This window comes from Odocoileus virginianus, chromosome 26 (genome assembly GCF_023699985.2).
Source record: "Odocoileus virginianus isolate 20LAN1187 ecotype Illinois chromosome 26, Ovbor_1.2, whole genome shotgun sequence".
NCBI classification, from domain to species: Eukaryota; Metazoa; Chordata; class Mammalia; order Artiodactyla; family Cervidae; genus Odocoileus; species Odocoileus virginianus.
Window position 1 is genome coordinate 24,983,076 of NC_069699.1, and position 144,179 is coordinate 25,127,254.

The following is a 144,179-nucleotide window of genomic DNA, read 5'->3' on the forward strand; positions in this document are numbered from 1 at the left end:
AAGTGACTTGGCCTTTAGAGATCAAAAGAAATCAGATAAGTGGACTAGAGGAATTCAAGGACAAGTGTAAAATCTGTTGGGTTTGTCTTTTTTCCAATTTCATGGAAAACTACTGGGACTATCCAGTAGTTATCAGTAATTGGAGGGTTGTGCACCAGCTTTACACAAGGTGTTGGTATTACAATTGTGAATTCAACAAAGCCCCTACTTTGATGAATTTATATTGTAGCAAGGAAAATAGAGTTAAACTAAAATGTTGCACATTTTATAACTGTAGTGTTGCAAAGCGCTTTGAAGTAGAGATACAGGATGTCATGAAAGCATATAGTAATAGGAGTTCTAAGACAATTTGAATGAGTCAAGAAATTTCCCTCAGAAAGTGCTATTTCCATTAGGATCTGAAGGAAAAATAGTGAAAGTAAGTCCAGAGAGGGTAGGAATGGCAGTTGAGGCAGAGGAAACTTGGATTCCCAGAGCAGGACATGTAGGAAGACTTCAGGTCTAGAAAGGGTGTGGCATCCTCCAGGACCAACGACAAGGTCAGTGTGGCTGGAGAGGAAGTGAGGCGGAGATGGCACACCATGCACGTGGCCCCCTGGGGTTAGCAGGGGGTCTTCTCCACACAACAGTTCAGGGACCCAGGCGATGGAGACTGCCATCTAGTAGCTGTACCATCTAGAGCACCAGTTATCCTTAGCCACCAAGGCAGGGGAAAGAGATACTGCATAAATTCATATGGGATTGTCACTGTTTCAGCCAGAGAGAGGGACACCTGTCACTTCTCATCGTATTACCTTGCCTGATCTAGTTACCAGACTCTGCCTAATGGCAGGAGATCTCCAAAACTTAGAGAAGCACCTGGGATATTTGATGGTCATCACTGTGTGTGCCACAGAAGACTTGGATGGTTTTAAGCAAGGGACAGTCATCGTCTGGTTTTCTTATCAGGTGCTATGTAAACCACAAGCCTAATTAGAAGGGTGATATTCTCCTTTTATACCCAAGCTTCCCAGGTGGTACTAGGGAAAAAGAATCTGCCTTCCAGTACAGGACACAGAACAGATGAGGGTTCAATCCTTGGGTGGGAAAGATCCCCTGGAGGAGGGCATGGCAACCCATTCCAGTATTCTTGCCTGGAGAATGCCATGGACAGAGGAGCCTGGTAGGCTGTGTCCATGGGGTCGCACAGAGTTGGCTATGACTGAAGTGACTCAGCACACAAAAAATAACTAAGAAGTCACAGGATACTACTGCTGTGCATCTATTATTGAGTAGAGCAAAGAATTAAAAAAAGAAATCCTCATAGTAACCTCATGGACAGAAGGGCAAGTTAAGACTGTATCTTTTTTTTTTTTTCAGTTTTCATAAATGTCTATTTCATTATTGGTGGGTAGCACATTTAACAGTTAAATACATTTAAATAATGTATAGGTGACTGCATGACTGCAGTATTTGTAACTAGATAAACAACCAATTCAACTAGAAACCAGCTAACAAGTAACTGTCTAAATATTTAAACTACAGCTCTTATTTAGATCATCCTTTGTTTTGATCACCTTCAGGGGGGTAGCGGGGGGATGCCTGCTGGTCACACTGGAAATATATTAAGGCCAAATCTTCTGATACAGAAGGCTCTGTTTTTAGTCCTGTGATGCTCAGTATTTTAGTTAATAACTTAAATAAGGATTTAGAAACCATGCCATTGAAATTTTCATATTGATCTAAAGTAGAAGTAATAACAAAAGATTGTGATAAATTGAGGAAAGACAAACGAAAGCTGAGGCACTCTGCTTGAGCAGGGAAGACAATAAGATACGGTTTGGGGGTCAAATAGCCATCTTACTATCCAGTCGAAAAATCAGGCACATGCAGTTCAGAAGCAATATTGTGTGAAGTGAACTGTGGGAAATAGATGGAGATTCAGTTCAGGATGAATAAGGGATACAAGAAAAAGCTGGGTTATTCACATGTTAAGATCCAGACAGGGGAAGCCTGATTCACAGCCCCAGCTGCCTTCTGGTAAAACCAGACCTCAGGTATTAATAGATTAAACAAATATGCAGTAGAGTTAACCAACTGTAGGAATTAGGGTCATAGGATAGAATGCACAGATCCAGAATTTGCTCAGAGCTTTGCAGCTTGAGGCCTGCTCAAGGTCTGGGGCATCGACTCTGTTATTTTACCTCCTTATTTCACTCTCCTCACCTTCTCGGCAGATCATCTCAGTCAGTTAGAGAGAGAGAGCTATGGCTGCCGTTGACTAGTTTCATCCCCAGTAATGCTCTGTAGTAGGAGTCAGCGAGCCTTTTTTGTAAAGGATCAGAGAGGGACCAGTTTAGCTTCACAGACTGTATAGTTTTCACTGCAGACCTACAGCGTACCAGAGACTAGTCTATGGGCTGAGAAACCTGCCCGAAACAAAACAGACTGTGCTTATCATGAAGTGTACAACCTAGCAACAGGGGAGAAAAGCGAGCACATCATTTGTTACAAAGGTAAAAGGCATTCTGCATCAGATGCTATGTTGTACAAATACAATCGGGAAGAATTTACAATGGTCAGGTGATAACGAAGTACAAATAAAACATGTTAGGGGAGAGGGACGGAGGGATGGGATGGAATGTGCTATTTTTTGAACAGAGAGGAAGGGAATCATGCTTATAAGGTGAAATTTGAACATGAGATGTAACAGTAGGAAAGGCGTGCAACATAGAAATATTCCAAATTTATGGAAATAATTCTGAAGACAGAAGTAGGGCTAAGCCAGGATGCTGAAGAACTCTGGGGATGTGAGGGTGTTCAAGGGGGATAAAGACAGCAAATAATATAATACCACATCCCCCTACTTCCCAAGCCATATATTTCTATGTCTCCCTTCTCCTCCTATCAGAGGTAAAATTGTTAAGTCCCCAGTGAACACCCTGTTGATCTCCTTCACCCAGATAGAGAACCCTTTGCTCTCATTCTCTTTTATGTTGCCATAGCAAATTATCTGAAAGAGTAACTCATATAAAAATATAAAGTGTGAAGTGTTTCCACTCTCAGAATATTTTTACAAAAGTTATACTCCAAAGGAAGATATATCTAATCATCATATAAATCTGAAATTAGCAAAGGCAAGAAACTGCAATAGGCTGATCAAAAAATATTCACACACCTGTCTTATCATACGTGCTCATTGTGGATAGTGTGAGGAACTCAGGTCTATACTTCAATTGTGTCTCTGGGTCTGCTATTACATCCTGGAATGACTGAAGTTTAAGTCTTTTTACTCTAATGGGCATTAGTTTTGTCATGTGTAAATTAACGGGTTGGGCTACAGCCAGAATGACAACTATTAAAATCTCCATCAGCTCTACCCCATTTCTACACTCATGGTGGACACAGAGTTTATTATGGCTCATTTTGCTTGGAACCCAGACTGAACATTGAGAATCCTACTTAACATAGTATTCCCGATGACCATTCCCAATCAATGAGAGTTGACCCTGGAGATGAAACATATTTGACCTTTATGAACATTAATCCCTAAGACTCGTTCTATTTCTAAAACTAAATATCTAAGTTGGACCCTTGAATATAGGAAATAAGCAACTGGTGAATAATTCCTTATATCAGATGAGCAAAGAAAATTTTACAAATGCATTCCATGAGAGCTGTTCTTTTTTGTCAGCCTTCCTGACCAAGGCATGCTAGCTCTAGCTAGTTCAGTCAGTTCAGTCACTCAGTCGTGTCCGACTCTTTGCGACCCCATGGACTGCAGCACCCAGGCCTCCCCGTCCATCACAACTCCCAGAGCTTACTCAAACTCATGTCCATTGAGTCGGTGATGCCACCCAACCATCTCATCCTCTGTCATCCCCTTCTCCTCCCGCCTTCAATCCTTCCCAGTATCACGGTCTTTTCAAATGAGTCAGTTCTTCACATCAGGTGGCCAAAGTATTGGAGTTTCAGCTTCAGCATCAGTCCTTCCAATGAATATTCAGGACTGATTTCCTTTAGTATGGACTGGTTGGATCTCCTTGCTATCCAAAGGACTCTCAAGAGTCTTCTCCAACACCACAGTTCAAAAGCATCAATTCTTTGGCGCTCAGCTTTCTTCACAGTCCAACTCTCACATCCATACATGACCACTGGAAAAACCACAGCTTTGACTAGAGAGACCTTTCTTGGCAAAGTAATGTCTCTGCTTTTTAATATGCTATCTAGATTGGTCATAGCTTTTCTTCCAGGGAACAAGTGTCTTTTAATTTCATGGCTGCAGTCACCATCGGCAGTGATTTTTGGAGCGCCCCCAAAATAAAGTCTGTCACTGTTCCCACTGTTTCCCCATCTATTTGCTATGAAGTGATGTGGTCAGATGCCATGATCTTAGTTTTTCTGAATGTTGAGTTTTAAGCCAACTTTTTCACTCTCCTCTTTCACTTTTCCTCGAGGCCATTTTATTCTTCACTCCCTGCCATAAGTTTGGTGTCATCTGCATATCTGAGGTTATTGATATTTCTCCCGGCAATCTTGATTCCAGTTTGTGCTTCATCCAGCCCAGTGTTTCTCATGATGTACTCTGCATATAAGTGAGATAAGCAAGGTGGCAGTATACATTCTTGACATACTTCTTTCCCAATTTGGAATCAATCTGTTGGTCCATTCCCACTTCTAACTGTTGCTTCTTGACCTGCATACAGATTTCTCAGGAGGCAGAATGGGTGGTCTGGTATTCCCATCTCTTTAAGAATTTTTCAGTTTGTTGTAATCCACACAGTCAAAGGCTTTGGCATAGTCAATAAAGTAGAAGTGGATGTTTTTTGGAACTCCCTTGCTTTTTTGATGATCCGATGGATGGCAATTTGATCTCTGGTTCCTCTACCTTTTCTAAATCCAGCTTGAACATCTGGAAGTTCATGTTTCACAAACTGTTGGAGCCTGTCTTGGAGAATTTTGAGTATTATTTTGCTAGCATGTGAGATGAGTGCAATTATGCCATAGTTTGAGCATTCTTTGGCTTTGCCTTTCTTTGGGATTGGAATGAAAATGACATTTTCCCGTCCTGTGGCCACTGCTGAGTTTTCCAAATTTGCTGGCATATTTAGTGCAGCACTTTCACAGCTTCATCGTTTAGGATTTGAAGTAGCTCAACTGGAATCCATCACCTCCACTAGCTTTGTTCACAGTGATGCTTTCTAAGGCCCACTTGACTTCACATTCCAGGATGCCTGCCTCTAGATGAGTGATCACACGCATCGTATCACATCGATCACAGTTCTGTAGTTAATGACATAAAACTATTGTAATTTTATTTGTCAGATCTTTGAAGCCATACTTCGTAAATTGGGAGTGATTTGGAGTTAAAAAAAATTAAAATGCCTCTCTACCTGGAAGAAAAAGAAATTGCATAAAAGGTAAAAGGAAAAAAAAATAGCAACCATTCAAGCAAATGTTGGCCAGTAAACAGAAATAATGGAAGCTGTTCATGAAATGATTGATACACAAATGAAATTCAGCACCTGACATTTTCCTTATTGTCTTTTCAGAGTGGCTTGTTGGCAGCCTGTATTTCTTTCTTCTTGTACGAAGCCCCATCCCCGAGGGTCCCTTTTGACCAGCCACACAGTTCTCACAGAGGAAAGCGGGCTGTCTGAGGCACTGTTTACAGGACTGTTGTGCTCCCAGGGAAAGTTAATAGATCAAGTTTAAAGGCTGTCTGTAAAGTTGGTGGCCTTTTGAAGTAATCAAAACAAGGGGAAAAGAAAAAAAAAAATATTGTACCTTAACAAGGTCTAAAATCGACTTTATCAGGAATTTCCATGGCAGAGAGAGACAAACTTGCTGTGTTTTTTGAACTTTGTCTGCCTTTGAACCAATGAAACTGAGCTCTAGAATGCATTCATTGATTCCTGGAGTCTTAAGTAGTCATTCTTCTCCTGCAGTGTTATCAGATGCAATCCATGACAGAAAATAAACTGTTTTACTTCCTAGGTCACAGATACGAGTCTGGAGGAGGATGAGACAAATATTGTGTACTTTCTCTTCAGGTCACACTCTGGTCCCCTCAGCACCCTTCACAGGTGGCCCCATGATAGTCCTTTATCAATTTGCCCCTTTCCCTCTTCTGTCTTCCATCTCCTTTCTGCAACCCTTCTGGCTTCCTGATCTGTTTTGGTTCTCTGTCACCCAACTGACTTAAGTCTTTCAGATATTTTATAGTGAAGCACCTACAAGAGTAATGACACTTCTACAAATAGTTGACTATATTTTATAACATAACTTTGATCTGTTTGAATGAAAAACAAAGTTATTCTATTTCCTGTCTTATCAGTGAGTCCCTCGGATCAGGGAAGAATGAACAGGCGAGAAGAGTCTGAGGGAAGGAAGATCCAATTCATGCAACTCAGGAGCACTGCTGTGGAGGATGCCTGCCTGGAGGTAGGATTACAGCCATTTGATGCTGGTCCACAAGCAGTTATTATTACCTGAAGATAACCCAGGTTCCCAGCACCAAAACCCTGAGGAAGGCAGGGGAACCAGGCTCAGCACTGAATCCTTTCTTTTGATGTGATGCCTTTTATATGTAGGGTCACATAATTTCATTTTTTTTTACATAATTTCTTTCAGAATCTAATAAAAAATTACATAAAGTTTCTCTAGAAAAATGCACAGTTTCCTAGATTCATGCATTCTCTTGAGTATATTTGAAGAAATCAATGAACCTGAGTTTATGCTAGAAGTTTAAGAGCTGTCATAAGTTATCACCAAAAAGTTAATTTTATATTGACTTTCTTTCATGTTCCCTTTACCTACTGCCTTCTCAGACTTAAGGCATTGTGACATGAAGGTTTGGCACTTTAAGACAGAAGTTCCTAGACTCAAACTCTGACCCTGTCTTCACTTCCTGACCTTGAGCACATTACTTAACTGACTCTGTTTTCCTCCAGTAAAATGGGATAACAATGTCATCTTACTGTGTCCATGTTACGAGGGGTGTTTAACCTGGCAGAGACTAAGCATTCAATAAACAGGAAGCTGAAGGTGGCTCAGTGGTAAACAATCTACCTGCCAGTGCAGGAGATTTAAGGGATGCAGTTTCAGTCCCTAGGACGGCAAGACCCCCTGGAGTAGGAAATGCCAACCCCCTCCAGTACCCCTGCTGGGAAATCCCATGGACAGAGGAACTTGGTGGACTACAGTCCACGGGCTCCAGAGAGTTGGACACCACTGAGCAGCCGAACATGCAGCCAACATTTCACTATTTCCAAAACATAAAATGGATTTGATTATTTTTCCTGTTACTTGTATAATTAAATCATTTATTTTTTCATGAATTTCAGTTAACATGATCAGAGCACTTGTGATGAGGAGGAAGACTAGTTTTTTCCTACCCCGAACTCTAAAGTATCTTGTTTGTTTTAATAAATGGAACTCAGAGCTCATACACAGTTCTGATCTCTTGTAACCTGTGGAGTTTTACACAGTCATCGACTCTTTCACAGATGAGCTGCTGATGAAAGCACAGAAGGCGATCCCATGAATGCAGAAGGAGCATTGATTTGTCTCAGAAGGGCTGGTGCTAGCACTCTGACTGTTGACTTCATGGCCTGGGGGAAGCGAGTTTACTGCTCAGAGCCCCAGCTTCCTCAGTGATAAATTGGGCATCACTGTGAGGGTTGAAGATATGTGTATACTTACGAATGTTGTTGTTATTTTGCCTCCATCTCAATTCCCACCATATTTGTGATTTCCTGGGGGAGACTGCGGGCTAGACTATAGCAACAGCTTTAACCTTATTGTGTCCTTTGGCATGACCTTTCTAAATGCAAATCTAATCAAGTCCTTCCCCTGCATAAACCCTTGAAGGGATCCCTTCAGAGAGAGCTCTGTTTCCCCAGAATCACGGCCAGGATTCACCATGGCGCAGACCTCCACACCCAACCCACTGTGCCTCCCTGCCCACACTGCTGCCCACACAGCACCCCACACTCAGGCTGGACAACCCCGGGCCTCTCCTCCACATACCTGGCATTTTCTTCATGTTCATGTTTTAAAGTGATACCAAATTATGCTATTCTTGGATAAAGGCAGCATTGTGACAAAAACTTTGAAATTCAATAGCTCAGCCCCAAATCCTTGGGTAGTAGAACAATAAGATGCTGGAAAAATGAGTATATCCCCCTTTCTCTCGAAACTTTTTTTTTTTTTTTTTGCTGCAAATAATTGTCTTTGGTTAATCTAGGAATAGCTACTCTGTGACTTTAAAAAATTCCTCTGTTTTGGGGTTTGAGGACCTGAGTGAGTGTTACTCATTTTAAGAGGAAGGAAATGGGCAGTACTTTCTACTCATTTGCTCTGTGAATATTACTGATGTGATAATTGTATGATGGAATAACTTACCTCCATGACAGATAATATATGCTGACTATAAGGCTTAACTTCTCTGCCTATATTGTTTTGTTCCTTAAAAGCAAATGTTACCTGGTACTCAAGTTGTCATAAAGTATCTTATATTAAAGGTTTTGCAGAAGGGGGATCCCCAGGGCCCAAGAGTGAGTTCTTGTCTAATACTTGAAGGTGAATTGTCCAAGGAGACACACAGGCTGACAAAGCAAAAGCCTTTTAAAAAAAGTATTACTTTATTTTTGGGTGTGCTGGGTCTTTGTTGCTGTGCACAGGCTTTCTCTAGTTGTGGCAAGCAGGGCTACTCTTCCTTGAAGCGCAAGGGTTTCTCATTTCAGTGGCCTCTCTTATTGTGGAGCATGGGCTCGAGGCACTCTGGCTCAGTAGTTGTGGCTCATGAGTTTAATTGCTCTGCGGCATGTGGGGTCTTCCTGGACCACAACTGGAACCCGTGTCCCCAGCATGGGTGATCAGATTCTTAGCACTTGACCACTAGGGAAGTTCCAAAGCAAAAGACTTTCTTGGGCGTAGGGAAGGGGTGCTGAGCGGAGAGCAGCAGGTTAAGGGAACACAGCAGAACTGTTTTGCTACATGGCAGTTTCAGGTTTTACAGTAATGGGATTAGGTTTCTGGATTGTCTCTGGCCAGTCATCTTGCTTGGCTCATATTTAGTCTGACTCAACTCAGTGGTAAAGAACACATCTGTCAATGAAGCAGAGGCAGGTTTAATCCCTGCGTCAGGAAGAAGGGAAATAGCAACCCACTCCAGTATTCTTGCCTGGGAAATCCCATGGACAGAGGAACCTGGCAGGCTACAGTCCATGAGGTCACAAAAAGTCAGAGACGACTTAGCAACTGAGCATACACGCAGCCATAGCGTCCTTGGTTAAACAGAGCACCTCTTAGCCAAGAGGGATACCAGCGTGAAGGATTCTGGGAAGGTGGCAGGACTGTATTATGGGCTGGCATCTCCTCCCTCCTTTTGGCCCCTCCCAAATTCTCCCTGTTAGTTTTCAGCAGCAGCACCATGTTAATTATTCAGACCTCCTATAGTGAGATAACCCAGGCTAGCAGTTATTATTGTGGCTGGTCAAGTCAGGCAGTTTCGGTCAACTGTTCCCTATACAGGTATTCTCAAATATTTGTTTCCTGTCACAAATTCAGAGTTCTAGCAAAGCCAATTTATTATCTCACAGTTCCATGGTTGGAAGTTCAGTATGGTCTCTCAGGGCTAAAATCAGTGTCAGGATGACTGTTTTCCTATCTAGAAGTTTTCTGGGGAAAATCAATTCCTTGGCTCATTCAGGCTGTTATAAGTGTCAGTTCCCTATGGTTATGAGACAGGGGCCCCTGTTACCTTACTGGCTGTTGGCTGAGAACTGTTCCCAGCCTCTAAGATCTTCCTTCATGAGCCTTCCTTCATTGTCAAAGACAGCAGGGCCAGTGGAGAGCAATTCTCATGTTTCCAATCTTCTAGCCTCTTCTTGTGTCTTTTCTTCTCTTTGACTAATTTCCATCCTCACTCCTTTACTTTAAAGGACCCTCGTGATTATTTTGGGCCTGTTTGTATCATCCAGGGTTATCTCTTTTTTTAAGATCAGCTGATTAGCAATTTTAATTCTGCAAATTTAATTCTCATTTGCCATATAAGCTAACGTATTCAAACTAACATATTTTCAAATTCTGGAGACAAGGACATGGACGTCTTTGGAGTAGGGGGTGCTATTCTATTTACAACATCTCTCAGTTACCTTTCTTTAATCAAATGAAGAACTGTTTGAAGGTCTACATTAGCCAGAGATGACCGCAATCAATGCTAGTTGGAAAAGGTCACAGGGGCCAGAATGTAGAATTGTTAACGAGTGAGGCAAGATGTGGACATTTAACAAAGGTTTGGTAATTATCCTGGCATGTGTGACCTTAGCATTGTAAGCATTGGATGCCTGTTGTAAACAAGCTCTTTCAGGTTACTTAAAAGGCCACCCAGTAATTGGAGAGCATGACTTTACACCTACAGAATGAACAGGAAACCAGCTCTTCTCAGGTTATGTGGATGAATACTTGTGGCTTGGGGTAAAATTCTCTATTGACGTCCTCTTACATGGATTTAAAAAGTCTTGAAGAAATTAGAGAGAGATGAAGTTGTCAGAAAAATGTCTTGGAAGACACAAACAGTAGCTCTAGTGGTGACAAAGACACTAGTGTTAAATATCATTAGGAAGAACTTCAAAAAATCTTGTTTATAAGATGTGAGAGTATGAAACCAATCATTTAAAATTAACATATAGAAACAATTTAAATATGCATAAGGTAGTAATTTAAAAATCATAAGTCAACGAATAGTTCAGAATTTTTTTAAAAATATCATCATTGGAAAAGACAAATTCTATATGCTGAAGATTGCCTAATATGTAGTATTTAGCTATAACAGAGTTGAATTGGAAAAGGAAATGGCAACCCACTCCAGTGTTCTTGCCTGGAGAATCCCAGGGACGGGGGAGCCTGGTGGGCTGCCGTCTATGGGGTCGCACAGTCGGACACGACTGAAGCAACTCAGCAACAGCAGCAGCAGAGTTGAATTATTTTCTAGATTACCCTTCTAATTTACTTTGGGGCTAGAAGAAGTGACTATAGTTTAAAAAAAAAAAAACTTAGTTTATTTCCTTCAGATTCAAGAATCGATGGTATTGCATTAGCCTTACACACAGGATACAATATTGAAAGAAAAAGTTTCCAGTAGGATGATTAGAACCAGATTTTCTTGTCTGTTTTATCTACTATTTCCTTAAAGTTCTGCATTATTTGATATCCACAGGAAAAGAAAATACACTGCCTAGTAGCATGTAAAATTAGAATTCTACTCATGAAACTCCAAGCTACTGCCCACCCCCCCCCCCCCCAGTAATATCACTGTTATAATCTCTTTTCCAAGTCAAAAATTCAAAGGAAAAAGAGCTTCATAAAAGTTAGGTGAGCTTGTACTGCCAATTCACTTCTTGGTGCATAACTATGTGTGATTAGAGGAAAAACTTGTGAAACTGGATGTGGTAGGATGGCAAAACCTAGAGGGATTTCCTCAAGTAATAAGGATCAGTTGCAAAGCTCAATATGGTGCATTTCTGTTTCACTAAACACTGCAATTTGTACAGGCCACAGCTCAGTTTAAATAAAGAGAAGCAAGAGTGAATAATATAGAAAAAGAGGGGAGGGGAAAACCATTTGAACTTTGGAGATGCTCAAATTCTTGAGAATGTAGGAAGTTGCCTGCAAGAGTGAGGTCTGTATATGGAAAGAATTCCTCCATACTCCTGCTAAATTTGTAGTAAAGGCAATAAAATATTCATGGTATGTTGAAGGCGATGAGACTTCTTGAGGAAAATATTAAGGAAGCTAAAATCTTCATGTCTTTGGGCGTGGGACAGACAGACTCAGTACATCTAGATGAGGAAACAGTGGGGTTTATAAAATATATAAATGATTGAAAAGTTACAAATTTGCATCTCCTGTCCCTTATAAAAATTCCTGACTATTCTGTGAGCAAAAATAAAAATCTCTCGATTATTTATAGCTTCTTGGCAGTTATTTATTTATTTTGAACTCTGGCATTTCAAGAGACAGAGAAGGCACCGAAAGATGTTTTCTTACATCTGCCAAGTTTGGGTCCATTCTCAACATCAACGTAAATCAGTATTTATAAAACTTAACTTCTAGTGCCCCCATTTAAAAGAAATTTTGACTGAACCTACCTCAAGGGAGATTTAGATGTAAAGTACCTTACTGTTACTTTCCCACTGGAAATGACAAGACAGCTGAAAGACTGATATAGGTCTGGGCAGTTATATTTTACTATGCTTGATGAAAAAAAAAAAAAAAAAACACCATCACATTAAGTGGACCAGTTGAAAAATGAAGTTGTTGCAGGCTGATCTCTACGGAATCACTAAAATGCAGGGGGAAATATCAAAAGCAGCAAATTAAATTCAAGATAATCAGTTCCGTGTCTTACCCTCTGTGGATTCTCTAATCTAGCTCTGCCTAATTGCATTCTTTATAGGACATATTATTCCTGTTTTCCCAGTAGGATTTTTTTTTAATTTTTGAGTTTGAAGACTGTATAATATAATTGCTATCTCTTTATGTTATAAATGTCATGATTTTGAAAAGGAAAATTTCCTGGCATATGTAATGTCAATCATCTCTCTTTGTGGGAGAATATGTCATTCATTTTGTTTAAAATGGGCTTGGGGAAAATACCCTTTATTCCAAGAGCTGTAGGTTTTTAAGCCTATTTCTACCTAATTTGCATGACAGTGTAGGTAGAGGAGGCTTATACATTTGGGAGTGGAATTGTGCTCTGTCAAAATGTGGGTATTTTATATTCCAATTACATCCTTCTAAATAGCCAAATAAGATTTATACAGGAACCACTTCCCTACCTTCACACTCATACTCAACTCTCTCAATTCACACATATTGATGTTTTAATATTTGGAGACAGGTTTGCACCTCCTATTTGGACAAGGCCGCTATGCTTCTCCCCTTCCTTTGAAGCCCAACTAATACAATAATTACCACATCGTGGAAGCTCCCACAGGCCTCAGAACCTTGCAAGGTATATGTATTTTATGACCTGATCCAGCCTAGAAGCTCTGATGACCTCATGTCAAATACTGTTAATAAATTAAAAACCAGAAGTGACTGAAAGGAAAATTCTTTCGCAGAATCAAAAGCAAAAATCTATTTATTCAACTCTCATGGAAAAGACTTTATGCTAACTTTTTTATAATAATTAACTCCAAACTGTCAGTGTAACTGTTGCAGAGCTAAGGGCAATAAAAATGATATTTGAGACATTCTGTGTAAACTCTAAACTGATGTAAGCTATAAACCTAAGGGACCTGTAAACTCCTTTTATTACCCTCTCACTTATTATCTAAGAGGGGCATCCACATGTCCAGTGAAATTTACCTCTTTCCTTAGGCCCTGAGCATCCCACTTACCTAGATTTACATGTGCCCTCAGTACTGATGTGAATGTAAGTTTCCTTTTCTCCTGAACCCCAAGGCCCCTTGGTAGCATAGATCCATCTTTGTTTTACTCCGGAGATTCTTCTTCTTAGCTATTGATGGACACTGCGTATTAGGCAATCGAATAAAGTTAAGGCAGTTTGTTAAAGGAGTGCATGCATGGTCAGTTGCTTCAGTCATGTCTGACTCAATACGACCCTATGGACGGCAGCCCTCCAGGCTCCTCCGTCCCTGGGATTCTCCAGGCAAGAATACTGGAGTGGGTTGTCATGCCCTCCTCCACAGGAATCGTTGGAGGCAGTTTCTTTACCCACTGAGCCTACCTGAGAAGAAGTGATGTGAGAGTCACTCAGTCGTTGCCGACTCTTCAAAGTCCATGGACTGTACAGTCCCTGGGATTCTCCAGGCCAGAATACTGGAGTGGGTAGCCGTTCTCTTCTCCAGGGGATCTTCCCAACCCAGGGATTGAATTCAGGTCTCCCGCATTGCAGGCCAATTCTTTACCAACTAAGCCACCAGGGAAGCCCAAGAATACTGGAGTGGGTAGCCTAGCCCTTCTCCAGTGGATCTTCTCAACCCAGGAATTGAACTGGGGTCTCCTGCATTGCAGGCAGATTCTTTACCAGCTGAGCTACCAGGGAAGCCCTGCCTGAGAAGCCCTTGTTAAAGAAGAGCCTTTATTTTATTTTTTTCCTCCAATAGCATCGGCGTGTTAAAAGGAAATTCCTTGGCAGAAATGGATCCGTTTCTAATGCAAATCAGTCTATCTACAGTAGATAAGATCATTACTCACCAAGGACTTAGTGCTGCTTCCACCATCTCCAAGGTTAGAGTGATCTTTTCATCCTTTGACTTTGAACTTCCTCCTTTGACCTGCTTTATTTCTTTAACTTTTATTTTTTATTGAAGTATAGGTCACTCAGTAGTAAAGAATCCACCTGCCAATGCAGAAAACTCAGGTTCCATTCCTGGGTAGGGAAGATACCCTAGAAAAAGAAAGGGCAACCCACTCCAGTATTCTTGCCTGGAGAATCCTATGGACAGAGGAGTCTGGCAGGCTACCTATAGTCCATGCAGTCGCACAGAGTTGAAACACAACTGAGCGACTAACACTTTTCACTTTTCCATAAATTAAATACCTCTGTGAACAATGGCATCTTGGGCTTGGCACTAATTAAAATGTGTTAACACATTTATTTAGCAGAGAATGAAGGTCTTATTTAATAGGAAAATGAAGTACAGAAGTTATGTCAGCTGTTGTTTTAAGGCCTGATAGTTTTTCACTCCATACCCAACCAAGATGTAGTGTGTTTTTTTAAAGGTTTGCAGGATGGAAGTAATTGATGTGTATACAAGACCACAAAAATGCTAAGATCAACATGTAATTTACCTATAGAATACTGTTATTTTTACAATAGAATGGTCTGATTTCTGCCTTTAGCTTCTCAGTCCCAGTATTTTAACAAACAAGCCAAATACCACCCTGGGATATAAGTCTTACTGAGTGGGAGCAACCTGGAAAAGTTTATCAGCGTCATGACAGTATGTGAGGATTAGGACACATGAAACACAAACATGAAGATGCTCTATAAGAAAAACAAAAATCCTTCAGTATCATGTAAATATCTCTACTTCTTAAAAATTCACTCTGTATGTTAGGCTCTGGGAAGGCCTGTGATTATACTTAACACTTGTTTAACCAAGGAATTCTTTACATCAATAAGTAGATAAAACCACACACAGCTATGATCCCTAAACAGTTTTACTGGGAATGTTGTATTAGAAAAGAATAACTATATGGAAAAAATGAAGCCAAATATGTTCCAGTATTGAGAAAATAACATAAAATTCAATTTAACAGGGTTTCAAGTGTTTGAAGGACTGAAAACATAGAATATTCTGATGTCCATCTCTATGGGGGAGAGAACATATATACATAAACTTGAACTGCAACAAGATGAAAATTATTATGCATGTAGGAAAAAGGGAAGAAGGTCATCAGGGTGAAACACTGAAATGGTTAAAGTGCTTAGTTACACTCAGGTTTTTAGAGAATGCTGGGGTGGTTTAAGTATGATCCTCTCACAGGGAGCTTAACAAGAGAGGCCCAGGCAATTCCGTCTAATCCAATAATTGCTTAGCTATCTATACTTAACGTTATTCTGATCTATAAGCAATCTTCAAAACAAGCACTTTATGGAGCAAAGATAAAATTAAAAAATATTCAGTATGGTCCATAAAACCAGTCTGCCTCATTATCAAATATTTTAAACATGCCTTTTGTGGACATAAATGAAGGCCACCCGAATGGGAATAAGCAGAGGCTCTTTCTTTATTCAGAGTTTGCGGTAGCAAAGGGCTTGGCCCCCATCACTTGCACTTGACAGAGACGCAAAGGCAGGAAGAGGAGTGGAAAGTGTTACCATGGATTAAAGGAAAGACACCAGTGTGTCCTCAGTGGAGGCTGTCAGCGTGGGGAAGGTACAGATGAGCTAAAAACTTCTGACTGCTAGGAAAACACATCCTGAGAAGGCGAGGGTGGGAACTGAGAGACCCATTCAGCGTCTACTGCAGAAATTTAGGTGGTTGGATCAACACAGGTGAGGAGTCACTAGACCTCAATATTCTTTGAAGGTAGGGCCAGCAGAATTGCTGGCATATTGGATTGAGAGTTTGACAAAAACAGTGACCCCATGGGTGACTGTTTTTGATCTGAGAAACTAGAAGGTTGGAGCTGAAATCAAGAGAAGTAGAAAGGTCTTCTACTTCTGGTGGATGGAGCCAGCTTGACAAGGGTGGAGATCATGAGCTCATTTAGGGACATGTTGAGTTTGAGGGTCCAAGTGTCCAGGTCAAATGTGAAGATCAAGAGGGCAGTTCTCAAGGATCAGAGTTCAGAGTTGAATTAGTCAGCGTAAACTGCTATAACAAAACGCCACAGACTGGGTGGCTTAAACAACAGAAATTTATTTCTCATGGCTCTGGAGGCTGAAAGTTCAAAATTAAAGTGCCAACTGGTTTGGTTTCCCTTCAGGCTTCCAAATGCCAACTTCTTGCTGTGAGATTCCGAGGTCTCTCCTCCCTCCATATAGGCACGTCCCAGGAGTCTCATCTTCTTTCTCCGGCATCAGTTATATTGGATTAGCATCCACCCTAGCGACCTCATTTTAACTTAATTTCCTCCTTAAAGGCCTTATCTCCACATGCAGTCATATTCTGAGGTCCTAAAAGTTAAGACCTCAGCATTTGAAGAGGGAAGGTTGCATAATTCAGTTCATAACAAGAGTCGAATGCAGGTTTTCTGATTCCAAGTTCATTACTATTTCCCTACAGAAAGCAGCAAGGTTAATTGCCCTAAAATGTTACCTCCTGAGTGAAGTATTTGCACACCACGGTATTTAAAAATTCCAACTCCTTCCCCACTTCCTTGAGACACTAGTCATTCCTTTTACTTGCATCATTTTTTTCCTTATAGTTGTAATCTTCTAAGTTTATATCTATTTTTATTTAGCTTGTGTATTGTCCCACTCCATCCATCCATAGGTGGCTCAGACAGTAAAAAAAAATCTGCATGTAATGCAGGAGACATGGGTTCAATCCCTGGGTGGGAAAGATCCCCTGGAGAAGGAAATGACAACCCACTCCAGTGTTCTTGCCTAGAGAATTCCATGGACAGAGAAGCCTGGTGGGCTACAGCCCATGGGGTTGCAAAGAGTTGGACAACTAACACTTTCATCCGTAATAAATAATCCATGAGGACAAGAGTTTTCCTGTCTTTTTTATTGCTATTTCTCTGGAACATAGAGCCCCCACACATCACAGGTATTCAATAAATATTTCTGACTGTGTGCGTGGGTGTATATATGCATAAATGAATCATCTACAGAAAATATCTTAATTCATGTGCTGGGGCTATACAAGATTTCATTGAGTAAACCCAGCATGGAGTGACACATCTTCTGAAAACAGATCATCCATCTGCCCTGCCACATAAATGATCAATGCAAGACAACAGACTTTGGTAACATCCCAGCACCTTGATGCTTCTGTTCCAGTTCCATCTCTCCCACACAGGACCAACGCTTTCCAAACTGAAGCCTTCCAGCACAGAATTATACTCGTCGTATCTCTACAGGGCAGCAATCAAACATGTGATGTCACCAAAGCAGAAACCATCAAGAAACAGGTGCTAAGATAGCAGGAGCTGATCAGCTCCTGGAATCCTGTTCTAGGGGCTGACTGCAAAACATGCCTTGGGAATGAGGCAACCTCTTGCTGCTGTGGGTGAGAGAGTGTGCACCATTTATAGATGCACTTCCCTAGTGGGGTTTTCTTGCACTGGAAGAGAAGTTTTAAAACAACAACGCTGAAATGACTTCTGTTCTTTGGCAATCCATCTAATAGTGCAGGGTGTAAAAAGACATTAGAAAGAGAGGGGAGAATGACAAACTCTATGTAACAAATGGAAGAAAGGAGTGAGGGGCATATTGGAACACTTCCTATTCATCCAGGTACAGAGAAGCTGAATTATTATGTTTGTAAATTACTGTTTGCTGTTTCTCTTTTGTCTGAGCTTCAAAGGGTTCAGGTCTTCAATGCATCTTTTGAGAGGAAAGTTGCAATTTACCACTCAAAAATCCTCCTAGGATATAGAAAGTAGAGGGGACCTTAGTCAATAAGGAATCAAGTGGTTTTTATTTTATTTTTTAAATAAATTTGTTTATTTTAATTGGAGGCTAATTACTTTATAATATTTTAGTGATTTTGCCATACATTGACATGAATCAGCCATGGGTGTACATGTGTTCCCCATCCTGGCCCTCCCATCCCAGTGCACCAGCCCTGAGCACTTGTCTCATGCATCCAACCTGGACTGGCGATCTGTTTCACACTTGATAATATACATGTTTCAATACCATTCTCCCAAATCATCCCACCCTTGCCCTCTCCCACAGAGTCCAAAAGACTGTTCTATACATCTGTGTCTCTTTTGCTGTCTCGCATATAGGGTTATCGTTACAATCTTTCTAAATTCCATATATATGCATTAGTATACTGTATTGGTCTTTTCCTTTCTGGCTTACTTCACTCTGTATAATAGGCTTCAGTTTCATCCACCTCATTAGAACTGACTCAAATGTATTCTTTTTAATGGCTGAGTAATATTCCATTGTGTATATGTACCACAGCTTTCTTATCCATTGGTCTACTAGTGGACATCTAGGTTGCTTCCATGTCCTGGCTATTATAAACAGTGCTACGATGACCATTGTGGTTTTTAAACTGCTCTATACAGAACTGAGTTAATTCCTTTGTTGTTGTTGTTTTCAAAAGTAAATCTTACATGTATCCTCAATGTAAACAAAGTAAAAAGGGAGCCTTTGAAAATATGTGAGGTTGCCAGCATTACTGTCAAAAACAAGAGAGGAGACCGGGAAGAAAGGGGAAAAGTCAGATAAGAAAACGTCAGGAGTGATATCATGATGAAAATATACCATTGCAGGAAGAGAATCATGAACTCTGCTCTCAGTACATTGGTTCCAATACTTAAAAAAAAAAAAAAATCAGACTGAAATCAAGTTGTCCCAGCTGAAATTTGGTGCAGGGGAGTCTTGAACTAGGTCCCAGGAAATAACTTCCCCTTCCCTTCCCTTCTGGAAACCTAAGAGGTATTTCCATAGAACATTTTTTTTAAAACCCAATTCTCTTGTTCACTAGATGAGGGTATTGAAATTCAGAAAGATAGCATGGTTTGCCGAGATCTCCCCAGGGGCTAATGGATGTGATATCTAATTCCTTTCTCATATGTCATCCCTGTGTGCTGAGATGGTGTGGGTACCAGTGTGCAGAAACGCAGCTTTTGTTACCTTTGTACACATCAGCTTAATTGTTCTTTCAAGCACTCACTCTTCCAAGAGGCAGAGAATTCATTTCAATCTGTTGAGGGTCATTTCAATCAGTTGATCTCTCTGCGTTGTGCCTGTCATGTTGGGAGAAGGAGAAGTGAGACATGCCAAGGAATGAGGTCAAGGTGTCGTCCCCCATCCACTCCGGTATGTAATAAATGGTCTGCCTGACTGCAAAGTCTTGGAAAGGTCAGTTCATCGCTGCCCTTCCTTCTCCAGCCTAACCCTGATGCTTTTCAGGTTGGCGGCCTTTCAGCCATTTTCCTGACCACCCAGAGATGAGAGAAGCATTTGGTTTCTCCTGGAGCCAAATGAAACCCAGAGAAAATCTCTCTGATGAGATCTCGGTCTCAACTTCCTGGAGATCTCTGCAGCTACCTCTTCTTAAAACCCCCCAGTAATCCTGAGGGCGAGGGAGTAGTGAGTGGCATGTCACTTCCCCAGGATGAATCAGAGGAAGGAAGGACAGTCTTCTAAGTTATTCAGTTCCTCCAAATTGACCTGAGGTTTCTACTGCACCCTGGTGGTGGTGGTGGTTTAGTTGCTGGGTCGTGTCCAACTCTTCGACCCCAAGGACTGTAGCCTGCCAGGCTCCTCTGTCCCTACCAAGGGGTTAATACCCAGGTCACTTCTCAGGGTCACTAAAGAAAGCTGTTCAGCTTCTGGTTGGACATAGAAAAGGTGCCTCTTACCATCATTATTGTTCCAGGGATGTTGTTTACAGGGTCAACCCTTCAGGGCTTTAGAAACTCAAAAATTCATTTCTCTGCTTTGTGTTACAATAACAGTTCTTTCAGGCCATGAGAGCTGTCTAATCTTGCATCTGTGGAGAATGCCCAGAGGATGAGAAACAGTTATTAGAAATGAAAAACATATCGATTGGTAAATTAAAATAAGATCCCATGATGTGCACATCACATTAATAACTAACATCTGTAAACCATAGCATAATTTCCAAATTGCTTCCTATTTAAAAGCCTTTTAATGGGATGAAATCCTTTAGAAAGCAGACCACCATGTTTATCACTCAAATCAAGTAAGACTGTGAATATAAAACTCATTGCAGAGTGCCTGGGACTGAGTACTGTTTGAGAAATATTTGTAGTAGTAATAAAAATTATTCTGATTTTTGCAAGCACTCAGCACTGGGGACTAGGTTTTTAGTCATTCTCATGGACAGCCCTGTACTCGCCCATCTTTGCGCTCCTCCTGCTTTCCCAAATGAAAGGTGGCATCCCCTGGATTCTAAAATCTTTTCAAGTCTTTCTTTTTCATCTTTGTCAAGGGAAAAGTCTCCAAGATAACTGAAAACCATAGATAGGACCCATCCAGAATACTTGATTTACTACAGCCAAAAAAAAAAAAAAAAGAGAGAGAAGTTAAATTGAATTGTGACTGTTAAAGCTCTTGAAAGAAAATTGCAATAATGAGCTAAAAATCAACTCTAAATATGTTACATGGAGAAAACCTTGGGCGGCACAAGCAGGCAGCATTCTGCCCTTTCAAACACATTGGTGGGTGAAGACATCTTTGATTTATTTTGTCATTTAATTTCCCTTCCATCTCTTGGCCTTAAGCCATAGATGCTTCAAGCCTCTTGGTTGGATAATCAGAATTTTCTTTCTTTGCCCATTATTTTTCCTGTTGGCAGTGTTCCCATAATAACAGCCTGATGAAAATGTGCTTTCTCTGTGGCTCCTCACTGCCTCTGAACAATCTCCAAGGGGGTTAGGTCGCCTTCTATCAAAAAGGAGAAGTCGGGAAAAGTTCAAATGGGTTGGAAGTCAGAGTCGGATGGTTTTCTCCCTAATTGTGTATGCATGCTCACAATAACGGTAGGCATTCTTCAATGCTGGTCTCTTCAAAGATGTCCTAGTGCTGGGGGGTGTTTGCCAAGACTCCTGATACCTGCCAGGATTCCTCTTCCAAATGGTCACAGAAGCGGGTAGCTTGTTTCCTTTTAAGAAGCCACCCCAGATAGAGGTTATTATCACATTAGGGTGGTTCCTATTGCTAATGGAAGGCTGAGAACACCAACTTGAACAAGATTCTTTTTTCTTGCCTGTCATTTGGGGAAGACTCCCCATTTTTTCTCCCACTGGTCCCTCACTGTATCAATTGATGCCAGTGATGCAGTCTAGATTTTTGTTTGATCTTATCCTGTTCAAATGTCTGCTCTATTTGCAAAAGTTAACAGCATCTATATTGCCAGAAACAACAAAGGAACAGGACCTATTACCTCTAGTAATAGGTTTTACTGGTGTCCTCTCCACCCAGTGTATTCCTATTCCTGGTGGCCCTGGAATGTTTCAGTTTTACCCAGTTTTTACTCATTCCCTCAAGTAATTCAACAGGTATCACTAAACATCTTCCATGAGGTTGGCAAGTGCTAGGCCCAGCTAGTGGTCAGTGAGTATTAGTGCTATGAATCCTGAGTCTGAATAATAGGCTGTGTTGAAAGATCGAAGCCACCATTTCTTAACCTGTAAGCCCTGGTGTTCTTAAACTAGATTCTTGTTAGTATCATTCCTTACTAACTCCTCAGCTTAATGATGCCTTTCTATGAATTATGTATTTTTATTTCACCTAAGCTAGAATCTGCTTTAGTCAATACCTCACACACATGGCTGTGTTTATCAAAACACGTGCCCTTATTCTGACATAAAAGTAAGAATTTTGGACCACAGAAATAGAAAATTAGCCTGGTTTTTTCAATGGCTTAAATTTGTTCCTGCTTAGAGTTTGTCTCTTGATGGGGATGGAGATATCAGCCAAGAAGTAAGTGGAATAAGTGAGAGCACAGAGGATGCGGTGAAGGTGCTCTGTCTGAAGCTTCCAGCTGCCTCAGCAGGCTTGAGATGAGCGTGAGAATCAGGGCTCTGCCAAGGACAGTGGGGAAAGCATTGATGCCAGAAAGACACCAGATGGAAGCTAGGAGACCTGAACACTAACCTGTCATTATTTAATAATGTGTGCAAGTGAGCCTTCTTACATTCTTTTGGATTACGTGATAGATTTCTGTCTGATTAAGAGGTAGGGGAATATGTAAATGCCAGGCGTCAGTAGTGTGAAGCAATTGAGAACATTGACTCTGGCACCTTGTCTGGATTAAGATCCCAATCACTAGTTAACTTTACTAAGCTTAGGAAAGTCCCCTGTGCCCCCATTCTCTCCTGTATAAAATATTGCTGTTGATGACAATGCTAGCACCAGCCTCAGAAGATTTTATGTTTTGTTGGATTTTTTTTTGTGTGTGTGTGTGTGAGTATTATTAAGTGAGATCATACATGCAAGGGTTTAGAACAGCTCATGATACACAGTAAACCCCGAATGACTATTAGCTACGTGGTCGCTATTTGGGCTGTTTGTCATATAGTCTCCACTCCCTGTCTTGGGATAAAAGTCCAGTTGAATATCATGGATCTCTGTGATTGGAAAATTTTCAGCCAATGTGTTGGGAGAAAGTGTTGGTTGCTGTCATGTCCGTCTCATTGCGACCCCATGGACTGTAGCCCACCAGGCTCCTCTATCCATGGGGATTCTCCAAGCAAGAATATTGGAATGGATTGCCATTTCCTTCTCCAGGGCATCTTCCCAACCCAGGGATGGAACCCAGGTCTTCTGCATTACAGGCAGATTCTTTACTGTCTGAGCTACCAGGGAAGCCCAATGAGTTGGGAGTGAAAGAATTCAGGAAAAGCATTTGGTTACCAGAGTGAGACCCTGTAGAATTTCTTTTTCCTTCTTCCAGGAAACGTTCCATTTTGTGGCAGCTTCAGCAGTCTGAATCCTGGAATGAAGATGCAAGAGCTGAGCTCCCCATCAACTGGCAGTGGACATGTAAGTGAAAAACTGATCTTTATTATCTTAAGTTGCTGAGATTTGAGGTTTGTTTGTTACCACAGCGTAGATGAGTACTTCCTGACTGATGAAACTATAACTCTGATCATCCTTGTATTTAAAATATAGGGACAGAACCAAATTTTATCATAAATGTGTTAGCATACAAGTCTACTTAATCAGTTTTTGAAAAATGGCTTTATTGAGATGTAACTCACATACCATATTATCCACCCGTTTAAAGTGTATGCTTCAGTGGTTTTTAGGATATTCACAGTTGTATGTAATCACCACCACAGTCAGTTTTAGAATGTTTTCATCACCTCACCAAGAAATCCTGTACCCTTTAGCTATCACTATCTAATACCACCCCCTCCCCACTTGGGTTGCTGTAAGAAATCACTAATCTACTTGCTATAGATTTCCATATTCTAGACATTTTATATGGATAAAATCATGAAGTATGCAGCCTTTTGTGACTGGCTATCATTTAGTACGGTGTTTCCAAGATTCATTCCTTGTAGCATGTATGAACACTTGATTACTTTTATGGTGGAGTAGTTTTATATCATATGAATGCACTACATTTTATTTATCTCTGGTTCATTGATGGGCATTTTTGTTGTTTCTACATTTTGGCTATTATGAGTAATACTGGTATAAACCTTTATGTACAAGTGTTTGTGTGGACATATGTTTTCATTTCTCTTGAGTCTATACCTCAGAGAGGAAGGGTCTCTCTTGCTGGGTATATCTTGCTGGGTCACAAGATAATTCTGTGTTTCATCAATTGAGGAACAGCCAAACTATTTTCCAAAGTGTCTGTACCATTTTCCAGTTGTGGAATCATACAGTATGTGTCCTTTTGTGACTGGCTTATTTCATATATTATAATGTCTTCTAGGTTCATCCGTGTTGTAGCACATTTCCAGTTTCCTTCCTTTTTGAGACTAATATTCCACTGCATGGATATATCATATTCTGGTTATTTGTTCATCTATTGATGGACACTTGGGTTGATTCCAACTTTTGGCTTTGTGAATAATATTACTATGGACTGTAAGTGTATATCAGTAACTGTTCATATCTCTGTTTTCAGTTCTTTTGGTTATATACCTAGAAGTGGAATTGCTGGATCATATAATAATTCTATTAATATGTTGAATTTTTTGAAGAAGCTTTATACAGTTTTCCAAGGTTGCTGCATCATTTTGCTTTACTATCAATAATGCACAAGTGTTCCAATTTGTTCACATCCTCACCAAGAAGTGTTATTTTCTATTTCTGTTGTTTTTATAGCAGTCATCCTAATGGGTGTGAAGTAGTATCTCATTGATTTGCATTTTCTTAATGATTAGAGAAGTTAAGCGTCTTTTCATGTGCTCATTGTCCATTTGTATATTTTCTTTAGATAAATTCAAGTCCTTTCTTATTTTTAAATCAGGTTTGTTTTTTGTTGTAGAAGTTTATATGTATTTGGGCTATTAATCCTTTGTCAGAAATACGATTTACCAATAGTTTTCTCCCGTTTATGGGTTGTTTTTTATTCTATTGATAGTCTTTCAATGCACAAAAGTTTCTATTTTTTGATGAAGTCCTGTTTAGTTTTCTTTTCTTTGTTGGCTGTGCTTTGGTGTTATATCCAAGAAAGTAACTGAGTTGTGAAAAGTTCCCTCACATTTTCTTGACTTTATAGTTTTCATTCTTAAATTTAAATCTTTGATGCATGTTTACTTAATCTTTGTGTGTGATGTAAGGTAACAGCTTTACTTTTTCATGTGTGAGTATTTTTCACACATCATTCATTGAAAAGATTATGTACTTTCTTTCACTCAGCATAACTCTTTGGTATTTGTCCATGGGAAATGTATTGCATTTATCAATAGTTCACTTCTTATTACTGCTAAGTTATATTCCATTGCATGGATATGTAACAATTTGCTTATTCATTCATCTATTGATAGGCCTTGGAATGTTTCCAGTTTGGGACTATTACAGAAAAAGCTGCTGTGAACATAGATGTGTGAATATATACTTTAATATATGCTGGGTAAATACTTAGGAGTAGAATGGCTGGATCATCTAGTTGGTGTATGTTTAACTTTTCAAGATACTGCCAAACCATTTTCCAAGATTGCTTAATTTTACATTCTCACCAGTAATGCGTGAGAATTCCAATTGTCTTACAACCACTCACATTGGTAAGATCTCTTAAGTCATTCCTAAATGTATATATATCATCATGGCTTTAACTTGCCTTTCACTAATGAATAATGATGTACTTATTTGTAATAATTTAATGTGCGTATTAGTCATTTGTATGTTTTCTTCTCTGAAGTGTATGTTCAGAATTTTGCCTACAGTTTTTGAGAATTTTCATATATTATTTCTATATTTTAGGTGCAAATCCTGTATTAGATATGTGCTTTGCAGATATTTTCTAAGTCTGTGACTTTGTCCGTTCATTCCCTAAAGAATGTCTTTTGAAAACACTTTTTAATTCTAATGAGGTCCACTTGATCAATGTGTCTTTCGTAAATCAGGGTCTTGGTGTTATGTCTAAGAAATGCTTGCCTGCCCAAAGGACACAAAGATTTTCTTCTAGAAATTAGTTTTAGCATTAAGTTCTTTCAGTTAATACTTGTATATGGTAGAAGAAAAGGAATATTTCATCCAGATGTCCTAGTGTTTTAGTATTATTGTTGAAAAACTCTTCTTCCACCTCTGAATTTGCCTTGTATCTATGTCAAAAATCAATTGTCCTTATATGCATGGGCGTATTTCTGAAATCTCCATTCCGTGCCATTGATCTATTTGTCTAACTTGATGCTGATATTACGATGTCTCAATTACTGTAACTTTTTAATAAGTTTAAATCAGATAGTATGAGTTTCCCAACTTTGTTCTTTTTCAAAGTTGTTTTGGCTGTTTTAGGTCCTTTGCATTTCCATACACATTTTAAAACAATTTCACCAATTTCAAAAAGGCCTGCTGGGATTTTGACTAGGATTTTCAATTATCAAGAGAGTCGATTAAAATCTTCCACTATAGTTGTGGATCTGTCTAGTTTTCCTTGCAGTTCTGTCATTCTTGCTTCAATTGCTTTGAAGTTCTTTTATTAGGTGCATAAATACTTTGGATTATTTTGCCTGCTTGATAAATTGACCCCTTTATCATTATGAAGTGACCTTTATCCCTGGAAATATTCTGTGCTCTGAAATCTAATTTGTCTGATATTAGTACAGCTCCCTTTGCTTCCCTTTGAATAATGTTAGCATGGTATATCTTTTACCATCTTTTAATTTTATTGTATGTGTGTTTATATATTTGAAGTGTATTTCTTCTGAATTGGTTCTTGCTTTTTTACCAATTTGACAATCTCTACATTTTAAGTGGAGATTAAAGGCATTTTAACATTTGATGTGATTAAAGTTTAATTTGTTCATCTTGCTACTTGTTTTCTTTATGAAATATCAGGTTTTTGTTTCCTTTCTCACATTTTCTTCCTTCTTTTGATCAAATATTTATTTTTTAAGTTGTGCCTTGCTTCTTTTATCAGCTTGTTACCTTGAAATTTAACTTCAAGTGATGGTGCTACATTTCACATATTAGAAAGTTCATAATTATATACTTCAATTTCTTTCCTCTTTGCCTTTGTGTTATTATTATCATATATTTTTCTTTTACAAACATTATAAACCTCACACCCATTGTGACTGTTTTTGTTTAAACAGTTAAATATCATCTAAAGAGGTTTAAATAATAAGAAAATATCTTGTATATTTACCCATGTAGTTAGCATTTTCAGCTAACTCTTTATTCCTTTTTGTTCATCCATATATCCACTGAGTATCATTTTCCTTCTGCCTAATGGACTTCTTTTAACATTACTTGTAATGTAAGACTAATGGTAGGGAATTATTTCAGCTTTGTATGCCTGAAAAGGCTCCATTGTACTTTCATTTTAAAAGATATTTTTACTGAATATAGTTATATATTTTGGGTTGATAAGTTTTTTTTTTTTCCTTTTCTCTCAGTACTTTATAGATGTTACTCTACTGTTTTTCAAATGTATTATTTTCAGTGTGAAATATGCGACTTCCTTATTTTATTTGTAAATGTAATACAGCTTTTTTCTCCGGCTGCTCTTCCAATTTTTCTTTTTAATTGCTGCTTTTAAACAACTTGATTATGATGTGCTTTGTTGTGATGTTCTCCATGTTCCTTGCACTGGGAGTTTGTTGAATTTCTTAGATCCATGGTGTTATCATTTTTAACAAATTTGGGAACTTTTAGCCATTCATATATTTTTTTCTATCACTCTTCTCTTTTTGTGGACTCCAATTATATGTATATTAGGCTGCTTAAATTTGTCCCACAGTTTAATAATGTTCTATTCATTTTTTAAAAATCATGTTTCTTTGTGCATTTCATTTTAGATACTTTAATATTGCTGTATCTTCAAGTACACTTACATTTTCCCTAGCATGGTAAATTATCCACTATTATCATTCAGTGTATTTTTCCTCTCAGATATTAAAGTCTTCACATCTAGAAGTTAGATTTGAGTTTTTGAATCTTCCATGTATTACCTAACTTTTCAAATGTGAGGAATGGAGTTATACTAACTGTTTTTATATTTTTGTCAGCTAACCCCAACATCTATGTCAGTTCTGGTTCAATTTTGGTCATTTTATTTTTATCCTTATTATTGTCTTATTTTTCTACATCTTTGCATTCCTGGTAATTTTTTTTTAATGTCAGGCATTGTTAATTTTGTCTTGTGGGATATTGGCTGTTTTATATTTCTATAAATATTATTAGGCTTTCTTTTTATATATAGTTCAGTTATTTGAAAAGCATTTAGTTGTTTTTTTTTTTTTCAAGTTTCCTTTCTTTAAGACTTTTAAAGCAGAACCAGACCAGTGTTTAATCAGGGCTAATTTTACCCACTATTAAGGCAAGACTCCTTTGGTTACTATACCCAGTGCCCTGCGAATTTTGAGTTTTTCAATGTGGCTGGGGAGAATAGGCTATTACTGGCCCTGCCTGGGTTAAATGCACTATAAAGGTGCTATACACCTTTCAGGTGACCTTTGTTGGGTTTCTAGTAGTTTCCTCACACATCACATAAATTAGTCCTCTACTGAATATTTGAGAGAGAGTCCCTCCAGTTCTCTGATTACCTTCTGTGTGTAGACCCTCCTTGTCAATACTGCCAACTCTAGCAGCTTTTGTCTCTCCAGACTCTCAGCTCTGCCTCTTCACCTGGGGGTCCACCATGTTCTGCATCAGTTCTTCCTTGTATTGTGGCCTGGAAACTCTCAAGTCAGTTTGCTGGGTCAATTGTAAAGCCCACTTCATTTTTTTTATATATTTCTGAAATTACTTTCCTTCATTGCCTGATGTTTGATGTCTTGAAGAACATTGGTTCATATATATTTGGTTTTTCCATTATTCCAGGTGAGAAGTCCCAGTTACTTCACATCAGTTGGATACAGAAGTCTCGCTCTTAATCCATTTTTTATTAACTAAAACATGCACTGATTTCTTGTGGCAGACCATAGGAACATTTGTGCACTCTTCATGCACAGAAAGATTTGCCAAAAGCTGTCTACATAAATTTCGCTTAACGTACAAAATGGCAATGTAATCTGTCATTGACTGAGACACCCACATGTTTTTAATATTTGATTTTGCATTGAAAAAGAAATAGATAATCAAAAACATAATAAGCACAGAGTCTTCCTGTTTATCCTCTGTAGTATTTTGTCATCTTGGGGATGGTTTAAATATTCTGTCCTTCCATGCATGTCCAACCTCCTGATCCATGCCTGTAGATCTACAGGCCACCGCCCTTGAAATTTTACAAGCAAGTTTGTTGACAGAAAATCACTACCCTACTCTGCCCAGATGGTAATGTGCATTTGAGGCCACTGAATACCAGGACTTCTTCCAATTTATCACAATTAAACACCTGTGCTAAATAAGTTGCATAGGTCCACTGTGGATTTAAAGCCACGAAATTGTAACCGTCAAAATCTCTTTTTCATTTAATGGGATAAATAGTGTGAGGGCCCTCCAGATGTTGTTTAAAGATAATGCATGATGTTTTGAGCAGGGAGTTCCTCTAGAGGCTTTTCAGACTTTGGTTAATCCTTCTCTTCCATCCTCTGTGCTGTTTTTCTGATGGGATGACTCTATGCTTAAATATCGAGATTCTGCCTCCCTACTTATCACATTCTTATTCTTATTTTGTGGCAAACCTCCCTTATATTGCTCCAGGAAAGGCATAAAAATTACTTATGATATTAAATGAGGATTAAGAACATGGGTTTGGATATCTGACAGGGCCAGATTGAAGTTCCAGCCATTTCCCTTACCAGCTGTGTGACCCTGGGTCTGTTATTAAAGATTTATGGCCCACAGTTTCCATCCACTCCCCTTTTAAAAAAGAAATAGCACAAGACATTTTGTGTAGACAAGATAATGAATGTAAAAAAGGTTGAGTATAATACCTACCAACAAGAAATACTCAGTAAAGGTGACATTTTGATACTCCATAAGTCAGTAGTGATGGTAAGTCCCACATCATCGTCACCACCCTTTATAATAATTCTCAGTGCAAGGGTTACTCTCAGAGTCTGATGGGCTATCCATTGTTAAATACCTGATATATTACCTCACTATTCTCAGCCAGATGTCTCAAATTGATGGCCCACAGGAAAGCAGCGTGAAGTTTTTAAACATTAAAAAAAAATTAAGAAAAAAGCGATTTCCTATTGAATCCAGAGTTCAATAAAAAGTCAGACACCTATCTTAAATGTTTGGAATGTCTTTTAGGTGTAGACTCAGGATTCCATGTGTCTTAATAAGAGGCAGCTATGAACTAGCTATCATATTCAGTAGTGCAAAGCTTGCCAATTTGCCAGGACCCATCCATCTCATTTGCCTTCCCCATACCAAACTGAGAGTCACCCTAACCCAGCACAGGAACTCTTCATTATCCTTCCTATCCCCTGTTTTATCTGTGACCCTGCATGAGGCTGCTTGCTCTCCCTAAATGAGATGCACTAAAGTTTAAAGGCATTTAGAATAGAGACTAATATAAAGAACAGCATTTCTGTAAATGGCCTTTGTCCTGAAACATAATAAACTGATTTGGGGAGCAGTTCTGGCCATTCTGCCTTTTGGTGTTTGAGATGAGACTGCAAGTTGTCACCAAACATGAATTCTGCTTTGCTTCTCTAGCACAAAACTAATGTGAGCTGGGTTCATTGCTGAACAAAATAAAAATTCCAAGTACCCCTCTCAGTTTGACATGATAATGTGAATAAATGAAAGATATATGTGTAGCTCTTGACTAACATCATTAAAGAAAGAGGCATGCCCCTCTCCTGCCCTTTCTTGTCCTCTTGGGGCCAAACTGTGGGTGTGATGACTGAAGCTGGAGCAGCCATTTTGTAATGAAGTAGAAGGCAAGAGTTGAGGATGATGAAACAACAAATTAAAAGGCACCTGGATTCCCGGCAATCTTTGTGCCCAACTTACCTGTCCTGGACTACCTACATTTTTATCAGAGAAGTATATATTTCAGTAATGTTTATGCCACCCCTATTTGGGAATTTCTGACACTTACAGATGAAGTTAACCCAAACTGATACTACTATATATTAATATGACACATTTAATATCAACTATTATGTTGGAGAAGGAAACAGCAACCCACTCCAGTATTCATGCCTAGAAAATCCCATGAACCGAGAAGCCTGCAGGGCCACAGTCCATGGGGTTGCAAAAAGTCAGAAACGACTGAGCGACTCACTTTCACTTTCATTTTGTTGATAATAAGTTTTATATATAATTTATAGAAATCAGCATAGGCATCTCAGAAATTCACACTAATTAATTTTCTGCATTAATTATGTCTTCCGTGTGACTTTTCTTCCTTGAAATAGTTCACACACTTAAAAAAAAATTATTTATCATCTCTTCTCACAAATTCTACTTTATATATATTCAATTCTGTTGTACTTTAGGATCATATATGTATTGTATTGTATTTTTGTAACAAATCTGTTGAGATATAATCCATATATCATAGAATTTACTCACTTAACATGTATAATTCAGTTTTTAATATGTTCACAAGCTTGTGCAACCATCACCAGTATCAATAGTACTGTCACTTCCACTTGCTTTCCATTGGTTCAAGCAAGTCATATAACCTTGAGTAGCAAAGCCTCCTGTAGAGAGGCATCTCATACTGGAAGGCAAATGCTCTGAAGAAGAATGCAATCTAACACACATATTATCCCCACTAGGTAGATATTAGGGGTCATAGTGATCAGAGTATATGTGGTAGAAGAGTTGAGCCTTGCGTAGGTGTTATATCGAGTTGGATTTGCTGATAGAAGGAAATGGCATTTAAGAAAAATATTTTCTTGTAAGTTGAAGTACAGATGAAGAAAATAAACAAATAATAGAAGTATAGAATAACAGTAAGAAAAGTATTGAAGAGATACTTTTGAATAAAAAATAAAAAATATTCTTACAAGGGAGGATTTTTTTTTTTTAATTGAGAGTGATAAGTTCTAGGATGTAATGTAAGGCCAGCTGTAACAGAGACTCTTGACTGAAAAGTTAGTTGATTTTAAAAAACCAACTATAAAAACAGTAATTAAAATATGAAAATAGCTTTCTTGTGTAATAGGTGCTGTTTTATATATTTTACATGCTATATCTCCTTTAATCATCACAATAACCAGATGCAATAGGTCCAGATAGTATGTTTACTTACCAGATGAGCAAACTGAAACTCAGAGAGGTGAATGTCATTCAGTATGACAGTTCCTATTGCTTCCAATCAAGAATTATAATTCATACTGAATAGAAAAAGTCTACAACAATATACACCATAATTTTAACAGTGAAACTGTGTTGGGTAAAGGGAAATTTCCATTTGTTTGTATCTTCTTTAATTTTTTTCAGCAATTTTTTTTTTTTTTTAGTTTTCAGTATACAAATCTTGCACCTCTTTGGTTAAATTTATTCTCAAGTTTTTATTCTTTCTGATGCTATTATAATGGATTTTCTTAACTTCATTTTCTGTATATTGTCACCATGCTTATTTAACTTTTATGCGGAGTACATCATGAGAAACGCTGGGCTGGATGAAGCACAAACTTGAATACAGATTGTCAGGAGACATATCAATAACTTCAGATATGCAGATGACACCACCCTTATGGCAGAAAGCAAAGAAGATCTAAAGAGCCTCTTGAAGAAAGTGAAAGAGGAGAGTGAAAAAGTTGGCTTAAAGCTCAACATTCTGAAAACAAAGATCATCACATCTGGTCCCATGACTTCCTGGCAAATAGATGGAGAAACAGTGGAAACAGTGCAGAATTTATTTTGGGGGGCTCCAAAATCACTGCAGATGATGATTGCAGCCATGAAATTAAAAGATGCTTACTCCTTGGGAGAAAAGTTATGACCAACCTAGACAGCATATTAAAAAGCAGAGACATTACTTTGCAGACAAAGGTCTGTCTAGTCAAGGCTATGGTTTTTCCAGTAGTCATGTATGGAAGTGAGAGTTGGACTATAAAGAAAGCTGAGTGCTGAAGAATTGATGCTTTTGAACTGTGGTGTTGGAGAAAACTCTTGAGAGTCCCTTGGACTGCAAGGAGATCCAACCAGTCCATCCTAAAGGAAATCAGTCCTGAATATTCATTGGAAGGACTGATGTTGAAGCTGAAACTCCAATACTTGGCTACCTGATGCAAAGAGCTGACTCCTTTGAAAAGACCGTGATGCTGGGGAAGATCAAAAGTGGGAGGAGAAGGAGATGACAGATGATGAGATGGTTGGATGGCATCACTGACTCAATGGGCCTGAGTTTGCATAAACTCCAGGGGTTGATGATGGACAGGGAGGCCTGGAGTGCTACAGTCCATGGGATCACAAAGAGTCAGACACAACTGAGTGACTGAACTGAACTGAACTTCATTTTCAGATTATTCATTGCTAGTGTGTAGAGATACAAGACATATTTACATACTGATCTTGCAGCCTTGAACTTTGCTGAATTTATTATCTCTAATAGTTGTGTGTGTGTGTGTGTGTGTGTGTGTGAATTCTTTAGGATTTTCTCTACATAGAATCCTGTCACTTGTGAAAAAAGATGGTTTAACTTCTTTCCCTGGTGGCTCAGCTGGTAAAGAATCCGGCTGCCATGTGGGAGACCTGGGTTCAATCCCTGGGTTGGGAAGATACCCTGGAGAAGGGAAAAGCTACCCACTCCAGTATTCTGGCCTGGAGAATTCCATGAACTGTATAGTCCATAGGGTCGCAGAGAGTCGGACACAACTAAGCAACTTTCACTTTTAAATGTGAATGCCTTTTGTCTTAGGCAATTTTGCTGCCTAATTGTTTTGGCTGGAACTTTTACGGGAGAGTTAAATACCAGTAGTGAAGTGGGCTTCCCTCTCTGGTCCTTGATCTTAGGGGAAAAGCTTTCAGGCTTTCACTATTGAAACAACGTATTACTTTTAAACATAGAAAAACACATGATTATTTTAGGCAACTAATAAAAAGTAGAATGAAATCTATTTGAGAAGTTATTTAATGTCTAAAGCTCCCACTGACCTCTTAGTATTCTGTAGGAGAAAATGACAGATTAGTATTGAAAGGAAAGCTAGAGTCAGGCACACAGGACTACAAAGAAATAACTAGAGATCCCTTTCCTCAGGGAATAAGGACTCATCCATCAGTGGGATAGAATGAGAACATTGAAGACTTGAAATAAGATACTCCCTAAAAGATGTAATAAGGAGAGAGCTGTCTTAAAAAAGAGAACTAGATATTTCAGACTTCAAGGCCAAGATCAAGATAAAGGAATAGTAGTTACTAGTTGCCACTCACTATAGTTAAAGATTTATGAAAACCAATATGACTGAAGAAACAGCAACTTAGAAGAAACTGCTAGAGTTGAAGGCTCAGGGTTCCTGAGAAAGAAGCACAATTAGGGGAAATCAGCAAGAAATATGACTCGCCAATCTAATCTATGTTAGTAATGGTCAATAGCTCATTACACTGAAATTGTGGGTTCTGTGTTTATGGCTTCCATTTAATGCATTCTTAATAGATATCAGTCACTGGGCAAAGATTTCTATTAATTCTTATAATAGCCATGTGAGAGATACAGTTTTGGTTTTATTATATAAAAAGGGAAATTGAGATTCAGAAAAGTGAAAGTGAAAGTTGCTCAGTTGTGTCTGACTGTTTGCGTCCCCATGGACTGTACAGTCCACGGAATTCTCCAGGCCAGAAAACTGGAGTGGGTAGCCTTTCCCTTCTCCAAGGGAGCTTCCCAACCCAGGGATCAAACCCAGGTCTCCCGCATTGCAGGTGGATTCTTTACCAGCTGAATCACCAGGCACAGATTCAAAAAAGTCGTGTCCTTTTTTCTAGCTACACAGTGAGTAGATATTAGAAATAGGATTGGGGGTCTAGAGTTTTTGTTAAATGTTGTAATTTCAATAGATGATACAAAGAATTTTTTAGTATAGGTACCTATATTCATACTATATGGTCAGTTTAGGTGAGGTGATGCTACAGTAACAAAGAGGCCCCAAACTTCAGTGATTTAAAACAATGTTCCATATCCTCTTCACTATGCAACACAGAATAATGGATTATGTATCGCCTATGCCAAAATTTCAGTAGTCCATGATTCTACCATTTCTCCATTTCCCTCTTGCTATCCCTTTTTTTTTTTTTTTTTTTACAAATTACTGTGTCTGTGTGAGCATGAAAGAATGTAAAATGAAAATCAGCATCTCTATTTTAGACTGACATTTTGAATAATGAAAGTTGTATGTGAGGGCATTTTAAGCTCCTTAAAAAAAAAAAAAATCATGCCAAATTCAAGATATAGCAATAACAGTGGTTCCTGTCATTTTGAATTGTTTAGTTTCAATATAAAGCACCCAAATCAAAACTAAAAACAAGTCTTGACTACTTAAAATTTTTCAGGGGAGTTTTTATTAAAGTTTTTTATTAAAGGGCAGAAGTTCAGCTTAATCTTAGGCAGAATGAAGGATTACAATCCATTAAAGTGTCTGAAAAGATATTGAATTTGGTTTTGACACATGAGCAAAGAAGATTTTAGCTTTGTGTGTGTGTATGTAAGAGGCCACTGAAAAAAGAGAATTAAAATTGTCACACTGTGTGCACAATGACCCGCCATATTCATGAAGTTATTGCAGTGATAAATTTGTAGTTTTCACTGTCTGCCAGGACTAGTAATGTGCAATGCATTTAACAAATAAATTTGCATACAGAAAATATCATTGACCTTTGAATCTCAAAAGACAAAGATTTACAAGGACCATCATCCCAAAATAAATTATTTGATTTATGTTCTTGTGTTTTCTTGTAGCAGCAACAGAAATGCAACAAGCTGCCATTCCACAGTGAGAAAGAAAGAGGAGAAATACCTTCCCAAGTGGGAGATACACCAATTTGCATTGAAAATTGATAGTTACATAATCTGATTTCTCTTGATTCTTATTTTAAAGCATTTTTTTTGGTTCTATAATTGAAACTGTTAAAATAGCATATGATCATGGTGAAATGGTTCTTTAAAATAGTAGAATTTCAGGAACATAGATTTGTTTTATTTTAATCATAAATTCAACTGGGATGTGAAGGCTGCTTCCTGTTGTGCTACTCTGCCACCTTCAATGTGAAACATCTAGAAAGAAAATCCTGTATTTGCTTTCTTTCCTAGCTGGCCACCACTCACCCCTTTGCAATCTGTCATCTTGGTTCACCTTAAAATTATATAATTGCATTTATTTATTCATTTCTTGTTTTTTGTTCTTTCATTGATTACTATTAAGCATTTGCTTGTGTGTATCAAGCAATGTCCTCTCAGTGGGAATGTAAGGCTAAACACCACCCATGTGGGCCCTGGCCCCTTAGACTTTCTATCTGCCAGAGGGTGAGAGGCAGGAATAATATCAATAAATAAATGCATGAAGAGAATAAATCCAGAGAATACAAATTCTATAAACAAAGTTAGGTAAGGTGGTATGATAGAGTAGCTGAGTAACAATGAGTGCATACAATAAATTAAGAACGTGAAGTCTCTGAAAATATGATATTATGTTCAGAGGCAAATCATAAAAAAAGTGAACTCAGAAGAGAATTACATACAAATTGCAGAGTAAAAACAAAACCCAGAGTTGGGCACAAGCTGGGCTTATTCAGGAAACTAAAAGGTTCCTTCTGCACTGGCCAACTTGGCTGTGTCTGTATCCTTCTTCTACCTCTCTCTGATGATGCAAGAAGGTGATAAGAGTGGATAAGAGCACAAGATCTGGAATCTGGTGAGTTGTAACTGAATCTGTATTCTCCTTCTTCCTCCTTTGTGAGCCTCTGATTTCTCACCTGTAACGCGTAGGACTGTCTTGTCAGAGTTCTTAAAAGAAACAAATGACATGTCCAAATAAGGTTAATTTGAGGAGGTTTGTTTGCAAAGGGGTAATTTACAAAGGCATATGTGGGGTATAAAGAAAATAGGAGATTCCATTCCAGAACTCTTGATACACCGCAGCCAGATTATTCCCACCTCTAGACCAAAAGGGACAAAAGAGAGAGAGAGATTACTAGACCTTGAAAAGAGAGAGAGCACGTAGTCCTTTGAGAGCAACCGTGACCCTAACTGAGACTGACTGGTTTATCATAAGATATTGAATGTAGTTTTCTGTGTTTTACAATAAGACCTTATTATTTGTCCATTCTATATATAGTAGCTTGTATGTGCCAACCCCAACCTCCCACTCCAACCCTCGCCCAACACCCTCCTGCCTTGGTGACCACCAGTCTGTTCTCTGTGTCCGTAATTCTATTTCTGCTTCGCAGGTAGGTTTATTTGTGTCCTATCTTAGATTCCACGTATAAGTGATATCACATGGCATTCGTCTTTCTCTGTTTGGCTTACTTCACTTAGTATGATAATCTCTGGTTGCATCCATGTTGCTGCAAATGGTATCATTTCATTCTTTTTGTGACTGAGTAATAGTCCATTGCTACATGTGTCATATCTTCTTTATCCATTCATCTGTCAATGGACATTTAGGTTGCTTCCATGTCTTGGCTGTTGTGAACACTGCTACTGTAATATGAACATTGGGGTGTGTGTATCTTTTTGAATATAGTTTTGTCTGGATATATGCCCAGGAGTAAAACTGCTGGATCATATTGTAGTTCTCTTTTTAGTTTTCTGAGGAACACCCATACTGTCTTCCACAGCGGCCACACCGACTTATATTTCCACCACCAGTGTAAGAGGGTTCCTTTTTCTTCACGCCCTCTCCAGCACTTATTATTTGTAGACTTTTTGGTGATGGCCATTCTGACTGTTTTGAGGTGATACCGTATTGTAGTTTTGATTTTCACTGTTGAGCATCTTTTCATGTCCCTATTGGCCATCTGTATTTCTTATTTGGAGAAATATTATGTAGGTCTTCTGCTCAATTTTGAATTGGGATTTTTGTTTTTGTTGTTGAGTTGTTTGTATATTTCAGAAATTAAGCCCTTGTCAATCATACTATTTGCAGGTATTTTCTTTCATTCTGCATTATTTTTTTCTCCAAAAATATACACCAATTTGTAATGAGAAAAATAAGAGATGCTATCAAGAGGGGGTTCAGCAGGAAGAGCCTCATCTTTCCCCACTGCCTTTATTGCCTTTGCTCACGCTCCCCTCCCTGAGAGATACAGGCTCAACTTTGGACCTCAGGGGCTTGCTTGGATAATGGAATATATCCAGTCTTATGTGATCCTCCAACCTTCCTGAAGCCACTGAGTCACTGTTCATGCCAGCATCCCTTGAACACATGGATATAGACAGAGCATCTCAAATTTTAAGATAGAAGAAACTATTTTTAGAAGCTTTTTGAAGACTCAGACATTCTACTCCACCCCAGCAGTATGTCTGGAAAGAAATGTTGATATCTGCATTTTTAAAAGCCCTTCCAGATGATTATTTTGCTGGTGGTTAGTTGACCACCTAGTAACAATCACTGGAGAGTTATGGTGTAAATGTACCTTTTCGGGTATCAATTTCATGCTTTTGCCTCCAATGGAAAGATAAGTGGTTACCTGCAGAGGCTCAGGGCATGCTATATGACCTAGGGGCAGAGATAGGTGGGGGCGGGCAGGTTGGATTTTGATAGGTGGACAAAGCTAGGAGTGGCCGGTAAGTGAAACGAATGATCCTGAACTTAGTCGTCAGAGCAGAGATGGACATGGTGCTCTTGGGGAACTTGAGCATTCTGTGGGTGTCATGGCTGGAAGCATAGGTGAAGGCCAGATTGTCCTTTTCCTGTAGGAAGTAGCAGATCACTGAAGACTTTAGAATAAGAAAGTAAAAAGAGATATTATGTGCATTCTAACAAGGCAGTGAGCATGCAGACCAAGGGGCCAGACTTAGAGCCCAAAAGACCTGGGTTTGGGCCCAACTCTACCTGGGCCCCCCTGGTGGCTCAGCTGGTAAAGAATCTTCTGTAATAAGGGAGACCTGGGTTTGATCCCTGAGTTGGGAAGATCCCCTGGAGAAGGGAACAGCTATCCACTCCAGTATTTTGGCCTGGAGAATTCCATGGACTGTAGAGTCCATGGGGTCACAGAGTCAGACGCGACTGAGTGACTTTCACTTCACTTCTGCCTGTCAATGGTAAGTGATTAGGCGGCAACATAAAAACCTTTCACAGTTTCAGTTTCCTTTTCTCTGAAGTGAGCTTAATACAAATTTGTAGAATCAATATGAAAGGCCTATATTTTTGTATGAATTTACACTCGGGTATCCCGTAAACGATGCTTAAAAGAACTTGTCAGAATGGTGAAACACAGGTAAGGATGAAAAGACTGGCTTCAGGGAAAGTGAGAGAACAGAGACTATAATCACACTGCAGTATTCTTCGTGGTCTTCCTTTTCTGTACTGATGGGGTCTTCTCCCAAAGTTAGCAAAGCTCTTAGATGAAAGCAGTTCTGTGGAAGCAACCAATCACTGCCCTGCTGTAGTGCTTCTCAAAGGGGGGTTTTCCAACGCTGCTGACTCTTGACCAGCGTCATTACAGTTACTACAATGACTGTCACACATGGTACATATATTTTGGGGTGATTCCAGCAAACACACTTTTCATATGAATTTCACAAATGATGAGATGTAAGGTTTACTGTGTTAGTTATAGAATTCTCATTACATTTTAGGGTTTTCTATGTTTGAAACAGACTGATGGTCAGTTCCTCTCAGCTAACATGCAATTAACTGTGAAATTTGCATTTGTATTCCTATTGAATATGTTATACTCATTCAAAAAATGTTCAAGCCACAAAAAAAGGAGTTCATTGGGGCATAAAAGTGGTGATTAAATTGGAGCATAAATACTACATCTCAGAAAGCATCACAACCATAAAGAGTAATGGGACTCTAGTATGAATCTATAATATGAATAGGTATTGTTTTAGGAAAAATGAGTCTTAAGTGACAATTTCATGAATATCTTAAAGATTGTATGTACTTAAACTAGTAAAATATAGAAAATTTCCATGTAAAACTTTATTCAGTATTGGAATAAACCCATAGTACTATTCATATTATGCTTTTTTTTTTTAAAGTGACCTCTCTGTTTTTCCTAAACAAGCTCAAAATAATTCTTTCTGAAGCAAAGTTGATGACTTCTGCTGTCAGTGGTGGAAAAAAGACCAGAACTACAGAGGCGTCTTTCAAGGTTGCATTCATCTTGCCAAAACACAGGTACAAGTCACACCAGTGCCAAGAAGCTAATAACAACAGCTGCCACGTTAATGACAAATAGTGTGATCACAGGCAAAGCAGAATGAGCTATTGGCAAAATTCCTTATCAAATAACACTGATGGATGTTGCAAACTATCAATGGAATACATTGTGGAAGAGCAATTACACTCTTGTGCGTCTGCTGGTAGATATTTCACTGTAGACGTGGGTGATGCCACTGATGGAGAGAGTATGAATTAGCTGCTCTTGGCATAAATGCAGTACATAAAGGAAGGAGAAGTGCTTGACATGTTTTATTCTGTTTATCCAGGATATAGGAAAAGGGAGGTGTCTGTTGTTTTACAATTCTTTTTCATGATCTGTGAGCGACTAGAAAACGTGCAATGAAATCAGCCCCACTGGACTCCAGCAACCCATACATAGCATGGATGGGGTTTGCTTTGCAAAGAAAAGGATTCACACCTTAGTGCCAACCAGAAGATATTTTATTTGCAAAGAAAATTTGGTGGTCAACAATTCTACTTTGATTCAAATTAAGCAAACAAACAAAAAAAGTGCAAGTGGTGACATAGATTGAGAAAATGAATGTAAGAGTCTGCTTCTATCCTGAAGTATGTTGGCTTTCAAGATAAAGTTGTTCAGAAAGCAAGTTTGAAATGAGAGAATAAAAAAAAAAAAAACCCTTCAAAATTGGGAATGGAATATGCCAAGGCTATACATTGTCACCTTGCTTATTTAATTATATGCAGAGTACATCATATGAAATGCTAGGTTGTATGAATCACAAACCAGAATCAAGATTGCTGGGAGAAATATCAACAACCTCAGATATGCAGATGATACCACTCTAATGCCTGAAAGTGAAGAGGAACTAAGGAACCTCTTGATGAGAGTGAAATAGGAGGGTGAAAAAGCTGGCTTAAATCTCAGCATTCAGAAAACAAAGACCATGGCCTCAGGTCCCATCACTTCATGGCAAATAGATGAGGGAAAAGTGAAAGCAGTTAGATTTTCCTTTCTTGGGCTCCTAAATCACTGCAGGTGGTGAGTGCAGCCATGAAATTAAAAGACGCTCCTTGGAAGAAAATTCTGACAAACTTAGACAACATATTAAAAAGCAGAGACATCACTTTGCCAGTAAAGGTCCATATAGTCAAAGCTGTGGTTTTTCCAGTGGTCATGTACAGATGTGAGAGTCAGACCATAAAGAAGCCTGAGTCCTGAAGAATTGATGCTTTTGAACTGTGGTGCTCGAGAAGACTGTTGTGAGTCCCATGGACATCAAAGAGGTCAAACCAGTCAACCCTAAAGGAAATCAATCCTGAATATTCATTGGAAGGACTGATGCCAAAGCTGATGCTCCAGTACTTTGGCCAAGTGATACAAAGGGCCATCTCATTGGAAATGATCCTGTTGCTGAGAAAGATTAAAGGCAGGAGGAGATGGAGGCGATAGAGGAAGAGATAATTAGATAGCATCACCAACTCAATGGACATGAATTTGAGCAAAGTCTGGGAGATAGTGGAGTACACAGAAGCCTGACATGCTGCAGTCCATGCAGTTTTAAAAGAGTCAGACACAATTTAGTAACTGAATGACGACAACAACAAAGACCACTCTTTGGGGAAACTACTAATAATAGTTTAGTTCTTTGATCTTATATTATTTGCTCAAATGGCATGTCTCAGCAATATATGCACTATCAGGAGTAGAATGGCTCAATCATTTCAGAGCTAGAATGTCTGTATTTATATATTTTATGTTGAAACTAAGATATTAAAGAAATTATGGAACTGACTTTCTTTATTAAAAATTTTTATTGACGTATACTTGATTTACAATGTTGTATTAGTTTCAGGAGAACAGCAAAGTGATTTAGTTATACATATGTGTATATACACACATATATATATATATTCCTCTTCAGATTCCTTTATCTTATAAGTTATTACAAACTATTGAGTATAATTCCCTGTGCCATACAGTATGTCCTTGCTGGTTTTCTGTTTTATATAGAGTAGTATGTATATGTTAATCCCCAACTCCTAAATTATCCCTCTCCCACCTTTGCACTTCAGTAAGTTTCATAAGTTTTGTTTTGTTTTATTTTATCTGTGACTCTCTCTATTTTGTAAATAGCATTTTTATCATATTTTGGATTCCGTATGTAAGTGACACCATATGGTATTTATCGTCTTTTTTCTATATTCCCTTCACTTAGCAGGATTATCTCCAAGGCCACCCATGTTGCTGCAAATGTCATGATTTTATCCTTTTTCATGGCTGAGTAATATTCCATTGTGTGTATATGTACCACGGCTTCTATATCCATTCCTCTGTTGATGGACTTTTAGGTTGCCTCCATGTCCTGACTTTTGTAAATAGTGCTGCAATGAACTTTAGGGTGCACGCATCTTTTCGGATTATGGTTTTCTCTGGATATATGCCCAGGAGTGTGATTGCTGGATCATATGATAGCTCTGTTTTTAGTTTTTCAAGGAACTTGCATACTGTTCTCCATCATGGCTGTACCAGTTTACATTCCTATCAGCATTGTAGTAGGGTTCCCTTTTCTCCACATCCTCTCCAGCATTTTTTGTTTGTAGAATTTTTGATGATGGCCATTCTGACCAATGTGCAGTGATGCCTCTTTGATTTGCATTTTTCTAACAATCAGTAATGCTGAAAATCTTTTCATGTGCCTCTTGGCCATTTGTATGTCTTCTTTGAAAAAAGAATGTCTATTTAGATAGATATTCTTGACTTTTGCTAATCCCGCAACCAAATAGTTAACACTGGGTATTTTAAAGGGTTGTTTGTAATTGGAAGGTGGAGCAAAGGAGGCCCTCAGTATATCTCTATATGATTTTTGTTAAAATGAAGATGCATTAATTTTTAACTTCAGATTTTAAGAACATAAATTTAGTATAATTTAAATTATAAATTGATATTGCTTTACATCAGGATACTTGGCAAACTATTAAAATTCAAAGTAAGAATACCTTTTACTGCTATAATTTTACTCGTAAGACTTTATCTCATTAAAAAAAGTTTGTCTCTATGTTTATATAAGTGTGTGTGTGTCTAAACATGAATGGATATTCACTGCAGTTTGAGTTAAACTGTTGAAAAGCAGAAAAAAATTAAATGTTCATAAGTATTATAGAGATTTTTATTTTCAGTAAGATGTATTTATATAACACAGTACCAGAAAGTTAGTAAAAAGAATGAGAATGAGATGACTACTCATGACCTAGAAAGAGATCCAACACAGTGTCTAAGGGAAAAAAGAAAGTTATAAAAGAGTATGTGTAACATGAGCCAACTTTAGTGACTATATAAAGAAGTACAAATATGTGTGTGTATGTATAAAATAACTGAAGGATGTATGAAATACATTAAGATTTCTACTCCTCTGAGGAATAGAATTGAGATAAACTAGAACAAAGTGGAGAGTGGGCTAAGAAGGAAAATATTTCTTATATTTTATGTTTCTGTACATTTTTATATTAAGTTTAGATAAATCTTCATGCCATACATCATTGTATAAATTATGGAAAAATCCAGTTATCAACACTCCATCACATAATGCAGTAAAGAGAAAACTTGAACCATTAAGATGGAAAATCAACTGATAAGATGGAAAAACAGTTAAGCAAACACTTTGATAAACAAAAGCTAATGTGATAGAAAAAGGGAACCATGAAAATAAATGTGGAAGGAGAAGATGGAGAAGAAATCAGAAAATCATTATCATAGTAATGATGGTTATGCTGATCATTATAGTACTACTAGTAGTAACAAAACAATAATTATAGCAACTGGAATGCTAATAGAATATAGATATGTAACAAGAAAGTTGCATATCTACCTCTTTACTCTGTTTTGCCACAGTGAACAGTGCCTCTCAATCTTTAGGGCCATTCCAGTTAATTCACTGAATTATCTCAATTATCTTGAGTGACTGTATGGAGTGATGCATATTAAAACAAAATTTTAAAAAAAATTAAAAACAAGCCAAACATGTATTGGGTTGGCCAGAAAGGCCATTTGGGTATTTTCCTAAGATGTTATGGATAAACCTGAATGAACTTTTTGGCCAACCCAATATGTATGTCTTGTATACAACTTTCTCTCTCTCTTTTTTGTGGGCCAAGAGATGGGGCTGGAGCAGTATGAGAATAGTAGCTGGTGCTCTGGACCTGGAGGCTTGTGAATCATGGTACTCTGATGGTTACAGGGAGGTGACCCAACTACCTGGCTGAAATTACTCAAGTGAGGAGTGCAGGCATTAGTGATTAGTGGGTTCTAGGAAGGAGGATTCTGAGGTCACTTATTGCCAGCCAGAGGTAACAAGCCCTATCTTCTCCGTCTTCTCTCTCCTTCCTTCCTCTTTCCCTGCCCTCTCTTCCCACTAGCCCCCTCCCTTGCTGGTCCTTTCCCCTCCACTTCCCTCTGCTTCTCATTTCACCTTTCTTTTAAAATCAGATTCAAAGATGACAGATATTTATTAATCATGCTGTCACTCCTGTAATAAATCTCCCATTTGTATTTAGACTGAGAAATAAAACTGTCTTTATGGCCAAGGTCTTATGGTCGAATGTGTGTGGGAACCCCAGTAATCTGTGCTGACTGATGATCAGGTGTTTGATTTTATTTTTACTTAAAAGTCAGCGGTTAGCATAGTGATATCCTAAGCCCAGCTCTAAGTATCTTGTGGCCTGAGAAAGCCAGGGGCACGCACTGCAGATCATCATCTATCAAGTGCTCAAATCTTTTCAGCTCTCAAGTTTCCAAAGCCCTGGCAGTCTCCAAAAGCAGTGTGCTGTTTCTACAGCTAGAAGGATGCTGGTTTGAACCCCTTCAAGTCTGTGACACTGATACACTGTCCCTCTCACCCTGTTGCCCTGCCGCCAATTCCCAGCAGTCTTGGGAAAGTTCCTTCTGTTGAGAAAGAGGCTGTGTATTTGTGAGTGCTTTCACATGAACGTTTTCATGTGATACACTTTTGGATAATATTTGAATTGTAAATTTTGCCCTGTTTTCTTTACATCTGAATGAAGAAGAGATTTCTCTTTTCAATCTGGTGTCCTGAGTTGATGATATTCATTCATTCACTTGTTTACCCTGCCACCGTTACACAATCATTTATTCATTCATACACCTACTCACCTACCCAGTGTTTCATCATGAAGAAGAATACATTTTCTTGAGCCTATTCCTGGCTGAGTGTTAATCAAATTGCTTAGCTTTTCTGTGTCATCTGCCAAAGTAGAGGTTTTCATTGCACCTGTTTTAAAGGATAAAGGGGGTCTTGTCTGCAAAGTATATCTAGAAGGGCTCCTGTAATATTTGTGGTGGTGGTGGTGGTTGGCACTTTTCTGTTATGTCTTATTTATGCATGTTTGTAAGGTATTGTGTTTTACTCATTCATCCAACAGATTTTTTTTCCTTTTATTATGGAGATTTTATTTCTTTATTTACTTATTTATCATTTTTGGCTGTGCTTGGTCTTCACTGCTGTGCAGGCAACCCTCTAGGGGCCGTGTCCAGGCTCCTCATTGCAGTGGCTTCTCTTATTGCAGAGCACAGGCTCTGGGGCACTGACCTCAGTAGCTGTGACGCATGGGCTCGGAAGTTGCATTTCCCGAGTTGTGGAGCACAGGCTGAGTGGTAAGAAGGAATCGGCTTTGCAAAGCCATCACAACCGTACGCATACAGGGCCTAGAATCAGACCTCGTCGGGCCTTTTTGAGCCACGGAAGAAGCCGAAGGTGCTGGAGCAGAGTGAGTTTGGGAAGAATGACAAGAGATGGACTCAGGAGCAGAGGGAGGCCACAGCCCTGGGGGCCAAACTCATGAGGCTGAACGTGCTCTAAACGCATCAGAAGCCAAAGGAGGCCACCCCCCAGGGTCATTCTGGATGCTGTGTGGAAGGTGCAGGCGCAGGAGAAAGCAAAGAGCTCTCAGTGAGGCGTAAGGAGTTTAGGTCTGAGGATTATCTGCTCCAGAATCTTGCTGGAGGATAGTTAAGAACGTAGTTGCCCATGTGCAAAGAATATAGGACCCTAAGTTAAGCAGCATCAACATCTTTGAAAAAGAACCTGGGAATCGCAAGCAGAACCCTTATGCACATTGAAATCTGAGCATTACTGTGCACATTTTTAAAACTGATGGACAGAGTATGTGAATAGCAACATTTAAAAAAAAAAAAGCATCAACACCTTAAAAACTTTTCACTGAAGTATAACAGTGTTTTTTGTTCATTTCAATTAGTAAAGTTCTTCCCGTCTACCTTAAATAATCTGTTCTCTAACTGAAGCGCTTATAACTTTAAGAATATAGAAAGGCAACAGTGGAGGAGGAGATGAGAATAAATATTTCTCACTTATTTTCAATATTTCAAAACATATCCAACTAAAAGGTTATATTAGAAAATAAAAACTCTTTGTATATTTATGAAAACTTGAAATATTTTGCTTTTACCTAAAATTCTACCAACTCTGTATGCTAAACGTGGTTATATAATGTGGTCCAAAATGTCATGTTTACAATTACATTACTTTTTGTTCTAAAACATTAAAAATTATGAGATACCAAAGGACAATTCATAGAGTGCTTAAGAGGACTGTCTTTAATGTTAGGAACACGGGTTTAAATTAAAACTGTTCCTCTTTCTATAGGCAACACACTCCAGTATTCTTGCCTGGAAAACCCCAAGGACAGAGGAGCCTGGTAGGCCAAAGTTTATAGGGTCACAAAGAGTTAGACACAACTTAGCAACTAAACAACAACTCTTTCTATACACTATGTCTTGAGGCCTCAGTTTCTTCATCTGTAAAACAGGAATGTAAAAATCCTATTTATAGAATTTTTTGAGGATTAAATCAGCTAACCATATAGAAGTCATACAAGATACCTAGTATGTAATAATGTGAATATTAATGCAAAAAACCATTAATATTATTGCTATTTAGTAATGGCATTTTCAAGGTTTCCCAGGTGGCACAGTGGTAAAAGAACCCACCTGCCAATGCAAGAAATGCAGAAGGCATGGGTTTGATCCCTGAGACAGGAAGGTCCCTTAAAGGAGGAAATGGCCACTCACTCCAATATTCCTGCCAGGATAATCTCATGGACAGAGGCTACAGTCCATAGGGTCACTGAGAGTCGGACAACTAAATAACAGTGACATTTTGCTTAATAGGAAAACTTATTTCAAACTGTGGAACACAACTGGAAAAAAGATAAAATCCTGTATTCTTCATTGTCTGGGAACATGGCAGTGTGGTGAGGTTGCTGGTCATACTAGCATGACATCTTGATTTAAGAGCTGAGATGGATTTCAGATTCCATGGCTCTTTGCCAACAAGATGTTAATACCATAGAGTCAAGATTTGTTATTGATGCTTCTTGGGGAAAACGCCACATGCAGCAAGAATGTTCATGTCTTTGTTCAGATCAGTTCCTCAACTTTGTGTAAGTAAAGACACACTAGGAATTTAACTTTCTTGCTAAGTGTGATAGATGTTCCAGAACCAAGGAGTCAGCTGGGAGCTACATTTGTAGTCACGTAATGACAGGCAGGTCCATTAACTTCCTCTTTGGTTACCTCTCCTTTTCATCTATGTTTGATTTGGCTCAGCTGAAGAGTTGAGATGTTACTGAGACATAAGCCCTTGGAAGAATGGCATGGCATTTCAGCTGAGCTCTTGTGATTGCCTGCAGAAGTATTTTTCTTGGATATATATTCTGAGCCTGTTGAGAGATTGACTGTATTCAAAGTGGTTACAGTGATACACAGGTGGACTTTAGAAAGGGTTTCTCAGGACTTTGGAGAAGTCTATGTAGTTATTAAAGAGGTAGTAAAGAGTTTTCCAAAGTCTGTCTCAGTATAAGACAGAGTTATAGAACATAGTTCTCTCACTCATCTTCAGTGTTTCAGCAGCTCAAAATACGTCACGTAATTTTGAGTCATTGAAGGCCATAAAGCATTGAAGTGTGTTTGAGTAGGGCTTGTATCTTTAAAGCTACACTTCTAAGAATGTTTTGAGCTAATGCTTTCATTTTTTTATGAATCACCATGACATATATGAATAATTCATTCATAATACTGAAAGTGTAACCACAGAGGCTTCTTCCCCAGTGTGTCTTGGAAAAGCTACTGAAGATACTAAAATGAGTGTTAACAGAAGAACATCACCAGGGATGGGTTGGAGGGAATGATCATCAGACCATCTCTTGAGGTAGTCTGTCAGCTTTTACCAAGTGTGGTGCTAGAAAGCTCACAAATCCGACACCAGTTAAAATGCTTCCAAGGTATGTTTGCAGGGAACTATGTATATGGCTGGAGAGTATCTCGTCATTTTTCTTTAGGTTATGAGTAAGAAATAAGAAGTCAAAAATCCCTTGCCTTGGCAGTCTTTCCTGCGAATATAGCATTCCTTAATAGAATTCACAAAAAATGCCTTGAAATGAGACACAGACAGCTACCAATATAGGAATTTTCCATCCCAGTGGTACAGGGGGTTATGAACTTCAGGTATCACTTTGAGCTGACTGAAGGCTACTAAATAGTTCACGTAATAGCTAATGGTATGCCTCTGTTTCCAATTATGATGATAGCTAATAGGAATGGAGCTCTTCATGTGCCCCATCTCATTTAATCCACTCTACAGTTCTGTGAGATAGATTTTTTTTATAATTAACATCCCATTTTACTGATGACAAAGCTGAGGCTTGAGAAAGCAGGATACTTTACTCAAATCCCCCAGTAAGTAAAGGTGAGTATCTGGATTTGAACACGTGTCTGCCTGACCAGTGTGCTTTTTCACTGCCAGAGAGCAGAAAAATGAAGGTGCGAAGAAGACAGTCAGGACAGACAGTCTTTGTTTTGCTCCTACCCTGGGGAAGAGGAGGGATTACATGGGAATCATGAACCCCAGACTTAGCTCCATCACGGCGACTCACATAAGCTTCTGAACCTCTGTTTTATCATTGATGAACTGAACTTGCTGGGTTTTCCATGACGATGAAATTAGTTATCATGTGTGGAAATGATCTGAGATCATGAGAAGGCAGTACAAAAAGTGAGGGCCTCTGGCTAGAGAAAACAGTAGAGGTGGGAACCTTGTCTTCAGGGTGCCAGCTGCATTTAACGCAAGGAAAAGGAGTGATGGGTTTAAGGCGTGCGCAATAGAGCATTGAGAGGTTTCCTATGCTACCCATTAGGTCCGTGTTAATAATCTATTTCATATATATTACTCTGTATATGTTAACCCTCTTAATTTCTCTGCCCCACCTATCACCTTTGGTAACCATAAGGTTGTTGTCTAAGTCTTTGGGTTTGTTTCTGTTTTGTTAATGAGTTCATTTATATCAATTTAATTTTAAAACTCTACCCGTTAAGTGATATCATAGGCAATTTGTCCTTCTCTGTCTGACTTCCTCACTTAGTATGATCATCTCCACATCCCTCCATGTTGCTGGAAAAGGCATTATTTCACTGAGACATACTTCAATAAGGGATGTATATGATATTTTTCCTGCTGTCTGACCTACTTAACTCAGCACGACACTCTCTAGCTCCATCCGAGTTGCTCCAAATGGCATCGTTTCACTCCTTTTAATGGCTGAGTAATACTCCATTGTGCATATATACGTACCATATCTTCTTTACCCGTTACTCTGATGATGGACTTTATCGTTGCTTCTATTAATATAGCTTGGCTAAGGAAAACAGTGCTGCAGTGAAGGTTGGGTGCATGTATCATTTTGAACTAGGGTTTTTTTTCCCCATGAAGAGGCCCAGGAGTGAGACAGCTGGATCATGTGGTAGCTCTATTTTAAGTTTTTTTTAGGAACCTCCATACTGTTCTCCACTGAAGCTGTAATCAATTTACATTCTCTAAAACAGCATAGGAGGGTTCACTTTTCCCCATGCCTTCTTCCGTTTACTGTCTGTAGTCTTTCTGATGATGGTTTTTGTGTCTGGTTTGAGGTAGTTTTGATTTGTAGGTAGTTTTGAATTGCAGTTTTGATTTCAGGTCTCTAATAATTAACCATGTGGAGCATCTTTTCATATACTTTACCAAAAAAAAGTGCATTAAATTGACCTCTAGAGACTGACTTCTTGAAGGTCTGCCCTATATTGAATTGTTTTTCAACTACCTGCTGCTGCTGCTAAGTCACTTCAGTCGTGTCCGACTCTGTGCGGCCCCATAGATGGCAGCCCACCAGGCTCCCCCGTCCCTGGGATTCTCCAGGGAAGATCACTGGACTACCTCCCCCAGAACATTTCTTGAGGGCAAGTGTTCTTTACAGGCCCGCAGGAATAGGAAGTACCCAGAAGCATCCTTTTTCCAGTTGTTGTTCTGGGAAATATCCACAAGGCGGCAGCACTTCTCCATGCTCCTTTTGGATTCCAAGAGCCCTAGAGAAAGCCATGTTACTGGCTTGTAGATTAGAGTGGAATGTGCCAGGGTTTGTGTCTCGTTATTTTTCCCCCTTCACCTTGCACCTCCCAGACAAACCTTAAACCCTGGCAAAACTGCAGTGCTGAGGATGCTGTCCTGCTTAGGACCAGCGACTTCAAAGAAGGAGGGTGCTGGTGGGAGCTCCACCACTGGGAGACTTGGAGGCCAAGTGATTTTTCCAGACCAGAGGGTCCACCATCCTTTAAGTATGCTAGACTTGCCTGAACTTTAGGAGGGCCCAGCTGGATCTGGAGATTGGAGTCTCATCCACAGGGGTCCAGGCACTGCATATCCATGGGGGCTCCTTTGCCGATACATCCTCCCCAGCTCCCTCGGCTCTGCCTCGTCCAGCCTTGGGACCCCAGAGCAGCTCAGCTCCAGGGATGTGACTCCAGCCCAGATGACCAAGGCCTGAGGGGAGTATAGTAGGTACTTCTTTGTTTATCCCTCTTCTTTCTTTCTCTCGCTTTCTTTCTTTGTTTTGTTTAACTTTTATTTTAGACTGGACTATAGTTGATTTACTATGTTGTGTTTAGGTAAATAGCAGCCTGATTCAATCATGCATATATTTATTTTTTCTTGGATTCTTTTCCCATGCAGGATATTACAGAGTGTTGTGTAATATGTAATATGTATCCCATGGGCTACAGTGGGTCTTTTTTGATGATCTATTTTATGTGTGTGTATATATATATGTTAGTGTTTATGTGTCAGTCCCCACCTCCTTATTTATCCTTCCCACCACCTTTTTCCTTTGGTTGCCCTAATTTTGTGTTTTACGTCTGTGTATCTTTTTCTGTGTTGTAGATTAGTTCATTGGTATCAGTTTTTCAGACTCCACATTTAAGTGATATCATATACTATTTATTTTTCTCTTTCTGTCCTTACTTCATTTAGTGTGATCATCTCTGTATCCATCCATGTTGCTGAAAATGCTATTATTTCACTTTTTTATGAGCTTCCCTGGCGACTCAGACAGGAAAGAATCTGCCTGCAGGACAAGAGACCTGGGTTCTGTCCCCGGGTCGGGAAGATCCCCTGGAGAAGGGAATGGCTCTCACTCCAGTATTCTCCTGGAAAATTCCATGGATGGGGAGCCTGGTGGGCTACAGTCCATGGGGTTGCAAAAAGTTGGACATGACTGAGTGACTAACACTTCACTTTTCAAGTATGTGTTCAAGAGTGGGATTTCTGGATCATGTGGCAACTCTATTTTTAGTTTTTTAAGGAAATGTCATGTATTTTCCATAGTGGCTGCTCCCACTAATTATATATTCCCACCAACAGTATAGGAGTATTCCCTTTTCTCCACATCCTCTCCAGCTTTTCTTGTTTGCAGACTTTTTAATGATAGTCATTTTGACTGTTGTGGGCTAATAACTGCATTTTAGTTTTGGTTTGCATTTCTCTAATATTGAGATGAATTTTACGCTTAATGAGTTGATTGAATGAGACATGAATAAAATCTTCACAAAGCTTGTATTAAAAATAGGCACAACCTAAGATTTAATGTCATGCTCTTGGGTAGTCAGTGAAAGTGAAATTGAAGAAATGAAAACAAAGCTGCCCTTTAGTGCTATGGAGAATTGTTATTAATAGTAGTGGGTCTATAGTAGTCAGTGTTCACACTGATCTCAGTGACCTAGACACATCGGTACTTTTTATTTTTTAAACCAAACTTACGCGTGCTTTTCTCTTAGTTCTCTAATTCAAAGACTGCCAGACATGAAAGCATTCTTTCAGACCTTTCCTATTACTTTCCTTTTTATAATTGAGTTCATGAACAGACCCAAGGGATAGTATTTAATGACACCCTCTGCCTGTTGCTAAGTGTTTCGTTCTCTTATATAACTCTCGATTATACTGAACTCTGGCTGTGGTAGAGAGTCTTCCCCAATGAATGATACTGTTTAAATAGTGAAAAATACATTTCAAAAATATCTTAGGGTAACAGTAAAGGAAATCATCAGCAAGTATCTTTCTAAGTCTGAATATTATGTTTTGAGTGAGTAGTATGTGGTATTTATCTACTGAATACCTTTTATAAAGATTCTTTGTAGTGCACGTATCTTCATAGTTCTTCAGGTTGATAAAATATGTCATCCCTGGAATTCTATATTATTATCACAGTTAGAAGTGGATTTCTACAAATAGTAAAATTATGTACGTAGGCTTTGAGGTAAAAAAGGAAAAAGACAAAACCCTTAGAGTATTTATTGTCTCACAAGAGGAGAATAAACTATGCCATAAATGAAAATAAAATAAAATAAATAAATAAAATAAAAAATAATAATAAATAAAAATACAAATGCCGTAAAGCTGTCAGTGTCATAGCTACCTGAATTTACTAAGAGACAATTATTGATGGGCCTCCTGGGAGGGCTGGTCACTTTAGAGTAACTCAACTGTGTAACTCATTTTATATGCATGAATATATCAACATAAGATAAAGGTTTTAGAGAACAGAAATTTCTTAAGAAAAAATTAAATGTCAAAAGAAGAATAGCAAACTCATAAAACTGTTAGATCCAAAACATGATGTGTGCATTTACTCCCCTAGAGTGTGGCGACCAGTGTTAGTTTATTTTAGTCTTGCATCTAAATGGCTAGAAATGAGCATTAAGTAATATTTGAGCTACAAATGGATTTATTTATATAATTTTAATAAATGTGTGCACATTTGCCTTAGAGCTTAGCATTCAAAGCAACTCCTTGATAGGCTAAGAAGTCTACATTTGAAAAACCTTGGAAAAAGAATGAATACATGGACATGTATAACTGAATCACTTCGCTGTACATCTGAAACTAATGCAACATTGTTAATCAACTGTGTGCCAATATAAAGTAAATATTTTTAGAAATGAAGTCTATAGTGTATATCATGTATATATATAGTGTATATCATGATTAGCAGATGAAACTGGGTATCAGAAACGGGTCTCTTTTGGTTTTCTTGGTAGTTAAAAAATGAAGTATTTTCCAACAGGTAAGAATCAAAATGTTTAATAGAAAATCTAGATTTCTAATTGATCTTGGGAAATGAAAAGCTACAGAAACACTGAATTCAGATTGTAATGTGACCACAGCTGGCAGAGTGATCAATGGCTCTCTCCTTTTGTCAAAATGACTCCATCTCTGTGTTGATCAAATCTCTGCCATTCATCACTATATTCTGCTTGATTGGTTTTACTATTTTATCTACTTGGCCTCAGGTATGTTTTTAAATCCATGATAACAGTTGGCTGAGTGATCAATAGTTCCCTCCTTTAGTCAAAATGACTAAATTGCTGTATTGACCAAATCTTTGCCATTCTTTACTGTATTCTGCCTGGATGGTTTCACTACTCTATGTTATCTGCCTGACTGTGGTACCTATTTAAATTTGTAGCATAAAGCATTTCAGACTGAACTTATAAACCAAAAACCACAGCCCTTATAATGTGAGGTAGAGACCAGACAGCTGTTCACCAAACCGTTTTACTCATTCTTAGCACACAGCTTGACTCCCCTCCCAGATTCTTTTGCAGTTGGCTTTGCTACTCGGGGATCCTGGTGGGCTATAGTCCATGGGGTCGTCGCAAAGAGTCGGACACAACTGAACGACTAACACTTGCTACGTCATTAAGTTTTATTTAATGGAAGAGGGATTGTAACTCTCTTTTCTTCTTGTGTCCACTGGCTAGATATCAGCCATCTGGGTCATCTCAAAAGCTATACATGGAGAAGTGCAAAGACTCCATCAACCATGGGTCAGGAACCAACTTACCTATTCTCCCCTCCACACAAAAAATTGGATTCTAAATGAATGTTCTCTTAAGTCACTGATAGTTGAAGCATTACCTTAATTAATTCAAGATGTAATCATCTTTCCCTCCATCTCTATATGCTTCCTCTCAGGAAACACAACCAGTAATCTGGAGGAAAGAAAAAGGAGGAAGAAGATGAAGGAATATTCATCCCTCCTTCTCTAACACTGTTTTTTTTCTTTCACTTATTTGGCATTCCCTTTGATGAGTTCTTAATCCTCACTCCATGTCTTTCGCCATGTTATGTCCTTGAGGCAATATGTAAACCAAGATGCTTTTAGCTGAAATATCAAAAAAGCCCAGTTTAAACTGGCTTGAACAATAAAAAAACATGTTTTGGCTCCCATGATGGAAACAGTACAGAGGGAGGGCAGGCTTTCTGTACAGTTGGATTTAGTCCCCTGGAGTTCTTTAACTTCTGCATTTCTCAGATGAGTATCCCTTATGGGAGCAAAATGACTGCGGGAGTTCACACCTCTGTCTGTACAGCACACCCTCTGGGGCAGGGATGTAAGTCATTATCCTAGCAGCCCTGAGCTTCTCTCTCTCTGGATCATTGAAGTCATGTGCCTACCCTGAACCAGTGTCTGTGGCTAAGAATTGCTTTGTGCTTGGCTGTTCATCCCTGAACTAACACTTTGGCAAGAGAGATGGCCTTGTGCCTGCCTATTGTTTATGCCAACTTGGGAGCTGATCAGACCCACTCAACTGGCAGGGTGGAAGAAGAATACAGAATCCATGTCAGAATTCAGTGATACATAAAACTAATTCCTGGTGCCATGGCAACCTGGCTCTTAAGAAGAATGATTTCCAGTTACCCAGTGCCTTAGACTTTCTAAGACTGTATAGTTTTATATATTATTAATGGGCTTCCCTGATGACTCAGAGAGTAAAGAATCTTCCTGGAATACAGGTGACCCAGGCTTGATCCCTTGGTCAGGAAGATCCCCTGGAGAAGGGAATGGCTATCCACTCCAGTATTCTTGCCTGGAAAATCCCATGGACAGAGAGGCCTGTCCAAGGGGGTTGCAAAGAGTCGGACACGACTGAGTAGTAAGCACACATATATTTATGTATTAATCCACTAATGATTCTTTGGGATATACAATGTGTATTTTATTGTATATGTTTTACAGATAAATTTTAGACTGAGAGTTGTTAGGGAGTGTGCCCTAGGTTGCAGACTAGTTAGTGGCAGAACTAGAAAATTGTTTATTTCACCATGACTCTTCTCTTCCTCACTTTCTTTGAAAATGTATTAGATAAAGATTGTGTTGTAATTGCATTTCTGGTTCAGAAAATCAAACTACTACTGCCATAATAGCCCCTATAAAGCACCACTGTGGCTGCTTTTAGTTCTAAATTGCTTAATCTTTGTGAATTCAGGCGGCCAGATACAACTGCAATTAGGCATCTTACCCATGAACACAGAGCCCGGTTGAAGGCTAAGGAGCGACTCAGCCTTCGTTATGATTGAATCCTAGGGTTGAGAGTAAATACACAATTATAGTTAAGAAGGAAAACGGGCTCTCTGTCTTTTGTGCTTGTCCGAGAAGTCAGTATACTGCAGATTAAAGGGGGTGATAGTCTGGCTGCATACAAGCATAAGCCATTGATTAGAGTATTAATGCATTACAAGTTCATTGCTGTTAAACAGAAAAACCATATAATTACTCTTCATAGAAGGCGGTTCACAACAAGCAAAGAAGTACATTTCCAGGCTCACATATTTAAGTTACAAACATAAAGCTCATTTTCACCTAAAGAGAGGGCATCATGATTCCATTATTTAATCATTTTTCAGTAGAGATAAGGATTCACCAGAATGAGAGAGAGAAGTGCTTTCATTAAGACTCACATTACCATATTCCATGTAGAAACTATTGAGCCAGAGAGATATTTTTGGAAAATTGAATCCATATCAAATCATACTGAACCAAAAAAAAAAAAAGTTAAAGAAGAGGTACATGCTCCAGGTAGTTGAAATAATAGTTCAAAAGAAAGTAGAAATGACAGGAACTTGAAGGTAAAGGTTACAGTTAAAGCAATAGGAAACAAAATCGGTAATAAATCACTCACAACTGACTTGATCTCAGTAGTGAGAGTGTTTTAAAGACAAATGCCTGAACAGGGGTTATGAAATCAGATTTCTTTTCCTAAATCCACTGAAGGTTGTTTATGAGAATAAGTCACTCAACTTCCTATCTAATTTTCCTATAAAATTAAGCCATAGAAAATATTGATACCAATCTTTGTGGTTTTCACAACAATTACACTCTATTTTGAAGCAATGTTTCACCATATTCACCAATCACAGCAGCCTATGCTGCTGACCATAGGCAGCATTTGGTATGAGTATTGTTCAGTCGCTAAGTCGTGTCCTACTCCTTGTGACCCCATGAACTGCAGCACGCCAGGCTTCCCTGTCCCTCACTATGTCTTGGAGTTTGCTCAGACTCATATCCATTGAGTCAGTGATGCCATCCAACCATCTCATCCTCTGATGCCCCCTTCTCCTTTTGTCCTCAATCTTTCCCAGCATCAGGGTCTTTTCCAATGAGTCAGCTGTTTACATCAGGTGGCCAAAATATTGGAGCTTCAGCATCAGTCCTTCCAATAAATATCCAGGGTTGATTTCCTTTAGGATTGACTGGTTTGGTCTCTTTGATGTCCAAAGGACTCTCAAAAGTCTTCTCCAGCACCACAGTTCAAAAGCATCAGTTATTTGACATACAGTCTTCTTTATGGTCCAAATCTCACATCCGCACATGACTACTGGAAAAACCATAGCTTTTAGTATAGGGACTTTGTTGGCAAAATTATTATTATTTTAAAAGATTGTTGACTTTTAAAACCTACTAGTTCCTAAACATTTTTAGTAGCCTATGACATGTTCATTATCTTTTCACACTTGGAAAGGTCGCTGCCACGTTGTATTTATAGATCTCTCTGGCAGGAAAAAAGTGAAGCAAGAACTACAAACTCTGTTATTTTCCTTAAAATTCTTACTTATTGTCTCAGTGCCCTTTGATTGCAGGTAAGAAACTGGATTCTGGCTAATTTAGTCAGAAAAGGAATATACTGGTTGTATGAAGGGCAGCTCACAGAATCCAAAGAATACGAATGACATTGGGTGGGAATAGGAGATACACAGCCCTGAGAATGTGGTCCCAGAGACTCATTGAACATTTCAAGACATGAGCGTCCCAGGGAAAGACGTCCTGTGGTTTTTCCTTCTTTGCGCAGCTTCCCAAAGATTCAAATTCCAGAAGATAAATTCCGTTTGGCTGAACTTGCATTGGCTTCCCTGGGGGCTCAGATGGTAAAGAATCTGCCTGCAATGCAGGAGGCCCAGATTCAGTTCCTGGATTGGGAAGATCCTCTGGAGAAGGAAATGACAACCCGCTCCAGTATTCTTGCCTGGGAAATCCCATGGACAGAGGAGTCTGGCAGGCTACAGTCCATGTGGTCGCAAAGAGTTAGGCTTGACTGAGCGGTTGACCCACACTCACAAAAGGGTGGACAGGCACTCTTGATAGAGCTCTCACCAGGACAGCAATGGGTGTCTGTGACAATGGTCTTATCATTCTCCAAAAGGCAGCACGAATGTTGGTCAGCCCCCAGAATGGCCTTGCAATTCATTTTCTGATCTCATTGCATCCACTTAGCTTTTGTTTATAGTAGGGAATATTAGTTTATTCGTTAGTTTCTCATATAACTGCTAACTGGGTGAGAAAACTTATTCCTAATTGGAAACTATTTACTGAGAATCAGTAAGACAGTCTGAATAGCTCCCTTAAAAGAAAATATTCCGAAAGCTGTGGCTACACTGCCTTTCATGTGAGGACATAATGGTTAGGCAGTAGCGAATTGCACTGGTATTGTATCAAACAATAGGAACAAAACACTACCTTTTCTGGTCTATTAATAAACACCTTGCTGAGGAACACATTATTTCAAATATATGCAGTGATGGCCTGATGGCATGCCATTACCTTGAACATGAACTGTGAGGCAGGGGCTGTGAAGGCGTCCTCTCTTGGGACTCCCACACGGAGTTGACTGTTACTGGTTGTCTGGCCATCAGTTCCCGTCTAATTCCTGTAAGGACAGAAGACCTTAAAACAATAGGCTTGCACTGGGCTGTCATTTTAAAAAAGAAGCAGGTTACTGCCTCCTAATTTCTGCACAGTGGGTCGAGACAACTGCTGACAGTATAAAATGTTTTAAAAACAGTAGGACAGCCCGCAGATCAGTCAATCAGTCACCAGAATTTGCATGGTGTTCCTAGGGAGTAGCAATGTAGAGAGCTTTACAAAACAAACTAAGCTCCATGAAGACCAAACCCCAAAATCAACCCTTTCGACAGCATGGGTATCTATTCTGGTAAGCAGTCAGTCTAATTTCAGAGAAAGACATTATAAGAACTTGCTACCCACAACATTCTCTCCATAGTAAGTGTTTTATTAGAGGATTATAGGAAAGTACACAAAATAGTACAGTTTAAAAAAATCCCCCAGAATAAGGAATAAAACCCTCCACCTACAATTCTTGCTCCTCTTCTTCACCTTCATCACTTTCTCCTTCCCTTTCTACCCCTGCCTCCTGTTCTTCTTTCTCCTTCATCATTAGTGCCTTAAAAGAACTAGGTTTCACTCTATAACCCTCAGAACCTATGAAAAGACTCTGCCATTAAGCTACAAATTAACGGGGGGAAGTTGCCCATGACGTCCTAACCCAAAGTTAATTTTGTCAATCTGCTTACTAAGTGGGTGTTCTCTCTCTCTCTCCCTCTTTCCAACATCTGGAACTCTGCTGGGAAAATGACTTTCCCATATAGAAAAGAACATCTCGTAAATCGATGGAGTACCAAGCGGCAACAGTAGGATGTCAATAGTTTAACTGGAATCCTTAGTTCATGTGCAAACAGGGCAAAGAGTGCCTGTCCTTTTATAGGCTTCCCTGGCGGCTCAGAGAACCCACCTGCCGAAGCAGGAGACACAGGGGACCTGGGTTCGATCCCTGGGTCGGGGAGATCCCCTGGAGAAAGAAATGGCAACCCACTCCAGTGTTCTTGCTTGGGAAATCCCATGGACAGAGGAGCCTGGCGGGCTGCAGTCCATGGGGTCACAAAAGAGTCAAACACGACTTAGCGACTAAATAACAGCCTGTCCTGTTGCCTAAAACAAGGGTTGGCAAATTATGGCCCAAAGGCCAAATCTAGCCTGTTTAGTTTTATTGGAAGAAAGCCACGCTGATTTGCTTATGTATTGCCAATGGCTGATTTTACTCTGTTCCTGCAGAACTGAATCATTGCACCAAGGACCACGTGACCCTTTAGGCTGCAAATACTTATTACCTGGTCTTCTCCAGAAAAAGTTTGCCAACCTCTAGCCTAGACCTTTGCTAAGTGAATGGGAAAGAGCTCCTCTTACGTGTTAAAGAATGTGTCATCTTACTAGACTGGGAAGTTGATCACAGAGAAGATGTTTAGTTAATGGTGTAAGATAGAATTGAATAAATATCAAACTTGTGAAGTATTGATTGCATTTGTATAAATAATTCAGAAAGGAGGGCTTAGGCTGGTACCATTGCAGAAAACCGTGTGATGAAAATGGTCTTTATAGAGTGGGTGAGGTTTGAATTGGAAAATTTCAGAGCTGGAAAGCAGCTTTGAAGACATCTGATTTGGGGTTTCCCAGATACTGGGCTGTGGGCCAGTGTGAGCTTGTGATGGGTTTTCCCCCAATTACTGACAACAAGAGAAAAAAAAAAACACAAGTGGGTTACAAGTTTTAAGGTAGGGCTTTCCCCAGATCTATCCAACATGGACTGTCTCTTCTTATACCTGGTAAGCTTCATAAAACTAAATTTATTCAACCTAACCTAAAAGTCATCTCCTTCTTACATTTATGTAATATTTCCCTTTTGGAAACGACACAGAGAGTTGAGGGTGTGTGCTGGTGCTGCAATTATTTGTACTCTTCCTTGGCAGAAGAAAATTTGACAAACCTGGTGTTTTTCTCGGTCAATAATTTTTTTATGTTCCTTGTGCTGTGAAATCCAGGAGACTTGGAATTACGCAACAGAGTGGATGCTAGTCATCGCTTCAATATCTTCTATATTTGGCAATAGGCAAAATCCATGAGAAGAGAAAACTATGTAGATGGCAGAAAGAGAAATAAGTTTCAAATGGAGATTATGTTGATTCCTCCCAATTCAGGGCTATCACTCTGCATTTGACTTTTGCACCCAAAGCTCTTCAATGTTTTGAAACTTCCTCTTCCTCTGCAGAGCCTACCAGGGATTTTTTAGCTTTGGACTCAAGAGCCAGCATAGGCCACAGTGTACTAAGAAGGCTGGGATTCAGAGTCCAAAGCTCCCAGGAGGGAGGCAGTGGCATTCTCCTCCTGTGGAAAGCCTTGCAGTGTCCGTGGGACAGTTATTGTGGTTTTCAGAGCATCTCTCCTAAGGTGATTGCTCGAGTGCAAGAGAAGCCCGTCGGGCAGGTATCTGAGCAGCCCTAGCCTCACGGGAGCTGATACGCTCCACCTCTGCATCACAGGCAGAGTTTCCAGGATCTGCGCCAGGGCCCTGCCCAGTTGTCAGAGCACTCACCCCACTCAGGAGAGCCTGGAGCTATGACTCCCCATCAGATAGATATGCTTCTTCCAGTCTAAATGTAACCTTCCTGTATGGAGTCATTTCATTAACAACACTGCCTAGCAACAGTTGACACATTACCTTATGAGGTTACCAGGGGAACAGAGTAGAGAATTAACCAAAAGGTTAAGTTCTTATGAAGAAGGGGAAAAAGCTCTATTAACTCATTATCCATGATTGTCTTCTAAACTCTTAGAACAGCAGGTGATTAGGAGCATCTTTAAATCTCTCAAGTTATCAGAGAAATTGAACAACAAGCTATCCTATTCAGACAGGAAGGGGATATTGACTTTTTCAAGAAAGACCCCAGAGGTTCTGAGTCAATGTTATACTGTGAATAAAAAGCTATTTCAATAACCAGCACCTTCTTCTGGACATCTCTATCTAAATATCTCCTCTTCCTGGAAACCCCCCTTGAACATCTGTAAAGTGTATCCTTCTCAGCTATTCTCCATCACACCACATTTAAAAAAAATTTATTTATTTATTTTAATTGGAGGCTAATTACTTTACAATATAGTAATGGTTTTTGCCATACATTGACATGAATCAGCCATGGGTGTACATGTGTTCCCCATCCTGAACCCCCCTCCCACCTCCCTCCCCATCCCGTCCCTCTGGGTCATCCCAGTGCACCAGCCCTGAACACTTGTCTCATGCACCGAACCTGGACTGGCGATCTGTTTCACATATGATAATATACATGTTCCAATGCTATTGTCTCAAATCATCCCACCCTCACCTTCTCCCACAAAGCCCAAAAGTCTGTTTTTTATATCTGTGTCTCTTTTGCTGTCTCACATATAGGGTCATCATTACCATCTTTCTAAATTCCATATGCATATGTTAATATACTGTATTGGTGTTTTTCTTTCTGACTTACTTCACTCTGTATAATAGGCTCCAGTTTCATCCATCTCGTTAGAACTGATTCAAATGTGTTCTTTTTAATGGCTGAGTAATATTCCATTGTGTATATGTACCACAGCTTTCTTATCCATTAGTCTGCCAATGGACATCTAGGTTCCTTCCATGTCCTTGCTATTGTAAACAGTGCTGCGATGAACATTGGGGTACACGTATCTCTTTCAATTCCGGTTTCCTCGGTGTGTATGCCCAGCAGTGGGATTGCTGGGTGGTATGGCAGTTATATTTCCAGTTTTTCAAAGAATCTCCACACTGTTCTCCATAGTGGCTGTACTAGTTTGCATTCTCAACAGTGTAAGAGGGGTCCCTTTTCTCTGCACCGTCTCCAGCATTTATTGTTTGTAGACTTTTGGATAGCAGCCATTCTGACCAGTGTGAAATGGTACCTCATTGTGGTTTGGGTTTGCATTTCTCATTTCCTTCTCTAACCTTCCACTAAATGCTAACTTTAAAGGGTTCTATTTATTTCCCTTTGGGATTATCACCCTCACTAACACATTAGTCACTTTCTCTAAGGCATCTAATTTCATATCTAGAACATGGTGCATACTTCAAATGCATGTTCATCTCATGAAAGAATGGGCAGTGAAGCAAACAGAATGCACAGAGCTGTGAGTCCTCTCTGACATAAGGTGCATTTTACAGTTGTATTCTGAATATTTCTCTTGCTTCACTGGAAGAACAAAGGTTAAGATTCATGTGGTTTGATCTTTTTCCCCTAAAACTTACATCTAGATCTCTCATTATATCTGCCCCAGAGGTCTGACAAAAAGTCCATAGGAAGCCTTCCTAACCACATTCTAAACAGCTGCAGGTTTCATTTAAATGCCCTTTCAAATGCAGAAGGAACACAGTCTGGCTTCCTGTGGCATTCCTTTGGGACCAGTCAGCTCTGATTCTCATTAGCATCCCTGGAGGTTAAACAAGATGAGTTTGGCACAGAGAGCAAGGACTGCTTCTCTGTTTCCATACAGATCACTTTGATAAGCCCCAACCTCAAACTTCAGCCAAACTAGAAGTAGAAGGAAGAGATTATTTCCCCTTTGACCCAGGGGAAAACAAGTTCTTCAATAAGATGTAAAAATCAAGGGTTTACTTAAAAAACAACTCACAATATAAGAAAAGGAAAATGTTTTCCTAAAAAAAAAAACTTTATAATATAACTTACCTTTTCAGGCAAATTCATAAAAGGGAGGAATTCTGAGAAAACATTAAAGAAAAATTCCCCTCTTGCACATTCCTGTGCTAGTTGATATCATAGCAGCTGGTTCTTTGATGATGTTCTTTTACTAATAAATTTTTCAGCTGGAAAGAGAAATTGGCTTCCCAAAATGAGCATCAGCTCTGGATTTTTGTGGTTAGAATTTTGATGTGATTCATTGAAAACATACAGCAGCATCAAGGAGGACTGGGTGAGGCATGAATAGCGTGCCTAGGGACCCACTGTCCAGCCGTGATGCCTGGAGGTGTCGATTCTTACAAAATGGGATGAGTTTGCGCAGTGGGCTTGAATTTCAAACACCATGTTGATGTCTCAGATATCCATGTCTGTTTTATCTCAAAGTTAAGAAAATGAGTAGAAACTTCTTTCTTTCAGGGTGGTTTAACACTTCTCCCTCTCCTTGCCAGTATTTATTCTGGGAAAGAAAAGTATGTAATACCTTGAATTTCTGGGTGGGCTCTTGGTTTGTTTGTTAATATTGGAAGATGGAGTTTATTCCAGGTGACAGGTATTCTAAGTGGCTTTTTGAGCTCAGAAGCAGGTGACCCAATATTGGAGGTACCAGGAGCTCCTCATCAAAGTCCGAGGTAGGAGATGTCACAGAAACTCTTCTTTCCTAGGGTAGTTAGCTCAAAACTTTATCTGTTCAGTTCGCTGTGTGATGAAACTGATGCAGTACCCTTTCCAAAGATGACATCATCAGTAATCCAGATATGCTGTCATCTCTAAGTATAACAGCTTGTGCTAGCCATATTTTAATATAAAATGGATGGAGACCAAGAGGGGACCAACTGAACTTTAGTGTGTTCCTTTTACTAATTATTTCTCCATGTCCGTTCTAGAAAACTACATAAAATAGGACAGACCAAAGCCAGCTTTTTCAAAAAGTGATGTGACTTGCAAAACTACACAAATTAAAATCACAATGAAATGCCTATCAGACTGGCTTGAACAATGCTTATATCCAGTGCCAGATGGGGTGTGAAGAAAAAAATAGTGTCTTACACATATTGCAAGATTGATACACAATTGATAGAGAGTTGTAAACTAGTTTAATCCAGCAATTTAGCTTCTGGGAATTAAACTTAAGGAAATAATTGTAAACATAGACAAAGATGTATGTTCACAGAGGTTCATTAAGTGTCATTTATTGGAAAAGTATAAATGGAAGCAAACTAAGTGGCCCAAAGTAGGTGATTTGTAAAGTATGGTACCTGAAAACAAGTGAATACTATGAAGCTATTCATTAATTAGTTTCCATAAAGAGCTCATTCAATGAATATTTGTTGGGCTCCTTTCCTATGATGTGCCATGTGCCATTCTGAACAGTGGAGATTCAAGAAAACAAATTAAAATCTCTCTCTTTGAAAATCAGTAATCTAGTGAGACAGAAAGTCAGTAGACAAGATAAATAAGTAAAATAAATATAGTATGTTAGATAATTAAGTGCTAAGAGAAAAAGACATAAAAACAGAAAATGGATGAAGTGGGCTTTTTGACAGTGAGCTCTTTGAAGACGAGAGCTGTGGTTTCTTAGTACATCTGCAGTGCCTTGCTCAGAGCCTGGCATGTAGCTGAACAAGTAAATGATTTTTAAACTTTTATGAATAGCCTTCAGACAGAAGGATTGCTATGTTTGGGGGCCTCATGAGTGTGGTTTCAGAGAGAATCTAGAGTTATTAGTAGTATGGTTGCCTGGAGCCTCATATGAGTAAGAGATGAAGCTTGAAGAATAGTGAAATATAGAGTCAATTTGGATTTTATTCTGAAAGCAGTGGGGAGTCACTGACAGATTTAAACACGTGAATAGCTTGATCTAGTTGGTGCCTTAGAAGCATCACTTTGGGAGCTGTAGATGGGGGTGAGAGGGAGGGGGCAAACCCGGAGACAGGACCACCAGTTAGATGTTAATTGTGTATTACTGCTGCCAAGCATACACATGCACACACACACAGACACACACACACACACATACCCCCATCCCCAGAGAAATCTGCAGGCAGTCCCCATACATGTTGATAGCTTCCTGTGTGTCTCTGTTAATCTGGCCCCAGGAAAGAATTTGGGTGAGCAGATAAATACTTCAGCTTCCTGGCACTTCAGGAAGACAATTCCGAGGCATGTACAGTAAGGTCTTTCAGGGGATTCCCAGTAAATGCAGCCCAATTGACCCTCTAAGTGACATATTCCTTAATAGCCCTTCCTTTCCCAGTCTTACTTCCTCGCTCCCTCATTGCATCTCTTGGGCTGTTCTTCACACAACTTGAACCAAAAAAAGGGAGGAGGGGTAGGTAGATGGTATGTACTGCACTTTTAGATAAGGTAGCCCCTGAAAGTCGCAATGAGAGACAGGCAGGTGTGAAATCCTAAAGGAAGGAAGGGAGCCAGGTATGTCTGGAAGAAAAACATCAATGAAAAAGGACCAGTCCATGCTAATTCACTAAGCCTTGAGACAGCAGCTTGCCTGGTGAGACAGCGGTCAGTGTGGTTGATGTAGAATGAAAGAGGCCAAAGCTAATAAGATGTGAGGTCAGGAAAAAAAAAGCTGAGGATGTTTAGGGAGGCATATTAAATTTTGTCTTTTACTCTGTGTGTAATGCAAAGCCATTGTCTGAGACAATGACAATGTCTGAGACAGTGACAATCTCTCATTGTCACTGAGAGATTCTGTCTGAGCAGAGAGGAACTTCTCCGACAGGTTTAAGTGCTGTCTCTCTGGCTGGCTGAGAATAGCCTAAAAGCAGAAAAGAGCAAAAGCGTGGAGACCACAATCCAGGTGAAAGATGATAGTATTTTGAATTATCTTGGTAGCAGTGGTGGTGATAAGAAGCCTTTGGAAACCATGTTGTAGGAGAATTATTATCATGATAATTATTTAAAAGCAAGCAAAGAAATAGGAAAGTCTGTCATGATTTTGTAGACTTGTAAAAAAAAATTCCTCAAAGGGCATATTCCAGGATAATCACATTGGTTATCTTGGTTGATTGGAGAATGCTTAAATCTTTCCAGTTTTCTGGATTATGTTTCTAATCAAGGGAAGAGGAGCCTTCATAATTTGGAAGCTCACGAATCAAAGGACCAAACCACTGAATTCTCATCGCCAGAACCATGTGAGTTTTGCATTTCTACAGATCTCTGCTCTGTTTCCTTTTGGAGAATAGCTTTCTCTTCCTCCCTTTCTTTCTCTTCCTCTGTATTTCACTGAGACCATGGAGGAAAATATACTACAATTGGCTTTTCAGAAAATGTTTTCGTGGGTTAAGGACTTAGACTCTTCCTGTCAAGGCCTCACTGTAAGAGCTGCTAAACTAGCTGAACGCTGTAGCGCCGGCACGCTCTCTGGAGGACACAAGTGAAGACGTTAACTTTTGTTTTTACACCAAAAGAATGTGCTGTTTTCCAACCTGGGTCAAGAGGGACCATTTTGATGGTTTCTGGTGCCCAAGAATATAGCATTTAAACTGTAGACTGAATGCTTTCTATTTATTTGAATTAAATTGTACAGTCCTCTTGTTATTCAAGAATAACTGAGTGTGTTTATCACCAGACATGTTTTGCATTGATGCTTCTGGGACTCCAAGGCTTGTTAGACACACTTGCCTTTCAATCTTATTAGGAAACAATTTCATTTTCTTTTTATTTCCCCTCCGCTTAATGACTAGAAAGTATGTAAGAAAACATTTTTATACCAAAAAAAAAAAGTCAACAGAATAAACTCATCAAATTGTAAAGATACAGAAATGCTACACAAGCTCTTATCTTTTGTCAGTGCAATTCTAATAAAAAGTGGTTGGATTGGCTTAGTGAGATAGTTCACACTGGTGATTAAATCAAGCTTGAATGATGCAATTCAACAGAGATTCTGGGCATTCTTACATTTATACTAGAACATTCTTCTGATAAGAGTTTAACTAATTAAGCCAATTGCAAGAAAAGCTTGTTTTAGTTACTGTTAAGTAAAGAATGTGTAGCTAGGCATTGTTGTTTATTTAAGGATATTTCCCCAGGTCTAGTCATAGAGCAATAATACCATTAGTATTAGTAATGATTGAAGTGATCATAACAGAGTGCTGAGGTTGAGTAAGATCTGTACTAAACAGCTGACTTGTATTATTTTATATTGTCTTCATACCAGTCTGAGGGGAAATTTATTATTATTGCTATTTTACAAATAAAGAAATGGAACATAAGAAAGTTAAACAAAGAAGTTCATTGCTCTTGTGATTTGCCATTGAGACTGAAGCTTTCAGAGGAGTGTCCATAGTATGATCTTCACTTGAAATTATTTAAAGGTTGTCTTGATAATTTTGAACTTCTCTTGCCCATTGAACTCAGCAAGATGACTTGATGAGTACAGAAAAATACACCTCCATTAAGTGTTAAAACTGATTTATGGATGTGGTAATCCTGACAATTTATGAACCTGCATATCTGGTTGTGATTTACTGATCATGCAGCCAGAGAACCAAGTTCTAGCCCAGATGTTGGTCATTTCTAATTCTGTGTTGCTGAGCAAGTCTCTTAATGTTTGAGGGCCTCAGATTCCCTAAACTGGGATCTGAGAAGATAGAGTGGATTATTTCCAGGGTATTTTCCAGTTGTGACATTTAGAAGTGGTAACCTGATTGCTGTCACTAGGCTCTGAATTCTGAGTGGGCCTGTCAGTGAGAGACCATAGACTTCCTCACACAGATACTTGATTCATCACAGAAATTGGAACAAATCTGGGCTGAGGAACTAGGGAAGTCAGTTACTATATATATACTAAATCCACTGGATATGCCTTAAATGAGTTTCAGAGAAGCGGCAATTTGAAGAAGAGATTTAAAAAAAAAAAAGGGGGAAAGGTACAGTTAGAAGAAGGACAAGTGGATTATGGGCAGCAAAACAAAACATACCCTATGCCATATTTTAGCCATGCTTGGGTCTAATAGCTGCTTTCAAAATGCCCATTTCCCCTGATAACTGGATAAAATCATAGTATTTCAGAGTGAAAAGAACTTAGAAAGTTAACCTTTCTCTCACCTTTCACTGATGAGGAAATTCATTCCCTTAAGCAGTTACATGATAAAGTATGTGGAGCCACATTGCCTTCATCTGATTTAATTAACCAATGTAATTTTGACATTTTCCATCTTTGAATTTATAGAATAAGCTCAGAGCAATAAAATATTCTTCTCTCCACTGCTCCTTCAAAACCAACATCTGGAGAATTTCACACAAATAGAATTTAAATATAAATATGTACATTAGAGTTTTGATCCCTGCACCCCAAGAGGGCCTTCATGGATACTGACTTTGTTTTTAATCAGTTAGACCTACAGATCAGTAACCATATCCATCTACATTTTGTCACTTAATCATTTTATCATTTCCCTCTAATCTGTTGTATTCTATGGCTGATTTTAAGAACAGAGTCCCTCGTGGCTCAGATGGTAAAGAGTTCGCTTGCAAAGCAGGACACCCAGGCTCAATCCCTGGATTGAGAAGATCCCCTGGAGAAGGAAATGGCAACCCACTCCAGTATTCTTGCTTGAGAAATTCCATGGACAGAGGAGCCTGGTGGGCTACAGTCCATGGGGTCACAAAGGGTCGGACACAACTGAGTGAGTTTTACTTATACTGATGATGAAAAAATAATGACTAAGCATGACTAAATAAATAATGACTAAAATATGTCATTCTTAGAAGACACAGAGCAAATAGTTGTTACTACTTCAATCATCTACTTTAGTTTTATTCTCTCAGATTATCTCTTAGTTGTGACATCATGTTGATGTGCTTTAAAAAGTACAAAATAAATCCAACCAAAAGCAAAATTGGTGACAGAAGATTCCTGAGTGTGCAATTAAGGCCCTTGTAAATTACTGAAATTATCATGCCATAATACAGCACTGCAGTGTATGTCCCCTCCACCCCCTGCCTCCCAGGAAAAGTTCAGACTTCAGAGAATATGAGAGGCAAGTAGCTGGATCTGGAGATAGAGTGAGGGCTGCTGGTGCCGAGTCGTGGCCTTTGAAGACTAGTGCTACCACGGGCCCTTCTAAGTGCCAGGGCTTGTCTTCAGGAATCACTGAGAGTCATTCAAATCCAGGCAATTTCCCTGGCAACCGAAATAATCCATGGAGTCTTTCAGATTTAGGCACTTCTTTGGAGACTTGAAATACAAGCATCGCTACAACAAGAGTCTGTAGAGAAACTTACTGGTTTTCATTTGGTGAATCACATCAAGATAGTTTGAAATCTAGGATATGATAGGAAGACAGTCGGTCTCTCTTCTCTTCCCCTCCCCTGCCTCTCCCACCTCACCTCTCCTTTTTTTTTTTTTTCCTTTTCTCTTCTCCTGCCTCTTTCCTTCACTTTTGTCACTACTCTGGAATTAAATTGCAATTTATGGATATTTTCAGAATTTGAAGGCTATCTCTTCTGTAATAATTCAATATGCTCTTTCTGGTTGAACAGATTTCCTTTTTGTTTTTCGCCATGCTTTCTAAATAATAAAGCGTCTAAAAAAATGAAGAATTTAGTATAATAATAGATGTATAGAACAGACTTTTGGACTCTGTGGGAGAAGGTGAGGGGGCATGATCTGAGAGAATAGCATTGAAACATGTATATTATCAATTGTGAAACAGATCGCCAGTCCAGGTCTGATGCATGAGACAAGTGCTCAGGGCTGGTGCACTAGAATGACCCAGAGGGATGGGATGGGGAGGGAGGTGGGAGCGGGGTTCAGGATGGGGAACACACGTAAATCCATCGCTGATTCATATCAATGTATGGCAAAAACCACTACAATATTGTAAAGTAATCAGCCTCCAACTAATATAAATAAATGGAAAAAAAAATAAGAAAGCAAAACTTCCTCTTTGAATCTTAGCTACATTTCTGCATAATTTATCTCCCACAAAAAGTGGAGAGAGTAGGGTACACATCATTCTTTGTCTGAACTGGATTTGTATTCCCCAGACCAGAAAAGTGTTACCCGGTGTGGGACCCCATTGGGATGCCAGCAGCCTTGCTCTTTGTCATTCCTGTGGCATGCTTGGTGGACTGTATCATGGGATCAGCTCTTTCTTAACCTTGATGGGCTCGCTTGTTGTCCTGTTTTCCTCCTGGCTTTCAAGTCTACTCCCAAACTTGGTGAGAAACCGAGAGATGCATAGATGAAAAGACGTGGAAAGGAGTTGCGGGGACTGTGTAACAAGCACTGAAGAGCAAGGGCCCTGGAATTGAGCAGCCGAGGATTTGAGGCCTTGCAGTTACTTAGCTGGGCTTCTCAGATGGTACCAGTGGTAAAGAACCCGACTGCCAATGCTGGAGACATAAGAGACATGTGTTCCATCCCTGGGTCGGGAAAATCCCCTGGAGAAGGGCATGGCAATTCCATCTAGTATTGTTGCCTGGAGATTCCCCAGGGACAGAGGAGCTTGGTGAGCTACAGTCCATAGCATCGCAAAAGATTTGGACACAACTGAAGTGACTTAACATGCATGCACAGTTTCTAGCTATGTGAGAGTGGCTGTAATAAACTTCCCTGAAACCCCATTTCTTCTCCTATAAAATGGGACGTTGAAATATGCATTCTCCTTCCTGTATTTAAGAGGGAAAAGGTCTTTATTTTCTGAAAGAATTGTCCCTCACCACAAATTCATCTTGGTACATGGTTGCTGATCGAGTGACTAGATCTTGTGGTCTTCCTAGACATTAGCTGTAGCCATGTGATAAAGGTGCCATCGGTGGGATTTGAGCAGAAGTAATGGGTATTCTCTGCCTGGAACCTGAAAATGTTGAGCGTGTACATTCTAGCACATTGTACAAAGAAGACACACTCTGCCTTCTTTCCCATGGCTGGCAAATGGTGGCACCTGGAAGATCCAGCCTGGAACAGGGCTCATGAAAGCAGAGTCACTCTCCCAGCTCCTTAGCACTCCCCTTTGCAAAACTATGTGTGAAGAAGAAATACTTCTTTGACTGTAAACTTTCTTTCTGTTACTCATTTTATGGTATGTCTTCTTCCATCCTCTTATTTTCAACCTGTCTGCATCCTTTTTTTTTCTTTCTTTTTTTTTCCCCCATTTATTTTTATTCATTGGAGGCTAATTACTTTACAGTATTGTAGTGGTTTTTGCCATACATTGACATGAATCAGCCATGGATTTACATGTGTTCCCCATCCCGATCCCCTCTCCCGCCTCCCTCTCCATCCCATCCCCTCTTCCCAGTGCACCAGCCCGGAGCACTTGTCTCATGCATCCAACCTGGGCTCCTTTATATGTAAGGTTTTATCTCATAAGCATTACACTTTTGAGTTATTTCATCCACTTGGGCAATCTTATCTTTTAATATTTATATTTAATATAATTATTGGAATATTTAGGCTTATATCTACCATCTTATTTTTATTTTCTATTTAACTCATCTATTTATGTTCATAACACCCATTTTTTTTTAAACTGGAGGGTAATTGCTTTATAATGTGTTTATTCTGTACAATAATATGAATCCAACTGTAAGTATGTATATATATATATATATATATATATATACATATATCCCTTCCTTCTGAAGCCTCCCTCCCCCTCCTCCCCTAACCCATTCCTCTAGTTCATCACAGAGCACCAAACGGATCTCCCTGTATTATATGCAACTTCCCACCAGCTATTTGTTTTACACGTGGTAGTGGATATGTGTCAATTCTACTCTCACAACTTGTCCCAGCCTCTTCTTCCCCTGCTGCGTCCACAAGCCCACGCTCTACAGCTATTCTATTCTGTGTCTCTATTCCTTCCCTGCAAATAGGTTTATACTTAAATTGCAATATTAGTTTACATATATATTTGTCTCCTCCTTGAGATCCTCAAGGTCAGGTGTTTTGGTTAATCTTAATAATAAAAGTAGCTAAGCATTTAGTCATTTCAGATGCTTCACTGCACACTTCATGAGAATAAATTCACTTCATTCACTTCATCCATTCTGTGAAATAGATGCTATTTTAACCCTCATAGGGCTTCCCTGGTGGCTCAGAGGTTAAAGCGCCTGCCTGCAATGCGGGAGACCTGGGTTCAATCCCTGGGTTGGGGAAGATTCCCTGGAGAAGGAAATGGCAATCCACTCCAGTATCGCCTGGAGAATCCCATGGACAGAGGAACCTGGTGGGCTACAGTCCGTGGGGTCGCAAAGAGTCTGACACGACTGAGCGACTTCACTTTCACTTTCACAGAAAAGCAATTAGATACTCAACGAGAATATAACTTGCTCAAGGTTCTCCTAATTGGATGTGTTGAGAAGAGAGTAGTTATTCAATAAATATCTTCTGAATGTCAAAGGAAAGGATGAGCCCCACAGGTGACTGTTCATGTCCCCATGGCTGGCAAGGCTTTTCCACTCACCTGCCTTTCTTAAGGGATCGACTTGTGTCCAGTGACCATTAAAGGCAATAGATGAGCTAAGGAACTAGATGTCGTTGAGGTGAAAGGGCTTATGAATTTGTCATCCAATTTAACAGAAAGAAATATTACCTGTCTGCTATCAAGATTCACTTCATCAGTTTTTTAAATTCATCTATTTTTAATTGGAGCATAATTGCTTTACAATATTATGTTAGTTTCTGCCGTACATCAACATGAATCAGCCCTATCACCTCATCAGTTTTGATGGGATGGTTAGATCTAATGGTGAACGACCTACTCCCTGTATATGGGCCTTTTCTTGTTTCCATTAGCTCTTATGCATCTAGATTGCTTGATACACATGCCTCTCTTGGTTTCCTTCAAGATTCTGACTATCAGCGGACAGTCTATGTCTTCTTATGAGGGCAGTAAATACAGATTTTTGAGAACTCTGAAACTGAAGTTAAGAAACAACATTTCTTTACATCCTACCAGGCTCATCACAAGTATCTCTGCCTAATTTATGGCGCACAGTTTCAGATTGCTTCCATCTCTCTACACAATGCTCTTCTGCTCTTCCCTTGGGATGTTGACCAGACAAGCTCATGAAACAGTACCATAGTATATGATTCAGGATAATGACTGAGTCCACGAATTTATGTATGTCCCCTTCCCAAGACTCCATTACAATTGTAACAAAGAAAGTCAAAGTGTACAAACCCCCTGCAATGAGGATACCATTATAAACTCACAAATGCCATTCACAGCAACATAGACGGACCCAGAGATTGTCAAACTGAGTGAAGTCAGACAGAGAAAGACAAATACCATATGATATGGGATCTTTAAAAATGGCACAGATGAAATTATTTACAAAACAGGAATAGAGTCACATATGTTAAAAAAAAAGAAAAGAAAAACTTATGGTTACCAGGAGGAGGGGTAAATTGGAAGGCTGGGACAGACATGCACACTACAGTCTTTGCTGAAACCAAAGATTCAGGAAGTCGAGAAGGGCAGTCATTGACTTAATACCACCCATGAGATGACGGAGGAACACAGGCTGCATTAAAAGTAGATGATGCTTGAAAAAAGAATGACAAATAGAAATTATCAAAGCTTCTAAAAGAAATGAAATATACTCATAGCACACTACTTGGCTGTGTAGCAAATATCTGCAATGTCATAATGATGCAATCCCTGCTCATTGATTGGCAATGATTGGATTCATGCTACCTGTAAAACAAGAAAATCTTCATTAAGGTTCTGAAAAACACAAACTAAAAAATAATTTAAGTCAGTACAGATAAACAAGAAAGAGAGAAGGATGAGAGGAAACTGGAAAGAAATAGAGGTGATCAGAAAGCTTAATGTAAACAGGGGGACCCAAAGCAATATGTAGTGAACAAAATGATAAATAAAAGTGGGATCCAAGTACAAAGCCTATAATTACAAATATTGCTGAGATAGAAACTAAATCTAGAACTATGGTTATATTTTAGAGAAGGGAGGTAGAATATTATATTACTGAGCTAAGTCCTCATCTGTCGCATTGGTAATCAATAGATAAGGTCTAAAATTGATTAGACCTTATTGATTCACAATACACTGTGGAAAATTCTGAAAGAGATGGGAATACCAGACCACCTGATCTGCCTCTTGAGAAATCTGTATGCAGGCCAGGAAGCAACAGTTACAACTGGACATGGAACAACAGACTGGTTCCCAAATAGGAAAAGGAGTACGTCAAGGCTGTATATTGTCACCCTGCTTATTTAACTTATATGCAGAGTACATCATGAGAAATGCTGGGCTGGGTGAAGCACAAGCTGGAATCAAGATTGCCAGGAGAAATATCAATAACCTCAGATATGCAGATGACACCATCCTTATGGCAGAAAGTGAAGAAGAACTAAAGAGCCTCTTGATGAAGTGAAAGAGGAGAGTGAAAAAGTTGGCTTAAAACTCAACATTCAGAAAACTAAGATCCTGGCATCCAGTCCCATCACTTCATGGCAAATAGATGGGGAAACAGTGGAAACAGTGACTGACTTTATTTTGGGGGACGCCAAAATCACTGCAGATGGTGATTGCAGCCATGAAATTAAAAGACGCTTACTCCTTTGAAGGAAAGTTATGACCAACCTAGATAGCATATTAAAAAGCAGAGACATTACTTTGCCAACAAACATCTGTTTAGTCAAGGCTACAGTTTTTCCAGTGGTCATGTATGGATGTGAGAGTTGGACTATAAAGAAAGCTGAGTGCTGAAGAATTGATGCTTTTGAACTGTGGTATTGGAGAAGACTCTTGAGAGTCCCTTGGACTGCAAGGAGATCCAACCAGTCCATCCTGAAGGAGATCAGTCCTGAGTGTTCATTGGAAGGACTGATGTTGAGTTACGTTGAAGCTGAAACTCTAATACTTTGGCCACCTGATGCAAAGAGCTGACTCGTTTGAAAAGACCCTGATGCTGGCCAGGAAAGATTGGAGGCAGGAGGAGAAGGGGATGACAGAGGATGAGATGGTTGGATGGCATCACTGACTCAATGGACCTGAGTTTGGGTGGACTCCGGGAGTTGGTGATAGAAGGGAGGCCTGGCATGCTGCGGTCCTTTTGGTCGCAAGGAGTCGGACACAACTGAGTGACTGAACTGAACTGAACTGAAAATTGATTAAACAAGAAATAGCTGTGTGTACATGTATTTGGCAACATTGCTAAATAATAGAAGAAATAATACCAGAAAGAGTTGAATTAAATAAAAATAATTCCTTCTGAATTATAGCATGTAGATGATAAACAGTTGCCCAAAGGACTATTTTTTCACAGAGTTCTTAGGCAGCATTTCAAGTTCTAACCATGTGCATGTGATCATTTGAAACATTTCATGTTTCTCATAAAGCTGTTTTTCACCTCGACAGAGGATGTAGAAAGCAGAAAAGAAGTGTCCCTTCTATCTTTGCCACTATACTAAAAAATACCAGATACTCACCCAACTCACAACTTTACTTGAACCCATCAGAGAGCTGTCAATCATCTGAAATCTGAAGACAAACAAGCATTTTCAAGAAGACATGACATCTGAGCACTCAGTTCGTGCTCAGAGAAAGCCAGCAAGCCATTAAGAGGAAGCTAGCAAAGGCCAACCAAAGACCAGCATCTGCTTAGTCTGATGCTAAACTTGAAAGGCAGGATGTGCCCTTCCTCTGCCCCAACCATCAGGACCAAGCAAGTGTCAAGTTACAAATAAGAGTCTTATCTTTGTAGCAGGAACAAAAGCAGAGAGAAAAGGCCCTTCAAGGGACAAGTGTAAAGAAACTGCCAAGCTGCAGGTGGACCAGATACTGAGAAGACCCTCTGGCAAACCAACACCACCCTAAAGCCCAAGTAATGCTGCAAGAGTTTGGACACTTGGGTGTATAAAAGTAACCCCAGAAAAAACAAACCCTAAATTCAGGGGCACTCCTGTCTAACTTAATTCAGGCCTACACATGGAAGTTTTAGTGAAGTATGTCCATCTCCAATCTTGCTTTTGTTGTTCAGTTCCAATTTTAAATGCTATTAAATTTGTTACTACAAGTAATACCCTTTGCTCTTTTTCCCCTGGACTCTTGCTCCATAGGCTGGCACCCTGATGTCGGCACTGCTCCCTTGTTCTGGGCAGCGGCAGGTGCCATGGAAGACCATGCCTTCGATTCACACTTTAGTTCAGATGTCAACCATGCCACTCAGGGACCTTGACCAGGCTGTTTAACTCCAAACATCAGTGTCTTGATGTGAACTAAGGGCTTTAAACCTACTTCAAAGGATTTTTATGAGAAAAAAGTGACTTACTGAGTTTAAAGAGCTTAGCACCCTGAATCTCTGGTGACGCATAGACCCTGAGCAGAGACTGGTCAGTCATGGCTCAGGGACCGAATGACAGGTCTGCTTTGCACTCTGCTCGCTGATGTCTCTCCCTGGTTCATAACTTTCTAGTTCAGTGGTTCTAAGTGAGAGAATTGTACAAATTAGGGGAAGGACTGTTTTGGGTTGTTACAGAACTTGGTGTATGAAGGGGACCCTTCTTGAATTTAAAAGATGGGAGCTGCGGGTGTTGGATTTCCTGCACAGGGGAGAGAAACCAACACAATGAATGATTCTCTATTCTGCATTTGGCATGAGCTTCGAGTGTCTCTTTGGACGTTTTTGTAACTGAAAGCCTGTTTGTAATTATTTGAGCTAAGAAAATAACTCCATATGATCTACAAAGTCTTCCTAGCACCATTTTTATATCTCACTGATTTTGCCAAGAATGCAACCACAATGCAATTTTAGGGAAGATGGTCTTTTGTTCAAAATTTTACTAAGAGTTGTTCACTATTTTGGAAAATTCTATCACTAATGGCAGTGGTGCCTTAGCTTTTGAATTCCCAACAAAAAATACCTGGAGCAACAATTTTTGTTCCTGTAATAGTCATGGTACTATCATGTCTGAATGCACACATAAACTGTTTCATTGTCTTCTGGTGTAGTTGGATATATATGAACATTTAAATATCAAAGTGTTGATTTGACATGAATTACTTTTGCTTCATTTCTAGTTTAAATTACATTTAGGAAAGTGTGTGGATTTTTTGGCACTGTTTGAATAGGTAGGTTAGATTTTCTGTTGATGATCTAAGAGGCTTAAGGAAGTGTTATAAAATAGTTCCTATTAAAAGGGGTCTGGGATCTCATGGCTGCAAGTCCCAGCACTCAATGCTCATCTAGGTTGCCATAAGTTTGTGTACTTTAGTACTGAAGATGTCCACATGAAGACTTACTTTAAAAATACAAGTTTTTGTCTTGTATCCAAAAATGCCCGCTCTTTGGTCCAGGTTATCTGCAGTTTTAACAGGTACTTGATGAGGCTCTTCCTAATACACTTTAAGAAGCAGAGTCCTGGAGTCTGAAGCTTGATCAATGCTATTGTCTCTCTCTGGAGAGGGCCAGACTGAAAAGAGTCTCTCCACTTGTCTCACTCCCCCAGCACCTTTATAACCCTTATCCCTACTCCCAGCCACCCCTTGCCTTCAGCTCACTTTTGGTCACTGCTAGTTAACTGAAGCCTCTGGATCAGTACAGAATCATTCCTTTGTTAGCAGAGAGTAGAACTTATATAGGACATAGGAGGTGAATCAGAGAGTATGAGAACTCTGTAAAGATCTGAATTGTAGCTAACTAAATAGGGGGAAGTTCCCATTAAATTTCAGCAAAGTTTTGCAAATCTTTTATAAATAAAGTAGAACCTAAATGAAACAGTATTAGAAAAGAAGGTGAATTGGAGTAGGGAATTTATTTATTCACAGAATTTTTAAAGTCCTCCATTATGTTAGCTGTTAAAATCCCAATAAAGAAATGATTTGAATCATTAAAGCTTGGCAAGGTGAGAAGTGTCAGCATGTATTTTTCCCATTTAAAATATAAACAAGTTTTTTGTCTGTTTTTTATATATAACTGCTGACATTGAACATAATGGTTGTGCTCAAGAAGCATTTAGCATTTGATTTGTCGCTGAAATATAACTCACAAAGACTTGAAACACAGAAAATAAAGCTCCAGGTGAAAGAAGGAAAGGGGTGTCAATTATGTGACCTCTTTAGTCTGTGTGAGACCAATCTGAAACTCCTGGAGGAAAAAATAATAGTAATACTGACTATCTATTGGGCCATAGTAGACTGGCAGCTATACTAAAAACTATTATCTCTCATTTATTCTAAATAATGAATATTTATTCATTCTAAATAAATTTTATTATCAAATAAAATATTCATTAAATCTTATCAATAATATTTTAATATCTTGATTAAATGAGTGATTAAATACTTTATGAATTAACTAAAGTTTATGTAAAATTATTTATTAACTGTTCTAAATAAATATTTATTGAGTGCTATGTGCCACAACCCTGTGCTCAGCACCAGGATGTACCCGTAAACAAAGCGAACAATACTCCTTGATTTTTATGGAGCTTCTGTTCTGCAGAAAAACACTTTTACAAAGGGGCTATAATTATCTTGGCAAAGCAGATGAGGATACTGAGAATTATAGTCATCCAGGGCTTTGCCCAAAGTCACACAGCTTGCTAGTGACAGAGAAGAATTTGGAGACTGGATCTGCCTGACCCTAATGCCAGTTATGAATCAGCAGTCTACACTGCAGTAATGAACATGCATCTTCTATTTATACCCTCAGCCTTAGATAGCTAGAGTAAGGCTGTCTACTGTATGCAAGTTGTGGCTGTTTAATCAGAAAGTCATGTCTGACTCTTGGCGACACCATGGACTGTAGCCCACCAGGCTCCTCTGTCTATGAGATTTCCCAGGCAAGAGTACTAGAGTGAGTTGCCATTTCCTTCTCCAGGGGATGTTCCCAACCTAGGGATTGAACCCACATCTCCTGCATTGGCAGGTGGATTCTTTACTGTCTGAGCCACCTGAGAAGCCCTGAAGTATGCAAGAGTCCTTTTCAATTCCAGTGATGCCCACACTATATGAGAAATTAGAGAAAAAGGGAGATGAGTGAGTCAGTTTTAAGTGCCCTAAGGATCTCATGAGAGTGCAGGAGAAACCCACAGAGAGCAGTACCTGGGTCACACAATGTTGCTTTCAAGTTTGTTTGTTTGTTTTGAAAAAAAAAAACCTTTTGAGAAATTGAGAGGCTTGTAAAATGGCTGAAGTTAACAATTGCATTTCATTTTTTAGAAAATGCCTGTTATTTGTTTAATTAAAAGTGATAAAAGGGAATGACACTGGAAAACAATGCCCTTTATATCACAGGTATTGGATACCAGGTTTGTAAGCAATTCTTACAGTGTAACTGAAAGAACTTGCCTTAAAATCTGGGGGAATTTTGTATCTAAATCCCTACCAACCACTTCAGACCATGAGGCTAGCCAAAAAGGATGTGAAATGCTCTCCCTGACAAGATTTTTATAGATTTTTCTTTTTTATAAAAGTGACAGAGGAGAAAGAAATTCTTTCTCAAAGGCCTGCCAACCTCAAGAAAATAAAGCATTTCTTTACCTTCCTCCTTCCCTGCAAAATAATGATTATGATTATTTAACTTCTATTCCGATGCCAGTTAAAGCATATAGATAAAATCCTGCTGGAAGTAGATAGCTTTTAAAAGGGACAATTACTCAGGTCTTTCAAAGATTTCTTAGTCACAGTTTGAGCACAATCAAAGTGCTGTCATCCCACTGATGTTTCGCTCGATGGACACTGTTAATAAAACCTAGCCCTCCTCAGAGGAGGCTCAGAGGCTGCAGTACGACAGTGATACCAAACCATCCAGGTGGTAGTTTCTTCAGACTGGAGATGCGCCAGAGGAAAACCAAGGGACCAAGTCCCAGGGCAGATTTAGATGGCATGCATTCGTGAAAGAGTTGTTTTTAACTGGACTGTCCTCCTGAGAACACAAGTAGTCAAGTCGGAGATGGAAAACTGAGTTGGTTATTGATTGTGTCCACATGGCTTCCTCCGTGAGAATCTTCACAGAGCCCAGGACAGAACTGGAGGAAACAACACTCTGGTATAGCAGGTGATGAAGAAACCATCCCGTTCTCCTAAAGGAACATCAGCCCAGCATGCTGGTTTTCTAAAGTGAAGCAGGAAATTGGGCACATTGGAGAATCTCTTTTGGTTTGTTTGCTCATTGGCATCAATCCTGCTCCTGGTCTGGCTAAGGGAGACTGATGGACCCATAAAGGAATCCAAGTATAGTAGATTAAAGTTAGACAGGGCTGGGGGTTTGAGTTCAATTCCTTACAAATGAGTACAATTCCTTACAAATTGTACAAACTTGGGCAAGTCACCTGATTTTTCTGAACCCATTTCCCCATGTTGTTATAAGTTAATCCAACTCATCATGTTGTTATAAGTGTTGAACAAACAAAAAATACTCAAAAAATGCTTACATATGGAAGTTATGACAAAGTATAATGTCTCTCCCTGTTAGAGGGCTATAGACTATTGACTGTTACCTAATGAGACATCTAGCCTTCCTCATCTAGTTCAGTTCAGTCGCTCAGTTGTGTCCAACCCTTTGTGACCCCATGGACTGCGGCATGCTAGGCTTCCCTGTCCATCACCTCCTGGAGCTCGCTCAAACTCGTGTCCATCGAATTGGTGATGCCATCCAACCATCCCTTCCTCTGTCATCCCTTTCTCCTCCTGACTTCAATCTTTCCCAGCATCAGGAGCTTTTCTTTTTTTTTTTTTTTTAATTTTTATTAGTTGGAGGCTAATTACTTTACATCATTACAGTAGTTTTTGTTATACATTGAAATGAATTAGCCATGGATTTATATGTATTCCCCATCCCAGTCCCCCCTCCCACCTCCCTCTCCACCCGATCCCTCTGGGTCTTCCCAGTGCACTAGGCCCGAGCACTTGTCTCATGTACCCAACCTGGGCTGGTGATCTGTTTCACCCTAGATAATATACATGTTTCAATGCTGTTCTCTTGAAACATCCCACCCTCACCTTCTCCCAGAGTCCACAAGTCTGTTCTATACATCTGAGTCTCTTTTTCTGTTTTGCATATAGGGTTATCGTTACCATCTTTCTAAAGTCCATATATATGTGTTAGTATACTATAATGGTCTTTATCTTTCTGGCTTACTTCACTCTGTATAATGGGCTCCAGTTTCATCCATCTCATTAGAACTGATTCAAATGAATTCTTTTTAATGGCTGAGTAATATTCCATGGTGTATATGTACCACAGCTTCCTCATCCATTCGTCTGCTGATGGGCATGTGGGTTGCTTCCATGTCCTGGCTATTATAAACAGTGCTGCAATGAACATTGGGGTGCACGTGTCTCTTTCAGATCTGGTTTCCTTGGTGTGTATGCCCAGAAGTGGGATTGCTGGGTCATATGGCATCAGGAGCTTTTCAAATGAGTCAACTCTTCGCATCAGGTGGCCAAAGTATTGGAGTTTCAGCTTCAACATCAGTCCTCCCAAAGAACTTTCAGGGCTGATTTCTTTTAGGATGGACTGGTTTGATCTTCTTGTAGTCCAAGGGACTCTCAAGAGTCTTCTCCACCACCACAGTTCAAAAGCATCAATTCTTTGGTGCTCAGCTTTCTTTATCGTCCAACTCTCACATCCATACATGACTACTGGAAAAATCATAGCTTTGACTAGACAGACCTTTGTTGGCAAAGTAATATCTCTGCTTTTTAACACGCTGTCTAGATTGGTGACAGCTTGTCTTCCAAGGAGCAAGTGTCTTTTAATTTCATGGCTGCAGTCACCACCTTCAGTGATTTTGGAGCCCCCAAAAATAAAGTCTGTCACTGTTTCCATAGTTTCCCCATCTATTTGCATGAAGTGATGGGACTGGATGCCATGATCTTCATTTTTTGGATGTTGAGTTTTAAGCCAATTTTTTCACTCTCCTCTTTCACTTTCATCAAGAGGCTCTTTAGTTATTCTTTCAGTTCAGTTCAGTCGCTCAGTCCTGTCCAACTCTTTGTGACCCCATGAACTGTAGCACGCCAGGCCTCCCTGTCCATCACCAACTTCTGGAGTCCACCCAAACCCATGTCCATTGTGTCAGTGATGCCAACCAACCATCTCATCCTCTGTTGTCTCCTTCTCCTCCAGCCCTCAATCTTTCCCAGCAGCAGGGTCTTTTCAAATGAGTCAGCTCTCCGCATCAGGTTTCTGCCATATGGTGTCATCTGCGTATCTGAGGTTACTGATATTTCTCCCAGAAATCTTCATTCCAGTTTGTCCTTCATCCAGCTGGGCATTTTGCATGATGTACTCTGCATTAAGTTAAATAAGCAGGGTAACAATATACAGCCTTGAGATACTCCTTTCCCAGTCTGGAACCAACCTGTTGTTCTATGTGCAGTTCTAAATGTTGCTTCTTGACCTGCATACAGATTTCTCAGGAGGTAAGTAAGATGGTCTGGTATTCCTATCTCTTGAAGAATTATCCAGTTTGTTGTGATCCACACAGTCAAGACTTTGGTGTAATCAGTAAAGCTGAAGTAGATGTTTTTCTGGTGTTTTCTTGCTTTTTCAATGATCCAACGGATGTTGGCAATTTGATCTATGGTTCCTCTGCCTTTTCTAAATCCAGCTTGAACATCTGTAAGTTCATGGTTCACATACTGTTGAAGCCTGGCTTGGAGAATTTTGAGCATTGTTTTGCTAGTGAGTGAGATGAGTGAAATTCCTCATCTAATAGGTGAAGAATTCAAATTTCAAAGTTGGAGTGGGGATTGGAGGACATGGGCTCTAGAGTTGGAGAGAACTAGGGTAGATTTCTTTTTCTGCAGTTTGCTAATTATGTTATTTTGAGCAAATTAGGTAGTCTTTTAAGTCAGTTTTCTCCTCTTGAAAATGGATATATTCATAATAACTCACAGGTTTATTAGGAGGATACACTGAGGTATTATGGGCAAGACTAATTAGCCCAGTGCTTGACAAGAAATGAGCCCCACATTTTTGGTAAAATAAAAAATACCCTATAATTGTGGTAAGAAGCAGGATATGGCCTAGAACCCAATAGGACATGCAGCCAGACAGGAGAGCCAGGGAAAAGAAGATAATCAAGGTATTGGATAAGGAAGCAAAAATATGGACATGAGCTCAGAATGAAGAAGATCCAGACAAGCTCCATGCTCTCCTGGGTTGTCTCTGGTTTTCTGTATTCTCACCCATAACGTCTACAGTTCCTAAGCATCTGCTGGGCTCTAGAACTCTGCCGTGCAGTGTGAGATCTGTTACAAACAAGGTAGCCTCGTTTTTGCCTTCATTATTGGAGCTGATGCTGCTGCTGGAGAAGTTGAATAAGCAATGATGGGACAAAGGGGAGACTGACTTAGCCGGGAAACCCTTGCGCATGTCAGAGAAGGGGTGGCTCAGAGCCTGGTGAGTGTCGGGATGGAAAGCGCTGTAGCTTGGTGACTCTCCTGGTTACGGTGCTGATACCAGGGGTGCTGTGCCGTCAGCTAGCGTTAGCAACACCAGATTGTCAAACACCCTTGCTCAGGCAGCTCAGATGAATTTATTCATTATGAGACCTTGTGCCTGGAGGATAGAGTTCAGGTTACTCTGCGACACAGGCCTGGCCGTTCAAGAATTGAGATCAAAGAGCTCTTGAAATTTTCTGTGCCATGGGTGCTTAGTAGTACAGCTTTGCCCATGAATCTCCCTTAGAATAATATTTAGAAATGACCAAAATAAAATACAAAAAAATTGTAAAGGGATCCAGTTATAGTAAGACAGTTATCAAAATATATAAATTCCTATTTACAAAATAATATGTGCTTCTTTTTAATGAATAAAATAATGAGGACTAGCTGTGGATGTGATAATTACCATCATTTCAAAATAGTGTTGAGTATAAATGATTATTTGAGGTATTAGAAACAATTGTAATATGATTAGAAAAAGATTGTGATTTCCATCAGTGATGAAGTCATGGTTATTGCTTATCTTACTGTGGTTTGTTGTCAACAAAGAAATGCTGCATTTCAGTTAAAATTTGGTGAGCGTGGCAAGGGCATTTGGGCCCAGCTAAATTCACAGACACTAAATTTTCGCCATGAACTTGCAGAGGTGTAGACCTGGTTAGACGCAGGCAGAAATAAAGCTGGGGCCAGAGACTCTTGCAGTCATTGATCCACACAGACGTAAAAACCTACTTCCCTCTACTGAAATATTTAATTCAGGGAATGAAAAAAGACATAGAACATGTATTAGGCCCCTCTGGTTGCCACAACAGACTAGCACAGACTGAGTGGCTTAAGCAACAAAATGTGCTTTTCTCATAATTCTGGAGACTGGAAATCCCACATGAAGGTGCCAGCAGCCTTCATTTTGGAGAGACCCTCTCTTTCCCGCCTGCAGACACTCACTTTCTTGCTGCGTCTGCAAATGGCCTTTCCTCTGCGCTCCTGCACCTCTGATATCTCTTCCACTTCTTAAATGGCCACCAGTCCTATCAGATCAGGCCCCACCACTGAGACCTCATTTAGTCACAATCACCTCCTTAAAGGGATCCCGTAACCAAGCATGCATGTGCTCACCTGTTGCCCACAGCATCTCAGTTCTCCATGACCTCACTTCTCCTGGCGATACTTGAGTTTGCAATCCTGATATTCAGAACTTCCCCCAGAGACAGTCTAGTAAATGTAGATTTTTTTTTTTCTGTGCCTTTACTTTTCCAGTGATAGTTTATCACTTCCTTGAAATTGACACCTCAGTCAAGTGCCTAGATTAGCCATTAATTGTGGTTTGGTTACACCTAGCAAATTCTCTAAAACGTAGAGATTGTAAAGATGTGTGTTCATAGCACAGAAGTGGTTAGGTCAGAGGGACAAGGGGAGGAGGCAGAGATTGGGGCATCAGGGGTGGCCTTTACAACCTTGTCAAAATTACGCCAGAGGCAGGCTGTACAAATGTAGCCTAGTGATTATGCAGGCTAGTTAAATAAAACTTAGCATGCTAATTTCTCTCCTTTTCTAGATCATCACAGCGGTATCTTTGTATTCATAATATACCTCCTGTTAGAGCAATTCAAACAACTGAAGGGAGAGGCAGCCCTAAGAATCAGAGTCTAAATTCTAGTGTCCTGTCAAACATACCACTCTCTATTTTTGTCATTTGATCCGATAATTTTTAACTAAGCAGAAATCTGTCAACTGATCCTCATTTTATGTCCCTAAACCTGGTGGAAAGATTTTTTTTTTCTCCTTTCCTGTTGCTTCCTACTGTGTTAAACTGACAATTTTCAGAGAAGCACCTCCTGTCAGTTAATGAGAATCAGCCTTGACTTTTGCAGATTGAATTTTGTAAATTGGTTTTATTGAAAGTGAGAAATGGCATAAAGAACTACAGAAGGGAGAAAAATTAAGAATATGCCCAAAGAATAGAGGTCTTGTCGTACTCTGCTTTGGATAAGTGATCATGAGCTTTGGGGGCTTCCTACCAGGGAATTTCACCTGCAATGCTGGAGACCCAAGTTCGATCCCTGGGTCAAGAAGATGGCTTGGAGAACTCAACAGCAACCCACTCCAATATTCCTGCCTGGGAAATCCCGTGGACAAGGAGCCTGGAGGGCTACAGTCCATGGGTCACAAAGAGTTGGACACAGATGACTTAGTGACTAAATGACCACAAAGCTTCGGATCTGGCACCATGTGGGATAGCCTAGGGGTCTCTTCCAGGTTCAGATGCTGACCTTTTCCACACTGATCTGTGCACATGGGGCAGTAAATTATAGTCACTCCCCACCTCTGAGGTATTGCAAGGGTCAGTGACTTTACAGTGCATCTTCCACACCAGTATTTGAAAGGTCTCTTTGCAGAGGAAGTTATTGCTATAGTCCTTTGACATTGTACTGTTCATCCAAAGAGGTGATGTTGAATGGTCTTCCTGAATTTGAATCTGACAGTTTTCAGACTATGAGTTTCTCTCTATGCTCTCCAGAGTTGTCTCAAACACCTTAATATACACTTGATTTCATAGAAAGGTTTTTTCTTTTTTCATCTTTCACTGTTTACTGTTGTGATTGTGTTCACGTATATTTATAAATTTTTTTCTAATATTTAAAAAAATTTTCTCTGGGTAGAAAGGTTGAATGTCGGGGGGAGGGGGAGCTGATATGCTACAGTTTTCATTGGTCTGCCATATCTGATTTGCAGTTAGCATTGCTTGTTTCTCTTCAAAAAAGAAAGAATGATTTATGATGCAGAATTTGATACAGAGTATCAAACCCCAGTGATCTACTTTAATGAGAATAGTTCATCCCATCCAAATCTATAAATCTGCTTTCTTTAAGTATTTTGTTATTTCAGGATAATGTTTGTGAAATGAAAAAGAATGACAAATATTTACAGAATACTTTAGTGCACTATGAACTGGGCCAAGCGGCACTTTAACTGCATTAACTAACTTCATACATAAAACCCAGTAAAGATTAATACTATCCTTTTTCTATAAGAAAGAGCTCTGTGAACTTTATATCTTTTGTGTTCTCCTGCTTGGGAATATGTTGTCATATTCACAAGGTTCTTCAGGTTAAAAGCCTGTCCAATTTCTTTTGCCTGGTATTTCCCAAAGTTACCAAACCATGGAGATTATTCTCCCCTGGAACACTGATTAATACTAAAATTCCCCATAATAAGGTGGGAAAGCCCTGCCTGGTACATTCTCAAGTATGCACAGTTCCTGAGCGCCTATGGTCACACCACATACATGCTCTTGCTTATACAGTGCTTTTTGCCTGAAGTGTCCTATTTCAGTCTACTCAAATACCACTCACCATTTAAAGCTTAAAATATATATATATATATTTTTACCTCCTTTGGGAAATCTCTCCCAGTGACCCATGTTATCTCCCTTTGCTTAATAAAAACCAAATGAAATCAGTTTTCTATCACTTGGACAGTCTCTTTCTACTACTTTCCAAGTCTCCCCTCTGCATTTGATTGTGAACTCTTTAAGGATCCACTTTAATTGCCATATACCTAACTGCTACCTTAGAACTTGACACAAAGTAGATATTCAGTGAACACTGAAGGAATAAGTTGTTGATCCTTTTGTATTCAAAGAAATAAAAGTAAAGGAGTATGTCAAGGCTGTATATTGTCACCCTGCTTGCTTAACTTATATGCAGAGTACATCATGAGAAACACTGGGCTGGAAGAAGCACAAGCTGGAATCAAGATTGCCAGGAGAAATACCAATGACCTCAGATATGCAGATGACACCACCCTTATGGCAAAAAGTGAAGAGGAACTAAAAAGCCTCTTGATGAAAGTGAAAGAGGAGAGTGAAAAATTTGGCTTAACGCTCAACATTTATAAAACTAAGATCATGGCATCTGATCCCATCGCTTCATGGGAAATAGATGGGAAAACAGTGGAAACAGTGTCAGACTTTAGTTTTAAGGGCTCCAAAATCACTGCAGATGGTGATTGCAGCCATGAAATTAAAAGATGCTTACTCCTTGGAAGGAAAGTTATGACCAACCTAGATAGCATATTATAAAGCAGAGACTTACTTTGCCAACAAAGGTCCGTCTGGTCAAGGCTATGGTTTTTCCAGTGGTCATGTATGGATGTGAGAGTTGGAATGTGAAGAATGCTGAGCGCTGAAAAATTGATGTTTTTGAACTGTGGTGTTGGAGAAGACTCTTGAGAGTCCCTTGGACTGCAAGGAGATCCAACCAGTCCATCCTAAAGGAGATCAGTCCTGGGTGTTCATTGGAAGGACTGATGCTGAAGCTGAAACTCCAATACTTTGGCCACCTCATGCGAAGAGTTGACTCATTGGAAAAGACCCTGATGCTGGGAGAGATTGGGGGCAGGAGGAGAAGGGGATGACAGAGGATGAGATGGCTGGATGGCATCACCGACTCAATGGACATGAGTTTGAGTAAACTCCAGGAGTTGGTGATGGACAGGGAGGCCTGGCGTGCTGCGATTCATGGGGTCACAAAGAGTTGGACACAACTGAGTGACTGCACTGAACTGAAACATGTTTAATGGCTTCCCTGGTGGCTCAGATGGTAAAGAAACTGCCTCCAATGCAGGAAACCCAGGTTCAGTCTCTGGGTCAGGAAGATCCAAGGAAGGGAATGGCAAGCCACTCCAGTATTCTTGCCTGGAGAATTCCATGGACAGAGGAGCCTGGTGGGTTACAGTTCACTGGGTCTCAAAGAATTGGACATGACTGAGCGACTTACACACACACACAACACATTGTTCAAGAAAACAGAAGTGATCCTAAATGGAGAGAAATTAAGTAGGAGAGCAGAGGCAAGAAAATGTAAGCCACCTGTAAAAAATACAAGTGTGATCTTGGCTGTTGTGTGTGGTCACTTTATTTTTGTTGGGGCTTTCCAGGTGGTGCTAGTGGTAAAGAACCCACCTGCCAATGCTGGTGACTTTATCTTTGCCAGCGCAAAAATATGGATGTGCTGTAATTCATTGCAGTAATAGCAATCACAGTTTTTGAAGGTTTCTCATGTGCCTGTTACTATTCTCCTCTTTCCACATTAGCTTATGAAAGAACATCTTCACAAAGTAATTGCAGTTCTTACACACAGTCTCTACCAGTAAGGTATTAAAAGAAAGTAGAAATTTAATCCCAGACTGTAGAATCCAGCGACTTCCAAAACAGCAGGCAAAACAGATGTTGCCCTGACTTCCACTCACTGGGATGTGACAGCCACCTTGATTGCCCTTTTCCAGCCATTTAATTTGGTTATTTAGAGAGGCAGTGACTTTGATGCATCTGTAAGAGGTGGCCTGACATAAATCAGATCCTCTTACATTTCTCTAAGAAAAAAACTCTCCACCCTTTTCATCTGAGAATTGCATTATTTCTACAGTGAGGCTGGAAAAGAGGAGAGATGAGTCGTATTTCCCAGGATCCTAGAACAAATGAAAAATCTGCCGGCCTGGCAAGTAGGTAATGCTGCTATTCAGAAGACACGTGCATATGACCAAATCACCAACAGATGCTCATGAAATGTTCTTTCCCTCCTTTTGTCACCTAAGAATGAATTTTACATCTTTTTTTTTTCCCCTTTAATTTCCACAAATTTCCAGAGCTCCTAATTCTGCCTGACATTAGTGAGGCCTGGCATGCAAACACAAATAAGGAAAAGGCCCTGTGTCAGATGGTTCACTATTGGTTAGAAAAAGCAGATACATAAATAACTCACTGTCTTCCATACAGATAATGGCAAAACTTCAACTGGCTTCCACCCAACAGAGATCAGCATTTTGCCAGACTCAATAATGTATTAACAATCCTATGATGAGAACACCAGCTGTCAGCCATGAGAAACACTAAAACAGGGAACAGAACATTTTCAACAATTCACTTAAAGAATCCCAGCATGTGCTTGCCCCTATCCACTCAGCATCCTTGCCTCTTGTTACCTGCCTGCTTTAAAACCTTCTGTGGCTCCTCAGTGCCTCCTGGAGAAACCTATGCTTCATTTTCAGCATTGCATGGTGCTATGGTTGAGTAATTTAGAGTTTATTTCCTAGAATCATACATGCTGTAACTCAACTGCTCTGTGACCTTGAGTAAGTTCCTTAGACTCTGTTTCCTCTCCTGTTGGATGAAGTAATAATAATGCCTAAGTCATAGGGTTTAGAGACATTTAAATGATATAGTCTATGTCAAGTGTGCAATATAATAAAAGTAGAAACCATGATGGTGGGAAAAGTTGTGGAGATGGTGAAGGTAAAATAGAAGAGAGGTACAAATTCTAGTTTTTGGTTTTCCACAATCAAATATGTTGTCACATTAATATATTTGTGTACATATATGTAAGTGTATAGATATGTATGTATGTCTACATATATCTATTCATATGTATATGTGTATGTGTGTAATTTTAATTAACCTATCCTAGTTTGAAATAACATTTCTTCCGTTTACTTGATATGGGACAGCTGACTTTAACTTGGCCTCAGTTTTCCGTCTATAAAATGGGGATAGTGATAGTACCTACTTCTAAGAAGTAGGTTTGTCATAAGGATTAAATGATATAAAACATTTTTTAATTTATTTATTTTATTTGCAGGCTAATTGCTTTACAATATTGTAGTTGTTTTTGCCATACATTGACATGAATAAGCCATGGGTGTACACAAGTTCCCCATCCTGAACCCCCCTCCCACCTCTCTCCCCATCCTCAGGGGCATCCCAGTGCACCAGCCCTGAGCACCCTGTCTCATGCATCGAACCTGGACTGATGATCTGTTTCATATATGGTAATATACTTGTTTCAATGCTGTTCTCTCAAATCATCCCACCCTTGCCTGCTCCCACAGAGTTCAAAAGTCTGCTCTTTACATCTGTATCTCCTTTGCTGTCTTGATATAGGGTCATCATTACCATCTTTCTAAATCCCATATCTATGCATTAATATACTGTATTGGTGTTTTTCTTTCTGACTTACTTCACTCTGTATAATAGGCCCCAGTTTCATCCACCTCATTAGAACTGATTCAAACACATTCTTTTTAATAGCTGAGTAATATTCTATTGTGTGTATGTACCACAGCTTTCTTCTCCATTCTTCTGCTGATGGGCATCTAGGTTGCTTCCATGTCCTGGCTATTATAAACAGTGCTGCGATGAACATTGGGGTACACATGTCTCTTTCAGTTCTGGTTTCCTCGGTGTGTATACCCAGGAGTGGGATTGCTGGGTCATATGGCAGTTCTATTTCTAGTTTTTTAAGGAATCTCCACACTGTTCTCCATAGTGGCTGTACTAGTTTGCATTCCCACCAACAGCATAAGAGGGTTCCCTTTTCCCTGCACCCTCTCCAGCATTTATTGTTTGTAGACTTTTGGATAGCAGCCATTCTGACCAGCATGAGATGGTACCTTATTGTGGTTTTGATTTGCATTTCTCTGATAATGAGTGATGTTGAGCATCTTTTCCTGTGTTTGTTAGCCATCTGTATGTCTTCCTTGGAGAAATGTCTGTTTAGTTCTTTGGCTCATTTTTTGATTGGGTCATTTATTTTCCTGGAATTGAGCTGCAGGAGCTGCTTGTATATTTTTAAGATTAATTCTTTGTCAGTTGCTTCATTTACTATTATTTTCTCCCATTCTGAAGGCTGTCTTTTCACCTTGCTTATAGTTTCCTTCGTTGTGCAAAAGCCTCTAAGTTTAACTAGGTCCCATTTATTTATTTTTGCTTTTATTTCCATCACTCTGGGAGGTGGGTAATAGTGGATCCTGCTATGATTTATGTCAGAGAGTGTTTTGCCTATGTTTTCCTCTAGGAGTTTTATAGTTTCTGGTCTTACATTTATATCTTTAATCCATTTTGAGTTTATTTTTGTGTATGGTGTTAGAAAGTGTTCTAGTTTCAGTCTTTTACAAGTGGTTGACCAGTTTTCCCAGAACCACCTACTTGTTAAAGAGATTGTCTTTTCTCCATTGTATATTCTTGCCTCCTTTGTCAAAGGTAAGGTGTCCATAGGTGTGTGGATTTATTTCTGGGCTTTCTATTTTGTTCCATTGATCTATATTTCTGACTTTGTGCGAGTACCATACCGTCTTGATGACTGTAGCCTTATAGTATAGTCCTAAGTCAGGCAAGTTGATTCCTCCAGTTCCATTCTTCTTTCTGAAGATTGGCTATTCAAGGTTTTTTGTATTTCCATACAAATTGTGAAATTGTTTGTTCTAGTTCTCTGAAAAATACCGTTGGTAGCTTGATAGGGATTGCATTGAATCTATAGATTGCTTTGAGTAGTATACTCATTTTCACTATATTGATTCTTCTAATCCATGAACACGGTGTATTTCTCCATCTATTTGTGTCCTCTTTGATTTCTTTCATCAGTGTTTTATAGTTTTCTATGTATAGGTCTTTTGTTTCTCTAGGTAGATTTATTCCTAAGTATTTTATTCTTTTTGCTGCAATGGTGAATGGAATTGTTTCCTTAATTTCTCTTTCTGTTTCCTCATTGTTAGTGTATAGGAATGCAAGGGATTCCTGTGTGTTAATTTTATATCCTGCAACTTTACTATATTTCTTGATTAGCTCTAGTAATTTTCTTGTGGTGTCATTAGGGTTTTTTATGTAGAGGATCATGTCATCTGCAAACAGTGAGAGTTTTACTTCTTTTCCAATCTGGATTCCTTTTATTTCTTTTTCTTCTCTGATTGCTGTGGCTAAAATTTCCAAACGATGTTGAATAGTAGTGGTGAGAGTGGGCACCCTTGTCTTGTTCCTGACTTTAGGGGAAATGCTTTCAATTTTTCACCATTGAGGGTGATGCTTGCTGTGGGTTTACCATACATGGCTTTTATTATGTTGAGATATGTTCCTTCTATGCCTGCTTTCTGGAGGGTTTTTTTTTTTTTAAATCATAAATGGATGTTGAATTTTGTCAAAGGCTTTCTCTGCATCTATTTGGCTTTTATCATTCAGTTTGTTAATGTGGTATGTCACATTGAATGGTTTGTGAACACTGAAGAATCCTTGAATCCCTGGGATAAAGCCCACTTGGTCATGATGTATGTTTTTTTTAATATGTTGTTGGATTCTGTTTGCTAGAGTTTAGTTAAGGATTTTTGCATCTATGTTCATCAGTGATATTGGCCTGTAGTTTTCTCTTTCTGTGGCATCTTTGCCTGGTTTTGGTATTAGGGTGGTAGTGGTCTCATAGAATGAGTTTGGAAGTTTACCTTCTGCAATTTTCTGGAAGAGTTTGAGTAGGATAAGTGTTAGCTCTTCTCTAAATTTTTGGTAGAATTCAGCTGTGAAGTCATCTGGTCCTGGGCTTTTGTTTGCTGGAAGATTTCTGATTACAGTTTTAATTTCCATGCTTGTGATGGGTCTGTTAAGATTTTTCTGTTTCTTTCTGGTTCAGTTTTGGAAAGTTATACTTTTCTAAGAATTTGTCCATTTCTTTCAAGTTGTCCACTTTATTGGCATATAGTTGCTGATAGTAGTCTCTTATGATCCTTTGTATTTCTGTGTAGTCTGTTGTGATTTCTCCATTTTCATTTCTAATTTTGTTTACTTGGTTACTTCTCCCTTTTTTCTTTCATGAGTCTGGCTAATGGTTTGTCTATTTTATTTATCTTCTCAAAGAACCAGCTTTTAGTTCTGTTGATTTTTGCTATGGTCTCCTTTGTTTCTTTTTCATTTATTTCTGCCCTAATTTTTATGATTTCTTTCCTTCTACTAACCCTGGGGTTCTTCATGTCTTCTTTTTCAAGTTGCTTTAGGTGTAGAGTTAGGTTATTTATTTTATCTTTCTCTTGTTTCTTGAGGTAAGCTTTGAACCTTTTGCTATTGCTATGAACCTTCCCTTTAGCACTGCTTTTACTGAATCCCATGGGTTTTGGTTTGTTGTGTTTTCATTTTCATTCATTTCTATGCATTTTTTATTTCTTTTTTTATTTCTTCTGTGATTTGTTGGTTATTCAGAAGTGTGTTGTTTAGCCTCCATATGTTTGCATTTTTTAATAGTTTTTTCCTGTAGTTGACATCTAATCTTACCACATTATGATCAGAAAAGATGCTTGAAATGATTTCAATTTTTTTGAATTTACCAAGGCTATATTTATGGCCTTGGATGTGATCTATCCTGAAGAAGATTCCATGTGCACTTGAGAAAAAGGTGAAATTCATTGTTTTGTGGTGAAATGTCCTATAGATATCAATTAGGTCTAACTGGTCCATTGTATCATTTAAAGTTTGTGTTTCCTTGTTAATTTTCTGTTTAGTTGATCTATCCATAGGTGTGAGTGGGGTATTAAAGTCTCCCACTATTATTGTGTTACTTGTTAATTTCCCCTTTCATACTTGTTAGCATTTGCCTTACCTATTGTGGTGCTCCTATGTCGGGTGCATGTATATTTATAATTGTCATATCTTCTTCTTGGATTGATCCTTTGATCATTATGCAGCGTCTTTCTTTGTCTCTTTTCATGGCCTTTATTTCAAAGTCAATTTTATCTGATATGAGTATTGCTACTCCTGCTTTCTTCTGGTCTCCATTTGTGTGAAATATCTTTTTCCAGCCTTTCACTTTCAGTCTGTGTGTGTCCCTTGTTTTGAGATGGGTCTCTGTAGACAGCATATATAGGAGTCTTGCTTTTGTATCCATTCAGCCAATCTTTGTCTTTTGGTTGGGGCATTCAATCCAGTTACATTTAAGGTAATTATTGATAAGTATGATCCTGTTGCCATTTACTTTGTTCTTTTGAGTTTGAGTTTATAAACCTTTTCTGTGTTTCCTGTCTAGAGAAGATCATTTAGCATTTGTTGAAGAGCTGGTTTGGTGGTGCTGAATTCTGTCAGCTTTTACTTGTCTGTAAAGCTTTTGATTGCTCCTTCATATTTGAATGAGATCATTGCTGGGTATAGTAATCTGGGTTGTAGGTTTTTCACTTTAATTACTTTAAGTATGTCCTGCCATTTCTTTCTGGCCTGAAGAGTTTCTATTGAAAGATCAGTTGTTAACCTTATGGGAATCCCCTTGTGTGTTATTTGTTGCTTTCCCCTTGCTGCTTTTAATATTTGCTCTTTGTGTTTGATCTTTGTTAACTTGATTAATATGTGTCTTGGGGTGTTTTGCCTTGGGTTTATCCTGTTTAGGGCTCTCTGGGTTTCTTGGACTTGGGTGGCTATTTCCTTCCCCATTTTAGGGAAGTTTTCAACTATTATCTCCTCAGGTATTTTCTCATGGCCTTTCTTTTTGTCTTCTTCCTTCTTTTTGTATCCTGGTAGTTTGTGGTTTCTCTTTATTGTGGAGGTTCCTCCCTGTGGGTGGGGTTGGATGAGTGGCTTGTCAAGGTTTCCTGGTTAGGGAAGCTTGCATCAGTGTTCTGGTGGGTGGAGCTGGATCTCTTCTCTCTGGAGTTCAAAGAAGTGTCCAGTAACGAGTTTTGAGGTGTCTATGGGTTTGGTGTGACTTTTGGCCACCTGTATTTAATGCTCCTCTGGAGAAGGAAATGGCAACCCACTCCAGTACTCTTGCTTGGAAAATCCCATGGACAGAGGAGTCTGGTAGGCTACAGTCCATGGGGTCGCACAGAGTCAGACACGACTAAGTGACTTTACTTACTTACTTACATTTTAATGCTCAGGGTTATGTTCCTGCACTGTTGGAGAATTAGCTTGGTATATCTTTCCCTGAAACTTGGTGGCTCTTGTGTGGAGCTTGGTTTCAGTGTAGGTATGGAGGCTTTTGGATGAGCTCTTGTCGATTAATGTTCCCTGGAGTTAGGAGTTTTCTGGTGTTCTCAAGTTTTAGATTTAAGCCTCCTGCCTCTGGCTTTCAGTCTTATTCTGAAATAAGACTTCTCCATCCATACAGCACTGATGATAAAACATCTAGGTTAATGGTGAAAAGATTCTCCACAGTGAGGGACACCCAGAGAGGTTCACGGAGAAATTACCTAGAGAAGAGAAGAGGGATGAGGGAAATAGAGGTGACCAGGAGGAGAAGAGGGGGAGACAAAAGGGGAGAGGCCAATCTAGCCAGTAATCATTTCCCTAAGTGTTCTCCACAGCCTGAAACACCCAGAGAGATTCACAGAGTTAAGTAGAGAAGAGAAGGGGGAGGGAGGAGATAGAAGTGACCTGAGGGAAAAAAGGGAGATTCAAAAGGGAAGAGAGAACAATCAAGCCAGTAATCAGACTCCTACATAAAAATGGGTACTGAAGATTAGATTCTTAAAGGTACAAAATTGATTATAAATACCAAAAAAGTGAAAATTAAAAGTCTAGAGTAGAAGTTAGACTCTCAAAAATACAATATTAAAAAAAAAATCACAAAAATTATAAAAAATACATATATGAAATTTGCTTTTAAAATAGGGTGTTTTTTTGCAAGGTAATAGTAGGTTATAAAAATTGAAAATTAAAGGAGCAATAAAGAACTTATTTTTTTTTTCATTTTTAAATTAAAAAATGATAACAGTAAAATATATCTAGGAATTTCTCTGGAGATGTTGAGGGCAGTGTGGGGTCAGTTCAGTTTCAGATAGTTCCTTGTTCCAGCTTATACTTCTTCTCAAGGTCTATAGGCCCCTTCCAATGCAGTCAATGCTAACTGCTGCTGCTGCTGCTAAGTCTCTTCAGTCGTGTCCGACTCTGTGTGATCCCATAGATGGCAGCCCACCAGGCTCCCCCGTCCCTGGGATTCTCCAGGCAAAATCAATGCTAACTGCAGGATTTTAATCTGTTGCACCTGTCACTTCCAAAGTGGTTCCCTCTTCTTTATTTTGGCTTCCTCTGTTTGTAAGTCTCTTCAATGTCTAATTTCTGCCCTGACACAAGGGGGTGAAAGTTGTCACTTATGTAGGCTCCCTTGTTCGAGTGTGCTGTGGGAAAGGAGGAACACTGTAAATAAATAGCACTGGCATGTGTGGGGAGTGCTTGCAGTGTCTGAAGCACACTGGATTTGCCCCAGCCCATGGAGGCGTGTGCTTTCCCAGTCTACACTGCTCAGGCTCCAGGTTACTCTGCAGGGGAACTGTCCTAAAGCAGGCCCTGGGTTGCATGCATTTCCCAGGTCCAAGCCACTCAGGTTCAGTTCCTGGGGTACTCCACAAAGGCACAGCCTCGGTTGGGCCTGCATTTTGTGCCCTACCCAGCTCCGAGCAGCTCAGGCGGCCAGGTGCTTGAGGAGCGCACTGTCCCAGGTGTGCGGTGCGTCTTACCGCCTCCCTGGTCCCAGCCACTCGGTTTCCTGGGTGCGCCATGAGAGTGCCGTCTTAGATGTGCCTGTGTGTCTCCTCTGCGGAGCTGATCTCAGGCTGCAAGCCTCCTGGCAGATGTCAACCGTCCAGGATCCCAGGAAGACTTGTTTAGCAGTGGGAGCCTGCTCACAGTTTGGTGGAGGATGCCATCTCTGGGGTCAAGACTGCCCCTTGCCTTCTGGCTCTGGCTGTCGCCCGCCTGCCTCTCTGCCTCCAGCGGGGAGATGGGCCAGTCTGCAGCCAGCTAGCTTTCCTCTGCTATTCGCTCAGTCCTTTGTTCTGTGAGCAGGCCTGGCTGTGCCTTGGGTTAGAGCTTTTTGAGGGAAAGTTCTCTCTCTTTTTTTTTTCCTCTCCCTGGCTATCCCACAGCTTGGGTTGCTATCTCATGTTAGCTCCCTAAGATTATCCTCAGGGCAGTCAGGCCTGATCCTTACCCTAAGAATGCAACCTGCGCCTCCCTGTTCAGCCCCTGCTCACTTGTGGCAGACATGAGCATCTGGGTTACTTCGCCGTTGGAGTTGCAGTTAGGTGTGTATTTTGTGGGTTTTTTTTTTCCCCCTCCTGGCTATGTTGCCCTCTGAGATTCCAAAACTCCCCTCAGACCCACTGGTGAGAGGGTCTCCTGGTGTTTGGAAACTTGTCCTCCTTCACAACTCCCTCCATGGGGCGGGTCTCTGTCCCTGTCTTTTGTCTCTCTCGTTGTCTTTTGTATTTTGTCCTACCTCCTTTCTAAGAGAATGGGCTTCCTTTCTTGGTGCCTGGTGTCCTCTGCCAGCATTCAGAAGTTGTTTTGTGGAAGTTGCTCAGCATTCAAATGATCTTTTGATGAATTTGTGGGGGAGAAAGTGGTCTCCCCATCCTATTCCTCCACCATATTAACTGATATAAAACATTTAAAGTAGCTGTCACATGGTAAGTTCCCAATAAATGTTAATTTTCAAAAACACCTCTTGGAAAATAATACAGTATCTTGTTTTTTAAATCAGAGTATACTTGATTTACAATATCATGTTATTTTCAAGAATAACACAGTGTCTTTATGCCTATCAGTTCAGTTCAATTCAGTCACTCAGTCATGTTTGACTCTTTGCGACCCCATGGACTGCAGCACGCCAGGCTTCCGTGTCCATCACCAACTCCCAGAGCTGACTGAAACTCATACCCATCAAGTTGGTGATGCCATCCAACCATCTTATCTTCTGTCATCCCCTTCTCTTCCTGCCTTCAATCTTGCCTAGCATCAGGGTCTTTTCTGATGAGTCAGTTCTTCCCACCAGGTGGCCAAATTATTTGAGCTTCAGCTTCAGCATCAGTTCTTCCAAAGAATATTTAGGAGTGATTTCCTTTAGGATTGACTGGTTTGATCTCCTTGCAATCCAAGGGACTCTCAAGAGTCTTCTCTAACACCACTGTTCAAAAGCATCAATTCTTCAATGCTCAACTTTCTTTATGGTCCAACTGTCACATCGATATATGACTACTGGAAAAACCATAGCTTTGACTAGACACATCTTTGTTGGCAAAGCAATGTCTCTGCTTTTCAATATGCTGTCTAGGTTGGTCATAGCTTTTCTTCCAAGGAGCAAGTGTCTTTTAGTTTCATAGCTGCAGTCACCATCTGCAGTGATTTTGGAGCCCCCCAAAATAAAGTCTGTCACTGTTTCCATAGTTTCCCCATCTATTTGCCAGAAAGTGATGGAACCAGATACCTATAGAAAAAATTATTATTACTAGTTCTTATCCATAAAAAAATCATCTGTTTCCTGTCCCCTGATATTTGCTCAGTTCTGAATTTGAAAAGCAGAAATGAAAAGACACCCTAACTGTTCTACTTCTAGGACTGATACACAATTCCTCTGGTGTGGGTACTTTCTGGTTTAAAGCCCAAAACCCCTGAGTTATTGTAGTTGAAGTTGAGAGTATAGAAATCTACTCTGTCACAGTCACTTTCAATGAAAACTACAATTTATGATGAGTTTCATAAAACCTGCTTAATTCAACATTTATGAGAGACACTGAAGATAAATGGAAGGTGTAGAAATGGAAAAATTTCTAATCAGTCATTTTGTCAAGAAAAGGGGACTAGAGTGATAGGCGTGAAAAGGAGCTGGATGTGCATATAAATAATCTACTAGAGATAAATGATTAAATATTTTTATAAATTTTGCCAAAATATTCTTAGTTCTATAATAAAAAGCTTAGTTTGTGTGAGCCCTTGAAAGATTAAGTGCATTTGCCCATATCACACACCTGAGCCAGGGCCCAGGTTAGGTTTGGGGAAACAAGTTCTACAAATGTATATTCCAACAAGAGTAAAAGAAGCTACAAAAAAGCTGACTTCACAAGCCTAGTGCAAATTGCCTGTCTCTCCCTTGCCTCTAATTGCTGCGATAAGGTGCAACATCTAATTAAACCCCTGGAGGAAGTTTTATAGCTGTGTCATGTTGTTAGAAATGAGTGAATATAGAAGAACTAACATAGCCCTCAAAAAGGAAGAGAACAGATGTATAGTGTGAGTGGAGAGGATGCCACACACGGACCACTTTTGGAACATCCCTTTCTTTAACTCAACAGAAGAGGCAGAAACAGGAGGCTGGCCCGTTTTCTGGCCTAGCTGGGTGGCTGGAGCTCAGGGAGGAATGGAAGTGTGCTGTATCCTCTACGGTGGGCCTTAGGCCTGGGTAGGGAGCTTCAGTAAAGCACCAAGGACTGAGCTTTCTTTATATCATATCCATTTTCCCAGGCCCTTGGGGAATAATAAATTCCTTGAACAGTGAATGAAGTCTCCCAAGTCAAATTATTTTCCTCCATTAGAACTTCTGGTTTTTCATGCCCTCCAGCCCTGGTTGTGTCCAGTGAGTGCTGAGTGCTCTGTTTGATGGATTGCATGGAGTTACCCAGCTCTAACCAAGCAGATTTACCCTAGCCTGGGGTACTTGAACACATTAGGATATCAACACGTGGGTCCTCATCCATATTTGTAAACACCAGATGACTCTAACTTATGTAACAAGTGGAGGAACACTGTCTAGCCCTTTCACGACTTAAGGCTTCAGTCTCATACTGCTCAATCATCTCTCAGCTCCATTCACCTAAGTAATAGTCCTTAAGAACTTTCTTTATCACTTCATGTGCCAGTAAGCCTAGAAAACCTTCCAACTGTTCTAGTCTTCTTGGCAAAAAAAATGAGCTTAACTTGCCTTGCCTGGGTTTAAGAACTCATTTGCCAGCTGTTGTAATTTTAACTTTTTAATCGCACTTTGGGGCTCCAGGATGAATATCACAGAAAGATTATATTTGCTTTTAAATTTATCTAGGTTAGTGATTCTCAAAGTGTGATTCCCAGAGCAGCAGCATTAGTATCATCTCTGAACTCATGAGAAATGCAAATTATTTGGCCCCATCCATAATCAGAATCACTGGGGAAATCAGAATCAGAAACATTGGGGAAAGGGTCAAGAAATCTATATTTTAACAACCCAGTTAGTTGTTGCTAATAATCAAACTTGAGAACCAGTAGTCCATATGCAGTGTACCAGTAGTGCACCCCAGGGCGTACACTTCCTAAAGGTTCTTAGATGGTAGGTCAGGAGGGCATAAGAAGATATGTATGGGCTGGCTTTTCTAAAGAATTTTAAAATGTCCATAAGGAACTGGGAAAAAAATCAGTTTTCATCGCAATCCCAAAGACGTGCAGTGCCAAAGAATGTTCAAACTACCGTGTAATTGCACTTATTTCACTTGCTAGTGGAAGGTTGTTGCTGAACTATGAAAAGATGCCAGGATTCTTCACCTCCGGAGGAGAAATAATTCAATCCAGGGCCAGAGACGAGGTTTGATCACTCAGAGCTTTTGTGCAATAGAGTTTTATTAAAGTATAAAAGGGATAGAGAAAGCTGCTGACATAGACATCAGAAGGGGTCAGAAAGAGTACCTCCTTGCTAAAGTTAGCAATGGAGTTATATACTCTCCCATTAGTTATTACAATGAATCAAAAGAATGCCTGGAGGTTGTAAAGATCTCACTAGACCTACTCCCATAATTTACATGTTAAGGTAACAGGATTAGCCAGAAGGTTTTTTCCAGAGACTGTCCTCAAGCAGGATACATTATTGTTATATAATCCTAAGGAATGTAGAGGGGGAAAAAAAGTTTGTCCTTTCTTCCTCCTTGAGAATTCCAGACCCCTCTTTCCTTGGGGACCCCTGAACTCCTTATCAACCTGCCTAGAAAATTACTCTCTCACTAGCAAGGTAATGCTCAAAATCCTTCAAGTTAAGCTTCAACAGTATGTGAACCAAGAACTTCCAGATGTACAAGCTGAATTGAGAAGGCAGAGGAACCAGAGATCAAATTGCCAACATCGGTTTGATCATAGAAAAAGCAAGAGGATTCCAGAAAAACATCTATTTCTGCTTCATTGACTACATTAAAGCCTTTGTGTAAGATCACAACAAACTCCAGAAAATTCTTCAAGAAATGGGAATACCAGACCACCTTACCTGAGAAATGTGTATGCACGTCAAGAAGCAACAGTTAGAACCAGATAAGGAACAACAAACTGGTGCAAAATTGAGAAGGAAGTATGTCAGGGCTGTACATTGTCACCCTGTTTATTTAACTTATATGCAAAGTACATCATGCCAAACGCTGGGCTGGATGAATCACAAGCTGGAATCAAGATTGCCAGGAGAAATATCAATAACCTCAGATATGCAGATGATATCATCCTGCTGGCAGAAAACAAAGAGGAACTAGAGCCCCTTGATGAATGTGAAAGAGGAGAGTGAAAAGGCTGGCTTAAGACTCAACATTCAAAAAATGAAGATCATGGCATCCGGTCCCATCACTTTATTGCAAATAGATGGGGAAACAATGGAAGCAGTGACAGATTTTATTTTCTTAGGCTCTAAAATCACTGTGGATGGTGACTGTAGCCATGAAATTAAAAGACACTTGCTTCTTAGAACAAAAGCTGTGACAAACCTAGACAGCATATTAGGAAGTAAAAACTCCACTTTCCCAACAAAGGTCTGAATAATCAAAGCTATGTTTTTTCCAGTAGTCATATATAGATTTTGTGAGTTGGACCATAAAGAAAACTGAGCCAAAGAATCAATTGCTTTCAAACTGTGGTGCTGGAGAAGACTCTTGTGAGACCTTGGGCAGCAAGGAGATTAAACCAGTCATCCTAAAGGCAATCAACCCTGAATATTCACTGGAAGAACTGATGCTAAAGCTGAAGCTCCAATACTTTGGCCGCCTGATGCAAAGAACTGACTCATTGGAACAGATCATGATGTTGGGAAGGATTGAGCACAGGAGGAGAAGGGAATGACAGAGGATGAGATGGTTGGGTGGTGTTACTGACGCAATTGACATGAACTTGAGCAAACTCTGGGAGATAGTGAAAGACAGGGAAGCCTGTACTGCAGTCCATGGGATCGCAAACAGTTGGACACTACTTAGAGACTGAACAACAGAAGAAACCTGAACTTTAGCATGGTTTTTCCCTTATATTTATTTTTAAAATTAGGGTGTAGTTGCTTTACAATATTATCTTAGTTTCTGCTATACAACAAAGTGAATCAGATACACACACACACACACACACACACACACACACACACACACATGAACATACCCTCTGCCCCTTGAGCATGCCTCCGACTCCTCCTCATCCCACCCCTCTAGGTCACCACAGAGCACTCATCTCCCTGTGATGTACAGCAGGTTCCCACTAGCTAGCTGTTTTACACACGGTAGTGTTTATAGGTCAATCCCAATCTTTCAGTTCATCCTACTCCTCCTAATCCCCCCACAGTGTCCATATGTCCACGTCTATGTCCACGTCTCCATTCCTGCCCTGCAAATAGGTTCATCAGTACCATTATCCTAGATTCCACATATGTGTGTTAAAGTCTATGCCTGCCCTGCAAATAGGTTTTCATCAGTACCATTATCCTAGACTCCACATATATGTGTTAATATACAGTATTTTTTTCTCTTCCTAACTCACTTCACTCTGTATGACAGACTCTAGCTTCATTCACATCTCTACAAGTGACCCAATATCATTCCTTTTAATGGTGGAGTAACATTCCATTGTGTATATATACACATCCTCTTTACCTATTCATCTGTCAGTGGACATTTAGGCTGCTTTCATGTCCTGGCTATTGTAAATAGTGCTTCAGTGAACATTGGAGTGATGGTGTCTTTTTAAATTATAATTTTCTCATGGTTTATGACCAGTAGCAAAACTGCTGGTGATCACAAACTGAAATGCTTATAGAGACCGATAAAGACAATAAAGAAGTAGGCCAAGCATGAGATTAAACCATAGGAATCTGGTGTAATCATGAAGTGTGGAATCTATCTTCTATCTAAGATATTGAAAAAATAATTCAAAAATCATTGTGCAAATCCAGTAAAACATTTCTTTGGGGTCCCGATTTGTCCTTCAGGCAGACTAGTGGTTTTGATTATATATCTTCTCTCTGTCCATAAAATAGGTAGGAAGGATGCCTGTCCTCTTGACTAGGTTTTCTGATTCATACAAAATGGATTGGTTATTTGAAAATGTTTACCACTAATACACTGAAGAATTTTGCCTCAATACTCACATGTTCTTGCGACCAAGATGAATGCTGCCTTTGACTTTAGAACTGATTTCTGATGGTGAATTCAGAGTGATGAATGAATGAATTCCTATAACACCTGAGAGGATACTTATATTAGAAGGAATACTTGTTCTTCAGGAATAATGCATGTACTGACTTCCCTGGTGTCTCAGCAGTAAAGAATCCACCTACTGATACAGGAGACACAAGTTCAATCCCTAAGTCAGGAAGATCCCCTGGAGAAGGAGATGGCAACCCACTCCAGTATTCTTGCCTGGGAAATCCCATGGACAGAGGGGTCTGGCGGGCTACAATCCAAGGGGTTGCAAGAGTCGGACATTACTTAGTGACTAAACCACCAGCCATCTGTTATCCAGAGCAGGGCTATTTGTATTTTGAGAGAATTGATTCCTGTAATGGAAATTAAGCATTCTCTAATCCTGGGTGTTGGCAACAGCTTATAGTGAAGGTATGATCAAGTCTGTTAATTCTATAACCATGTAGTCAGAATTTCTGGTATTTCTGTCATTATTATTTTTTCACTTAAAATTTTTTTTTATTGTGGTAAAAGTCATATTATGTAAACATATTATTTTAACCATATTTATCTGTACAGTTCAGCGGCATTCAGTACATTCACATTGCTATGCAACTCTCACCATCATGTATCTCCCAAGTTTTTCACCTTCCTCATCTAAAACTGTTCCTGGCATCTACCAATAAACTTTCTGACTCTGTGAATTTGAATCTTCTAGGTAGCTTGTATAAATGAAATCAAACAGCATTTGCTGTACCTAATGTATGTTGGAGTGCATTATTAAGCTTAATTTAATATATGTCCTACAAACAAATTGTACCTTCTTTTTTTCATCTGTGCTATACAGTAATTCTCATCTGTTTCATACACAGTAGCATATATATGTCAATCCCATTTTTTAAATGTACAATGAAATGACTGAGTATACACACAGAGATGTGTAATGGACACCACAGTAAATTTCGTAACATTTTAGTTGTCTCAGAAAGAAACCACACACCCATTAGCTGTCATGCCTAAACACCCCCACCCAACCATTCTTTCCCAATAGATTGGCTTATTGTAGGCATATCATGTGGGTGGAATCACACAATATGAGGTCCTTTCTGACTGGCTCTTTTCACTTATGACTTCACTATACTTACTGTGATGTTTTCGATGTTCATTCCTGTTGTAGCATATACCACTATATTATTCCATTTCCATTGCTGAATAATACTCCATTGTCTGGCTATAATACATATTATTTATCCATCCATCAGATGATTCAAATTTGGGTTGTCCAGTTTCTTCATGTTATCTTTCAAATTAAAATCATCCTAGTAGGTATGAAGTGGTGTTTGTGATTTTGATTTGCATTTTCTTGATGGAAATTCTGTGCAGATTGACTATAGATGTCTCATCTATAGTGTTAAAAACTTGAATACCTTGTGTACATGTCATATTCTATTGCTTTTTAACTAGGTATGTCCAAAAAAAGGCAACAATTTTGATGGTATAGTAGAGCAGCTAAAATTTATTGGGTACTTATTATGTGCTACAAACTATGCTTAATGTTTCATAGTCATGATCCCATTGTCTCCCATAAAGTGTTATTTGTAGATAGTGTTGTTATTCCCACTGTACAGATAAGGACTCTGAGGCATGGAAAGATTATGAGATTGCTCCAGATCAATCACACAGATGTTGATATTGCCCATAGAGAAACCTGAGTCAGCTTGCCTTTAAATTATATGCTCTTCATTTCTGAGAACTGTTCACTGTATATTTTCAAATGAAATTTTTCAGGTGGGAAAAAATAAAAACAAGTATAATTTACTGATTTCTTTACATTTGGTCATTCATTTCATGAGAACAAAACAGAGAATTAAAGCCATGCATTTGGTTACTTGGGGAAAAAGACCTGACCCCAAAATTCAACCTCAGTTCTGGATCTAATTGAAAATGAGTAGATTTGCTTGCTTACCTCCCTCTACACACAGTTAGCTACAATGAATCCAAATTTCCAAGTCTGAAATATGAAGTATTCTGATATTATTTAATGGTAACTCTTTGGATTTTAAATGGGTTTTCTTGGGTTTGTTTGCTATAATTTGAATTTAAATGATTTCTGTGACAGTAACCAAAGCACCATGAAATTTCATTTCATATCAGTTTTATTCTTAAATTGACAATGTTACATATGTATTTACAGGCTCATCTTCTGATAATTTTCTCTTTACTTGCCCTCCATTTGCAACCATTTTACTGACACAGAATGGATAATAGATTAATTCTAGTTACCAATGTGAATACCCCTTTTTGAACTTGCCATGGATTTGTTTTTGTCAGCTAACATACTGACAATACTCTTTTTGGTTTTTGCAAAAGTCTATGTGGATAAAAGGCAACAATTTACTAAAAATACTGATTATTCCCCACTGATCAATAAGACAGGCGGATTTATGATGTTAAAATAACATGAATGAAAGTGCTGATGATAGTATATTTTCTCTCCATTTTCACATTGTTACTAGATTTAGCTCTCAGAATAATTTTCTCTTGTGCTTACTGCATTGATAATTTCTCCTTCTAATAGGAACAGACTTTTTGTTTATCATATTTTTCCAGCAGCTTTCATTGTTGTGTGTGCCATTTAAATTCCCAGATTCCCTCATCTAATTTCTTCTTGAGTGTCAATTCAGTATCTTTGCTTGTTCAGTGAATGCACTGCTTAGTTAGGCTTAATTCTCCCAGTCACGGTAAGAAAGATGATATATTGAAAACTTAAAAACCTTTTTTAAGGCCAATTTTTAAAACAACCTGAATAAACCCTTTCAGGAGGTCAAGCATATTTTGTGACTTAAAAAAAAACCTGGCATATAGAATATCTAGTAGTAACTGAGACTTGTATATTATTTCTTTATTTTCATTCAGCATCTTTCTATTACTGTGTGTCATATTATTTTTATTTCCCTATATAAACTGATTTCCCAGTTCACTTCTATTGGCAGAGAAATTCAAATTGGATTAATAAAAATGTCAAAATTATAAAAATGTTCCACAATAGTTTATTGCTTTCAGCAACATATATTCTATTCCTGCTAGTTAAACCTATATTGCATGCTCTAGGATTCTATATGCTTGGCAAGCATACCTGAACTCCGCTGTAACCATGACAGACGTTGTTAATCAATCATGGAACTCTTTCCCAAGCATTTGAATCTTTCTCAGAAGTATATGCGAGGCAGACATTACAAAAGATTGGATTCCATTGCAGGTCAGCTGGAAATGCACTTTTCAATTTTGGAGAAACATTTGTAATTAACATAAAGATGCAAGTAGAAGTGAATCTCCATAGTTAAGTCTCTAAAGAGATTTAGAACTCCTCCTTGCAACCTCTAGAGTGAAAATCTGAGCATGACTTCTCTCACTGTTCTGGAATTATAGATTAAGACCCAAAGCTGGGACAAAAAATGCATACTACTGAATCTTGCAGTCAGAAGTAAGAATGGACGCCACCTCCAGGACTAATAAAACAGCAGCCGCATAGTCTCTGGCAGCCCCTAAAAAATCTAGCCACCCTTCCCTACAGTGGTCCATATAAGAATTCAGTTTGACAAGGAGTGGCGAAACTTTCACCGAATGGCAGATGCTGCCCATCAGCCCCTCCATATCTGTGGGAGAATGGGGCTGCAAGGGATCCATGCATAGACTTCAAGAGGGCTGCAAGAAGAGGAAAAGCTCCCTTGAGCTTCTTCTTAGGCCAAGGATTTGCTAACCTGCCCGGGACTTGTAGACAGGAAAGAACAGAATCAAAGGGAGATGACAAAATAGAGAAAAGGGATCCCAGTGTATGAGGTGAACCAATGGAGGAGAAAGGAAAGGGATGGGAAAGAGTCCTAGAAGGAATTTAATCTTCTAAATCAGGGAGTTAAAACCTGAGCAAAATCTTCAGGGCCCCATCTGTCTAATACATGTGCTCCAGGGGCAAGCCAGCACTGGGTAAGCCCCAGTTCTGCTCAATTCAGTTCAGTCACTCAGTCATATTTGACTCTCGGCGACCCCATGAACTGCAGCATGCCAGGCTTCCCTGTCCATCACCAACTCCTGGAGCCTACTCAAACTCACGTCCATTGAGTCAGTGATGCCATCCAACCTTCTCATCCTCTGCCATCTTCTTCTCCTCTTGCCTTCAGTCTTTCCCAGTATCAGAGTCTTTCCCAGTGAGTCACCTCTTCGCATCAGGTAGCCAAACTATTGGAGTTTCAGCTTCAGCATCAGTCCTTCCAATGATTATTCAGGACTGATTTCCCATAGGATTGACTGGTTTGATCTTCTTGCAGTCCAAGGGACTCTCAAGAATCTTCTCCAACACTCCAATTCAAAAGCATCAATTCTTTGGTGCTCAGCTTTCTTCATGGTCCAACTCTCACATCCATACATGACCACTGGAAAAAGCATAGCCTTGACAAGACAGACCTTTGTTGGCAAAGTAATGTCTCTGCTTTTCAATATGCTGTCTATGATTGTCATAGCTTTTCTTCCAAGGAGCAAGCGTCTTTAATTTCATGGCTGCAGTCCCCATCTGCAGTGATTTTGGAGCCCAAGAAAATAAAGTCTTTCACTGTTTCCACTTTTTCTGCATCTATTTGCCATGAAGTGATAGGACCAGATGCTATGATCTTTGTTTTTTGAATGTTGAGTCTTAAGCCAGCTTTTTCACTCTTTACTTTCATCAAGAGGCTCTTTAGTTCCTCTTTTCTTTTTGCCATAAAAATGATGTCATCTTTAGGTAGATATACTCCTAAGTATTTTATTCTTTTTGTTGCCATGGTGAATGGTATTGTTTCCTTAATTTCTCTTTCTGTTTTCTCATTGTTAGTGTATAGGAATGCAAGAGATTTCTGTGTGTTAATTTTATATCCTGCAACTTTACTGTATTCATTGATTAGCTCTAGTAATTTTCTGAGAAATGCAAATCAAAACCACAATGAGGTACCATTATACACCAGTCAGGATGGCTGCTATCCAAAAGTCTACAAGCAGTAAATGCTGGAGAGGGTGTGGAGAAAAGGGAACCCTCTTACACTGTTGGTGGGAATGCAAACTAGTACAGCCTCTATGGAGAGCAGTGTGGAGATTTCTTAAAAAGCTGGAAATAGAACTGCCATATGACCCAGCAATCCCACTTCTGGGCATATACACCAAGGAAACCAGATCTGAAAGAGACACGTGCACCCCAATGTTCATCGCAGCACTGTTTATAATAGCCAGGACATGGAAGCAACCCAGATGCCCATCAGCAGACGAATGGATGAGGAAGCTGTGGTACATATACACCATGGATTATTACTCAGCCATTAAAAAGAATTCATTTGAATCAGTTCTAATGAGATGGATGAAACTGGAGCCCATTATACAGAGCGAAGTAAGCCAGAAAGATAAAGACCATTACAGTATACTAACACATATATATGGAATTTAGAAAGATGGTAACGATAACCCTATATGCAAAACAGAAAAGGAGACTCAGATATATAGAACAGACTTGTGGACTCTGTGGGAGAAGGCGAGGGTGGGATGTTTCAAGAGAACAGCATTGAAACATGTATATTATCTAGGGTGAAACAGATAACCAGCCCAGGTTGGGTACATGAGACAAGTGCTCGGGCCTGGTGCACTGGGAAGACTCAGAGGGATCGGGTGGAGAGGGAGGTGGGAGGGGGGACTGGGATGGGGAATACATGTAAATCCATGGCTAATTCATTTCAATATATAACAAAAACTACTGTAATGATGTAAAGTAATTAGCCTCCAACTAATAAAAATAAATGGGAAAAAAAAAATGATGTCATCTGTGTACCTGAGGTTATTGATATTTCTCCCGGCAATCTTGATTCCAGCTTGTGCTTCATCCAGCCCGACATTTTGCATGATGTACTCTTCATATAAGGTAAATAAGCAGAGTGATAATATACAGCCTTAAGAAACTCCTTTCTCAATTTGGAGCCAGTCTTTTGTTCCATGTCCAGTTCTAACTATTGCTTCTTGACCTGCATACAGATTTCTCAGGAGGCAGGTAAGGTGGTCTGATTTTCCCATCTTTTTAAGAATTGTCTGCAGTTTGTTGTGATCCACACAGTCAAAGGCTTTAGCATAGTCAATGAAGCAGAAGTAGATATTTTTCTGGAATCCTCTTGCTTTTTCTATGACCTAACAGATTTTGGCAATTTGATCTCTGATTCCTCCGCCTTTTCCATATCCAGCTTGAACATCTGGAACTTCTCAGTTCACATACTGTTGAAGCCTAGCATGGAGAATTTTGTGCATTACTTTTCTAGTGTGTGAGATGAGTGCAATTGCATGGTAGTTTGAGCATTCTTTGACATTGCCTATCTTTGGGATTGGAATGAAAACTGACCTTTTGCAGTCCTGTGGCCACTGCTGAGTTTTCCAGATTTGCTGGCGTATTGAGTTACTGGCATATGTTACTTTTATAACATCATTTTTTAGGATTTAAAATAGCTCAGCTGGAATTCCATCACCTCCACTAGCTTTGCTTGTAGTGATGCTTCCTAAGGCCCACTTGACTTTGCATTCCAGGATATCTGGCTCTAGGTGAGTGATCACACCATCATGGTTATCTGGGTCATGAAGATATTTTTTCTATAGCTTTTCTGTGTATTCTTACCACCCCTTAATATCTTCTGTTTCTGTTAGGTCCATACTGTTTCTGTCCTTTACTGTGCCCATCTTTGCATGAAATGTTCCCTTGGTATCTCTTAATTTCCTTGAAGAGATCTCTAGTCTTTCCCATTCTATTATTTTCCTCTATTTGTTTGCATTGATCACTTAGGAAGGCTTCCTTATCTCTCCTTACTCTGTATTCAGATGGGTATATCTTTCCTTTTCTCCTTTGCCTTTTGCTTCTCTTCTTTTCCCAGCTATTTGTAAGGCCTCCTCAGACAACCATTTTGCCTTTTTACATTTCTTTTTCTTGGGGGTGGTTTTGATCATTGCCTCCTATACAATATTACAAACCTCCATCCATAGTTCTTCAGGCACTCTGTCTCTCAGATCTAATCCCTTGAATCTATTTTTCACTTCCAGTATATAATCTGAAGGAATTTGGAGGTGCTTAAAGGACACATCACACTTGAGCTCGAATAGGAAGGAGATACATTATACAGACTAGACCTGATACTAACTAAAGGAGATGGATGAGAAAGAGAGATGCATTTGCTGACGGCCAAGAGCTGGCCTCGTTTTACCAGCTAGGCTGGGTGCTACTGGGAGCTGCACTGTCCCCTGGGGGCTTGGCATTCTCCTCATGCAGGTATACAATTTCTTAGACTGTCAACATCTGATGAGCCCCTTCTATACCGTGAAGGCAGATAAAATAAAACCTCTTCATAATTTTGTCTAAGCAGACAAAAACAGGGTCACTGTACAAAGCACAGAGGTCCAGACAACCTCTCTGCTGGCTGACTGGAGTGACCACGGCTTCTCTAGCTGTGACAGCTTTCGCCCAGCCTGGATCTGTACCCCCTCTAGAGAGACTCAGATTCCCTTCATAGAATCATCCATCTCCTGATAAAACCCAGTCTGGAGAAAGTCCCACTTCTTGAAACCCTTCCCCAAACGTTAAACCCTTTTCAAATTCAGCTAACACAAGCCCACATCTTGTAAACAGTCCATTCTAACACTGTCCAGTGGAGATGCCTCACAGTTGCCCACAGCCCAAGGTGTTCCTCACTGAACCCAGTAATGACCCCCACTCGTCAACCATAAGTATGGTCTGGTGGTACTTGGGCAGAAGTCATTGACAGGGAGATGTTACATATTCTGTTGAAGATGTCCCTAAAGGACAGGAAATATTTAGCAGCATAGAGTAGAAGCCACTTATTGGAAAAAATTAGACAGTTTTATGATGCTGCCCTTTCTGGTTCAGTGTTCAATAAACCAATTCCACTTAGTATCCTCTTTCTTTGCCAAAACTGAAGATAAAAGAACGAAGTCCAGTCCAAATCCTATATACACATTTCAGATCAGCCATGTACAAATTAATTGGATATAGCTCTGTGTTGCTCATGTATGTGTTTGAATGGCTACAGAATATTTTTGGAAATGAAATTTAGTCTTGGAACAATTTAAAAGCACTGAACACATCTAATCCTCACAGGCAGGGATGATGACTTTTGTTTCTTCTGCTTCCAATCCAAATCAGCCTTAGTCCTCATTTCTCTAATAACGTGCTTAGTAAATGTTTCTTGACTTACTTTGAGATGCATAAATGTACAGGATTCCCTAAGTGTTAAGATTGCAATAGCACTTCTGAGAAATGAAAAAAATAAAAATGTAATGGTCATGCTGGCTTGAAGCTGTGGCCAATTTGATCCAACTTAACCGTTATTTATGTCCAAGTAACCTTAAAATTTCTCACTCCACATTCCCCTTAGCTTTGTTCCCTATTTCCTAGTAAATGGATAAGTAAATTAAAGTTATTTTAAGCTTCTCATTAAGTTAGAAGCTTTATCTTTTCTTAAAAGAAAAAAGGTTTACTACAGTGCTCTCTGATACTCAGTTACATTTTCTCCCCATTATTAGTTCCACCCCAAAGCTTCAATCTACAATTGTCCTGGATTTCTATTAGAAAAACAACAAAAATCTTAGTACTGTCACCCCCAAGGAGGCCATTCCCAGTTATTTCCCCCCATTGCTTTCATTTTGCATTGTCTTTAGAAATGTGTATGTATAATTCAGCCTCTAAACTATAAATAGGCATAGCCGAGTTCTTCCTTCAAGTGGTTTTATCCTTAGTTTTTTAAGAATAGAGATGGTAAAATCTGCCAAACTTTAGTTTAATTTGATGCTTTCCATAATCATGTCTGTAAAGCAGAAGCTACTAAAGATATGATGAATTTCTGTTGAGAATGTCTTTTCTTTCAGTTGTCAATATACTGTCCTCATTAACACTGCCAAGTCATTTGAAACCAATCTCAAATCTTTCTTGAAATAGCACTAGATATAAATGAAATAATAAAGATGTCAAATAACTAAATGACAGAAATGGTATTCAAGAAGCAAACTCATGTCTCATCATCACTTCTTGACCTTAAAATTCAGTACTGTCTGAAATTTTTGGACCCTTTATTAATAATATTATTTTCCTTTGTAGAGGACTGAAAAGTGTGTAAACAGTTAATCCTAGAGAGTCAGTGTGCATTTAAATAAGTTATTTTTATCTACCCCAGAGTTGCAGAGTATTTCAAAACCTCAGGGAAAAGCAGACTATTGACAATTGAAATCCTTATAATCATACTGCTCTTTCATGTATCAAGGTCCACCTGAGTATGATATGGAAAGGCATAATGCTAATGGGCAAAATCATGTTTGCTTTCCCTCAGTGGAGCTCACACTCTTTAGGTTAGCATGAGCTGATACAGATGTGAACATGCTGTCAAAATGAAACTCTTCCTTCCTTTTGGCCGAGGCCTTGAAGCTAAGAACACCATAAGAAGTGCCCAGCCACCATAGCAGGTTGTGATAAAATGTTTGTGGAACTAGTTTTGTAAACTCTTAGCTTATCACCCACTATGAAGATATCAGAAAAGAAGAGCTTGCAGACACAAAAAGGACAAATATATTGTATGATTCCATTTATATGCAGGACTTAGAATAGGTAAATGTATAGCAAAAGAAAGTAGAATAGATGATGCAGGGGCTGATGCAGGGAGGTGGGGAGGAGGCATATGGAGTTATTGTTTAATCGGTGTAGAATTCTGTTTGGAACAATTAAAAAGTCTGGAAATGGATATTGGTGATGATTGTACAACATTAGAAATGTACTCAGTGCCACTAAATTGTATACCTAAAAATGGTTAGAATGATCAATTTCATGTTATGCTTATTGTATCATAACATAAATATATATACACATAGGTACATGCATACATATGTATTGTACATACATATGAGATTTTAAAATAAAAAATAATTGGTAACAAAAGAAACAAATGGCTTCCTCCTCCCCTCCAGATGAGCTGACCCAGCAAATTCCAAAGGCCAGTGTTCAGAACTTTACCTGAGGCCTTCTTTAGTCCCTTGAACTTACTAGGTCTATGTACAAGTCAGGCAGAGATTCAGGAACTCTAATATCCCCTGGGAACAACCCTCAGTGAAAGGCCAAAAGGAATTAGTAGTTTATTGCTCCAGATCACCTTTGTGTAAAGGGGATGACTCTAAGGCATGTTCACCAATGTCTCCCAGGGCTCCCAATGAGAATGAAGCCCAGTCACCTGCCATGTTCTAAATGCTTGAGAATATCCCTGTTATTGGCTTCCCTCACCTCCCTGTCTCAGTTTCCTGTTGATGCTTTCTGAGATCACCTCTGTTATAAATTACTTGCCCTGAAATCTTGGTCTCGGAGTCTGCTCCTAAGGAAACTACCCTGCAAGCTTGCAGTGCGAAGCTGGGAATTGAGGATGGAGGGATGGTTCCTAACACACACCAAGGAGATCTGCTTACCAGGATAACAGAGCCTGGGTTGCCTGGAGAAAAGCTTGCTCTGCTGAAGCTTGGAGGGGATGAAGCACTCATCAATGTAGACCAGAGAGATGGGATTGTTTTGAGAGCTATACTTCCAAGAAAAGTTCCTGGAGGGCAGAGGTGAGCCCAAAAGAATGGTAGTCTTCCAGAACTAGGTGCTAAGGTGGTGGCCGTATCTACAATTGATGCTTTCATGGGCGGAATTTGCATCTCTGAAAAACTCACAAACAGGAGATACAGAATGCATTTGGGACATCGGACATAGCAAATGGACACCAAAGCCAGATGGTCACTGTAAGAGCCTGGTGAGAGATTTACAGACCCTTCCTACTCTCTTCCTTTCTGCTCCTGTCCTGAGGAAACTAGGAAAAACATAGGAAATCTGAAGTTGGAAATAAAACATAAGGTATGCAAACTGTGAAGGAACTGGCTGCGACTTCCCACACATGCCTGTTCCATCCCCATGTCAGGCTTGTAAGCCCAAAGCAGGTCTGAGCCAAAGGAGGAAAAAAAGATTTAAGCTGCTGGAAATAAGGTCTATTTAGATGATACTAGTCATCAAATCTATGAGACTGGCATGATATTTTATCCAAGAGCCAGAAAGGCACAAGCCTGTGAGACTGGGTTAGCTGAGATACTACTTTCTGCTCAGATTCTACAGATTATGGCTTGTTCAACAGATTGTTCACAAAAGATATTTTTCTTCATCTAAATTTTTAAGCAATAACAAAATAATGTCTATTAAGGATAATATCTAACAAATGATTAAAAAAGAATGACGTCAAAGTTGATTAACACAATCCCATCCATCAGGCCCAGGAAACATCTGTGGTACTCTCAAATCTCATAGTACCAACACTAGGCTTTTTGCCATGGTCATATTGAAATAAAATGACCTAGTTTTCCTTGTGAGTTTTGAGCACTTGCTCATTTTTCTACAATATCTTCAATGAGCATATGTTGTTTGTATGATTAGAAAAGAAATATTCTAAGAAGATGTCATCCTGAATCAATTAATAGGATATTGAAAAAGTTGAATTAATAGAAGTATAGCTGATTTTCATCCTGTTATTAACCAGAGCAATAATGACCAACAGATTGTGCTCCATAATTGGAAGTAATAATTCATGTTTATAGTGAAAACCCTAAGGTCACCAGAAGGTCTGAAAGCACCTTTGTGATGTTGAATATAGATTGATTCACAAAGCTAATTCTTAAATTAATCCACTTCTCATACTCAAGATAAAAACAAGACTGATTCACTAGAGTTTCCATCGCCTTTTCAATCAAGTTTTTTACCATGTATTTTCTTCTGGGGTCCTAGTATCCATAGTGAACATGCTACTGATCAGCAAACAAACTGGTATTGTTCAAAGTTCTCAACAGCTTCTTTTCTCAGAAATCCCATTGATCTTTTTGGCCTGCCATGTCTCCTTAGTCAGATATTCCTTTTTTCCAAAGACATCCATGAATGTCCAGCTGAGAATTTCTGCTAATTAATGTTCTTCTTCTGTAATAATTAAGGTCCTTTAAAAGTCATGATTTTTTTCCTTCCTTTAATTAGATGCAATGATTAGAAAGTATTTTATAGTATACAGCACTGTAGCTCTAATTGATTCCATTCTTCACTTGCTTTAATTAATTTTTGTGTGATGATAAAGCATTTTTGCCTTTGGGCATTTGTCAGAGTTGGTGTGTGAGTTTGTGTGTATATATACACAGCCAGTGTGTATCTATAACTGCTACTATTCCATTGACTTTGCCTACAAACAGTCTTGAAATGAGAAGTGAAGAAAATATATGTTGTATATGATATAAATATTTTCACCATGTGGTTTTCATCTTCTGTTTTGAAGTATGTATTTAGCCATTTTTTTTTTAATTGGAGTATACTTGCTTTACAATGTTGCGTTCGTTTCTGCTCTACGGCAATGCGAATCAGCCACATGCGTACATAATCTCCTCTTCCTTCCCATTTAGATCACCACAAAGTGTTGAATAGAGTTTCCTGTGCTATGACCAACCTAGACAGCATATTAAAAAGCAGAGACATTACTTTGCCAACAAAGATCTGTCTCGTCAAAGCTATGGTTTTTTCCAGTAGTCAGGTATGGATGTGAGAGTTGGACCATAAGAAAGCCAAGCACTGAAGAATGGATGCTTTTGAACTGTGTGTTGGAGAAGACTCTTGAGAGTCCCTTGGACTGCAAGGAGATCCAACAGAAATCAGTCCTGAATATTCATTGGAAGGACTGATGCTGAAGCTGAAATTCCAATAATTTGTCCACCTGATGCAAAGAACTGACTCATTTGAAAAGACTCTTATGCTGGGAAAGATTGAAGGTGGGAGGAGAAGGGGACAACAGAGGATGAGATAGTTGGATGGCATCACTGACTCGATGGACATGAGTTTGAGTAAACTCTAGGAGTTGATGATGGACAGGGAGGCCTGGCGTGCTGCAGTCCATGGGGTTGCAGAGTTGGACACGACTGAGTGACTGAACTGAACTGACCTGACAGTCAGCTCTCATTATTTATTTTACACATAGGCCAATTTCACTGTCCCAATCCATATTACATGCCACCTTCCCCCTTGGTATCCATGTGTTTGTTCTTTACATGTGTGTCTCTATTTTTGCTTTGCAAATAAGATCATCCATATCATTTTTATAGATTCCACCTATATGTGTTAATACCTGATATTTGTTTCTCTTTCTGACTTAATTCACTCTATGCAATAGTCTCTAGTCCATCCATGTCTCTGCAGATGGCACAATTTGTTCCTTTTTACAGCTGAATAATATTCCATTTTATATAGGTACCGTATCTTATTATATCCATTCCTCTCTTGATGGACATTTAGTTGCTTCTATGTCCTGGCTATTGTAAACACTGCTGCAATGAACATTGGGGTGCATGTGTCTTTTTGAATTATGGTTTTCTCCTGCTTAGCTATGTTTTTGGTGTTAAGTTTTCTTAAAACCCTAAGCATTTGAGGAGTAAGACTTTCTGAGAAACTTTGTAACTTCTTTCACCATCAGACCATCCCCAAACTATGAAGAATAGTTCACTATTTGGGGTTTGGATACACCTACAATCTTGAACTTTGAAATACCCTGGGATCTAGTTCATATTTTGATAACCACAGATAGCAGCTTTCCTACACTACAGAGAGATGCTGAGTGTGGGGTGCCTGTCTGTGAAAATATTTTTTAAAAACCCTTTGAAATGATCGGCACAGGGGACTGAAAGCAGCTTCTCCCCCGTTTCCTTCCTGTAGAAGCATCAGTTTCTCATTCTATACATTTTTGTGCTTTATTTTATTCATCCTTATATTTCCATCTAAATGTATTATTCATGTGAGTCCTGTCATTGCAGGTAAATTGTAACTTCCCTACAAGAAGGACCCACATCTGATTGCCTGTCCTCTACTGTGGAGGTCAGCAAGTAACTGCTCCAAAGACCTTACTGAACTAAATTTAGCAGTCTGATGGTCAAAGCATAAGACTGGAAAGCAAAAATCATTGTCAAAGAATATTATTACTACAGAAGTCCCTCCCCTCTCTTTGCTGCATGGGGGGAATGATCTTAATGGGATTTTCTATTATTTTCATAAGTATGATCTACATACAGTGTCCCTGACCTACTAGACCTTTACTTCAGGTATGATCCCCAGACCAACAGTATCAGCATCACCTCAGAATGTGAGAGAAAATATCTAATCCACTACTATCTGGCTCTACCCATAGACATACTGAATTAGAATCTGTATTTTAACAAGATCTCCAGGTGATTTGTAAACATATTACAGTTTGTGAAGGTCTACCCTAAAAGGTGGCTTCTCTAGTGGCTCAGTGGTAAAGAATTCACCTGCCAATGCAGAAGACATGAGTTTGATCCCTGGGTTGGGAAGATTCACTGGAGAAGGAAATGGCAACCCACTCCAGTATTCTTGCCTGGGAAATCTCATGGACAGAGGAGCCTGGCGGGCTACAGTCCATGGGGTTGCAGAGTCAGACATGATTGAGTGACTATACAACAATGCTAAAAGAGACATCTAGTGTTTTCCCTCAATACCATACCTAACACTATCACCATCTTTTATTTATTGAGTATTATCATATGCCAGAAACTGTGCCATGCACTTCATATGCATTATCCTATTAAAAACTCACAATTATTCTATTTGGTAGATACGACTTTATTTCAATTTTAAGTAACAAAATCCAATAGCTGGTAAGTGGTAGATCTGAGTCTCAAATACAGTTTTCTTTTGGTCCCCAAATATTTACTCTTCACATTCTACTGTGAATACATTCTACTGCCTTTCATTCTGAGTGAGACGTTATGCAGTCATGGATTCTTTTAAGTAGAAATACTTTCCTGTTGGTGGCTTCCCAAGTGGTGCTGGTGGTAAAGAACCAGCCTGCCAGTACAGCAGATATAAGAGTTGCAGGTTTGATCTCTGGGTCAGGAAGATCCCCTGGAGGAGAGTGTGGCAACCCACTCCATTATTCTTACCTGGAGAATCCCATGGACAGAAGGGCCATCCTATTGACAAAAGTTGCACCTGAAAATAAAGTTCTTTCTGCCATACAGAAGTCTGACTCACTTCCATTAAAGCATAACTTACTTTTTTAAATCTTTTTTTTTTTTTTAGTTTTTTCCACCCATAAACTCTTTATAATTAGCCTCCTTAAACACCCATCATTTGTTATTTCTCCCCAGAGAGAAGAGGAAACACTAAAGAATTTAGAAATGATCATGATTTAGTCTTGTTGAACTCAGCTTTCAGTTTTTCCATTTATTCATGACATTCACACACATAGAAAAAGTGTAGGTTAAAGAAAATCCAAGATTTCAACCAGTGCCACTTTCTGTAACTGAATATAAGGCAGTGTTGATGAATTTAAAGCTCTATGCAGAAAATTCTTCAAAGTCAAAATACCTATTTCTAGGGGGACTTCCCTGCATTCCAGTGGTTAAGACTCTGCTCTTCCAGGGCAAGGGGTGAAGTTTCTATTCTTGGTAAGGTAACTAAGAACCCACAGGCTGCACAGTGCAGCTAAAAAAAAAAATTATTTAAACACATGTTTCTATTAAAATATTTTATTTCTGAATCTTAAGTAAATGCTGCAGAGATACTTGAGGAAGAGGGAATATGGAGTAGTGATGAAGAGCATTGGTCCTGGAGTTCAACTGAGAGGGTTCTCATTCTCTGTGCCACCATCTATTGGCTTTGTGGTCTTGGCCAACTTATTTCTCTTTTATCACTGGTTTCTTCTCTAGAGCATAGAGATAACACCCTCACCTCTTTGGGCACCATGAAGATTAAATAAGATAGTAAACATGAGAAATACAGTTCTCAGCAAAAAGCAAACCTAGCTTTTAATAAATAGTAACAACCAGTAAAATTGTTTACTTGTAGAAGTGTACACTTTTCCTAAAAAAATATTGGGTTTCTCTTCTGCTTTCCTTTCTCTTGCTCCAAAAGAACACTTTCCTTTTTCCTTTAATCATCTCAGTAGGTAAAGGTATTGAGGGAAGCAAGATGTTTTTGAGGGGGCAATTGATTTCAGGCCTTGCTTTTGAAGTCTCCTCTTTCTCTTTCAATTAGCCAAGTCAGCTCTCTTTGACCCAAGAGTAGCCAATATGCATAAAGTCATGAATGCCAATCCAACCTTTATTGGATCTTAGACTGATTATTGCAATGCTAGCTTAATTGTATTGTACACTGCTATGATCAAAGGTGCAACCAAAGGAGAGTTGTTTCATAGTAACATGTGAAACTCGGTCTTGGCCCATGTGCTCTCATAAACCCCAGGTTTCATTCTTAGTTATTTATTTTTATGTCCATCACATCTAAGTTATTTATTAATTAAATCTATGCCTTTTTTTTAGGACACTAAACTATGTGTACTGATAACCTTGAGTGGATAAAGCAATATTTTTAAATATAGAAAATAACATGAAACCTTGTTATTACAGCAGTTGAAGTTTTTCACTTAAAGAAACCATGAATTTTATATAATGGTTTAATGGGCAAGTTTATAATGTTAGTAGACACTTAAACTTGTTTCAACAGGCAAACATTTTATAACCCAGAGAGTGGCTGTTGACCTCATCCAAGGTCTCATGACTCTGTTCTGGTTCACACCAATCTTGATATTGGAAGTCATTCAATACCTGCCTAGACATCCCAGTATTTGTTTTGTGTTTCTTCTGAAGATTGGCGGTATAACCTGCTGAGTTTAAAAGTCTATCTTTAGATAAGCAGGTTGATCAGAAGTGAGGTTATCTCAGTTGAGCATGCTTGCTAGACAAAGACTCACTTGAATTAATGGAAGTCCTCAGAGTGGTCTAATTTTATTAATTTTACTCTAAATATGTAACTATGTGTTTTGTTATCCCTTTGTTATAAAAAAAAAAAAAAAAACTTAGATGGTTAAGAAGTTTTGTCATCTTCACTGAAACTTTGTTTGCATTTTTTTAGGCATATACCAAATCAATGTAATGTAATTAACATCATTTCAATTGCAGTGTTCTAGAATATGGCCATTAATTCCATCTCTGGAATAACTGCACTCTCAATCTACTTTGTTGGTTTTTAAAAGGGTCAGTATACAGTTTTGTGCATTCTTTGTTGATGTCCTTTGTGCATCCTAACAGTGAAGGGCTGAAAACCTTCCAGTTAGTCTCAAGACTAGCCAAATTCATAATCTTTTTCCAGACATTGTCTCCAACAACTGACCCAGTTGCTCTAGATTTTCAAAGTCTCTCTCAGTCATCTCACAAATGAGCTTCTGGTCATTAATATTAACATTCACCAAATCCACGCTTCCTTCAACTCCCTTCTATATACGGCTGCTGCTTCTGCTGCTAAGTCGCTCCAGTCGTGTCCGACTCTGTGCGACCCCATAGACGGCAGCCCACCAGGCTCTCCTGTCCCTGGGATTCTCCAGGCAAGAACACTGGAGTGGGTTGCCATTTCCTTTTCCAATGCAGGAAAGTAAAAAGTGAAAGTGAAGTCGCTCAGTCGTGTCTGACTCTTAGCGACCCCATGGACCGCAGCCCACCAGTCTCCTCCATCCATGGGATTTTCCAGACAAGAGCACTGGAGTGGGGTGCCATTGCCTTCTCCTCCATATATGGCAGTATCCCGCAATTCAAAAGCTTCAGATCCCATTGCCCTTAATAGTAATACCTAACGCCTTTCCCACACTGACTGAATCTGGAGCAGTGCTAAATGTTCACATGCCTTTGGTTATTTGCCCCTCTCAGCATTCAAATGAGGTAATATGTTGATATGCCATATACCATATACCATATATACCAAAAATGTTGATATACCCGCATTACCAATCACTCTCAGAGAGAAACCTAGTAAACTACTTAAGGCCACACAACTACTCAATGTTAGCACCAGGTCTTGAGCTTATTTTTGCCAGATTTATATCTCCCATACCAGTAGCCCCTATGTTTTTATTACCTGTAGAATTGACATCAAGCCTCTTAATCTGGCACCGTGTTCTCTATGCTAGGACTCAATACTGTCTTCACAGCTGTATCTCCTACAATACGATTGCAATGCAAAGCTGTGCAGTCCATGGTCTGTGAACATGCCCTATATTTTAGTACTTCAGCATTTCACTTATGCTATCCCCTCACTTCTAAAGTAATTTTTCATTTTTATGCATGCTCAAGCATCCTTATCTTTTGGATGCTGTTGTCTGTGATTTCTAAATCAAGTTTCTCCTCTTCCACATTCTAATAGTGCTGTCTTTTCTTGCCACATTCAGGGTTTGATTTACTAGTGGATTTGTCCTGCAAGCTTCTTGAGGCACACTTCTCAATATATACCTCTTGGAATTAAATGCATACCTACAATTGACCCTTGAACAATGGAGGATTTAGGGGTGTTGACTCTCCTCACAGTCAAAAATCTGAGTATCCTTAGAGGAAAACATAGGCAGAACACTCGATGACATAAATGAAAGCAAGGTCCTCTATGACACACCTCCTAGAGTAACAGAAATAAAAACAGAAGTAAACAAGTGGGACCTGATTAAACTTAAAAGCTTTTGCACAGCAAAAGAAACTATAAACAAGGTGAAAAGACAGCCCTCAGAATGGGAGAAAATAAGAGCAAATGAAACAACTGACAAAGGATTAATTTCCAAAATATACAAGCAGCTCATACAACTCAATGCCAGAAAAACAAACAACCCAAAAACTGGGGAAAAGATTTAAACAGACATTTCTCCAAAGAAGACATACAGATGGCTAACAAACACTTGAAAAGATACTCAACATCATGCATTATTGGAGAAACACAAATCAAAACTACAATGAGATATCCCCTTACACCAGTCAGAATGAACATCGTCAAAAAGTCTGCAAACAGTAAATGCTAGAGAGGGTGTGGAGAAAAAAGAATGCTCTTGCACTGTTGATGGGAATGTAAATTGATACAGCCACTATGGAAGATGGTATGAAGATTCCTTAAAAAACTAGGAATAAAACCACCATCTGACCCCACAATCCCACTCCTAGGCATAAACCCTGAGGAAACCAAAATTGAAAAAGACATAAGTATCCCATTGTTCATTGCACCACTATTTACAATAGCTAAAACATGGAAGCAACCTAGATGTCCATTGACAGATGAACAGATAAAGAAGTTGTGATACATATACAAATTGGAATATTACTCAGCCATAAAAAGGAATGCATTTGAGTCAGTTCGAATGGGGTGGATGAACCTAGAACCTAGAACCAGAGTGAGGTGAGTCAGAAAGAGAAAGATAAATATTGTATTCTAATGCATGTATATGGAATCTAGAAAGATGGTACTGAAGAAATTATTTACAGGGCAGCAGTGGAGAAACAGACATAGAGAACAGACTTATGGACATGGGGAGAGGGGAGGAGAGGGTGAGATGTATGGAGAGAGTAACAGGGAAACTTACATCACCATGTGTAAAATAAGTAGCCAACAGGGTGAGGGGGGTGGAAATCTGAGTATCACTTTACAGTGGATGCTCCATATCTGCAGTTCTGCCTTTCAAGTTCTGTCAACCGCAGGTCATGCAGTAGGTATTTATTGAAAATTTTCCACTTGTAAGTGGACCCACACAGTTCAAACCCATGTTTTCAGGGTCAACTATATTCTCTTCCACCTTTAATTTCCCCCCTTAAAATAGAAAAATACAATTAAAAGTTAGGAAGTAAAATTTTTAAGATGTTATTCACCTTGCTTGTTTAAATTAGAAAATAGGAATTAAATCTGTTTTTTTTTTACCTTTGCTTTTGAGATCCTTGTTACATCAATATAAAGTAAAAATCAACATTTTATTGAGCTGTTACTACTGCTTTTTGGTTTTTTGTTTTACAGGCATGAAATATTCCTAAAACAATTGCTCTCTCCCAATGGAGTCATTTAGTTTACGTGTCCCCTCTCTTTAACCAGGAGTCTCAAAACACAGAACCTAAAGGACATATCTATGAAGTCTCCCAGATGGGGTACACAGTAACAGACCAGTACCATGGACACATTTTGTCCCTGGTAACTTTGTAGAAGCCACAAAAGGCTAGTTACTTTTGATTTATAATAGAGGGAAGGTCATTCTTATAATGAAAAAAAGATAAAAGAAGGAAAACAAGGTCTATATTTTCAGACCCCGAGATTCAATTTATCATAAAGATCAATGACAGTTTTATTCTCTAGAGAGATGCACTATCCTTTTGCTGTAAAAATCATCACCCTTTTTCAGACCTTATGTTGTTGCTAAAGAGTTGTGAGCTGGAGATCTAATAAGATGCTTTAACAATAGGAAAATACTACATTTGAGCTATTCTTTACAAAAATACAATACTATTTTGTATAAGGTGCTTCTCGTCCAAACAAAAGATACATGAATCTACTACTTGAATTGTGGGGACTAGTGAGATGTGACCTCATTAGATTGTTAATGGAACTATAAGGCTGGGTATTTTCTGAGAAATGCTAGATGATGAGAAGTCAAGAGGTATGGTTAAAAATAATTGGAGGTCAGCACAAAGGAAAAAAAAAAGTAGTTGCAAAGTAGAACAGAAATTCTTATTGACCTCAAAATACTATAGAACAAAAAGAAGAAAGAGAAAACAATTGAGATTTCAAAGGGGAAATGTGCCACCTCCACTAAACTATCCAGGGTGCCTTTGTTGAGAGTCTACCATCTACTCAACTTTGTGCCAAGTGCCAAGGGAAGTAATACATCACAGAAAAGAAGCATCAGCCATTGTCTCTGAATTTAACACTTCGAAGTCTAATTGTAAAATCAGGCATACAGTCATTTTGTCATGTATGCATTTCCCAAAAGTTTATCCAGTGCCTATGTACTGCCTAACTAGAACTAGAATGACTGCTGGGGAACTAGAAAAATACAGCCCCTGACCTCACACAGCTTTCAGTTTAAAGAGATGGACATGCACTATAAATACCTTCTCAAGTAAAAAACATAACCAGAGTTTCCCTTTCCAATAGCTTGAGATGGCTCACACTGACATCCCCCACATGATCAAATGAGCAGGAGTCCATTCTTTTCCTTTGACTTTTTCCCCTAAGGGTCATTTCAAAAAATATAAATGTGGTTTATTCTTGTTCAAACATCAGTTTTACTGCTCTATGCTCTTAACCAACTAAATCAGAAATGAGACACAACCCCCTTTTTGGACATTTTTTCCAACTTTATTGAGGTGTAATTAACAAAAATCATATATATATAAGGTTTATAATGTGATGTTTTGGTATTACATTGTGAAATGATCACCACAATCAAACTAATTAACATATCCATCATGTCACAGAAGGTTATCTATTTTTGTGTGTGGTGAGCACGTTTAAGATTTACCCTCTTAGCACATTTCAAGAATACAGTATGGTGTAATTAACTCAGTCACCACACTATACATTAGATCTCTAGACTTGTCTATCCTGCATAACTGAAGCTTTGTATTCTTTGATCAATATCTCCCCTAGCTCCTGGAAACCACCATTCTACTCTCTACAATTATGAGTTTGAGTTAGACTCTTTTAGATGCCACATATAAGTGAGATCATGCAGCACTTATCTTTCTTGCCTTGCTTACTTCACTTAGCATAAAGTTCTCCAAGCTCATCCATGTTGTCACAAATGACATGATTTACTTCTTTTTTAAGGTAGAATAATATTCCATTATCTATGTATCACATTTTCTTTATACATTCATTTATGGACTGACATTGGGTTGTTTCCATATTTTGGCTCTTGTGGATAACACTGCAGTGAATGTGGAAGTTCTGATGTCTCTTTGAGATACCACTTCATTTTCTTTGGATATATATCTAGAAATGAGATTTCTGGATGACATGACAGTTCTATTTTTTTTAATTTTGGATGAATCTCTATACTGGTTTTCATAAAACTTATACCAGTTTACATTCCCAACAGTATACAAGGGTCTTCTTTCCATCATGTCCTCACTGACAATTCTTGTCATTGATCTTTTTGATAATAGTCATTCTAATAGGTGTCAGGAGATATCTAATTGTTGCTTTGACTTGGATTTCCCTGATGACTGGTAATATTCAGCATATTTTCATATACCTGTTGGTCCCTTGTATATCTTCTTTTGAGAAATGTTTTTTCAAGTCATTTGCCCATTTTAAAACTGGGTTATTTGTTTTCTTGCTATTGAGTTATTTGTTTTCCTTATAGATTTCAGACATTAATCCTTTATCAGATTATGCTTTGAAATTACTTCTTCTCATTCCAAAGGTTTCCTCTTTACTCTGAAGCTTTGTGATGTGATGTAATTCCATTTGCCTGTTTTTTTCTTATGTTGCCTGTGCTTTTAGTACCAAAAAGTACTATATCCCAAAAAATCGTTGCCCAGACCAATGTCACGAAGTTTTTCTCTATGTTTTCTTCTAGTGGTTTTACAACTTAGTTCTTATACTTAAGTCCTTAATGTATTTGGAATCGATTTTTGTATATGGTATGAGATAAGGTTTCAATTTTATTCTTCAGCATGCAGATATCTAGTTTTCCCAGTACCCTTTAATGAAGAAACTGTTCTCTCCCCATTGTATGCCCTTAGCACCTTTATAGATGTTATTTGACTATAAATGAATGGATTTGTTTTTGGGTTCTCTCTACTGTTCCATTGTCTATATATGTGTTTTTATTCCAGTACCATATTGTCATTACTACTGTCGTTTGTAGTGTATTTTGAAACCAGGTGATGTGATGCCTCCAACTTTATTCTTCTTTCTCAAGATTGCTTTAGATACTTAGAAGTTTTGTGATTTGTTATGAACTATAGAATTGTTTTGTTTTTTCTATCTCTGTGAAAACCGTCACTGGAATTTTGATAGGGATTGCAATGAATCTGTTGATCACTTTTGGTAGTATGGCCATCTTAACAATAGTAACTCTTTCAATTCATGAATACAGTGTTTGTTTCCTATCTCAAAGGAAAAGCTTTTAGCTTTTAACACTGAGTGTGATGCTCAATGTGAATTTCATTCTGTTGAGGTATGGTCCTTCTGTACCTCACTTGTTAGGAGTTTTCTTTTGTATTATTATTATGAAATTATATTTCATGTATTGTTATGAAAGGATATTGAATTCAGAAAAAATGCTCTTTCTGAATCTATTGAGATGATCATATGATTTTTATCTTCCATTTTGTTAATGTGATTTATTACATTTATTAACTTGTGTATGATGAAACATCTTTAAATCTCAGGGATAAATCTCAATTGATCATGGTGTATACTCCTTTTAATGTAATGTTAAATCTCATCTGCTAGTATTTTGTTGAGAATTTTGCATGTATATTCATCAGAGATATTAGTCTGATTTTTTGGTAGTATCCTTACCTGGCTTTGGTAAAATGGATTTGGAAGTATTTCCTCCTCTTCATTTTCTTGGAAGAATTTGCGATGGATTGACATTAATTCTCTGAGTGTTTGGTAGTATTCACTAGTGCTCAACTAAAGAAATCAAGGTCTTTTTTAGTGATGGAAGAAAGGGGGCTATGTTGAACTTGTTGAGAAATCCTTTTCAGTTTCCAATGTGTTGCATAAACATAGCCACAGCAAGTCTTGCATCTATGCTACCAAGAACATATAGAACAGAAAAAAACCACAGTACCATGCACTTCACAGAGTACAGTGTTGGAAAGTCAAGCACAAGATAATGGCAATTTGACCATTACTGTTAAATGATCATTAAAGGGTAATTTCATCTTACCTAATGTCTTAATGTTATAACATCCAAGGGAGATGCAGCTCTATCATATTTATGGTATTATGCTAAATCTAAGCTTTGAACATTTGTACTTATTGACACATACCTTCTTATCCTCATCTTAATTAAATTTGAAACACACATAGCATAGCTGTATAACCTTGAACCAGTCACATAAATTCTGTTTCATCATCTGTAAAACCAGTGGGTGGGACTTTTAATCACTAGTGCACCTTCCAGTAGTATCATTCTCATTCTAAATACATTAAATCCCATTCTGTATGCAGAATAATCTAACTGGGAGATGACTTGGTTAAAGCTTTATTATGAAAATCAGACCTAGAAAGTCATTTTGTGACATGGACAATAGTCAGGCAGAATTGGACATAGGAGCTTGCTGAGTGAATTATTAAGATTAGTACTAATGAGATTCTATTTTTATGAGTTGTCCCTTGACAGCAATTCTTAAATAAAAAGATAGGACTAACATCACAGGCAAAATTCGCTGCATATATTGGCAAATAGAGCAATACCTTTATTAAATTACCCTTGAGTCAAAAGCCTGTTGTCTGTGAGATTAGCCCTTATAATCATTTTTCATGAAAAAAGACAAAAAAGAAAAGAAAAGAAAACAACAGTTGATGGCCAAGGGTCTAATTTGAGAACGTTAGAAAAATAACCATTTTCAACATTTTTATATATTTGAAGAATTTGTTGTGTGTATTTGAAATTCTGTTTACAATGAATACAAGAGAAATACAAAAAAAGTATGAATCCTGATTAGTTTCTGCAAGCACTCAAAATTTAACCCTGCCAGGCCCATAGTGTAGTGATAAACCCATGCTTCAGTCACATATAATGCTATGCATTTTCTATCTACTCTAGCATAATTGCTGAAATTTGTGTAAGAAAAATTTCTCTGGGACATTCTTAATATGTAAACTACTAGAGATATTTCAAATTATATACCTATTATGAAAATTTAGGTTTTAATCCAGAGATCAGCATTGCCTATATTCTGAACAGAAGACTGTTGGTCCACAGGGGGAAGATGTCTCTCACAGTTAATTCTTTGCAAGAAATATATTTACTGTACTTTGTTTTGCTCTCATAAATCATACTTAGCCATTTTTTTTAATATTCCTCATGCCCTTTGTTTATATAGACAGTTATCTAAGAAAATAGTGAAACTCAGAATTTTGTCAAAATTAATTGAGGACAACAGGAGCAAAAATTAAAATCCAGGTTATTTTAGAGTCCAGGTTATTCGCATTAAAACCATAATTTTATTTATTGCTGTATTTATTTTTGGCTGTGCGTGGCCTTCATTGTGCATAGGCTTTTTCCTGGTTGTGGCAAGCGGCAGCTATTCTCTAGTTGTGGTGGGCAGGCTTCTCTTTGCAGTGGCTTTTCTTGTTGTGGAGCAAAGGCTCTGGGGCGTGTGGGCTTAAGTACTTGCAGCGCGTGGGCTCACTAATTGTGGCTCGGGGTCTCTAGAGCACAAGCTCAAGCGTTGTGCATATGGACTTACTTGCTCCACAGCATGTGGGATCTTCCCAGATCAGGGATCCAACCCATGTCTCCTGCATTGACAGGTGTATTCTTTTACCACTCAGTCACCAGGGGAGCCCCAGGCTATGGACATTTAATCAGATAATGTTTAATATCTCAACCAGTGAATCTTTAGTTCAAAGAATTTAGCATTACTTCATGACCCTTCCCCATGAAGGCACTCATTTACATGTTTTATGCTCATAGCCTCAGAAAAATGATAACTGAGAACAACACCAAACAATCCATTTTTGGCTTTTGATTTTTAAGCTTAATTGTTGTTCTGGAAAACGGTGATTGCTTCAGGAGAGAAAGCTTCCCGACTGCCTCTATCCCTCTCCCTAACTTCCATCACAATAATAATACCCTGCGTTGCTGAAAGGAAGGAGAACTAGAGGAGAAAAAAAGAACTTAGACATGAGTGGACAGAAAGAGCCCTGAACCCTTAGATTTAGGCTCAAGGTGGTGTGTGCATGTAGAGTCTCTCAGTCGTGTCCAACTCTTAGCGACCCTATGGACTGCAGCCCACCAGGTTCTTCTGTCCATGGGATTTTTCAGGCAAAAAACTAGTGTGGGTTGCTGTTTTCCTTCTCCAGGGGATCTTTGCAAGCCAGGGATCGAACCCTTGTCTCCTATGTCTCCTGCATTGCAGGTGGATTCTTTACCTGCTGACCCAAACTGGAAAACCTAGAACAGGTTGAGGGAGATCTGTCCCCCGAATAGCAGATTTTCCCTGTGACCCCACCTATTGTTGTTTAGTCACTCAGTCATGCCCAACTCTTTGCAACTCCATAGACTGTAGCCCACCAGGCATCTCTGCCCATGGGATTTCCCAAGCAAGAATACTGGAGTGGCTTGCCATTTCTTTCTCCACCCCACAAACCAGATTTATTTCATCTTTTCTTTAGTCATAGAACTTGCAAGATTTAATTGCCACCTGGACTCCCAAGCAAAAGGCTATTTTTCTTGGCCTTCTGTGCAGCTAAGTTTGATCATGTAACCAAGTATACCCTTGTTTCCTTCTTCCTCTTGACTATAATGAAAAAGAATAGTGAAAACTGGCCCACAGGTTGAAGTAGAGCAATGAGGTGAAAGAAATCTGGATAATGACACATTTAAAGCATTGTATCAGCACAGGACCACTTTCCCAAATTTTTCTATAAGGAAGAAATACACTTCTATTTTACTTAAGTGACATTATTTGCTGTCTCAAAATAAAAGAGCTCAATTACTATCCTAATATACTGAATAAAGCCCCCAGAATGACCAGATGTTGATTTCTCCACCCAGCATGGTGGGGAGTATAGCAGAACTTTCTGCAAGATGTGTGTAGGCAGATGAGACTGTGGCCTCCTCCGAGAGTTCCCGTGGCTACACAGAGCTTGGGAAACACAGGAAGCAGGGCGGCAGGTCCCTACCATTCCGCATAGTGCAGGAATGGGAGATGATTTACCATGTGCCTGCACGTGACAGAGAACAGCAGGATCTGAAAACGTTGACAGCTGGAATGAAGGGTGAATTGCAATAGCCGCATGGACTGGTGACCACATCCAGACTGAAATGAGAACTTATCAGCAAATGCCAATGTTAATAAACGGTGTTGACCCAAATAAGCTTGTGTTCACCCCCACTCTAAGCTAATATGCCCTGATATTAGATAAACCCACTAGATTATAGACACAAATGTAGAGAGAAAGGGAAGAAAAGGCAGATCCCTGAATTCACTGAACTGAATTTTTTAGCTCTTAGAAAATCAGAATCTTATAATAGACATTAAGTTCCAAAAACTAAAAATATTCCCAATTCTTGCATTTCTTGGTTTGTGGTCTGTGACTTATACTTGCTGCCCAAAATAATTGGTGGATGGTGGAGGATGGTAGAATTAAAAATGTTTAAGCGCCAACTAGTTGCTGAGTTATTCACTGCAGTCATCTATCCACCATTCTGTCTTCAGCCTACATAATGTCTGGCACATAGTGAGCACTCAAATATGTGTAAATATTTCTTGACTTACTCTAGTTCATTGACAGTGTTCCATGAGTAAGTGTATCATTGGTAATTTTTTAAACTATCCCCTCCTGTTTTAAGAAATTAGTAGGAGAAACTACTTAAAATTCCTACACACATCCCCTAATATACTAACACAATGACTTGAATATATGCATTTCTTATTAGAATCTGTTTTGTAATATTCTATTAAATTTGGTGCCAGAATTGGGTTACAATCTTCTTTTCAAAGCTATTTGAGTGGTATTTTGCAGTTGACAAATTGTCATGTAAGTTTTAGATATACAGCATTATAGTTTGTCATCTGTACACAGTGGCAAGTAATCACTACCCATATGTTCTAGCTGCCATTCATCACCATGTGATAGACTCCTTTCACCCATTTCCCCCACCCCCAAATACCATTGCCTCTGGTAAGCACTGTTCTCTGTCTCTGAGGGTGTTTTGTTTAATTTTGATCATTTGTTGTCTTTTTGTTAATGAAATCATACAGTATTAGTCTTTCTCCATATGACTTATTTCACTTAGCATAGGTTCACTCATGTGGTTGCAAATGGCAGGATTTCATTCTTTTTTAAGGCTGAGTAGAATTCCTGTGTGTTTGGAGGGGGTGTGGGTGTGGGTGTACGCACACGCATGCATGCACACTCATGTCTTGAAATCTTAGATGGCAGGAGCTGTGTCTGAGAAATTCCAAATTCTTAATGGCTATTTCAATGAAGGAGAAGGGGGAAGTGGAGGAGAAACTGAAAAGTTGTGCACACACTAATGAAGATTTCAGGACTCATAAAATCCCTCGAAGGAATCTAGGAATAAAACCCGTTTTCCTAAAAACCATCATTAAAAATTAGAGCCCTGATATTGTAAGTGAGATGCTTTCAAACCTGAAGCCCCCTTGAGGTGATCAACTATTTTTCCTTCCACCTCTAGAAGATATCACCAGTAAGGAAAGAGTGACCAGCAGACTTAACTACTTCTATAACTGTATGTTTTAACAATTATTTAGAACCTTGACATATACTTTAGATTAATTTCATTGATTTTTCACAAAGATTTACAGTTTATAGATTTTTTTAAAGAAACTTTTTCCACTCCCATTGCCCATCCTCAATATTAGCCTGAAAATCTTTTCAGAAAAGAGATATCAGTTGAGATAAGCAGGGAAGAAAATTGCTTTGCCCTCAGCCCCTTATACTGTTTTTCTCTAGGAATAGAAACAGATAATGCCTCTTGACTAAGAGCTGATGGTTGGGTGTAAAATTCTTAAATTAGAAAATCTTATTCAGTTAATTAACAGATTTTTTTTTAAACTAACAGAATTTGAGGGAATTCAAGCTTGCCAAGAGATAGAGAATTTATGAATGTTCAAGGGAATAAAAGTATACTTTGGGGAAAAATGTTACTGATCATCACATCCTAGACACTAACTGTCCATGGAAGGATTGCAGTGAGTTCAATTCTACTGAGGACTCTAGAAGAAATACCCAACTAAACAATCCATAATAGAAGAAAGAATCTGGACTTTAAAAAAGCTAACACATTGTACAATACTCCCTTAAAATTGCTAAACCAGAATGTAGATCTGTATCAGAAGATTTTAAAGCCCAGTTCAGAGCTGAGTTAAGGGTCATAACTACTGCACTTCAGGAAGACAAAACAGAAAGTTATCATGGAATTCCAGATTTTGTAAGAAATTGTTTACTATTCTGAACTACTGTATCTGAACAAACCCACTCACTAAATTGTAAGCTCCCAAATTAGGGGAAATGTTTGAAAACAGCAGGAGGAGAAAGATCAGGAGAATATTTAAATACTCCAAATATACACAGTTTGAAAATTGACCTTAAAATGGGAAGAAAAAAAGACACTATGTAAACTCTGAAAGCCTTTCTCTTAAGAGTAGATTGGTCAAATATTCCAAATTGTAAACAAATTAAAGATGAATAAATAGGAGACTTTAAAAATAGACTTTGGGTTATAAGATTCAGGGGTAAAAGAAGTCAAAGAAGTTGTGTTTTCTTTTGCTATGGATTGAATATGGGGGCCTGATATGGGGACATGGTCAAAAAATAACTAGAGTGGAAATTACCAATTTAGAAGATCTCCAAGATGTGGCTAAATATTTTTAAAATATCCAAAAAAGTAAACAAGCTAGAAATAAAAACAAACATTTGACTCTACAGATAAAATAACTGGCCCCCAAATAAAAATATGACCACAGGGTTCCATGTTCTTTAAGAATCAAAAATCTATAAATAAGGGTACTTGTAGATAATTGCAAACAAGAGGGTCGTTGGAAGAGTCAACATCACTTATTGGCTGAAAAACAAAAGGACAGCTGTCCAAAATCTGTTCAGTGATGCTGCCCCAAGAGAAACATTAGAACACAGTTCCTCCAGTCCTTTCTTTAAACTCTTGAGGTGAATTATTTACAAATAAAAATCAACAGCAGTACACTTTACTTGTTGATACAATGCAACTCTGTACACCTTCAATTCCACTGCCACAGCAGCTTAGGTCATTCAGAGCACTGACACCCTTGAAACAATGGTAAAAATCCTAAACCCCTTCCAGTGTCCCACCTTCAGATTGTCACTTTGGGATTACCTTTAGAAACACACTCCTTTCTCTTCTAGGACACAGCCTCTGCAGATTTTATAGGTAAGAATATACTTAGCAAAATGAACTTCCTTTATACGACACAAAGATTATTTTTACTAGTTTCAGGAAATTCTACACACAGTGAGATTATAACTGATATGGATAGTAATAGAGCTACATTGTATATAATTCCAAAAATACCCAGGGTGTTAGCGATGGGTCCAGAAACATGGGCAAAAGACTTTACGATTTGGCAGAAGTTACTTGAGGATGACCTGTCAGATTGCAGACTGGTTTTCCTAAAACTTTGCCTGACTTTCCTCACTGCCCTTCTATTGATAGCTGAAGCCATGAAAGTTAAGCCAGTTCTGTATTTGGGGCATTCCAACTTGCCTATCAACTGACGAAAAACACGGTCTGGTGGGATATGTTAGTTGTGAATTAAGCAAGACCTTGCCCTGAACCCCCAAAACCTCACTGTCTTCATCACTCTCAGTATGCTGAAAGAGTGGAAAAAACTAGTGAGAAATAAAAACTTACATTACCCAAATAATCAAATACCCTGAGGACCCACAGTCTTAGATTCTCCCCAGGCTCTTATGTTCTTGTATTCTTCCCCTTCAGGATATCACAGATTCTCTCCTCATGATCCAGTCACTACTGGACATCTGTTTTAAGGCATAATCGCACCAGCTACCTGATTCAAATCTTACAAGTCAATGAGGCTAAATATAAAAAGCAACAAATCCAATATATTCTGTCCTATCATTAACAGGTACCAATCACCTAATCTGTATTTTATGACCTAAAAGTAAGTGACCTGGTGTACTGGAAAACATCAGAATACAAAAGGTGTGCATTTATTATCTCATTCAAATAGTATAGTAATGTTTTGAAATAGGTGTTATTAATACCATTACCTCCATTTCACAAAAAATAAAACTCTTGGTTAATTTATTTGCCCAAGGTCAGATGTCTAGTAAGTGGTAGATCTAAGATTTGAAACCGGCTTGTCCAAGGAATTTAACCACTTGCAAAAACAATGTATGCAAAGAACTTTTTAATTACTTGATATCAGATTTTGTCAATACTGAGTAACACAAAAAATGAAATAACATTTGGTGTTTTACTCCATAGAATTTTGGCCTGATTTATTTACCAAAACTGTCTAGTGATGTCTTCCTTACTTTTCTCTCCTTCATGGATTTTGTTACATTGATTCCTTAGGAATTGTTACTCAGAGTGTTTGTTTTTTATGTGTGGAAGGAACAGGCCAGAGTCTTAAAGATAATGATTAAATACACAGTCTGGATGTCATAGGAAGACCTTACCAAAAACAATGTTGGTTTTTTAGAGTAGAGTGATTAGTAAGAAGACAATGAACAGGTTTTCAGAGTCCCAGCCAGTTCCTTCATTGTGTGGTAGTAATTATCATGAAAAATGACCTGACTTCTTGAGTATTCACAATGGTGGGGTAAAATCTCCTCCTCTAGAACTTTCTTCCAGCTCTTCAGATATGTGATGCTGGCAGAAACGAAGCTGGCAAATTAATGCACAGAGCATCATCTCACATATGTAGCTGTGCCCAGATTATGCATATGTATATCATTTGCTCATTAGCATTTACTGAAAGGAAAAGAGCATAAAATAATAGAGGCACATTGGCAATCTGTAGAGAAATAGAAATAATGAGGACCTCATCGCTTTTAAATTCCTCTAGAAATATTTTTAGAAGGCAATTTCTGTTGATCTTTATTTTCACTGGTGTATGTTAAATAGCTCTCCTGGATTTGTTTTTGTTTGGCAATAGACATGACATGCATTTTCCTAAAGCCTAGGAAATTAGATGCAGGCCCCACGTGTTTTCTCATTCTGAAACTCATGTTATAAGCACTTGATTTATTGGTCTTTTAAAAGTCCAGAACACCCACAGATCTGCCAACTGACTTTTATTTATTATCAGTTTTCTCTAGTGTAGAATGAAGTAACTCCATCCGTTATTCCTCACCATTACCATATTCACGATCATCTACCTATATTCTTTTTCATTATGTGAAGTATTAATGTTCCTTTCAAATCCCTCTCTGCCCACTGCTTCTCTTCATTTTATTTCCCCATCTTTGCCTTTCATTTCCTATGCTAAATTTCTACTTACCTGGTGATTGCTTTCAAACCCTTTTGTATTAACCTTAGATTTTGAACTTTGTCATAAATGCTTTATAGACCATTTTCATTACCAAAAAAAAAGCATACTTGGGCTCCAAAACCCATTTGATATAGAATCCAACCATTTGATTTCAAAGTAGATATGTATAATAAAGGATACATTTTAAATAGACAGAATTCCACACCAAATACCTCAATTTTCTAGGATCAATTTTTTTCATTATTCATTAGGCCCTGACAGCTGAGTAAATTCTAACTGAATTCATCAAAGGAATATCCTTGAATGACAAATGCAAAGTGCATCCTTTGCAAGAAAGACCTTGTACCCCATTATGAATTTATGCAACCCATGAATAACCAAAATCATGTTCATCTAAAAGCCTTGTTAATCTGCAATGAATTATTTAAATATAACCACCAGCCATTTTGTAGATCTGAGGTGCCACATTGATTTCATAAATGAATGAGTGAAAGAATTGATAGAGCTAGGGAAAAATTTTTTAAATACAGACATCTAAGAAAAAGTATACTTCTAAAGCTATTTTCAAAACACACAAGCAATCAATATATCTTTGGACATCCTCAAATTATGGTCCCACTGTTTCTCCTACCCAGTTAAGTATAACTTCTGCTCATTATAAAGTTAATCACAGTGTTGTAGTATATTGTTTTTCTTCAATTCTGACACCAAAATTGCCCTTAAAAGTCCCTGTATTTTGAAGTGACTGAATTTATTTTTCAGTATTCTGATGAATCAAATAATTCAAAATATAATCATAGTAATTTTATTTAGGAAAACATTTTGCTGCAAGCCACAGAAAAACCCACTTTAGTAGCTTAAATACTTACTTTGGGGTAGCCGTTAGTTGGTGATTCAGGAGTGACATAGCACTTCAGTGGTATCGACAGGGATACAGGCTCTTCTGTTTTTCCACCTTTGATCTGTGGGCCTTCATCTTCACGTTGTTTTACCGCATGGCCACAGATGGCTGCGGTACTGCTAGGCTTCACATCTTTGTTCAGACAGGAAGGAAGAGTGCAAAGAAACTTAGGTTTCTTTCTTTTTTTTTCTTTCACTCCACATTTTGCCTTTATTTCAAGGAAGAAAATCCTCCCAGGAGTTCTGACCTTGTTAGCAAAAATTATATAACCTGGCCATTTCAAAACTTCAAAACAGAATATTTTGGCTTGCTTTTCTGTATATTGTGCAAACATAGGTGAATAGGAGTATGAATGACTTTGGGGCAAACGGTTTTATTTTTAGTTTGTTACCATTTCTGTAAAAAGAAGCCATGCAAATTACTCAAGACATTATTAGGAATAACAAAGGGATTTTTACAAAAAATAGCAGTTGAAGATCAGATAAACAGGCTAAGATTGGCGGCACATGGTTAGTTTTGAAGCTAGATTGAGTTGACTCTATTAGGAAAAGCAAGGAATACCATGCTGAGGAGATTTAACCATCCTGAGGAGATTAAACTTGATCCTATGGACCCCTGTTCTCTACTGGACTACATACAGATTAGAATCACTTGAGGGACTTGTCAAAAATATTAATGGCCAGTTAAATCAGAATTTCTAGAGGTAGGATTAAATATCTGTTTCTAAATTTTCCTTCAGGTGATTCTAAAGTGCAGTGAGGGTTCAGAGAAGTGCATCTGAACTTTATGGGAGGGCATTGGAGATTTCAGAGCAACGCATTAAAATAACATAGCATTCATGGATTTATTCACAACATAAATATGGAAGAAAATTACCTTGTCAAATAAATAACTTTTATAGAAGACTTGTTTAAATATGTCCTTAATGTTTGGAACTTGAACCCATGAAAATTTCTGGAACTTGAACATCTCTAGAGAAATTAGTTGCAAAAGTTTAACACTATATTTTTATTTGTTGCCTTACCAACATTAACCTTGAAGACCTTAAAAGCCCAAACTATGTACATGCCAAATTTTTTATACATATGTTAAAGAATTTCTATTTAAAACCTGGTTTGTTTTAAAACACTTTGTTTTGATTTGTGCAATACAATTGCAAGCTTGATAAATTATTAAACTTGCTGTCCAAAGAGTATTTTTTAATTGGTCAGGAGAAACTAACTTTTGTAGCAAACAATCCCAAATCTCAGGGGTTTAGGAAATAATTTATTTCTTTAAAACAAGGGAGAAGAAGGAGCACAGAAAAGAAGTGAGAAGTTTTAGGGAGTAGGTATGGACTTGACCCACTATCCAGAACTCAACTACATGACTGAGTGAAGAAATACAGTCATCTTCTTTGCCCAGAAAGAAATGTAAGCAAATTTTGGTAAACACATGCCATCATTTCTACCACCACTACTTAAACAATTGGAACTGAAATTTTAAATAAACTGGGAAAAGCCATGTAACTTTTCCCTAGAAAAAATGCACACTATCATATCTTTTATGTATAAAGATTTTATGGATCTAGCTTTACAAATTCTGGTCTACAGAGGGTTGACTATCTGGATTTGTTACTAGCAGTTTTCATAATAGTAACAGAAAGTAAATTATTATTTGACAGTTTCAATAATTATAAATTATTTATACTTTAGTCTACCCATAACTTCAACCATTCATCCTTTCTTATTTTGAAGTATGTTAGTTGCTCAGTTTGTGTCCAACTCTTTGAGACCCCATGGACTATAGGTAGCCCACCAGGCTCCCCTGTCCTTAGAATTCTCCAGGCAAAAATACTGGAGTAGGTTGCCATTTCCTTCACCGTGGATCTTCCCAGTCCAGTGATGGAACTATATTCTCCTGCATTGCAGGCAGATTCTTTATTTTCTGAGCCACCATGGAAGCCCATCACTTCTTGAAAGAGATACATGATAATCATTCTTTCATATGTCCACACTTCAATTATTTGAAGAATGTTTTATGACTTCATATGTCAGAGAGAACACAGCTACTTAAGGACTAGCTTTGGTCTGCAGACAGCTGTTATTTAGGCTGAATAGTCTAGTTGTTATTGTTTAATTTTGAGCTTGCATGCTTTCAGACTAAGCATCCTGTCCCAGTTTCCACCATACTGTAGGCTTTTCATTTGATTATCTGTCTGGCATTTAAAAACGTTTTAGTTTGCAACCCACTGCTGAACTCATGTGTTTTCTAGGAAAGTTAGGTGTGGTAAATAAGTTTTATCTTGTAAACCAGCTTGTATTCTGTTTGAGACTTTATGCCTAGAGAGCTGCCTTGTGAAAAGAAGTTCTTTCCCTTATGAACCCTCAGGTACAGCAAGAAAAAACCTTGTGATTGAACACTAATGTCTGCCATGAATGCAAAGGAGGGGAAGAGTTGCATGTATAAACCATCATTTGTCATACCTGTGCTTCTCATTTCTATTCCCTTCAACAATTTCATTCCTAGACCTGCCTTTTCTCTACTTCCCCAGGGTATCATTGAACCTTTACAAATGTTGTTCCAAGGACATGAAGTCTTTATGAAGTATAAGCATCTCATGCAAAAATATGGGACTATGACTTTTAGAAATTATTACTCTAATTCAACCTCAGTTGGAATCCATGTGAATCACTTAATTATCAAACATTGTTCTACAACATTCCTAGAGATTCTTCACATAAAGCATAGCATCTGCATTTCCTCCATTCCATTGTTTTGTATGATTAAAAAATATATTATTTATTAATTATTTTATATTTATATTATTGATATATATAATCACCAAATTTTATACTTATCCACATTAAATCTCCTCTTGTTTACCCAAGCCCATAACCACCCCATTAATAACTCATTGAATCCTCTTATGTTCATCTAAGTTATTTGCTATCTTTCCTACTCTTGCATCGTCTGTCAATATGATTATCAGTCATTATTATTTAAGGATTTTCAGCTGCAAACAGAAGTCTATAATCCATTTTGAGTTTTTTTAAAATAGGGTGTGAGGAAATGTTCTATCTTATTCTTTTACACGTAGCTGTCTAGTTTTACCAGCACCAATTGTTGAGGAGACTCTTTTATTCATTGTATATTCTTGCCTCCATTGATATAGATGAATTTACCATAGGTGCATGGGGATTTTTTCCTAGACTCTGTATTATATTCTGTTGATCTTTGTGTCTGTGTTTTATGCCAGTATCACACTGTAGTACCTTTGTAGTATAGTTGGAAGACAGAACGGGTGATACCTCTAGCTTAGTTCTTTTTCTTCAAGATAACTTTGGCAATTCAGAGCCTTTTGTGGTTCCATATAAATTTGAGGATTGCTTCTTGTAGTTCTGTGAGAAATGTCTTGAGTATTTTGATAGAGATTGCATTAAATCTATAGATTCTTTGGGGTGCTGTGGTCATTTTAACAATAGTAATTATTTCAAATCAAGAACATGGGATATTTTTCCATTTCTCTGTATCATCTTTAATTTCCTTCATCAGTGTTTTTAATTTTCAGACTGTAAGTCTTTTGCCTCCTTGGTTAAGTTTATTCCTAGGTATTTTATTATTTTTGATGGGATTTTTTTTCCATTTATTTTTATCAGTTGGAGGCTAATTACTTTACACCATTGCAGTGGTTTTTGTCATACATTTAAATGAATTAGCCATGGATTTACATGTATTCCCCATCCCGGTCCCCCCTCCCACCTCCCTCTCCATGATGGGATTTTTAATGGGAATAATTTTTGTACTTTATCTTTCTGATAGTGCATTTTTATTAGAAAAGCTACAAATGAAAGATATAAATATAAGACCTGAAATCACAAAACTCCTAGAAGAGAACATAGGCAGAACACTCTTTGACATAAATCACATTATTTTTTGGTTCTATTTAGACAGTGGAATATTACTCAGCCATTAAAAATAATGAAATTCTGCCCTTTGAAGCAATACAGGTAGACATAGAGAATATTATGCTTATGTAGTAAGTCAGAGAAAACAAAATACTGGGGCATCTAAAAAATATAACAAATGAATTTATATAGCAAAATGGAAACAGACTCACAGACATAGAAAGTAAACAAACAGTTAACAGTGAACAGAGGATAAGGCAGAAGGACAAGATAGAGGTATGGAATTAAAAGACACAAAGTACTATGTATGAAAAAGGCAACAAGAGTGTATTGTACAGCATATAAAACTATAGCCATTATTTGGTTATTTGTTTTAATGGAATCTGTATAAGTACTGGATCACTATGTTATACACCTGAAACTAATATAATACTTTAAATAAATTATACATCAATTAAAAAAACAAGTCTAAGTCAGACTTGTTTCATTAACACAGGAGACTTTGGCTCATATAACAGAAATGCAGAGGTAAGCCAGGCTCTGGAGCTGGATGTTTCAGTCATGTTATGTTATCAAGGACTCATGGCTTTTCCATTCTTTTCCATGGTTACATTCTTGACAGTAGTGTCATCTTCATCCCAAGGCTTAATGTCCCTCCTTATAACCATAGGATGCCTGCCAGAGCATGCTAGGCTTCATGCTATCACAGTCACATATCAGACAGGATACATCTTCTATTCCACTGGCAATCTTCCGGAAGCCCCCCCATAAAATGTCCCACTGGACCACACCAGCCCACCTTCTCCTCACATCAGAAACCACTGTGATTGGGTGTCTTAAGTCAGGACTTTGAATTAATCATTGGCAAAGAATACGGGCTGGCAAGGATTGATTTAACCAATCAAGTCCAACTCCTCAAAATGTGGTCAGAGTATAAGTCCCTAAGCCTTTCACAAAGTTGTTGGTATACAGTGAATATTAGGGAGACAACACCATTGACCATTATACTGGCCTCTTTAATCCTGATGCGAGTCATTGATGAGACACAAGACTTTTGTGTATGTTTTTCCTTCTCCCTGAAACATCTTTCCCTGAGGATGTTCTCCCCCACTCACCTTGCATTTTACCAAGATCAGTTTTAGTTACCTTTCAGCTCTCATCCAAGATGGCATTTTCCCCATAACGCTTTCCCTAAGATGCTATTACACTCTCTCTCTCTCTTTTAGGCACACCTTTATCACCATATAGAACCCCAATCCTGCCATAGTATTCGTAATATTTGCAGGGTGTATCACTCCCTACTTTAGTGCTCTCAGCTCCCTTGGGTTTCCCCCAAAATTGCAAGTATCTTGAATGCCCAGCCATGTCTAGCATTGTGACATCTACATAGTGACATCCCCAACGTGTAGCCCAAACACCTGCCACAGAGAACAGTATCATAAATAATATTGAATGAAAACATGTTGAATAAGAATTGCTTTTGAATTTTGTCCCCACCCCACCACCACTAGAATTCTTCTACATTGACTTTAATTCATTAATCAACTTTAAACATAATCATTGAAACAGATGTCAATCTACTTAACTGTCCTGTCACCTAATCCAAATTTTTGCAAAAAGTTATCCTAGAAGCCTAAGGCTGAACTTCCCCGGAAATAGTTTCTTATTTGCCCACATCTCAAATTTAGCAAATATCAGAAAATGAGATTCATTTCTGGGACTGGTTCTCAGTAAATCAATACAGGTTTTCTGAAATTACTGATGTGTTTCTTTTCTTCTGTTCCTATAGGTCTGCAATGTATCTGTTCATTAATAAAATAAATAGAGGGATTGAATGTGGTATCATGAATCTAAGTCAAATATTCCTAGCCTTTGGAGGAATGGAAGGTCAGATTAGCTCAGATAAATAGAAGCAACATTTTGTCATGTTGCTAACTGTGTCTGGATCATGGTTTGTCCTTTTCATTAGTGTTCCTTTCCAGGTATTGATTATCACCCCTCACTCCCCTCAGATTTTTGACATCCCAACTTTGGTTACACTGGGGGAAATCCAAAAGCATATGAGTAATGGATGTTTTTCTTTTGTTATAAAAGTCTTCTTGAATTTTTCTCAGAGAGACTAATTTCTTATGGTATAAATTGAAATTACATATTTCTGCAAGACAATACAGAAGGAAAGAAAAGAAACCAGGAAAAGCAATGTTTTACACGAAGCCAATAAAAAGGAGACAGATTAGCTCTAAATCAACTGCAGTGTGTCAGAGAAGTAAATTTAACTGCTCAAACTCACAGAGGGAGAATTCATCTTTGTCTCTGTGGTTTAAGGGAGATTTTGACAAGAAATTTAATAACATGAAAGAAGAAGGGTGATACTACACAGTGGTTTACTTCATGAAAGAAAAGAATGAAAAAGTCACTAGATATTAAGTCATTGTTCTCAATTCATTGTTTCTAATTCATTGCATCTATTCATAAAAACAATCTTCACTTGGTCTCCACGACTTTGGCATTTGGAACAGAAATAGGAGAGAAAGAGTTCCCCAGAGCTCTGCACTGAGCATTTGAGGTCATAAATGTGAAAGCAGGACATTAAAAATGCTACGCCATAAACACAAAGCATTCCTATATGTTGAAATTAAAAATAAATTAATTCCAGATTTTCTTATTGTGATATTGTAAAATTTTGGACAGGCTTGTCAAACATTTACCTTTCCTCAGGTACTCCCGTTATAGGGTCTTACAACATACACCTGCCACTTTGCCAGTCCTGTAGTCTCTACTGGAACAAAAACAGAGAGGAAATGGCCATCTACAAGCCAAGAGAGAAGACAGTATCACATCCTTCTCTCACAGCCTTCAAAAGGATCAAACTCTGTTAGTACCTTAATCTTGGGAAGATCCCCCAGAGAAGGAAATGGCAACCCACTCCAGTATCCTTGCCTGGGAAATCCCACAGACAGGAGTCTGGCAGGCTACAGTCCACGGGGTCGTAAAGAGCCGGACATGACTTAGTGACTAAACAACAACAATAATAGACTCCAGAACTGTGAGGTTTTAAATTTCTGTTGTTTAAGCCACTCAGTGGTACACTGTTAGAGAAGCCCTAGCAGACTCATCTAGCAGGTCAGGAAAATTGGTTTATTTCCCACATGTTCACCTTTGGTCTCCCTCTTTTACTAAGTCACTCCCCTTCATTGTAATCCCAATATTTTCTCCTTGCCACGAGGGTGGGCATCCTCTAGGAAACGGTTCAGAGTTACCAAAACCTTGCTCTAGTCCACCCGGAATCATGGCCAGTTAAATGCACTCTGATGATCACTTCTTGTGGCCATGCGAAGCCTGTCTTTACCCAATAAAATGGCTTTAATCCAGGTGAGAAGGACAATTAATTAAATGAATTTCACTGGTCCTTGTGCCTAGAAATATGCAAAAGTTTTGACATAATTTTTCATAATGTGATTAATTTATACTAGTATAGTGTCTAAATCTTTTAAAATTAGCTTCATGTGAAAGAATTAAAATTAAGAATTGAAGAATAGTTTGCCTTCTCCTGGAGTTGGCTGGGTTGATTTAGGTAGAAACCAGGTAGTAAACCTGTTCACTTCTTAGAATAGGAGAAAAATTGTATCTCCAGGGGCCTACCTTGAATAGAAGTAACAGATGAACCAACACTACGGATTCTGATCCTGCATTAAAATTCCATTTTGTGTACACCAAATGGACTAAGGATTCAGTAGCCCTGAATTGGTGATTTTTCAGCTGTTCAGATTTGACACAAATGTGCAGGGACCTACCACCCCAGCAAAGAAGCAGTTTCCCAGTAGAAATTAACTAAAACGTGTCTGTTTCCATTATTATTTGTATTTGCTTCTTTGGCAGAATGCATTTCATT

At 38.8% G+C, this 144,179-nt stretch overlaps 1 long non-coding RNA gene across 4 annotated transcripts; it reads right to left on the minus strand.

The window, feature by feature from the left end:
* Positions 1 to 17,234: 17,234 nt before the first annotated feature.
* Positions 17,235 to 60,989, minus strand: LOC110137481 (uncharacterized). Of its 4 annotated transcripts, XR_011483681.1 has the most exons (6): positions 60,893 to 60,989; positions 60,287 to 60,432; positions 58,270 to 58,375; positions 20,014 to 20,144; positions 19,283 to 19,395; positions 17,235 to 18,057 (listed from the first exon to the last, which is right to left on the minus strand). It is a non-coding gene; the product is annotated as an uncharacterized lncRNA (long non-coding RNA). The 4 variants fall into 4 exon arrangements; XR_011483682.1 differs by lacking the exons at positions 17,235 to 18,057; positions 19,283 to 19,395; positions 20,014 to 20,144 and adding exons at positions 35,197 to 36,650; positions 43,866 to 43,958; XR_002313932.2 differs by lacking the exons at positions 17,235 to 18,057; positions 19,283 to 19,395; positions 20,014 to 20,144 and adding exons at positions 54,044 to 54,179; positions 54,309 to 54,382.
* Between the last annotated feature and the right edge of the window lie 83,190 nt (positions 60,990 to 144,179).